Source organism: Arvicanthis niloticus, chromosome X (genome assembly GCF_011762505.2).
Source record: "Arvicanthis niloticus isolate mArvNil1 chromosome X, mArvNil1.pat.X, whole genome shotgun sequence".
NCBI classification, from domain to species: Eukaryota; Metazoa; Chordata; class Mammalia; order Rodentia; family Muridae; genus Arvicanthis; species Arvicanthis niloticus.
This window is the reverse complement of record NC_047679.1, coordinates 739,491-867,881: the sequence shown is the minus strand read 5'-3', so window position 1 is coordinate 867,881 and position 128,391 is coordinate 739,491. Positions and strand designations below refer to the sequence as shown.

Below are 128,391 nucleotides of genomic sequence, written 5' to 3'. Positions count from 1 at the left end.
TATGTCAACAGTACATGCTCAGGACTTCACTCACTCGGGGCTTGCTCCTCTCCCATAACACGGTCTTTGAAGGATTCCTATGAAGTCTCAGAACTGTGAGGGCTTTCCCTGGAGTTTTGTGGAGGCCATAACATAAAAGACTTCATTCCCAATTCTTGTTTCCTAGGGAGGAGGGTCACCTACTGAGATGAAGCAATTTGACACAAATTACAAAGCAAAACCAAGGCCATTTTGATCAGAAAAGAAGAAGAAGAAGAATGTTCATAGAAGCGTAGCACTTGCCTAGCATATAACAGGCCTTTGGCTACATTTCCAGCACAGAATTACTCACAACACATACACACAAAAACTAACCAAAATGGCCAGTAACATTTGCATGGACAGAGTATGATCTCTTTGTAGTGAAATAGATTATAGCAATGAGGGAAAGAAGACTTATGTAGCAACATAAATAGATCCCACAAACGCTGCATGGTAGGAAAGACAGTGATCACCAAAAGTGATCCTATTTATAGGAAGTTCAAAACCAGACAAAGTTGCCTATGTTTTAAAAGTCAGGAGAGTAGACCTGCAAGATGGCTCAACAAGCAAAAGTGGTGATCCCAATTCATTCCCTAGAACCACAATGAAAGGAGAGAATCAATTTCACATTCCAGCCATGACATGTATGCATGTGCTCACACTCACAGACTTAGAAACACATACACTAATAATAATAATAAATCAGCCTCATGTTCTGTTTCTTTATCTGAGAGCTAATCACATAGAGATGTCTAATTTGCAAAAAGAAAATGAGCAGGCTGGAGAGACGGCTCAGTGATTAAGAGCACTGACTGCTCTTCCAGAGGTCCTGAGTTCAATTCCCAGCAACCACATGGTGGCTCACAACCATCTATAATAGGATCCAATGCCCTATTCTGGTGTGTCTGAAGACAGCTGCATGTACTCATAAATAAAATAAGTAAATCTTTTAGAAAGAAAGAAAATGAGCTTTGTATACATTTTTCTCTACTTTAAATGTCCTTATTTAATTTCACTGAGCCAGGTGGAGCACTGGTTCCTTCTGGTCTGGGCCCAAGCACTGAGCAGATCCTGGGGACAGCTCTGCCCCCAATCTCACAGAACCCAGAGGAAGCAGGCCTCCCAGAAGCTCTAACCCAGGCAGTATTTTAGGTAAGGAGACAGCAATACCCTCCCCAAACAGGGAGTAACTGGGACCCACTAGGAGCCTGGAGCACTGGTTCCTTCCTGTCTATGCCTGAGCACTGATCAGATCTTGGGCACCAGCTCTAACCCCAGTAGTAACACCCAGCCCATACAGTTCTGATACAACCAAGATAATAGGAAGGACAGGCTCCAGTCAGAGACAGGGCAGGTACCACTAAGGAGATCCAGATGGCAAAAGGCAAGCACAAGAACATAAGCCAGGGTACTTGGCATCATTAGAACCTAGTTCTCCCACACTAGAAAGTCCTGAATTCCACATATCACTAGGAAATCAAGATTCAAATTTAAAATCACTTCTAATGATGATGATAGAGGACTTTAAGACAGATGAATAACACTCTAAAAGAAATTGAGGAGAACACAGGTAAACAGGTAGAAGCCCTTAAAGTGGAAACACAAAAATCCCTTTAAGAATTACAGGAAAACATAACCAAACAGGTGAAGGAATTGAACAAAACCATCCAGGACATTAAAATTGAAGTAGAAACAATTAAGAAATCTCAAAGGGAGATTACCCTGGAGATAGAAAACTTAGGAAAGAAATAAGGAGTCATAGATGCAAGCATCACCAACAGAATACAAGACATAGAAGAGAGAATTTCATGTGCAGAAGATACCATAGAAAATATTGACACAACTGTCAAAGAAAATGCAAAATGCAAAAAGTTCTTTTGTTTTGTTTTGTTTTTCGAGACAGGGTTTCTCTGTGTAGCCCTGGCTGTCCTGGAACTCACTCTGTAGACCAGGCTAGCCTCGAACTCAGAAATCTGCCTGCCTTTGTCTCCCAAGTGCTGGGATTAAAGGCATGTGCCACCACCACCTGGCTGCAAAAAGTTCTTAACACAAAACATCCAGGAAATCCAGGACACAATGAGAAGACCAAACCTAAGGATAATAGGTATAGATGAGAGTGAAGACTCCCAACTTAAAGGGCCAATAAATATCTTCAACAAAATTATAGAAGAAAACTTCCCTAATCTAAAGAACGAGATGCCCATAAACATACAAGAAGCCTATAGAATGCCAAATAGACTATATCAGAAAAGAAATACCTCCCGTCACATAATAATCAAAACACCAAGTGCACAAAACAAAGAAAGAATATTAAATGCAGTAAGGGAGAAAGGCCAAGTAACATATAAAGGCAAACCTATCAGAATTACACCAGACTTCTCACCAGATACTATAAAAGCTAGAAGATGCTGGACAGATGTCATACAGACCCTAAGAGAACAAAAATGTCAGCCCAGGCTACTATAACCAGCAAAACTCTCAATTACCATAGATGGAGAAACCAAGATATTCCACGACAAAACCAAATTTACACAATATCTTTCCACAAACCCAGCACTACAAAGGATAAGAGCGGGAAAGCTCCAATATAAGGAGGGAAATTATACCCTAGAAAGAGCAAGAAAGTAATCCTCTTCCAACAAATCCAAAAGAAGATTATACCACACAAAGATAATTCCACCTCTAATAACAAAATTAACAGGAAGCAACAATCACTGTTCCTTAATATCTCTTAACATCAATGGACTCAATAAAAAGACATAGGCTAATTGACTGGATACGTAAACAGGACCCAGCATTTTGCTGCATACAAGAAACCCACCTCAGTGACAAAAGGAGGTGGGAATGGGAGGATGGTGGGAGCACATCCTCATAGTAATATGAGGAGGGGGGATGGGGTAAGGGGTTTTGGGGGGAATGGGAAAGGAGATAACATTGAAAGGTAAATAAATAAAATGTCCAATTAAAAAACAGATAATGGGTCTGGCAATTGTAGTTAAGTAGTCTAGACTTTTTGTCATCAATTTATTATGGGGATTTTGTATAATCCTCAAGGACAAGGTATTGTGGAAGAGGCCCATGGAACTGTGAGACATACTGTTGCTGAGACAAAGAATGATGCCGACCTGTGAACTTGCTGAGTGCCCTGACAAGGGTGACTGGGGAGCTGTATTGGACATATGTTCCTGACCCACCTTTGCTTGCCTATATCCCAGATGTGACAAGCTGCCTTGCCTCAAGTTTTTAGACCTTGAGGGATAGAGAATCAAAAAGAGAAACTATGTCTCTTGTATTCTTCTTAAAGGTTCCCAGCTATTAAGATTCAATCATGTACTGGTCTAGAAATCAATCCAATATGGGAAATAACAGTCTACTTTTGGAAGACTGGATCTGGACTTTGTCAGAGACATATTTGGAAGCTAGCTGTAGTTCACTATGATGTTAGGATAGCAAGAGATAGTGTTGGGACAGGATCTGGATTTCAAACAAAAGTTAGTGCATGTTTTAAGGCTCTTTTAATTTTCAAGCTAAAATTGGTTTTGTCTCTTCTACAGCATTTATTGTAAGTTGCATTGACTGTATAATTTCCAATTATGTTAGTGTGTTGAAACCTGGCATGTCTGTTATAAGGGTCTGTCAACCAGCTTTTGTCTCACTGCCCTGAGTATTAGAAAACCTTGATTCTCTGAAAAAAAAAAAAAAGCTTGAAAGTGCTGGAAGAAGTGAGTTAGGCTTTAAGTAGAAGCAAGAGGTAGTGGGCTTGATTATTGCTGGTATAACAGTTTTAATTCTATTAATTGCTAGAACCACTGCTTCTGTAATAGCATTGACACAAGGAGTTAAGGCAGCTATTTTTGTTAACCATCTAGCAAAAAATGTTACTAATGTATTGAGCATACAAAAGGATTTATATAGGTATCTAGAACAATGAATGATGCTCTATAACCCACTCAAATTATCTGAAGGAGGTTCAGGGTTCAAGAGTTAGGAGCTATCCCAAGTGTCATGACAAATATTATCGGAGTAGTGTTACTTTTGAAATTCACAATGATGCCGGGCAGTGTTGGCGCACACCTTTAATCCCAGCACTTCGGAGGCAGAGGCGGGCAGATTTCTGAGTTTGAGGCCAGCCTGGTCTACAGAATGAGTTCCAGGACAGCCAGAACTTCACAGAAAAACCCTGTCTTGAAAAAAAATAAAAAAAGAGAAGAAATTCACAATGATTGTCATTATAATTAGAAAAAAGTTTGAAGACACCTGTAAGATATTTGGCATAATCCTAACACCTCTCTGGATGTGTTAACTTTGTATAATGAGATTATAAATTTAAAGAATGCTGCTCTGTTGACTTTTGATGCTGCAGATAATCCCGATAAAATTATCCATGACCTGAGCTCAGTATTTCCCATTTTGGACAAACCTCAGGAATGGCATATATAGCTTGATCAGGCTAGCCCTTCTTGTCCTGGGAATACTTTTATTCCTGCCCGTCATGTTAAAGCTTATCTTTAACAACATCAACATGTTGGCAGCCAAAGTACATGGCTTAAGCCTGAAAATGGACCCCCAGACAAAGTTATTAAATTAACAGGCTGGCAAGTAAAGGACAGGTAAGATTCTGCACAGAGCCTTACCAACCTAACACAGAAATGTATTGCCTTTGATAATGCATATTCCATGATGGGTAAGGAAGGCATTCTTGTCAAAAACGACCTAAGACAGGCTAAATCTTGTTAACAAAATAAAAAATGGGGAGACGTGGAGAGCCTTTGGGGCTGCTTGTCAAGAAGCTGACATTGGCCAAGGACAAGGAAGTAGGCTTCAAGCAGTAATCTGACATTAGACTAGAACAAAGAAGTAATTTCAGGTAGGAGTCTAAATCGTAGGCTACAACAAAGAAGTAATCTCAGGCAGGAATCTAAATATTAGGCCAGAACAAAGAAGTAATTTCAGACAGGATTCTAAATTTTAGACTAGAACAAGGAAGTAGACTTCATACATGAAAATGACCTTGGGCTAGGACAGGGAAATAGGCTCAGATACTTTGGTCATCCTGATAAACCTTTAGAAACAGTGATCACAGGAGTGTTCACTTAACTTGGTTTAATGCCTTGCTTGTTCTTTGACTATTTGTGTTTATTGTCTTGCTTGTTCCTTGACTATTTGCATCTATTGTATTGCTAGACCCTCAACCTAGAACTGACCTTAATACATGCATGTAATCAAAGTGGTATAAAAGCATAAAGGAAGAGGGGGTATAGGATGGGGGTTCTAGGGAGGGGAAATGGGGAAAGAGGATGATATCTGTACTGTAAATAAATAAAATATCTGATAAAAATGAAGATAATTTTACTGAGCCAGGATAGTATCACACTGTAATTCCAGTATTTAGGAGGCTGAGGCAAGAAGATCACATAATTCAAGGTCAGACTGAGCTACATAGTGAAAACCTGCCTTGACAAACAATTTTTGCTGGAGCTGGAGACATGGGTCAGGAGTTAAAAGAACTGGCTACTCTTCCAGAGGACCCAGGTTTGACTCCCCATGTTAGGAGGTAGTTTCTTGAGTTCAGCCATCTCAGAAACAAACTCCACTTGGTTACAGGATCAAAACTGAGTTCATGTTCCCAGGCCCAGGAACCCTGCCCTGCTTCTTCAGGTGTTTCCTGTTTGTCTGTTAACCAATAAAGGATGTAAAGAGGGAAGACACTCTTATCCTGTTATCTAAACTAAGGCACCCAAGTCAAGAACCTGTTGCTTGTCTTAATTGACTACTTGCTGCTTGCCTACTTCTTTGTTCCCTTATCACTCTAAATTCCAGGCTATAGTCCAAGAGGGGACCTAGCTGCAAAAGCTGACTCTAGGACCCTGAAACCAGATAACCCAGATAAGGATACGGCCTAGTCATTAAATGTTAACTTCCTTGCTTAACCCCTAGTGTCAAAATATGATTGGTCAATGCAACAGCCTACCCCAATTCCCCTTGCTTTGCATGCCCATCCTCTAAAAATGTTATACAATTGCCCTTCAGGGACTCCGTTCAGATATCGAACTGGCCACCTCCCTGAACACTCAGAAAATAAAGTTTTCATTTTTAAGCTTCAATATTTGAAATGAATTTTCTCAGCTCATAACCATCTGTAACTCAGTCCCAGGGGATCTGACACAATTTCCAATTCTCCTTGAGCACCAGAGAATAATGTGGTACACAGACACATACAGGCAAAACATCCAGATACTTTAAAAAGTTTACTGGGAAAAACTGCATTTTGAGCATGAAAGCAAGAAGACTGCTTTTCCCATAATGAATATATAATACTTTTTTTGACAATTCCCCTTTTTAGTGGATATATATTCATTGTATGTTGTATTGAGTTTTATACAATTTTTTTAAAAGCATGGTCATAACTTTGACCATATTCTTTCTCCTCTCTTCCCCTACTAAATAAATATGGTGCACAAGAACAAGATGGTGACTGTCAACCTTACAGTCCCCTGGGAACTTGTCTTTCCCTTTTTTTATTGCTAGAGACATAGAGGTATATGAAGTACCTCTTCATAGCTAAAAAGGCATGGAAGATATAGTAGATGAGAGTGTTCACTGTTTATATATATGCATATACGTATAACATATAATTTGTGGGGGTGCATGTTTGTGGGTGCAAATGTGTATATGGATGCCAGAGGTTAACTTCCAGTGTCATTCCTCAGGAGCTGTCAGGGTATCTCAGTTTTGAAGCTAACCAATTTGGTTAGGCTGGCTAGCCCACCTCTCCATCACTAAGATTATCAGTGTATGCTATCATGCCCAGGTTTTTTAACCTGGGTTCTAGGTATTGAACTCAGATTCTTGTGCTTGCATGCCAAGTACTTTATCATCTGAACCCTGTATCTCTCCAAGTCTATGTGTGTATTTTAAATCAGTGGCTCAAAACAGACAAGCAGTGTAGCTGGGCTGCAATGAGCAAGAGGAAGTGATCTTTGCAACCAGAATAGAAGGGCCTAGGGCACAGATTTTAGGATTTTGTTGAAGTGTAACTTCTAGATTTTAGGATTTAAGTATAGCTAGAGTGAAAATTTCTCAAGGGCCAAGAGCTTGATGAAGTAGGGCTTGGGAAAACGGAAGGCATTCATTCTTGATTTATAAACCATAAAGAAAAAGGCTGAGAAGGGTTCAAGGACACACTGTGCAGAGCACTGCTTTGCGTAGAATGTATCTGAACACCTGTCTCTCTAGAAGTTTATTATCTTCTCCATCCAGAAGAGCCTTGAACGCTTCTAAGACAGTGGTTCTCAATCTGTAGGTCATGACCCCTTTGGCAACCCTCTATCTCCCCAAATATTTATATTACGATGATTCATAACAGCAAGGTTACAGTTATAAAGTAGCAATGAAAATAATTTTATGGTTGGGGTCACCACAACATAAGGAACTATATTGAAGGGTCTCAGCATTAAATAGGTTGAGAACCACTCCTTGAAGAGGCCCGGGTTACTGTACTGAAGACATCTTTTTTTTTTGAAATCTTGACTATACAGACCAGATGTGCTTCTCATGACTTCAGCCCTAGCTACTAGCAGCCACATACCCTTGCTACGCAGTCTACAGGGCCATGGAATACAGTACTAAGCCACCAAACCTTAGTGTTACACAGCAATAGACAAGAAAGCGAACAGTGGCCCTTGAAAGCTTGTCACACACTCTGTAATATAACCTTTTCCATAACAAAAGCAACAGTAACCAGTCATACTTTCAATTCCTTTAATAAGTTGTCCTGAGGAACCAGGAATATAACAGGCAGGGGGTGGACGAGTGATGCTTCTTAAGTCCTGCTCAATCAGTCATCTTCTGGTAACTGGATCTTACTGGGATCAAAGTAGTTGGATTCCATGATGGGGAGGCCGTTGACTTCTCGGTATTTCACAAGTCTCTCAGCTTCTCGTCGGGCCCACCCTTGCATCCTAGAAGCATTAACAATTGTGAAATAGTGAGGGAACCTCACTAGATACCAGTTCCCCACCTCAGCACCTTATCCCTCACCAGTACAGGGCAAAGATTCTGGCCAGAGACTCCTCCAACCTCTACCTTTGCCTCTGTCCCTTCCCATTCAACTCTTGGGAAACCCCTATACCTGTAATCAGGCAAATAAGCCACAAAGGTGGTACCAAAGACCAGGACAATGGAAAAACCGAAGAAGAAGACAGCTCTCATATTCCAGACGTCCACTACAGGGTCACTGTCATAACCATGAAAGTCAGGGTTCTGAGGAGAAGGAGAGGTCCATGAGGGCTTCCTGCCGATCCATAAAGCTATATTCTGGCCTTTCATGACCTGGTCTCTAATCTGCCCTTTAATCTCTAACCAATCTCTTATCCCTCATTAAAATCCTTTCTCTACTTTTATGATACACGAAGTTCCTTCCCACCACAGGGCTTTGACATTTGATACTCTCTCGGCCTAAAAAGCTATCCTTCCAATCACCACTGAATCCATCACCATCTCCTCATCCAAGATTTTGACTTTATTTCCAAAAGAATAATTGGCCTTACCTCTGTGTTTGGGAGTACTCACCCTGTCTGTTAAGCTTCACCCTATTTATAAAGGTTAAAAATGTTTGGATATTGGCAATTTCCTATGGGTTCCCTTATTCTACAGCACCCTATATACTTAAGATCCTCAACCAGAGGTTAGTGTTGATGTAGTATTTTATCATATCCCCAGTAAAGTGGAAATGGCAATAATAAACACCTAATTCTGAGTACTTCTGAAGTGGCAAGAGCCATTCTGACTCATTTAATCATGAAGCAAGTGGATTCTTTTTTTTTTAAAAGCTGTCCTATTACTTTTCTCACTTTACAAAGAAACTGAGGCACCAGGAGATTAAACTACTTGTCCAAGGTCAAGCAAGTGAATAATTTCCAACCCAGGACGTCTGACTCCAGAGTCTCTTGCTATTCATAAAGCACAGGAATTCAGTCCTGAATTCAAATATCAGCTCCACTACCTACTCAAGCTGTGATCTTGGGCTAGCAATTTTACGCTTCAGTATCCTCATCCATGTTATTGTAACAGTTACAGTATCCACTTCTGTAACAGTTATAGTGCCTACTTCAAAATCATGCTACTTTACATGACTTAATAGATACAAAGTGTCTAGCTCGGCCTGGCATCGCGCAAGTGTCACCTTAGAATATTATGTTTCTAACATGCTTTGGGTGTTGCCCACTTTTAGTGTGATTTCTGTCTACAAATAAAGCAAATCTCGGTTCGAATCCTAGGCCGAAAATATCAAAACAACAACAACAACAACAAAAGAGGAAAACAAGCTAGGCAAAATTCCTGAATATTTGAAGATCTAGTCCACTGCGCAAGCCTCGGGCCGGACAGTGTCCGCTTCGACACTGGTTTGACTGTTCCAGATTGGCCCCTACGATGTCCCGTTTTCCCCCTCCCTCTCACCTTCTCGTAGACGTTTTCATCCTCGGGTTCTGGGTCCTCCTGCCACAGCATGGTCGGTTCTCGTTGCCGCTTTCGCTCCACACCGGACGGGGCGATTACAGCCTTGGAGGATTCCCAGCGAACGCGGGCAGCTGGAAGTCCACGTACAGCCGCCGCTGCTGACAGGCGGCGAGCATACAAGCTTAACAGCCGAGCCGCCATGACGGCTTGTACTGCGGAGTCGGGTGGAGGGGGCAGCGGGTAGAGGGAGGGAGACGGAAATACGAAGTACGCAGCTGCCGTTGATCCCAGCGCGATTTTTATCGCTCCGCCCTTACCTCGCTAAATAGATCCCTGGCCTAAGTTTGTTTTCGAGTGTGGCAAGGTGTGACTCTATTTTACCTCCCATGCCGTGTTGCTACCGAATCAATTTGATCATTTCTATTTGGCTGGGAGAAATTTGTTTTTGAGAGGTTTGCTAATTTTCTTCGTAAGAAGAAAGCGGTGACATCTAGATGGCCCTGTAGGGAAAGAGGTGGAGCTTCTGCTTGTCTTTCAACTTCAAAGGACAGCAAGCTTCTAAAAAGCGGGCATCACAGGGGTAGCCAATAGCTACTCTTTTTTTCTGGACTCCTGGGCCGTTCTCACGGGGAATGGGGAGGTAGCATATGCTTGCCAATCAGAGAATGCCAGGGCCAGCCCATGGTGACCGGCAACCAATCGTCAAGGCCGGCCAGAGCGCGCTCCCTTAGTAGGTGGATGGTGGTCGGAGCGCCGGCTCTCTTCTCGTCGCCATTTTGTGTTGGTGACTGTGGCCGGCTGGGAGGAGGCGGCACTGAGTTTTCCTTGGGAGGGCAACGCATCGGGCGCGTCTCCCCTCCCCCTTTCATCTCTTTTGCCCCTAATCTTGGACTTGGTAGTTGCATGCATTGGCTCCTGTTGAGCTAACAGTTCCGAAGGAGGTGTTGGCGGGCGGAGGTGATGCCTGGGAGCCCTCCCTTGACAGCCAGGGCCGAGAAGGTAAGCGGGTCGTGGGGATCGAGGTAAAGGAGCTGGGCGCGTGGGACGGGGAGAGGGCTGGTGTGCATAGAAGAGGCGCGGGGACGGACTGTACACTCGGGAGTTCGCACAGAGCTGAGGGATGCCCACGCAGCCTGCACCTGAGACGGGGTATGGTCCCCCCCACCCCAGCTTTTTCTTATGAAAGCAAAAGCGCGTGCGCGATTAGGACGCGGGATGGGTGCACGCGGGTTGGGGGAAGGGAGGGACAGATGGGAGTGGGGTACCGTGACTTACTGTATTTGCCCACCGAACTTTTAGTTTTTGGAACGTGCGTGTTGGCGACTTTGCGGGGGTGTTCTCAGAGCAGGGGTGTGCTGACTGCCCTGTGTTTCTTAACTATCCTCAGGGAAATACTCTGGCTGCGGCCTCTATTCATTTATGTGCTGGGGATGGCGGTGGCGAGCGCGAAGAAAGAAAGTGACTATGATTTTTCTCCTTGGGGTCTGTGTCTTACCTCTGATCCTAATCAGGAAGCAGTCTTGTTACTGATCGACCCCAACCTAGTTAGTTTGGGGCGGGGGTTCAGAGAATATATATCCGGCTTTTCTTCTTTTGGGAGTTGTGACTGTGACACTGACGTCTATATGTTAAAAGGGAAATCCGTTTCATTGTGTCTCTTATAGATATCCTGTGATCTTGGCCCTTGGGTTTTTGGGACCTTGTCTGTAACTTTGTTTCTTCTTTGTGCTTTGTGGGCGACAGTGTTACACTCATTCTTTTACCACTGAGCATTTTGTGTCAGGCTCTCAGACACAAAATGACTGGGGTTCCTGGTTGTGATTCTTTTCCCTATCTGGGAGAAGTTAACTGGTCCAGTGGCTTGAGGTGGAAGAAAAAATAGGTATGTGTGTACTTAGAGGAAAGGTGTGGTGGCAACCTACCGGAACTTTATTTTGGTTCCTGTACAGTGGGTAGCAGCTAAAGATTCAGGGATAATTCTGATCTCTGGTTGGGTCATGTCATTCTCAGGTTTTGTAATTCTCATGGCAGTCTTAAAAGTTAGATGAAGTAGCTGCTCCCTTTCACTCAGTACAACAAGATGTTTTGGAACCACTTGGCAAAGAGGCCCCTTTTGCCTCTGGAAAGCTTAGCCTAAGATCTCTGGGGAGAGATCCACCTGGGGACCTGGCTGCACATTAGTACTGAACTACTTGTTCTGTTGAGGATCAGAGCTGTGTTGGCCAAAAGTCCAGGGGGGTGGCAGCTGTCTTATTGCCAAGCTAGCCCCCCCCCAAGCCTTTCAGGGTTTCTGACAACCTTGTCCGGTATCGTTGGCATCTTGTTGGGATGTTGAAATAATACCTTGGCCAATGGGAAGGAGGCTGCCATTCCTTCTGTTGGGAAGTCTTTTGCTACTGTTTTGTCTTTTGATGTTTTTTTTTTTTCTTTTTAAGATTTATTTTATTTATATGAGTACACTGTAGTTGCTTCAGACACGCACCAGAAGAGGGCATCAGATCCCATTACAGATGGTTGTGAGCCACCATGTGGTTGCTGGGAATTGAACTCAGGACCTCTGGAAGAACAGTCAATGCTCTAAACCGCTGAGCCATCTCTCCAGCCCATGTTTTGGTGTTTTTGCTAGTAGTTTTTGGGATGCTGGGGATGGGACCTCAGGGCCTTGAACATGCTGAGCAAGTGTCCTACCCTTCAACTATTCTCCATCCAATTATTGTGAAAGTCTTATTTCTGTGACTAATGTGCGTAATCTAGACAAATCATTCAGCACTTGGCCTTCCCTTCCCAGTAACCAACCATGGGCTTACAGTTGTCTACCAGTCTAAGAATGCAAAGCCTTGGTCGTATAGCCAGTGGTCGTGCCAAATCTCTATGAGAAATCTTTGTTTGATGAGGGCTTTGCTGTTTTCTAGGGTAGTGGAGTCTTGCCTCATGCTTAAGGGGAAAGGAAAGGAGAGAGCCAAGTAGAGGTTGTCTTCCTGAACTGCTGCGCAGGAGCAGAAGGAAGTGGAAAACAATGTCCCTGGGCTACAGGACAATAGGGAATCTTGGCAATGTCCATCTCCTCAAGGAGGGCCTCTCTGCTCCAAGTGCCTTGACTCCCTTCTTCCTTCCATTCTCTGCAGAGTCTCTGCAGGAGGTATCACCCAGACTGGCAGATCATGCTGGCAGCAGCAGAGGTGGCTGAGAAGTGAACGGAGCCAGCTACTGAGGAGGGGCACCAGCAGCTCCTAAAGATCCTATCAGGACATGGAGTATGAAAGACGGTGAGTTATCCCCTCCCTTCCCTCCCAAACACTATAGGTATATCCCCATGTGAGCGCTGATCTAGGATGATGCTGAAGAGCGCTTCTAGGCAGAAGAAGCAGCACAGCAAAGAAGTAGACTCTTCAGCACATGTGTATCTGTGCTCTGAGAATGCAGAGGTGAATGAGACATAATGACTATAGGTCTCCCCTGTAAGAGACTGTCTTGTTATATGTAGTGTTACATGGAAGACCACATAGTTTCCAGGTGATTACCAAGCACCCTGATGGGTGCCATGACTAGATGTGAGGGTGGCTTTTTGTTGGTATGGATGTGGGGCCAGAGAGTGCTGCCAGGTGTCTACCTCAGTTGCTCCTTCATCTTATTTTTTTGAGACTGGGTCTTTCATTGTATCCAGAGCTCACAGACTTAGCTGTACTGACCCAAGCCTGAGGGAACCTCTTTGCTCTACCTCCTCAGGACTGGGCTTACAGGCATGTGCCACACCTGGTGTTTTTATATGGGTGCTGGGTAATCAAGCTCATGCCCTCACATACCACAAGCAGTTTATTGATTGAGGCATCTTCCAGGCCTGTCTTGGTCTTGAGACAGTTTCTCTTTATAGTCCATACTGGCCAACTTGTGGTTCTGCTGCCTCAGCTTCCTAAGAGCTGGGATGACAGGTGTGTTCTACAACACCCAGTTCATACAAACTGCTTTGTTTTTGTTTTGAAATAGATCTTGTTCTATTATCTAAGTTGGTCTCAAAATCCTGGGCTTCATTTTCCCGAGTAGCTGGGAATACAGGTTGTGCCATCTCAGGGCATACATAGTTTTCTTTTTCTCTTCAGCTCTGATTCCAAAAAACCATTTAGCACACTTGGTAAAATTTAGATATTTTGAGTGTAAGTATAAGATCCTTTGGCACTCTGCTAGATTTCCTGCCCCAGGTGATTCTGAAGTAAGTGATTTATCTACCATATTTTAAGAAAGCCCAGGAAGGCAAACCGAACTCTTATAGAAAAGTCTTAATAAATTTGCTGGACATGGTAGTATGTACCTGTAATCCTGGCACCTGAGGTGGTGGAAGCAGAAGGATCAGGAATTCAAAGTCAACTTGTGCTACTTGAGATCTCGTCTTGAAAAAAAGTCAATAAATTTATGAAACCTTGGAGAGAAAGCCAATTTGGAAATGCTCCAAGATGAGATACTAGGGGTTGAACCTAGGGTCTTGCACCACTCAAGCAAGTGCCGTACCCTTTAAGCAAGTGCTGTGCTATTTTATACCTTTACATTTTATTCTGAGATAGACTCCAAATTTTCCAATCTGTAGCCCAGACCAGATTTGTAGGCATGACCTTGCAACTGTCCTATGTCAGTCTCTTGAGTATCTAGGTTTACAGGCCTATCTATACCACTAGACCCAGATTATAAATGCCATTTTACTTAATGTGTACGAATGTTTGGCTGCATGAATGTCTTTGCATCATCCAAGTTACTGATATCTACCATTGGATCCCCTGGAACTGGACTTATGGATAGTTTTGAGTGAGCTACCATGTAGGTGCTGGAAATCAAACCTGTTCTCTGGAAGAGCAGTCAAGTGCTCTTAACTGCTGAGCCATCTCTCCAACCATATTTACTTATTTTCGAGATAGGGTTTCATTATGTAGTCTATATCTGCCTGGAAATCATTGCAACTCTTCCACCCTGCCTCATCCTTCCAGGTATGGGACTAGCATATGTTACCATGGCTGGCATTGACCTCCTTTTAAAACTGTCTTTTTAAAGGCAGTTAGTGACTGGATATATACTCAGTGGTAGAACTCTCTCTTAGCATGTGTGAAGTGTTAGGTTCAATACAGTACTCCCTTATGGAAAGATTGATTTGATTTTAGACCATAATCACTACAGGTAATGTGTGATTGAGCTTCAAGTAGTTATGCTTTGGAATTTGTTGTCAAATAAAGACATTGGCTTTTGTTTGGTTGGTTTTTTTGAGGTTTTTGTTTGTTTTGAAATGATAAATGCATAGGTTTAAGTTAATCACAATTTCCAGTTCTACAAAGGTCTCATCACAGGTCATCACAGGGTCTCCTCTTACCATGTTTATTTTTTTTTTCATTTATTCCCAGTTTCCACCTCTGTAGGCAGCTCTGTTGTGTTTAATTTGTATCATTTTAAATAGTGTTGTCTCAAGTATCTGTTTTCAGTTCTCATAAACAACAAAGTGCTACAGTCTTTCTTTTGCTTCCTGAACTCCATATTACGCTGCACTGCATATTTTAGGTGTCTCTATTGCCATTTAAATATTAATGTTTCATCTCTTAACTGTTGCCAAGGGTACCATGAGCTATGTCTGTTATGTTTTACTAATAGTATGTGACTACCAAGGATAGATAATGCTATTTTTGTTAATTGTTGAGACAGGATCTCACACTATAATTCATGCTGGCCTGAAACTCACCATAGCCTATACTGACCTGAGTCTTGTGGCAATTTTCCTGCTTTAGCCTCCTCATTACCTGTTTTTAACAAGTCCTTAACTTTCTTGCCTCCTTGCCCTTTTTTTTTTCTTTTTGAGATAGTCTCACTATAATCCTCTCACTGTCATGGAACTCGTTATGTAAACCAGGCTGGCCTCGAACTCAAGACATCCACCTCTCAAGTGCTGAGATTAAAGGCATGTGCCTCCATGGCCAGCTCTGCCTGGATTTGTGTTTTGTAGGATCTTTTCTTTTTCCTATCCAGAATCACAGAGTTTCACCATACAGTCTTACCTTTTGCATTCACATCTTCAGTTCACTTAGAGTCCAGTTTTGAATATGGCATAAGAGAGGTTTTATGTTTTTCCCTTCTCATACTGGGCAATTTGCTGAGTACCGTCTCCTAAGTAGTAGTTTATTCTTGCTCAAGTTCCCTCCTTTACTTAGTCTTATACTATAACCTTATTGTTTTCGTTACTGTGGATTAATACATGGTCTTAATAGCTCCCTGTTTGTTCTTAGTTTTTAAAGTTGATGTAACCATTTATGGAGATTAATTACATGTAAAAATCTGAATCAAGGGCTTAGTGGAGACAGCATTTGCTTAGTATGTGTGAGCCCTAGGTTTTTTTTTTTTTAACAGTTATTTATTTATTATATATAAGTACACTGTAGCTGTCTTCAGACACACCAGAAGGGGGCATCAGATCTCATTATAGGTGTAAGTGTCTCTGTGATTTGTTGGCTTGGAGTCCTTCAGGTAAATATGCAGCAACAATAAAGCTGGACCTCAGGAGAGATCTATTTTTAGTTTTGTGAAGAGTCTCCATGCAGAGTTACATTGTAGCTGGAATAGTTTACATTCCCAGACACAATTTAGGAAGGCTTCCTGTTGTCCATGTTGTCACCAGCATTGTTGTTATTTTAAAACTGCTAAGTTTAGTTAGTAATTGTATTAGTTTGGTTATTTGTATCTGTGTTGTGTTTATCTGGCATTGGGTCAAGGAGGCCTCATGGTATAATTTAGGCATCTTTTGCTGTTTTGCAGAAACTTGTAGAAAAATCACTGTTGTGGCAGTGCATGCCTTTAATTCTAGCACTTCTGAGGCAGAGGCAGGCAGGCAGATCTCTGAATTCAAGGCCAGCTGGTCGAAATAGCAAGTTCCAGGCCAGCCCCAGTTAAATGATAAGATCTTATCTTTAAAAAAGTTACAGGGCTGTAGAGATGGCTGGTGTTCTGGCTGTTCTCTGGGAGGATCGTTGTTCAATTCCCAGCACCTACATGAGAACTCACAACTGTCTGGGATTTGACAAGCTCACCCAGACATGAATGCACACCAAAAAAAAAAAAAAAAAAAAAAAACCACCAATGCACAGAAAATAAAATAAAATAAATTATTAGTAGTATTAATATTAGTATTTGGTTTTTCGAGGCAGGGTTTCTCTGTGTAACTCTGGCTGTCCTGGAACTCACTCTGTAGACCAGGCTGGCCTCGAACTCAGAAATCCACCTGCCTCTGCCTCCCAAGTGCTGGGATTAAAGGCATACACCACCACTGCCTGGCATAAATTATTTTTTAAAAAGTTATTCTAATCTTAAAACTTAGTACAACTTACTTTCAAAGGCATCTATGGTCCTTGTTTGTTTTTGCAGTTCTCGGGAGAGAACCTGGAGAGCTCTACCACTTACTGTGCTCTAGCCTTTGGTGCATGTTTACATGTGTACATGTGCAATTGTATGTGCTGATTCATATGTGTGCACGTATAAGCAAGAGGTCAACTGTGAACATTGTTTCTCAGGAACTTCCTACATTGTTTTTCTTAATGTTTTCTTAATAATATGCACCTGCGCACACATGTGCCATGACATACAGGTAAAGGTCTAGAAACAACTTGCAGGAATCTGTTCTCTCCTACCACATGGGTTCTGGAGATTGAACTCAGGTTGTCCAGCTTGGTGGCAGGTGCATTTACTTTTTTTTTTTTGGTTGGTTGGTTATTGTAGGTTGTTTGGTTTGTTCATTTGTTGAGGCAGGGCCTCTCTCCACATAGCTCTGGCTGTCTTGGAACTCACTATGTAGACCAGGTTGGCCTCAACTCACAGATGGACCTGCCTCTGCCACCACACCCAGCAGGTAGCAATGAGATATAGGGATCCTTTTATATCTGCCTCACCTGCCTGGCTTGTTATCAAACACAGGTCCTTAATGCTTATTCAGCAAGCACTTTACTGACTGGGTTCTTTCCTCAACTACACACATCATAGGCATGCACCATGCCTGGCTGATTTTTTTTGTTTTTTGTTTTTTCAGTATTTTATTATGAAAAATTGAGCATATAGCAAGTTGAAAGAATTTTACAGTCAGTACCTCTCTATCAACTAGGTTCTGTCATTTGTTACACTGACTGATCACATGCCTATTTCCAAGTTCACATTTTTTTTACATGTTAGCTATTTATAACTTTAACAAAGTCATATAGACCCGTTGGGGTTTGTTGTTGTGATGTTTTGATTTTCATTTTACAACTTCTGGGTTTGGTCTCTTTTTCAAAAACAGTTAATGTGTATCAGTGTTTTAGCTGAGTACATGTCTTTCCACCATGTATGTGCCTGGTACCTGCAGAGGCTAGAAGTGGGCATAAGATCCCCTGGAATTAGAGTTACAAATGGTTATGACCCTCCATTTAGTAGGTCCTCTGAAAGGGCAGCAAGTGCTATTAACTGCTCAGCCATTTCTTTAGCTCTCAAGGATTTGGTATCATTTTATTACTGTTTCTTTTTTTTTTTTTTGATTTTTGAAGCAGAGTCTCTATAGCTGTGGCTGTCCTGGTCTCTATGTAGACCACCCTTACAGAGGTTCCACCACCACCACTTGGCAAACAGACTTTTTTAAATCTTCTGTGTTAAAAATGTCCTGGCTTGGGGCTAGCCGAGGAACTATTGATAGTTAATGGCTTCTTGAGAAGGGAGGGTCTGTTTTTTATAAAGATGTGGCCTCTGATAGGTTGACCACTCTCCTCCAGTGGATGGACCTGCACCTATAAGTATATAGGCAGTACAAATTAGAATCAGTGGGCTATTTAAACAACAAAACAAGAGGACATGAAATTGGGAGGGGTTGGGTGGATCTGGGAGGAGTTAGAGAGAAGTGGAAGATGAATATGATCAAAGTGCATTGTGTGTATGTATGAATTTTTTTTTTTTTTTGGTTTTTTGAGACAGGGTTTCTCTGTGTAGTCCTGGCTGTCCTGGGACTCACTCTGTAGACCAGGCTGGCCTCCAACTCAGAAATCCACCTGCCTCTGCCTCCCAAGCGCTGGGATTAAAGGTGTGCGCCACCACCGCCCGGCGAAATTATTTTTTAAAAACCACAAAAGTATTATATTAGCAAAAGGCTCTGCCACAGTTCTTTCTTATTGAAGGCCAGGCATGATGGCATATACCTTTAGTTCTAGCACTTAGGAGGCACAGGTAGGTAAATCTCTGAGTTTGAGGCCGGCCTGGTTGGCATAGTGAATTCCAGGTCAGGTAAGACCCTGTCTCAAAAGAAGAAAAACAAAGGAAGTGGTGAGTGGGGGAGGGTAGAAACACTCCAAATAGGATAGATATTTCTTCTCAGGAAACAGCTTAATTCTCTTGAGTGTGATATGGTTTTAGTAACTTTTCTCTAAATTAAATGGTAGGGTCTGGAGAAAAGAAATAATAGAATTTTTTTTGAGATAGAGTCTCCAGCCCAGGATGGCCTTGAACTCCCTATGTAGCCAAGGATCATCTGGTGGTCTGCCTCTGCCTCCCAATTGCTGAGCTTACAGGCAAGTACCACCATGCCTGGTTCTTCCGCAGGGATCAAACTGAGGGCTTCATACATGTACACAAGTGCTCTACCAACTGAGCTACATTCCGTAACCCCTGAAAACTTATGTGGGTAAGAAAAATGAAAAGATAATCACCTTAACCACACGATGAAAGTCAACATCACCAGAGATAAGTCATGCTACTGCTACTTGATAATCAGAAGAACTTCTCACTTTTGTTATTGCTTCTCAACAAAAGAAACCCCAAAGCTTTAAGTCTAATTAAAATCAAACAAAATCACTACAGTTCTTTTTTTTTTTTTTTTTTTTTTTTTTTTTTTTGGTTTTTCGAGACAGGGTTTCTCTGTGTAGCTCTGGCTGTCCTGGACCTCACTCTGTAGACCAGGCTAGCCTCGAACTCAGAAATCCGCCTGCCTCTGCCTCCCGAGTGCTGGGATTAAAGGCGTGCGCCACCACCGCCCGGCTACAGTTCTTAAAAAGAGAAAAATAACTATAAAGAGAAATTTCTATATATTAAAAACACAGGCTAGGTGTTGATGGTGGTACATGCCTTGAATACCAGCACTTGGGAGGCGGAGGCAGACAGAGCTCTGAGTTTGAGGACAGCTATGGGGACACAGAGAAATCTTGTCTCAAAAAAAAAAACAAAACAAAACCAAACAAAAGAACCTTTCACAGGCCAGAGATGACTTTGACATCCTTCAAGCAAGACATACTTCAGATGTCTCAATGATTAAGAACACTTCCTGCTTTTCTAGAGGTCCTGAGTTCAGTTCCTAGCACCCATGTTGGGTGGCTCACAACCACCTTTAATACCAGCTATAGGAAAATCTGATGCTTCTGGCCTCCACCAGCAACTACACTCATATGTACATGTGTATGCACACACACTTTAAAACTATTAATAAAAATAAATTTTACAAGATGACATACTGGTATGAGAAAATTGGTGAAATCCCAGTAAAACCTGTTACTTAGTTGACTTAGGGCCATGGTTCTCTGAGTATTAGGGGAAACTGGGCAGAGGGATATACAGGGGTTCTTTTATCTTTGAACTTCCCTGTAAATCAAAACATACTTCAAAGTAAGTTTAACTTTATCAAGATTAGAAACTTCCAGATCAATGGACATTTAAGATGAAAAGAAACTCCCCAGAATGGGAGAACATATCTATTCGTATCTGGTAAGGGATTCTTATCTAGAACATGTGAAGTACTTTTATAGCAAGAAAACAAAACATCCCAACTCAAAAGTGGTAAGGGCTAAACCACTGAGCTATGTCCTTAGACCTTTAGTTATTAAATTCCCAGGGCTGGCCTTAAATTTTTGATCCTCCTGTTTCAGCATTCTTGAATGCTATGATTATAGGTATGAATCACTGGGTTATGTTTTCTTTCTCTTATATTTATTTACTTGTTTCTTTGAAATTTTTTGTTGAGTCTTGGTCTACCTCTGTACTTGATAATGGCCTCAGTGCCAGGTGGCGCACGCCTTTAATCCCAGCACTTGGGAGGCAGAGGCAGGTGGATTTCTGAGTTCGAGGCCAGCCTGGTCTACAGAGTGAGTTCCAGGACAGCCAGGGCTACACAGAGAAACCCTGTCTACCCACCTACCTTCTTGTAGATTCTGGGGATTGAACTCATATTGTTGGGCTTACATTAGTGGGCAGTAAGCACCTTTACCTGCTAAGCCATCTCTCCCTACTCTACCTCACCCCCTGTGTTTTTTTTTAAACATAGCCCAAGCTGGCATCAAAATTAGGATCCTCCTGCTTTAACCTCCTAGACGCTGGGATTATAGGCATGTGACACTACATCTGGCCCTTGAACTCTTTCTATTACGGTTTAATTTCTTTCATTTACATCTTTGATCCAAGCTGGCATGGTAGTCCATGCTCATAATCCCAGAATTTAAGAGGCATAAAAAGGATCCTGTGTTTCAATCTAGTCTTAGCTACATAGTGAGTTCAAGGTCAGCCTGATATAAATACCAAAAAAACTGTAGAGAAAAAGTAAATAATCAGGTTGTGGTGGCTCATGTTTTTAATCCCAGCACTCAGGAGGCAGAGGCAGTCAGATCTCTGAGATCAAGGCCAGCCTGGTCTATAGAATGAGTTCTAGACAGCCAGGGCTATACACAGAAGCCCTGTGTCAAAAAAAAAAAAAAAAAAAAAAAACCAAAACAAACAAAAAGAGATAAATAAGTATGTAAGTAAGTAAAATATTCATATATGTTAAGACTACTCATAGGATCTTACACGTGCATAGATAGTTAATTATTTAAAGATTACATTTCTGTGTATACGTTTGCATGTGTCCATACAAATTCCAAAGGAGCTGAAGTTATAGGGTATTGTGAGCCACTGTGTGGGTGATGAGAATAAAACTAGGATCCTGTGGAAGAGCAGTCAGTGCTCTTAAGTGCTGAACCATCTCTTTAGCCCAATATTTAATCTTTTAGATGTAATCATAGGTAATTGTCTTCCTGTTTTCCAAATAATGGTTATTTGAATATAAGCAAAATGTGTATTTTGTATATTAATTTTATAGCCAGAATCTTTATTAAATTTATTTGTATGTGTCTTTGTGAGTATATGCTTACATGTGTGCATGTACCCCTGGAAGCCAGAAGTGGGTATCACATCTACTGCAGCCAGAATTACTTGTATCTGAGCCGACTGACATGGATGCAGGGAATCAAACTTGAGTCCTCTAGAAGAGCAGAAAGTACTCTTAACCTCTGAGGCATCTCTCTAGCCCCTGATGTTTTTGTTTTTAATCATCAGTGTCACTGTTAGTATTTGGGGGGTATTGAAGTTAGAACTCAGACACTGAATGTGTTGTCATTGAACTATATACCTTCAGCTCCTGGTTTATTACTTGTAATCTTTCTTTTCTTTTAACATGATTCATTTAGGCTTTGAAGGGTTATTCTCATTGGCCACAAATAATGATGATTTTTTTTTTACCTTTACAGGTTTGTTTGGTTTGGATTTGGTTTTTGGCTTTTCAAGACAGTTTCTCTTGTTGCACTGGTCATCCTAGGACTCACCTTTATGGTTCTTAATGCCTTTTCTTTCTTCCCCGTACTTAATTGTTTTAGCTCGTGTCAGAATAATAACAGTCTAAGAATGGTGTCAATAACAGACATTCTCATGTATCACTGTTGATGAGTGCAATCTTGTTGCATTCTTCTAATGGGCCTGATTCTTCTTGCTTGACCATGTTCTTTTTTGCATTTTCATCTCCAATACTAGGCTCTTGAGCTCAACAGCCATAGCAGTGTATTTCTGTTTTAAATGAACATGTATTGGTTCTTTCTTAAATACTTGGTTGGTTGGTTGGTTTTTAAAGGCAGGGTCTCATAGAACCTTGAACTCATTTTGTACCTTGGCTAGCTTTGAATTCCTGACCTTCCTGCCTCCACCTCTCAAGTGCTGTGATAATAGGTATGCACTGCTATACCTGCCATAAAACACTTGCTTACCATCACCCACTGACCCCTGTGTACTATATTAAGCTTTCAGGAATAAGGTGTAGTGAGTCCACCAGGGATGGTTCATCATTTCCTAGAACTCACCTTTAAGTAATTTTAGTTTTTTTGCAACGTAGGAAGAAGAACCCAGTACCTCCACATGAAGGGCCTGTGCACCACCACTCTACTACATCCACAACCCCAATTTTCTTTAGATGTATGTGGTGGGGGAGTCTCACTATGTTGCTTTGGGCTCAAACCTCTTGTCTCAGCACCTTGAGAAACTGAGACTACAGACCTAGTAATTTTTCTCAGTCTGAGATGGAAACCAGCAATTTTCATATAGTAGACAAGCACTCTACTACTGAGTAAGATTAAAAGATTAAAAGATTTATAAGATTAAAAGATTACTATCTTTTAACTCATCAAAGATTTACAAATTAAATCAACTTTGAAGTAATCATTTTATAGTTAACAGAATTTTTTAATTTTAATTTTTTAATTTTGATTATGTGTTTGTGTCTCTGTGTGGGTATATGCATATGAATACAGAAGCCAGAAGACACTGGAGTTGGATTTATAGGCAGTTCCAGTCCAGTCTGACTGCCAAGAACTCAGGTCCTTTACAAGAGCTCCACAGTTGGAGACATTCTAACTGAAGAGCTGCCAGTTCTAGCAAGATAGCTGTATAGTGGGTAGAGTGGTGTGCATAGGGCAGACAGAGATAGATCTGCAGAGATCTTACCCTGTAGGCTTGGTGGGATCTTGATGAACATTTGGGTGTTTTATGTGGTTATTTAGGTGAAATTGCTAAAGCAAATGACATGGTTAGGCCGATTAATTTTATAGTAGAGAGTACTCATGTTTGGGATTTTAGGTGCAGAGACATAGCCTATGTAGAGGTGAAGAATTCAGTCAGGAAGCGACCCCTGATGTGCCTGTGAACCAGGCGGTTAGGAAGGAGTGGAGATAAGTACATTGGCTTTAAGAGCCTGTGGTAGTTAGCCCATGTAGTGAAGTGAGACTTTTCAGAGTCTTAGTCTGGGGAGTGGGACTTTTGGAAAAGATGGTATTCTAATTCTCATCCTTCTTCTAGAGGTGGTCGTGGTGACAGGACTGGCCGCTATGGAGCCACTGATCGCTCACAGGATGATGGTGGAGAGAATCGTAGCCGGGACCATGATTATAGAGACATGGACTACCGTTCATACCCACGAGAGTATGGCAGTCAGGAGGGCAAGCATGAGTATGACGACTCATCTGAAGAGCAAAGTGCAGAGGTGAGGGCAAGGTCAGACCTTGGGGGCAATGCTCCTGAAAGGCCTGTGTGTCTGGCTGCAGCACCAGGTGTAGGCAGCGCTCTGCTCCTGTGCCTTTGGACTACTCAGTTGCTTTGCGTCACCTAGGGGAGGGTCTGTCCCTGCTCCCTTCTCTGAGGGCTCTTCTCCTGAGTTGGGTCTCCCTGGCTTTCACACTGCTTGATTCTGTATTTCTCAGGGCTCCTAGCCACTACTTCTTTCCCTTCTTCCCTGTTGTTCAGTTTTGGCCTTTGGTTCACTGCAAGCTCTATACTGCCTACTCCCACCAATTTAGGGAACTCAAAAGGATCTCTTCCATGGGACCCAGCATCTAGGGTTGGGAGGACAACCTGAGAACACAATTCTCAACCAATCCATACAACTCTGGGAAGCTAACACTGACTGTTTCTGGTCTTGACAAAACCTCTAGACAGAAAGGACCTTTGGGGAAGTCAGTCAGTCCCATGTAGGTAGTTATCTCTAGCCTAAAGGACAAGGCATGATGCTCACTATAAGAGAACCCACATCTGAGGGCTAGAAACACCTTTGCCTTAGGGAACTTGAGTCTGAGAGGGCCAGTTGGAGACCTAATGCAAGCATGTAGGCAAAGAAGATGGAAAGGGCATACTTTTGTAAGCCCAGCCCTGAGGAGACATTATATTTAAACTATCTTCTACCCTCTGGGGTTTTGAGGGACTATTTGAAGATTCCCCTGGTAAACTACTAGCTTTGTTTGGTTAGCCAGGGCTTACAGGCATCCAGGCTTCTCCATTGCCTGCTATTGAGCAGTAGCTCTTAATGTCTCCATGGGTACAGTGGACCTTCTGACTGGACCATTGACAAGTGTGGAATACAGCATCCAGTTGTCTGGACCTGTCCCCTGCAGGTGGGAGGGTGTAGGGTCATGCCTGACCTTCTTAGCATCGACATTAGTAGGTTGGACAACAATTAAGAACTCAGTAACCACACTCTGTTGTGAAGGAAACTGATAGTGAACAGAGGCTTTTCCAGGCCTGAGGACCAAGGACCAAGGGGGAGCCCATGAACTCCTGCTGGCTGCCTCTGACCCATATCTGAAACTATTTCTAAATTGCTGGCTTGGTTCCAGGGCCCAATCTTAAGCTGGGGTCTATAGGAGATATGTGTTTTTCAGTGGCATAGTGAACGATTGTACACATATCAGCCGAGCTGGCAAAAGAAGACATTGAAGGCCAAGTCTAGTTTGCTGACCCTGGGCTAGTTTATCTCAGGGAGGTTTAAGCAGTGTTTTTGTCGGCCTGCTTTTGGGAGTTCCTCCTCCACACCAATACTGCCTTTCCTTAAAGGCAGCTCCTAAAAGTATCCTGTGGAACATTTGCAGCCTTAAAAAGCCTGAGCCTTTAACCGGAGCCCGCCTGCCCACCCCTGGCTTTCAGAGCCTGCCTGTCTCAGAGAGCCAGCGGCCAGCCACTAGGCCCACCCAGACTGACTGCCCGTCTGGTGTCTCTCGTCTCATTCTGTCGGCCAGGATTCCTACGAGGCCTCCCCGGGCTCCGAGACTCAGCGTAGGCGGCGGCGGCGGCACAGGCACAGTCCCACTGGCCCGCCAGGCTTCCCCAGAGACGGCGACTATCGGGACCAGGACTATCGGACCGAGCAAGGGGAGGATGAGGAGGAGGAGGAGGAGGAGGAGGAGGAGGAGGAGGAGAAGGCCAGTAACATCGTCATGCTGAGGATGCTGCCACAGGCAGCCACTGAGGATGACGTACGTGCCCCCCCAATGGCCCTGGGCAGGAGGCAAAGCAGGAGGCCAGCTGGGTCTCCTCCAGGACCCTCAGCTTCTCTCCACCCAAACTTTGCCACCAACCACAGCACCTTTCCTCTCTTCTCCCCCACCAGCTCCTGTCCCCCAGCACTATCCATCCTCCAGGATGGCTCCACCAGTTCCTGGTCTGGAAGGAGAAGGCAGCAGACAGGGTGGCTTGGCCCAGGGGCAGTAGCCATGGGTGTCTGGTGCTGGTGGGTGTGAGAGAAAACATTTCTCCTGCACATTCCATTGGCTTTCACCCTTTTTGTATATGTGGATGGAGGGCCAGGCCCAGTGTTGGGTATTCTTGGTGGCAGAAACTCATGAGAGTGAGCTATTAGGGTCCATGGGCTTTTCTGAACTTCCATATATTCCTCCCCTTTTGTCAGCAGTGACAGCCTGGCCACAGCTGCCCATAAGGTGGCTCTTTGATAGCTTCTCAACCTGTTGGCCTTTGTGACATGCTCTGCCTTCCATCTTCCTCTCTTCACTCATTTCCTTCTCACGCAGATGTCTTATGGCAAGCCACGTCAAGCTAAGGTGATTAGTAAAGTAGAATCGTGACTAGCCTCCCTGATCCTTACCTCTCTCTACCCTCAGCCCCAGTCAGGTCTCTACACAGTGCTTCCCTGGAAGCCTGCCAGCTGCCCATTTTCTAACAGTGGTAATCCCACCTGAGAAATGTGAGGGATTCTAGAATCTGGCTGATAGCTGACAGTGCCTGTCGTTTTATGGTAGGGTGGGCTACACGCCAGGCTGATTGAATCTTCACAGAGACTCTTTCTGGAAAGTGTACATTGTAGTCAGTCCCACATAGCCCCAATCAGCAAAGTGACTTGTTTCATGTTCCAGCAAATGGCCGGGTAGAGTTGGGGTCTAGACCTGGACTGCTGGACTCCAGAGTCCACGTTCTTGATATTTCCCAAGTCCTCCCTGATTGTTTGGAATCTTGATAGGATGTGTGTATCTTGACTTTTCATCTTCTTGCATACCTGTGTGCATAAGATTTAATTTCTTGTCTTTTACCCTAATGGGGAGCAGATGCCCAGAAGCACAGATACTTTAACTGAAAAATGTCTGGCATAAACTCCCCATTCACCAAAAGAGGTACTGCCAGCCTAGAGACTGCCTCACCTGGGCTCTTAAGTTGCCTCTCTGGGGTCCCTCAGGTTCATTTCACTCAGGAAGCTCTCCAGATCAACCATCATGCCTGTTTGTCTTTAAATCTCTCCTGACATGGCTGGAATGGCTCCCGCTCTGGCTCCTGCCCTTCCCTGTTTACTCTTTGTGCCATAGGAAGCGTTTAGCACAAGTCAAGGAGAGGGAACAATTCCTTTGTGGTGGGCACAAATTGTATTCCAGCTTCTATGCTTCATGGCAGCAAGCCTCTTGTCAGATCACCCTGCCCAGCATTCCTGATTTGCCGCCTTACTTGCTCTCCTGTTGCCTTTGTGCCCCCAGGAGTCATTTTGCTGCCATCCTTTATTCCGTACTGTGTTTTCTGTCTTTGTTTGACTCACTTTCTGCAAGTCTAGAGCTGGAAGTGAGACTGAATACTAGTGTAGGCTACAGTTGTTACTGGGGAAAGCTTTGAAACAGGTAGAAGACGCAGGTGTGTGTGGGTTGTGTGTGTGTTTCTTTCATGACCCCCTGGGGCTCAGAGGCCTTGAGCTGGCCTCATATACTCAGAGGCTTTCTTTGCTGAACCTATCCCACTTGTGTATTTCCTGAACAGATCCGTGGCCAGCTGCAGTCCCATGGTGTCCAAGCACGAGAGGTCCGGCTGATGCGGAACAAATCCTCAGGTGAGCTTTTGTTCCCAGTGCCCTCCCCTTCTGCTGGCCAGCCTGAGCCTCCAAATCTCCCTCTGCCTCTGCCTTTCCCTCTCTCTTCCCTTCCCTACTCCCCTCCTGCCACAGCTGGGAATGGGCAGCTTGGGGGGTGGTACCCTCTTCTCTCTCCCATCTCCTACTGTCACAGCTCCAGCCAGCAGCCTCTACAGGGTTGCTGTGCTGAAGGGGATGCAGCTCTGGGATGAGCTGACTACTCCCCAGGAGCAAGGCCAGAGCCAGGCTCTGGCAAACCTCTTCTTTGAGACTTTGAGTATCTGAGGTGGTGGTGACCCTTCCCAGGACATATATTTTCTTCTCCTTCCTCTGCCCCTTGGTCTCCTTCACTCTGACAACAACCTCTAACCAAAAGTAGATCTGACATGGACCCACCCATATGTCCCACGAAGGGAGGCAGGGATGGCTCTCATCGAAAGTGTATCCTAAGGAGCAGCCAGAACTTTCTGGCCTCACCTGTTCCCTCCCTCCCTCTTGCAGGCTACTTGGAGCTGGCCTGGGATTTTAGCAGGGTGGGGGGTGTTGTCTCTGCAGGACTACTACCCAGGCTCCCCAAGGCAAGCACAGTGGGGCCTCACTCTGCCTGGGCTTCTCTTTCAATCTCAGTCTCTCTCCTCCTTTGACCTCCTCCATCTCTCCATCCTCCCTTGCCTGTTTCCCTATACTATTCCATCCTCCCCCATGCATCCTGATGGTGATTTTTTTGGAGATCAAGCATGCCCCTCCAGACCCACCACATTCAAAACCTCCTTTCATGACCAGCTCTGAAGGAGTTAACTTTCCTAGAACCTTAAGCCTCAAGCCCCTTTTCAGCCGTGACCAGGCCTGGAGTCTGTGTCAGTGACATGTAGGTCTTGTTCTGCTGTACTCTATTTGTATCACTCACTGACAGAATCTGTGTTTCTTTCCCTAAGGAGGCATCCAGGTATGGCCTCTCAGTGACTTTGGACATTTCTCCTAGGCACCTGCTAACTCTTACCTATACCATCCTCTTGGCCAGCTCCAGCCACCATCTACCTATTTAGGAGAACCTTGACTGTCAGTGGCTGTCGTCTCCCCACTGTGGCACTGAAGTGACTCCCTAGTGTTTATCATCCCCTTCCCCTACACCAAGGTTAAGCTGAGATTGTGTTCCTAACCACCCCTGGTTTCCTATGTGCTGGCTGGGAACCCCCAATAGCCTTATAGCCTGGTTTCTCTTTTGCTCTTCTGATTAAACACCTGTTCCAGGACGACTCCTGGCCTTGCTCTAGGCTTGCCCATGAGTTGTTTGCTCTGGACTATATGAAGTCAAAGCAATCTCCTCTTCTAGAGACAGATCTCCTTGTATCCCCTTCCCTCTCAGTTCTCCATCTGTCACCCCAAGTTAGCTAGGCAAGACAATACAGTTATGCTGACCTGACTCAGGCTTTCATTTTCTTCCCTCCCCCTTTCCTTCTTCCTGCCCTTCCCAACCATCTGCCTTGACTCCTACCTTCCCTGTTCTTTCTCTGATCACTTTTTCTCTTCCTTTCTCCTCTCCCCCTTTCCCTCTCTGCCCCTGGTCCTCTCCCCTCGGGTTCTGCCCCCGGGAACGCCGTGTGTCCAAAGCTGTTGACTAACCCACTGCGTCTGTATCTGAATGCTGTCTCCAGGTCAGAGCCGGGGCTTCGCCTTCGTCGAGTTTAGTCACTTGCAGGACGCTACACGATGGATGGAAGCCAATCAGGTTGCTTTGCCGCACTTGAACCCCCCCCCAAACAAATACTACTTTATAATCGAGCGCTCCCCATCGCCTGAATCTTACGGACACAGTTCCCTGCCCTGTGGCCCTGTGTCCCATACCCCTGCCCCTTTCTCCCCCTTCCTTACCCCCACTATTTCCTCTTCCCATCTCTCACTGCCCACTGGGCTTCCCATTTGGGGCCCAGTCTCAACACCGTCCCCTGACCCCCCTTCCTACTGCCAGGCACTAGCATTCCCTCACCTCTCCTGGCTGAGCTTTCAGAGAAAGAGCTGCCAGGGTGGGTTCCTTTCCTAGCTTCCCACACCCCAGCAGATCCTTTTGCTCCCGAGTCAGCAGAGCCAGAATTTGGTTGTGCTCTCAGGACCACTGGAAGTCCTGTTACTGGGGGAACACAGATGTTGGCACACAAACTAGCAAGACTTGTTTTGCCAGTTCTCTCCTGCATGTGAATTTGGCCCTCTGAGTTCCATGCAGAGAGACATCACTGCTTTTGGTTGAAAGTTTCAGTCAAGTGTGATAGTTTTATTAACACCCTGGGCTCAATTCACTGGCCCCTCCCATTCACAGCACCCTCCCCACCCACAGGAGGCCCCACCTCTACCATCTCAATAAGGAACTGTGCTCTGTCAGCAACGGAGGGAGCCGGCTCCCCTAGCCTGGCACTGGATCCCAACTCAAATGCGTTGGGACCTTCCAAGACTCAAGGGTCTATCTGACTTAGCTACCCAGCCCTATCCTGTCTCTGGTGTAGAGAACTGGAGAGAAGTGTCAGGGGAGGAAGGGGCAGCCATGGTGAAGTGGAGGGTCCTGGTAGAGGCAGCCCTGTGGCCGGCTCTGTGGGTCGGGTCAATAGGCTAGTGCGGTGGGCCCAGGACCCGGCCAACCTTGGGAAGGTGGCCTCATGGCGGGGAAATCTCCGTCTGTGAAATTGGCTTTCTTTTTCCCCTTCTCCAGCATTAGCGCTCGTGCGCTCTTTCTCTTTTTCTCCCCTCCTCTCTCTTCCCTGCCCATCTCCCCTCATTCCCAGTGTAGCCTGTGTAGTGCTGGCCCTGGGTATGGCCTGGCACTGTCAAGAGCCAAGCTGGGGGAACACTCCCAACTCGACAGTCGTTGGTCAGCCAAGTACTATGTGCCTGATTTTGTGTGTGTGTGTGTGTGTGTGTGTGTGTGTGTGTCTGTGTGTCTGTGTGTCTGTGTGTGTGTCTGTGTTTGTCTGTGTGTGTCTGTGTGTATACGTGTGTGCATGCCTGTGAGTAAACAACAAACAGCTGCGCCCTGAAAGCTGTGGCGCTTTCCTTCCCTTGCCCCCCCACCCGTCCCTCCCTCCCTTCCCTCCATTCCTTCTTCCCTCCATCAGTTCTCCAAACTCCCTTCATTCCCTGTCCCTCATCCATCCAGCTGAAGGGCTCGCTCACTCTTTTCTCCTTTGCTGAACGGTATGTGGGGCACCGCTACCTAGGTCTTACTGTGCTTTGCTTTTTCCCACAGCACTCCCTTAACATCCTGGGCCAGAAAGTATCCATGCATTACAGCGACCCCAAGCCCAAGATCAATGAGGACTGGCTGTGTAATAAGGTAAAGAGGTGCATGGGTAGCCAGTGCTGGGGAGGAAGTCTCCTCCAACAGGAGCAGCAGCAGCAGCTTACTTCATCAGAGAAAGTGTAGTCTTGGAGACAGGCTGTCCAGCCCTAGTCAGCTAGGCTCTGCCCTCATCAAACACAGCCTTGCCTAAAGGTCCAATAGAGTTGAAAGAAATAATAGCGTAAGTGACTAATCAGTGACAACACGAGCCTACTACATTGTATAGGACATGGGCTTCAGAGCCACACCGCTTACAGACTGTCTCAGGTCTGCCTTGATGCTGGTCAAGGTGCTTATCCTATCTGTCTCACTTTTCTCATCTTTAAGTGAGTGAACACTGATTAGGTATTGAGAGAATGAAACTGTTGATGGGAGAATAACACAAAGACTTCTGGCCCACATTCAACTCTGTAAGTGGCTGGTGTTATCTTTGAAAAGAAGCAGAGTGTTCTGAGAGTAACTCAACCTTGATGCAGCCATATCCACCTTAAAGGTCTCTGTAGGTTGTGTGATCGCCACCATATTCCCTAAGAGGAAGCTAAGGCTCAGGTGGAACCATGCATGAGCTTTTAGCTTACAGGGCTACCTCCTGTTCCCTAGGTGCCCTTAGGTCTGCCCTGAGGTCAGCATTCTACAGCCCCATCTCCTGGGGCTATCTGTAGTCCTAAAACCTAAGGAACACTGAGAGCTAGTGGAGGGTCCTGTCTTCTCCCTGAGAAGGAGTCTGGTTAGTGGGAGAATGATGGTATCCTCTCATCTTTACATAGATGCCCAACCTTTCTGGAGAGAGAGGGACAAAAGGATACTGGCACTGCATCTTTTTTTCATATTTTCTTTGAAACAGATGTTGGCTTTGTGTTCTTCTCTTCTTTTTTGACCTACATGTCTTTCAGTTACCAGATCCTGCCATTTCCATCTCAGAATAGTCACCTTTCTTCTTTTGCTGTTCTTACAGTTCATGCCAGTCCTACATCCTCCCATCTATTTTCCACGGAGCCCTTTTTGTTATGTTAGCCTCACCCCTCTTTCTCCACCATCACTGCCTAAAACACCTAGTTTTAGTATGAGTCTCTCCTTTAACTGGCACCATCTTCCCATGCTAGCCTTGGCTTTTCTCTCTCTGTGTATGCGACTCCCCCACCACCAGCTATAGAAAGTCTCTTAGTCCCTCCCAGCAAGACTAGACCTCTGAATTTCCCAGCTCTAACCTCCCTGCTTCTGTGAAGCCCAGCTCAATGAGCTGTGGCCCTTTCAGCCCATTCTCTGCCCCTAACTCCTGTTAGTGCAGTCTAAGCACACTGTCCTGAACACATGGTATTTGGCCTGACACAGGAGCACTGCTTAGTACTTGACTGGAACAGAAATAAAATGTGATGGAAGCTGGAATGTCTGAGAACAAAAAAGTCAAATGTAGCAGAATTCAACCTAGGCCTAGCGATAAGAAAGGAAATGAGTCTGACTATAACATACTGGCTTCCAGTGGGAAACAATGAATGTTTCTGTTAAATAAGCAAGTCTTGGAAGGAACCATGAGATAGAATGCTGAGCATTGATAGTCCCCAGAAGATAGGGAAGGGACGCAGCTGCTGTAACATGTGGGAGTTACTGGTTGCTGAAGTAAGAGGGTTGGTGCTGGGAACCAGTTGTCAGAGATTTATAGGACTGAAGATAATAAAGTTCCAAAAGACTCGTGCCACCCCTAACCCTCAAAGTTCCCTTCCTCGGGATTATTATGCTGTTCTGTGGGTCCATATTTGGAGGATCTCATGGAAAGTCTTGACTCCCTGGCCTGTGCCTCACAGTGTGGTGTCCAGAACTTCAAGCGCCGGGAGAAGTGCTTCAAATGTGGTGTACCCAAATCAGGTGAGCTGTGCTAACTGGGAGTGGCAAGAGGCATGAAGGCCTGTGTGTGTAGGGGCTGGTGAGGGGTGGAGAATATGACTAGCCATGGAGCCTCTACCTTTGTCATCAGCGTATCTCCCACCATTCCTGACAGAGGCAGAGCAGAAGCTGCCCCTTGGCACTCGACTGGATCAGCAGGCACTGCCGCTGGGTGGGCGGGAGCTAAGCCAGGGCCTACTCCCGCTGCCACAGCCCTACCAGACCCAGGGAGTGCTGACCTCGCAAGCCCTGTCACAGGGCTCAGAGCCAAGCTCCGAGAACGCCAATGACAGTGAGTCAGTTGTTCTTTTCCCATTCCTTTATACCCTAGGGCATCTGGTGTGGGACCTCTGAGGCCAAAGAAATGGTAATGAACAGTACTTGGTTGTTATTGAGGGAGTGTTTCTACCTGGTGTGGGGATAAATGTATGATATAGAGAGAGCAGAGGGAAGAGCTGTCCACAAACTAATTTGGGGGATATATGAGAGGGTTCCTGGTAGTTGAGAGACTGCTGGCACCTGGACTGACAAGCAGAGTTTCTTGAAGAGAAAGAGTGTAAGGAAGCAAAGGGTGCATGAGTACAGAAGCAAGAGAACAGGGAGGAGTGGGGAATCTATAAGTGGGGGCCCTGAACAGACTGTCAGCAGTGCTTCCTAACACTGGGCCCTCTCCTGCAGCCATCATTTTACGAAACCTGAACCCACACAGCACTATGGACTCCATCCTTGGGGCCCTAGCGCCTTATGCAGTGCTGTCCTCTTCCAATGTGCGTGTTATCAAGGACAAGCAGACCCAGCTGAACCGAGGCTTCGCCTTCATCCAGCTCTCCACCATCGTGGTGAGGGCGGCACAGGGGGGGGGCCGGGCAACCATGGTCCTGGCCCCCAGGGTAGGGAGGGGGGACCTTTACCCCATCCACACCGCGGTCCCAGTCTGAAAATGGGGCAATGGAGCCGGGGGGCCTCCCCGGGCCTGACCCTTGGGTCCCTGCCACCCCTCCACCCTTAGGAAGCAGCCCAGCTGCTACAGATCCTGCAGGCCCTGCACCCTCCGCTCACCATCGATGGCAAGACCATCAACGTGGAGTTTGCCAAGGGTTCTAAGAGGTCAGAGCCCCATCTAAGCTCCCTCATAGCTTGTACCCCCACACACATACCTTGGGGGATCCCTGTTTCATTTCCAGTTTCTACTATCCTCCCCAGGGATATGGCCTCCAATGAAGGCAGTCGCATCAATGCTGCCTCTGTGGCCAGCACTGCCATTGCTGCTGCCCAGTGGGCAATCTCACAGGTACTTGGCCTCCCCTGCCTCCATCACCCTGGCATCTGACTTTCTTAACCCTTTTGTATTCTTTCTGCAAACAACAAAGTGGGCTTGTTATCAGAATGTTATTCCCTGTTACAACAAGTGTTACAGCTCTTCCTGCCTTTCCTCCTTTCTTCCTGCCTTTATAGATAGTGATACATTCTCACTCCATCCTTTCTATCATTCCCAGTCACCTTTTGGACTTTTTTTCTTTTTTAAGACTTGTTTTTATTTTTATGTGTATGAGTGTTTTGCCTGTACATGCGCACCATATGTGTGCACAGTGCCTGCAGAAGTCAGAAGAGGGTATCTGATCCCTTGGACCTAGAAGTTTGAATGCTTGTAAACCACCATATGGGTGCTGGGAACCCAACCTGGGTCCTTTCAAGAGCAACAAGTGTTCTTATTTGCTGAGTCATCTCTCCATCCCTGTCTTGGTAGTTGGTGCTCTGTGCTGTTGGGTAGAACTTTTTTTTAATAGTTCTGAGTTGGTATAATATGTTGCATATTCTTTGAGTGTGATATGCTGTTTATTTAAGTATATTTAAGTTTATTTAATTATATGTGCCATGAATAAAAAGGAATCTATAAATATCAAAAAAAAAAAAAAAAACAAACCTTTGAGAGCCAGGTATGGTGGTAATCACCTGTAATCCCAGTTCTTATGAGATACAGGCAAGATGATGAGGTGTTGAAGGCCAGTCTTTGACTCTATATTGACCTCAAAGTCAAAAATAGTGAAAATTTTGGTAGGACAGAATTAAGACTAGGAGGATAGCAAGGTATGATAATGTGTGCCTATATTTCTAGCACTTATGTGGGGAATGGTGACAGAATCAGGAGGATTGCCACGAGTTCCAGATCAGCATGGCCTACATAGTTGTAGGTGGGAGAGAGGAAAGAGGAAAACAAAAGGAAGGAGATTGGGGTTGTCTTGCTTGGTGTGAGGAATAACACATGTACCTCATTAGCATCAGCCTAGGGTGCATTTGGGCATGTAGCCTTTTTCTAGTCTCTCTTCACTGTTCTCTTGTGACCAGGACCCTTTGTTTTTACTTAAGACCACAAGCTTTTCTGTCAAGTTAGAAATCCTAGCTCTCTGTATGTAGGGACAGGTGCTTCTAGCAGATGCCTCCATTTAATTTAATCCCTCCTGATCTAATGATCTCTCATCTGTCCCTCAGGCTTCCCAGGGTGGAGAGAGTGCCTGGGCTGCCCCCGAGGAGCCGCCAGTTGACTACAGCTACTACCAACAGGATGAGGGCTATGGCAGCCAGGGAACAGATTCCCTCTATACCCATGGCTACCTTAAGAACACCAAGGCCCCTGGCATGACTGGGGCCAAAGGGGACCCAGCTGGAGCAGGTGAGCCTCATGCTCTCTTACTGAGCCTAATTGTGGGGCCTAAAGGCCTATGGTCGTATGCTCTGACTTTCATGAGCATTCATTCTCCTTGGTTTTTCTTTTCAGGTTCTGAGGCTTCCCTTGAGGCTGGGGCAGACTCTGTGTCACTGCAAGCTTTCTCTCGAGCCCAGCCTGGTGCTGCCCCTGGGCTGTATCAGCAATCAGCTGAGGGGAGCAGTGGCCAGGGCACTGCTACCAACAGCCAGGTGAGGATGCCATTGGTACTCTGGGGAGGCTGGTAGGCTGGCAAGGTACATCCTGAGTGGGCAGGGTGGTATTAATAGACACTGAGTCCTGTTCCCTTATGTGACCCATGAGTAGTCATATACCATCATATCACCTGCTGTGCTCAAGTCTGAGCTCCAGAGCCCTACTCATCCCAGCTCTGCCTTACCACCGGCCACCAGTCCCACTGCCCCAGAGTCCTACAGCCAGTACCGTGAGTATCCATAGCCTGTGGGTAAGGGTGTGGACTTCTTTAAACAGAGAGGAATTCGGCAACCTTGCCTTTGCTCCCCACAGCTGTTCCTGATGTCTCTACTTACCAATATGATGAGACATCTGGCTACTACTATGACCCTCAGACTGGTCTATATTATGATCCCAACTCCCAGGTAAGTGACAGGGTAGCCTAGGGAAAACTGGTGTCTGGCTTTGTGGCAGCTACCCCTACACATTCTTCCTCATGTCCCCTCTTCCCATTCTCTCCCTCAGTATTACTACAATGCTCAGAGTCAACAGTACCTATACTGGGATGGGGAGCGGCGGACCTACATACCCGCCTTGGAGCAGTCTGCTGATGGGCATAAGGACACGGGGGCATCATCAAAGGAGGGAAAAGAGAAGAAAGAGAAGCATAAGACAAAGACAGCCCAACAGGTGAACTTCAGCTGTCATTTGGCTGTTTGGAGACTATGTTCTGTCAGCTCTTGTTCTCGCCTGCTATAGGAAGTGAGGTGGCAGATGGGCATGGACAGGGATAGTGACTGCTTCAGATAGATAGTACTCCTGAGCTAGATCTATTTTGGGGGTACTGTAGCAGGACCACCTACCACTGTGAGGTGACTTGTACCATCTGAGTGAACTCTGACAGCTTTTTTCTGTCCTACAAAGGGAACCTTCATGCTGGTGGTGGGTGTGTATTGATCCCAGAGGAATTCTCATAGGCTCATAAGTAGTTGAGTAGGAGAAGAAACACTGCAGGGTTTTCTATTAGGGAAAATTTAGAAGGAACCTTAGTCTCTCTGGGGAAAAGGTATGACATTGAAGAAAGCAATAAATATCCTCTCCGCAACCTGAGGGATTCTCAAAATATTTCATGCCCCAGGAAAAGCACAAAACATTAATGTGACATGATGTCACATTCCTTAGTTAGATTTCTGTTGCTGTGATAATCACTGACCAAAAGTAATACAAGTATGAAAGTGTTTATTTCATCATGAAGGGAAGTCAAGGGAGGTACAGATTTGAAGCTACAGACCAGGAAGGGCTGCTGCTGCTGCAGAGGCCATGGGTGAGAAAGTAGAGACCCAAGTTTGAGGAATTGTGGACACTTTAACCTCAACCCTCAACCCCCAGATTGCCAAGGACATGGAGAGGTGGGCACGCAGTCTCAACAAGCAAAAAGAAAACTTCAAAAACAGCTTCCAGCCTATTAGTGCTCTACGAGATGATGAAAGGCGGGAATCAGCCACTGCAGATGCAGGCTATGCCATCCTTGAGAAGAAGGTATGTTGTAACTGTCCATCTGTACCCCACCTTCAATCTTGTCATTCTTTAGGGTCCTCTGTGGAGCTCTGAATTTCTGTTTCTTCTGCCTCAGGGAGCGCTAGCTGAGAGACAGCACACCAGCGTGGATCTCCCAAAGTTGGCCAGTGATGACCGTCCAGTAAGTTTCAGGGCAAAAAGGGACAGGGGTCCCTGATCTTAGCAGCTGTGACTGACTGCCCACCCTCACCCTCTACAGAGCCCACCTCGAGGGCTGGTGGCAGCCTATAGTGGGGAGAGTGACAGTGAGGAGGAGCAGGAGCGAGGGGGTCCTGAACGGGAAGAAAAGCTTACAGACTGGCAGAAACTAGCCTGTCTGCTCTGCCGCCGCCAGTTTCCCAGCAAGGAGGCACTCATCCGGCACCAGCAGCTCTCTGGACTCCACAAGGTGACTGACCAGAGAGTTGGTAGGATATCCCATGTCTAGCCCAGCCCAGCCCGATTGCTTTACTCTATCCTGTCCCCCTTTACAGCAAAACCTTGAGATTCATCGGCGAGCCCACTTGTCAGAAAACGAATTAGAAGCACTAGAAAAGAATGACATGGAGGTATGGTGTTACCCACTCATTGGCTCCATCCCATCTGTCCCCTCCAAGTATATGTCCCTCCTGGCAATGGGACTTCAAAGTTCCTTAGCCAGGTATAGCCTGACAACCATGTGTTGTCTCTATCGCTGTCAGGCTCCTTTCTAGTTCCCATTCCATCATGTCCTGACCCTAAGGGCCAGGCCAGACAGAGAGACTTGCATGGCCCCTTACCCCACCCATCTTTGGTTTGCTAAAAATCACAGCCAATTCCAACATCTTCACATAAGCTTAAATTTGTAGCAAATGAAATATCGAGACCGAGCAGCTGAACGCAGGGAGAAGTATGGCATCCCCGAGCCACCAGAGCCGAAACGGAGGAAATACGGTGGCATATCTACAGCCTCTGTGTGAGTACAGGGCCAGGTACCAGGTGAGGAGGGTGCAGTTGGCAGACCACTAACACTATACACTGTCCCCTGCAGGGACTTTGAACAGCCCACTCGGGATGGATTAGGCAGTGACAACATTGGCAGTCGAATGCTCCAGGCCATGGGCTGGAAAGAAGGCAGTGGTCTGGGCCGCAAGAAACAGGGCATTGTGACACCCATTGAGGTGAGTCTCTATGGCCATTCTCGTCCCCAACACTCCCAGTGCACTTCTACCATCCTGAAAAACCTGCTTACCTTACACAGGCCCAAACGAGGGTTCGAGGTTCTGGCCTGGGGGCCCGGGGCAGTTCCTATGGGGTCACCTCAACAGAATCCTACAAGGAGACACTGCACAAGACAATGGTGACCCGCTTCAATGAGGCCCAGTGAACAACTTTGATGAAAGCAGTTTCTACAGACATGGGGTATCCATCCAGGGACAGAGAAGATGAGTGTGGAATGCTCTATGGAAGGCTCTTCTGTCTACCAGCCTGCTCCCCAACCAGAGAAGCCCTCATCAAATTAGAGTTGGCATTGGTGACTTTTGCTGGGAAATTGGGCTCAAATCATGTTCCTTTTGTAATAAAACCTAAAAAGACTGCATTTTCAATTTCTACTTTCTCATGTCCTAGCATGGTTTCTTACACAGGCACAAAATGCATAACGAGCTGTTAGGCTAAGCTGGATGGCAATGGTGGCTATAAATTCCCAGGATTCTAGCCAGCAAACCCAACTGGCAAGGTTCTGGTTATGGCCCATCCCTTGTCAGAGACCTGAAGTTTGCTTCAGAACCTGGATTGGGAATCTGCAGTCCCCTATTCTCACTTAAGCCCCACCTGCTCTTAGCCTGTGGTACCTAGACTAAACTCTGATTGGCCATTCTGTGCTGGAGACGGTGCTTTCAGGCAGTGCTATGTAAAGCACAGTAGGAGCTTAAACCCTGGTTGTCCCTATACATGTTGATAACCCCAAAGGGATACAGGAAGCTTGGCCTATTAAGTTCCCAGCCCAAGGATGTCTTCATGAGCATCATTGAAGTTCACCCTTGCTGTCTTCATCCACTACTATGTAAACATAGCGCCTCACTCTCTGTGGCCTACAACCTATGATTCCCAGGTCATGCTTCTGCCATTGGCAGAGGCTCTGAATAGACTGGAACAGGAAACTCGGATTGCCTTTTAAATCCCCGTCAGCAGAGCTGCAAAATGAAGCTAGGAATGTAGGCCTACTATTTCCTTCCTAACCTAGAATGCTATTACCAGAATCCCCGGGAAACCCACACACACCTCAGTGGATGTAGGGTAAAATAGTATGGCAGACTAACTTCTTCATATGAAGTTAAATATGCATGTGCCCTGTGACCTAGCAATTATATTCTTTGGTATCTAGCCAACCCAAATGAAAATATGTTGACAAAAGATTTATATGCACATTTCTACCAGTTATATTTGTAATAGCCCCAAATAGTCCAAAAGTCCGACAAAACAAGCTTGATGTTTTGTAGAATGAAGTATAGCAAAAAGGAAGAAAATGCTGGTAGTCAAGTGTCAACAAATGACCCTCACCAGTGCCACTAGGTGAAAAGTCAGGTACAAAGGTATATAGATTAGATGACTCCATTAATGTGGAACTTTGAAATCAAAGCAATTTGGTGATGGTAACTGACAGAACAGGCTTGAAACAGGGATGGCATTTATTGTATCATACATAGACTATACGGCAAGTTAGGAAAAGACCACCAAAGCAAAAGAGAAGAAAATAACAATGCCCCTTACTTATCTACAAGAAGTTGGTTTTGGTATATTCTTGCTCCCTACCATCTGAGCCAAAATGCCAGGATTTCCATCTGAAGTTTTGAGACAAGTCTCACAGCCAGACTGCCTTCAAATTGGATACGTAGACAAGGATGGGTTTGAATTGATCCTTCTGCTTCTACCTCTTTTTTAAAATTATTTATTTAGTATTCCATCTGCACATATGCCTACACACCAGAGGGCACCAGATCTCATTATAGATGGTTTCAGAACTACCATGTGGTTGCCAGGAATTGAACTCGGGATCTTTCGAAGAACAGCTAGTACTCTTAACCTCTGAGCTATCTCTCCAACCCCTGCTTCTACCTTTTAAGTGCTGACATTACAGACATGTGGTACCATAACCAGCTGAAGTTCCTTATATAAAAATGGTAGAGTATGGGTCCTGAGAGTTCAATTCCCAGCAACCACATGGTGGCTCACAACCATCTGTAATGGGATCTGATGCCCTCTTCTGGTGTGTCTGAAGACAGCTACAGTGTGCTCATATAATTAAAATAAGTAAGTCTTTTTTTAAAAAAATGGTAGATGGGCTGGAGAGATGGCTCAGTGTTTAAGAGCACTGACTGCTCTTCCAGAGGTTCTGAGTTCAATTCCCAGTAACCACATGGTGGCTCACAACCATCTGCAATGGGATCTGATGCCCTCTTCTGCTGTGTCCGAAGAGAGTGTACTCAAATAAATCTTTTTTTAAAAGGTAGAATATTTGCCGGGCTGTGGTGGCGCACACCTTTGATCCCAGCACTTGGGAGGCAGAGGCAGGCGGATTTCTGAGTTCAAGGCCAGCCTGGTCTACAGAGTGAGTTCCAGGACAGCCAGGACTACACAGATAAACCCTGTATCGGGAAAAAAAAAAAAAAAAAAAAAAAAAAAAAGGTAGAATATTTGTATAGAACCTGCATATACTTTAAATTTCTATGGATGGTTTGTAATATCTGATATAATATGTTCTATAAGTTGCTAAACAATGAACCTGCATATACTTTAAATTTCTATGGATGGTTTGTAATATCTGATATAATATGTTCTATAAGTTGCTAAACAATATTAATTAGGAAATGAGGAAAAAGTCTGTGTAAAAAAAATGGAAAAAAAATCAGGTATAATTTCTCCCCCAGTTTTTTTTTTTTTATTCATTTATTTACTGGTGCTGGGGACAACCCAGTGCTGCCTTTGATACTGTCAGCCCTCCCCTGAATATTTTCTGTCATGGTTGAATCTGTGCATGAACTCATGAATAAGAAGCACTAAATGTGAGTCTCCCTGAAGGTGCTAGGAACCAAGCCTCGGTTCTTTCAGTGCAGCTAGTGCTCTTAACTACAGAGCCATCTCTCCAGTCTCCTAAATGTACTTATTAGTACCAAGGAAAACTAGTAACTTTACAGGATAGAAACCTGACACATCCCATCTTTATGGTATATTAGAATTCTTTTTTCCAAAAAGACTGGGTAAGAAAGACACAGCATCATCTGCTTGAGTCCCCTATCCAAGTCAGATAACATTAAACAAACCCAAACAAAGGTGAGCTACAAAAAGGCCTATAGTCTTCAAAAGCATCAAGGCCAGGAACACCAAGGATTGAAGGAAATGTCATCTGAGCATCAGTACCTCCATCGTGAGGTCTGCTCAGGCTGCCCCATGTAAAATTCTCAAGCTTCCCCTGCTGTGATTCCTGTGTTCCATTGTGCTATTTCCACAATTTATCTGGTCACATAAAGTCTTATTTTTCCATACTTGTTCTATTATTTGTTGCTTAAATTGTAACAAAAGCACCTTGATGTAAGGGACTTTTGTCTGTCTTGCTTACTCTGTTGCCACTGGTGAGAACAGGGTTTAACATGTATCAGACCTTGAAGGCAGGAGGAAATGAACACATCACAACTTTCTGAATCCCTCTCTCAGAAATCCGTTATTTTGTGTCTGTGCTGTTTGAGGTTGAACCCATGCTATGTAAGTGTTCTTACCACTGAGGTACACTGCCACCCCTAGGACACCATTTCGAACAAAGCTTTAATTGAACATGGTGGCATAGACCTGTAGTCCCAGCCACTAGGGCGGGGGATGGGGGAAAGTTAGGGTGAGCCAGAGGCTTACTTGAGCCCAAAAGTATAAGGCTAGCCTGAGCATCATAGGAGGACAAAGACTACATTGAGAGAAGGAAAAAGGCAGGGAGGAAAAGTTCTGGATTGATATGTTAAAGATTCTTAGGACTCCAGAAAAAAAAAATCTTGTTGAGGCTATGAAAATACAGACACATTACTAGAGGGGGTCAAAATGGCACTCTTACCTCCCAGTCCTGCACACTTTCCCATTTTTAGTTTTTCTTGACTTGTCCCTTATGACCAATACCCTTCCTGCTTGCTTTTTTGTTGTTGTTGTTGTTTTGGTCTGTTGGTTTGAAAAAGATATTTCCTCTGTATAGCCCTGGATGTCCTGGAACTCATTCTGTAGACCAGACTCAACCTCAGAGATCTGTCTGCCTCTGTCTCCTGGGTGCTGGAATTAAAGGCATACACTATCACCTCCTGGCTTCCTCTTGATTTTATAAAGTCTAAATTCTACTTTGATTACTGTATATGCAATATGCCTGTGTATACAACATACACTATATCCTTAATGCATCCCCACTGGTAAAACTGAAGACAAAAACCCAGTCACATGCATGGTTTCATTGCCAGATGTTCTGGTCTTCAAATGCGCATCCTGTGTAGACTTCACCCTCTGAATTTGATACTCAGTCTTCAACCCTAATGATTTTTCTTCTGTTTCATTTTTAAATTGGCTATCATGCAACCCAGGATAGCCTATAACTCCTATGTCATGGAGGATGGCTTTGAATTCCTGATCTTCCTCTCTCCACCTCCCAAGTTTTGAAATTGTGTGCATTTACCTGGCTGTTCCCATCTCACAGTAGCTCAAACTGGAACTCAGTGGTGTAGCTGGCCTTAGACTTCCCAGCAATCCTCTTGCCATAGCCTCCAGAGTCTTGGTAGTACAGGTCTGAACCACCAAGCTTGGTCTCGACTCTTCTCTAGAGCAACATCTCCTTTTGGATGTCTAACGGACATCTTGAATGTGATACAGACAAAACCAAACTCTTGGTCTTGCTCCCTGTGCCTGTGGATGACAATTTTATCCTTCCAGTCACACAGGCCAGAAACTCGATGGGTCATCAATGGGTTTATTTTTCATACCCCAAATCTGACTAAATCTAGGACGCTTAAGTTTGAAATCAGTCCAGAATGGGACCACCACCTCTCTGCTTCCACTTTCCTGACTTGGGCTGCTCTTCCAGCATTACTTTTTAGATTCTTGACAGTTCACTTCCAGTGGGTTTCCTTCCCTGTTCCCTACTAGAAATGTTCTTTCCACATACCCACATTGCTTTTTGAAATGAGGTTGGGTGTGATGGAGTTGATGGAGTGTTTTCCTAGCATGTGTAAGGCCCTGGGTTCCCTCCCTAACACTGCAATAAGTAAAAATTTTTATTATGTGGTTTATGTGCTTAAAATCCTGTTACATCTGGGTGTAGTGGCTCATGCCTATGATCTCAGAATTTAGGGACCTAAGGCAGGGAGATTACTGAACATTCTAGGTCAGCTCTGGTTATTGAAGGGTGTTCCAGGCCAGCCTGACCTAAGATGCTGTCTCAAAAACTAAAATCCTATTACAAATCTTAGTATATGTGTATATGTGCAAGTGTGCAGACCTGTGTATGCATGTATGGAGGCCAGTTGACATCAGGTATCTTTCTGTCACTCTCCACCTTATTTTTAAACTATTATTATTACCACTCACTACTGGGCTTGTCACATGAAGGTCAGCAGACAAGTCTGGAATTGGAATTGGTTCTCTCAATGTTATGTGGATTCCAAGGATCAAACAACTCAATCGGGTTTGTATAGCAAGCACAGCACCTTTACCTGCTGAGCCATCTCACCGGCATCACCTTATTATTTTAATTTTTTAAAACAAGGAATTACATCATCCCCCCCCCCCCATCCAATTCATCCCATGACATATACATGGGAGTTAATTTAGTGTTACTCATAAGGCTGGTTACTTGGATAACCCATCAAGGCGCATGTCCCAGAAGAAAATCGATTCTCCTCTTAGTAGCCACTGATTGTCTAGAGCTCTTCATCTGGTGGTGGGGACTTGTGAAATCCCCACCTCCATTCACATTGCCATCTCAACTGGTATTGTCATTATGCAGGTATTGTTTTTGGAAACCGTGTTGGGATTTCTATATAGAAGATACCATCTAGCAGCAGGCTTCCTGGTCGTCTGGCTCATACAATCTTTCTACCCCTTTTCTCTGATTTTCCCTTGGGTGTATGGGTTGAGTTATAGATGTACCAATTGGGGATGAGCATCCAATGGTCACATCTCTGAATTTTGACCTGTTGTGAATCTCTATGATAGTCTCTGTTCCAAAAAATAAAGCTTTGGTGGTGGTGGGTAATAGCTACACTTAACCTGGATATAAGGATAATTGTGTCAACACAGAAACTATACTGCCTCCAGAAAAATGGTAGCAGTAGGCTCTCTTCTAAAGCCTGTGATCTCTCTAGCCACAGGTAGTTGGCTAGGTTTACAGTACTAGGCATGAATTTCCCCACAACAATTAGACAGCTAGCTATTAGTTTAGTTATTCTCAAGATATAAGTGCCACTATTGTACCATTGGAGTTATCTTGCCAGGTTGGTCATTATGGTTCATAGGCTTTTCAGCTAAGTAGGACTATTCTTTTTTTTTTTTTTTCTCTTATTAGCTTCCACAGCACCTACAGATACTGTAAGAACTAGTCCTCAGGGAGGAAACTTAAAGGTCAGCCATTCTCAATCTGTGGGTTGAACTCCTTCAGGGATTGAATCTCCCTTTCACAGGAGCTGTATATCAGATACCCTGTGTATCCAATGTTTACATTCCAATTTGTAACAGTAGTAAAATTACAGCTACAAAGTAGCAATGAAGTAATTGTATGGTTGGGAGTCACTGAAACAGGAGCAACTGCAGTGGAAGGGTGGAAGCAGTAGGAAGGCTGAGAACCACTGGTCTAGGTCAATTTCAAGTTAGTTCCTCCAAGTCCTGTGTCTGAAATGCGTGGTATCTTCAGCATCAGGGTTTTACTTTCAAGTTCCCAAAGGGCAATGGCAATGGCCTTCGTTTGGGGGGATTCTCTTGGACAATCCCCTACCTCCGGACCAAAAACTGGAAGGGAAGTTTCCATTGTCTGGTGCTGGGGTTTTGGTTAGTCTGTGGCTCTGGGGCAGAGGGGGGGGGTATCATCACTCCATGTGTGTTAAGTAAGCTTATAAAATAGTGTATTCCCCAATGGCTTTTTCAAACACCCTTAGTATTATTTATCTTTTTTTCTGTATTACCCTCCTTCCCACATGCATACCTTATTTTTTAGACAAATTGCTTCTTACTAAACCTGCAAGTCAGCTGTTAGCTAAGCTGGCTGGCCAGTTAGCTTTAGGTATCCTCCTGTTTCTGCCTCCCAATATTGTACTTACAGGCCTAAGCTACCATGCCCAGTGTTGTATGAATGCTCGGGTCCTGATCAAACTCAGGTCCTCAAGTAAACCACTCAGCTATCTCCCTAGCCCCTCTCCATGAATCTTAAATGCTAAACATCTCAATCTGATTTACAAGAACCTAGTTAATCTGTCCCCAAACCTCATCTAATGCTCCTCCTTCTTTCCCTCCAACTCTACAAACCATTGTGGCTCTTTTTCATATACGCCAACCTTAAGGCTTTTTGCTCCCAATATTCTCTCTACACCCCTTTCTTCTGTTCGTATGCAAGAGATGAATAAAGGAAAAATCTTTGGGAAGAATGTTCTTGACTACTGCAAGGATGAAATCTTTGTTGTGTCCCCAGAATTCTGCACTGAATAGGTGCTCAAGAAATCTTTCAGATGAGCAAATGTGAAAGTCATTGGCAATATTTGAAATACTGAATCTGAGGTGATAGAAGCATTTTAGGTTAAATATCTTTCCTTACACATCACCACTGTGTAAAACTGCAACCTATTCTAACAAATCCACTTTACTGCGGTCTATTTTTCTCCATAGCATTTAGCAACTATCATGTACAGTGGTATATGTACAGAAAGCATATTTGTCTATTCTCAAAAGATTAAAACGAAACTGAAATTTTCCTGTTATCCAGCATTTTGGTTTTGTGTTTGTTATTTTGCTTTACTTTATTATTATTGTTCTGAAGGATATTATTCTGATTGTCAAGGATCAAATCTAGGGTTTACGCATTCTATACAAGCTTTTCACCACCAAGCACAGCCAATAATGTCTAGCTTTTTTTTTGTAGTTTTACTATGTTTTGATGCACAAATATCACTAGTCCAATATATATACGGCCTGGGAGTCTTGGACTGAACCATGTAGCTTAGGTGAGCAACGTTGTACAATTTGGTTTTATATAAGTTCATGCAAGACATACAAGACAGTTCTTTAAAATGATCACTGTTGTTAAGGGATGTATGGTTAGATACAGTAACTACATATTATACAATGTATACAATAGCTGTATATACAATGTCTACTCAGTCATATAGTTACATACACAATGCATTGAATAAAATGCATTGATACAAATAGATCTAAATCATTTACATATTATCATTTGCAGCTGGGCATGGTGGTCCATGCCTGTAAATAATCTCAGCACTTGGTGGAAGAAGCAGGAGAATCACAAGTCCACGATCAGCTTGGGCTGTAAGCACATTCAGCCAGACTAAGTTGCATAAGGAGTTCCTGTTAAATATACGCACACGTATTTGTTCATACATGGTCATTTATGTAGTCACTGACTTCTTATTATAATGCATGTGTATATGTGAGGCTATTGTTTGTTCTTATTTGTTATGTTTAGGGGCTGTTTGTCACGATAGAATATTGTTCCATGAGGGCAAGGAAGTAGTGCCGCACCTAGCCCACATCTTGAGCTCCAGAAATGGAAAAAAAAAAATGAATGAACGCTTTTGGCCACCGGAGTTCCAGCCTTCCTGCGATTAGGTTGTATTCTAATCTGGAGGCACTATCATATCCCGTTCCCTTTTCCCATCCTCACAGAGCACACAGTTCTAGGAAATAAACCTAGCTTACATTTTCCCATATTCTAGGGGCTGATGCCCACCACGTGCACCAGGCATTAGCGGGACAGGACTACCATTCCCAGCATGCACCGCGTATTGGGTTGTACCACAACTAGTAGGGTATATATGGCCCTAAAACCGGTGCCAGGGACGCAGAAGTAGGGAGAAATGCCCCTCTACTCAGGCAACTATGGTACACCCCAGACCCGGCCCTCTAAGGCCCCGCGCTTCCGAGCTCCGCGCAAACTCTGGTTCTTTTTACACGACCAGGGTGGTTTGCTCTTCCGTTGCCCTGTGGCTTCGGCTTGTCTCCAGAAGGAAGGCGAGGCTTCCGCCCAGCACTGGGGGTGAGCGGGAGCACGTTGCCCCCAAGCCTCTGGACAGCATTTGGAAGAGGGTGCTTCCCTAATTCCAACTTCAGGGATCCCTAATGGTCTTGTTTGGAGGTTGTGGGGCCCGGGTGGCATTCAGTGGGTGTCTGCTTTTGAGGAGACCCTTAGGAAGCGGTGCTTGGGGACTCGGGTGGCATTTAGGAGTCTGTTTTATGAGGTAGTTCTCAGACTCAGATTTATACCTCTTGGAAGCCGGGCTTAGGGGGCGCTTGGGGGAGATTCGGAGTCTGCATGAGTACTCTGCTGGCGGGCAGAAATTTTGGGCTCTCCAAGAGGAGAGAAGTTTGAAGTTACTAAAGTCAAGGCGGGAGTTGGGGAGGGCTTGTCTTGGGACCAGACCGGGTGACAGTGAGAATGTTCAGCACCGACGTGGCATTGTGGAGGTATCAGTGGCCTTTGTGACCTCTGACTAGGTGATGAGGTCTGTGCGGCTGCTTTACCCTGTGCTGTGAAACCCGGACATTTCAGGGGCCCAGACGGTGGGTGGGAAAGGAGCCTCTCAACCGAGGCCAGGAAAGACTGTCTGCCTGGCTTTTCCGAGCGGACGTAGGTCTACCGGGCCACTGAACGGTCCTTGGTTGCTGCTTTATTCATTTATGAGGGGTGGGGCTATGGTACGAACCCTCTTTCGCACCTGGTCCACTAGAAGTGTCAGCTTATGAATTGCTCTCTAGGGGGCGGATCAGCGTACGGAAGGGGCGTGTTGACGGGGTATCTCGAAGTCTGCCTCACAAACTAGAGTTTATTGATAATCCATACAATAATCTGTGAAGGTGAGTAGCGCTCAGGGGGCTTGCTTGCTTGCATTCTTTCTTTCTTTCTTTCTTTCTTTCTTTCTTTCTTTCTTTCTTTCTTTCTAGCTTTTCTACGGGTGCTATGCATAATTTATTAGGGGCGTGGCCTTTACAGTTTCTTCTTCGGGATCGGAGGTTAGCTTTCCCTCACAGGTTCCAGCATTTAAACCCGGCATCTATCAGAGATGATGCTGGAGACGGTGCCGCAGATATTGTTCGTGCCTTGTCTCAGTAATTCTAGATTACTAACCCGAGACTCTGAATTCAAGTCCCATCTTTGGCAAGTCTTTTCGAGAGCCCGAAAAGTAAAGTAGGTATGCGAGATAATAAGAATAATTTACACCCATTGTGTTAATCCATTTTATCTTCACAACTTCTCAAAAGTAGGTTCCATCCTACTTCATAGATAAGGAATCAGAGATACAGGACAGGTAAGTAATTTGTCCTAAAGCCGAAATCTGATCTATTGGGTTTCAGAGTTGGATAATGCTCTCCATCACCAAGCCAATTTAATGGTGCCATTACTAGTGCGCACTCCGACTCTCCTCCCCTCCCCTCCCCTCCCCTCCCCTCCCCTCCCCTCCCCACCCCTCTCCTCTCTCTTCTCTCTCTCCTGTCCTCTCTCTCCTCCTCCTCTCCCTCTGCACTTCTCCACCTCTTTCCCTCACCTCCCGGTCTGTCACTATGTTTCCCAAGACTTGCCGAGAATTAGGGACCGACCTGTCTCAGTCTGCCAAGTACTGTGAAATTAAAAGGAGTATTTGGGAGGCTGAGTGAGGCAGGAGGATCTCTTGAATAGGGGAGTTTGAAACTAGCGTGGTCTCAAACCCCTCTTTCTCCCTCTTCCTCTTCTTTCCCTCTCCCTCTTCTCTCTTCTTTCTTCCCTCTGTGTATCTACTTCTGCGTCTTTCTCCAGGGTCTGTTTTCCCCCAGACTTGCCAATGATCCTTCTGCATCAGCCTGCCAAGTACTGTGGAATTACTGCCATGCTAGCACACCCCAACAAAACCCTGTCTTTTAAAAAAAGTGTTGCTACTGCTCAGGCTAATAATATGGTACTATATGCCAGGCATTATTCTGTACCCTTTCTACGTATTTACTCAATCACGAGGTAAGTTCTTTTTTTTTTTTTTTTTGTTTTTTGTTTTTTGTTTTTTGTTTTTTGTTTTTCGAGACAGGGTTTCTCTGTATAGCCCTGGCTGTCTTGGAACTCACTCGGTAGACCAGGCTGGCCTCGAACTCAGAAATCCGCCTGCCTCTGCCTCCCAAGTGCTGGGGTTAAAGGCGTGCGCCACCACCGCCCGGCACGAGGTAAATTCTTATTCTTAATCCTCATTTTCTGATCTGGAAACATTCAAGTTGATAATTTTACAGAAAGTGGCTGAATATATCCTCAAACGTAAGTACTTTTGGGTTGATACAAATATGTAACATTTAGTTACATATATTTGAAAAGTGTAACAGCTTACAAATCAGCAGTGCTCTAAGACCTCTCTCTGTACTTATTCTCCTAACACATTTCATCAGTCTCGGCTGAAGTTTTGGAGGTGGGGATTGGTGTGAGGTTTTTCTGTTTGTTTGTTTGTTTTTTATGATAGTATATGGATTGAACCCAGGGTGTTGGGAAAGTGCTTTATCCATAGTCTACATCTCCAACTGAGGTGGATTAGTTGCATTACTATCCTTGCCTATCAAAGGCATGTAGTGAGTCTGTATTTAGCTGAGGCAAGATAAGCCCTAAGTAGTCAAGGATGACAAGCAAGGACTATGCTCACTCTGGCTTTGCAGGGTTATCCTTTATGACGAGTGCCTTGACTATTGTCTCATAATTTCTGCTTGCTGGGCGGGGCTACCTTGGGTGGGAGGCTGTCCATCAAGCCTCATGAATAATTCATGAACTGGACGGGATTGGTAGATGTTTTTGGTTTTGGTTTTTTTTGTTGTTGTTGTTGTTTGTTTTTGGAGACAGGGTTTCCTGTTAACCAGGCTGTCTCAAACTAATGAGCCTCCTGCTTCCACCTTCCTAGTGCTGAGATTAAAGACATGCGGCACCATGCACATAAGTGCAACCTGGGTGCAACCTTTCTTTCGGTGTTCCCACCCACACCCCACACCCTACACTCCCTCCCCCCGCCACCGCGAGACAGGGTTTCTATGTGTAGCGCTGGTTGTCCTGGAACTCCCTTTATAGATCAGACAGGCCTCAGACTCAGAGATCCTCCTGCTTCTGCCCCCTGAGAGCTGGGATTAAAGGTATGTCCCAACACACCCGGTAGGTGCCACCTTTCTTGACCTCTCTGTTTTCAAGTAGAGCTGCTACTTACTGTAGCAGCCCCAGCAGCGTCATTCAGTATTGAGGAGCCAGAGGAGTGCGTTTCTTCCTGCAGTAGCCCTGTTTCTTGCTTACTGGGTATTAGATGGAGCAATAAGGCAGGCCTGCCTCTTTTGTTCCATCCCACTGACACTCGTGCATTATTCATGAATAAGATGTAGCTTTGGTCTCCTTGATTCCCGGCAGCTGCAAGATCATTCATTATTCATGAGCATGGGGTGTGGTTGTCATGCTTTGACATCTTTCTGGCTGCCTAGTCTTAGTAAACCCATCACCTTGCTTTGCAATTCACGATCGGGAAGAATGGCCTTGAGGTCCTTCCTTGATTTCTTTGACAGCTTAGCTGCAATGGTTCTTTATTCATATTTCATGGGCCATGGCCTCTTGCTCTACCTGTTTTTCTAGTTAACTGCATCCAGAGCCACTTGGTGGAGCTGTTCTCCTTCTAATTAAACAAGTCCCAAACTGGGAAGGGAAAATACATGATTCATGAGTGGGCGAGGTCCTCTTGCATCCGGGTTTCTGGGGGTGGGGCTTAGGGTTTTGTTCCGGCCCTGGGCTCTGCCGCCGCCATCTTGTGTCGGCTGCTGAGGTGAAGGAGCGTGGCAGGGGGGGACCACAACCACAGCGATCAGGGGAGGAGAAGGAGACAGTGGTCCTAGCTGGCCCAGGCGGCAGGAGGAGGAGGAAAAAGAGGAGGGTGGCGGCCGAGCTTGATTTCGGCTCCTTGAGGAGTTGGCGGCGGCGCGACCCGGGGAACCGGCATTGGTAATAGCTTTTCTCTGCACCTGGCTCGAAGCGCAAGGGCTCTGGGAGGTATGGGAGGGTCCCTGCTGGCTCCCTGCCAGCCCGATGTCTGCATGCACTGCAGTGTCCTGGGTATTAGGGATCACTAGACAATCGGGCGGGGGGCTGCAAATCCTAGGGTGGAGTGGATCATTTCTATCTGGGACCACCCCTATTCCCTTGGGCTCTGAAATCTGACCTTGACATCAGACCCCTGTCTCTGCTTCTGGGGACATCTGGCGCAGCACTATAACCAGATCCCTTGATCCGATCCTGAGCCTTGCATTTCCTGTCAGAACTCCACTCCGCACAGTCTCCCATAAAGGCACCGGAATTCGGCGTTGCTGCTTGTGAAAGCCGTCCATACTTGTGTGCTATTTGAAGACCTGCCCCGCAATCTCCCTTGAGACTCTTCCTAGCCCTTCAGTATTTACTCTCATGGCTTAAGAGGGGCCAGACTTCAGGAAAGGTCCGCGTGGCCTTCATTTCCGAAAGAAGAGCCTTGTCTACCATTTTCATCCAGAATCTCCCCTCCCCCCGCCCTAGGATACTATCTGTCTTTAGAGCTGCCATCTGGATTAAACCCAGTGAAAAGCTGTCTTCCTGGCCTTTCCGCGGGAAACCCATTCCTACATTTGAGATCTCCCAATACCACTTTGACTTAGCATCCTCCATCGTTTACACCTGGCATTCTTAGACTCTTCAGCATTTGCTTTTAGACACTCTGCCTGCTTTTAGGGACCACCTCCCCTTTTTCATGCTCTCATTGTTCTTAACGCATTGTCTTCTCTATCAGCCATCCTTAACCTCCCGTATATTTCCTTTAGTCTCTCAGGGGACTAGACATCAGGGAGGACCTGTTTAGACAAAGTTCTCCATTAGTGATCTCTTGCCACCATCTACTCTTTCAGACTCTTGATTTGCAGCCTCGTCTGCCAGACGGTCTCATCCTAGACCCAATTTTTGCCTTCAAAGGCAGACCAGCATTCTAGCTCTCTTTTTATAGATCCCTTAATCTAACAACAGACCTCAGAATCTGCCCTCATCTTTTTTAAAGGTTCCTAGTATCATCATTCAGAGAGTCTCAGCATTTGCTTTTGACTTCACTAAAGCTCTATCACTCTCAGATACCCCTTTCCCCAACAGGCCCATTTATCTCCCATAGGAGTAGAAAACCTCAGTATCTGTTTACTGTGGAGTCACAGGATTGATTAGAGAAACCTAACTCCATTTGGTGATCTAGCCAGTATTTGCTTGGTAATCTATTATTATCAATCATTATTACAGAGTTTTACTGTGTGGCTTTGCCTGGTCTCAAACTCTTAGAGACCAGCCTGCCTCTGCCTCACTGGTACTGGGATCAAAAGTGAACACCACCATGCTTAGCTCTTAGTAACCTTTTTAAGTCTTGAACTATGTGGAATTCATTTTCCCTTCTTCACCCTATCAGCAGCTGTGGTACCTGTTTCGATCCACACAAGGCCTTTGATGCTCCATTAGAAATCTCTCTCCAAGAGTCTGCCCTCAGAGACCTCTCCTAGCCTCTTAGCACTTAATCTCACAGCTTCTTGGCACTATAGTGTCAGCATCAAAGACATTTTTCTGTGCATTCCCATTATTTGTGGTGAAGAGTTTCTATCACTAGAATCTAAGACTGTCAGCCCCAGCATCTTCCTGCAGTATCTCATGATCTACATTCTCCCACCTCTTTCTAGAGACCCAGAGTTAAATCTTTCTTGGAAATACCTCTGTCCAACACCCTCACCATTTATACGGCCTGTTAAGGTCTCTTTTGGGTGTGTGTGTGTGTGTGTGTGTGTCTCTTTCTCTAATTGGTTTTTTCTTTTTGTGGGGGGAGTTTTTTGGGGTTTTTTTTTTTTTGTTTTTTTTTTTTTTTGTTTTGTTTTTTTTGTTTTTGTTTTTGTTTTTCTAGACAGGGTTTCTCTGTATAGCCCTGGCTATCCTGGAACTCACTCTGTAGACCAGGCTGGCCTCGAACTCAGAAATCCGCCTGCCTCTGCCTCCCAAGTGCTGGGATTAAAGGCCTGCACCACCACCGCCCAGCTTTAATTGTTTTTTTTTTAATCAATGTTATTTTTGGGGGTGGGTCTCTTATTATTTCTTTCACAGCTCCTTGAACTCAGTCATTTTCTCTGATGCCTTTCTTGAGACTTGTCATTTAAAACCTCCCAGAAAGGTTGACAGGCCTCAGCATCCTCCCCTGTACAGTATCTTTTGCACCTCAGTCAACTAGCTCTGCTTCCTAAGCCTACCCCAGGTTCCCCTGCTCAGCCTTTCTCTGCTTTGGGAATACAGTATTCTCAGGCTTCAAGTCATCAGTTTGGAGACCCCAGGTAACTTTGAAATGCTTTTATTTCAGCTTTGCCAAGTAAGTTTTGGAAAATATATTCTAAACAGAGAAGGCTGAGCACATGTTGAGGGAGAAAGGATGGAGACTGTTTTTTTTTTTTTTTTTTTGGATGAGAATAGTGGAATCTTTAGCTCTTGTCCCAGAGTCTCTGCCCCAGACTCCTCCTGCTTACCTTGATAAAGGGGCTTTCCAAAACCTGGCAATTGAAATTTTCCTTTTTATATTGTTTTTGAAATAGAGTCTCGCTATACAGTTCAGGTTGGCCTCAAAACTTAAGCGTCATCCTGCCTCTGCCTCCTAAGTGTTGTGGTTGTGGGCTTGTACTGCCACACCTGGCTTCCAAGTCCACTTTTGAACAGTGATCCCAAACCTGCTTACTTAGATAGACCCTTGCTGCCAGCACTGGGTGAGAGTGCAGAGGTAAAGGGCTGATAAAGAGCTCTCTGGATTTTGTCTGGTATAGGGAGTGGAGAAAGAATATGCTCAGAACCAACCAACCAGTGACAAGGGAAAGCAGATAACTAAGTAATGGAGGCCCCTGTGGGTGTCTTGGGAGGCACCTCTGTCCTCAAGTCCTTGAGTTTTGACCACAGATAGCCTCTTTGAGCCTCATCAGGAGGACAGTTCCTTTTCTCCCAGCTTTTGGAGAAAATGAGCTTAGAGGAAATAAGATCTCTATGCCAAGTCACTGCCAGTAAATGCAAGATAGGAATTACCTTTGTCTCCCTCCTAGGTTATCAATTCTTTTCCTAACCAAGTTGGATCAAACATTCCCAGCAACTGCACTGGCAGACTTTGACCCTAGGCAGCCTCCTACTTCCTCTCTTCTCCCTTTCTTTACCGCCCATCTCTGAGTAGTCTGGGCTGGACCCAAAGCCAAATTCTGACGCTCCTCATGTAGAAAAACCATACAAACTGACTGGACAAATGACATGAGCCAGGGCAAGTGAGAGAAGTTCTCCAAGCTTTCACTTTCTATTTATGGTAAGAGTAGGCTTATGTAGTTCACAGGCATTGTTGGCATTAGACAACGCCCTTTACTTTTGTGACTGATGGGCTAGAGAGTAGGGAACTATTGTCATTGTGTTCATATTAGAATGTGACACTGCCAAGATGGAATCTAAGATATGGTAGTGGTCTTAAAGGTCAGAAAAGATTTCATTGTAAGAATATTTGTATGAACAGAGAAAACTCAGGGTATATGTAAAGGCTTGGTGCTTTGAAGAGCCACTGGGTCTACAAAGTGATTCTAGGTCCTATCTTGTATTTATAAGCATCTGAATCCACCACCATTAGACTTCACTTCCAACAGCAGGCTGTATTATTCCCCCTTCCCCATCTAGTATATCACTTAATCATTATGAGCTCAGGTTTTCTCATTTGTTCAACCAACAGGGACCTTAAGCCCTGCCTTGCAGAGTCAGGACAATTGAGAGCATGAAATTTGCTAGATCTAGAAAGGGCTTGGACTTCAGAGTCATTGGATCTGGTCTGATCCCAGTTCAACCACTCTGAGTTGGAACTTTGGTCAAGTCACCAGACATGCCTGAATGAAGTTTTTCCTTCCATGTGACCTGGGGTAAATAGTAGTTCAGTTCCCACAGGGTCGCCCTGAGGACAGACAGCGACAAGGCTAGTAAAGTGCTCAGTGTGCCCTCTGATACAGTGTATCTACTCCCGGTAAATACACTTTTATCATTACTGCTAACCTGTTGAAAGGATTTCACCTGCTGAAGAGACGTTAGAAATGTTGTGTTTTCTCGTTTTGTGCAGCCTGTTTTGTTGGCCTGGGTTGTTGTCTATTCCTAAAACCAGGAGAAAGGCTTGGGCTTTGTAAAGCTCCACCCTGAGCCCTTCTAGGGCCTGTGGTCTGTATCTTTTCTCATCTCAGCAAACCCATGGAGCTATATCATCACCCATTTTGCAAAGTGAGGGAGCAGCTCTACATGATACTTACCAGGGACAAGGTTTGAAACCTGAGTATTTCCTGGGTCTACATCTATCCTCTAATCTTCCCAGAATGGTGGTCTTCCTTTTACTCCATAGGATTGACGCCTTTTCCTTATGCTGGGCTAGGGAAAGACAAAATGACTTAGCTGTGTGCATTTGCAAGCCAAACCACCTTGGTTCAAATCATGAGTGCTGTGATCCTGGATAAGCGACTTCATCTTTCTGTGCTAGTTTCTTTCCTAATGTAGATTTGCTAATACTTAAATCTTCCCCCACTATTACCAGTAATAAGTAGAAAAATAGTTTAAGGTTAATCAAGGCTACATGGTAAGACCCTGTATTTCAAACAAACAAACAAACCAGAAAAATATGCCCATGTATCCTAGGCTTAACCTCTGGCCTGTCTTTCTCCCCTAGATGTCCAGCTCGCCGCTGTCCAAGAAACGTCGCGTGTCCGGGCCTGATCCAAAGCCGGGTTCTAACTGCTCCTCTGCACAGTCTGTGCTGTCCGAAGTGTCCTCAGTCCCAACCAACGTGAGTATCTTCTCTCTGGAGAGTGGCAGGTGTGGTGGTAGGAAAGGGAGTCTTTGATATTACTCTCCATTTGCCCGCACCCCACACCCCACTCATGCATGTTGTCCCGAACCCATTCTTGCTCTCTATCTCCAGGGAATGGCGAAGAACGGCAGTGAAGCAGACATAGACGAGAGTCTTTACTCCCGGCAGCTGTAAGTCAGGCTGAAGTCTGCCTGAGGTGGGAAGGGGCACTGAAAGAACTGGATGGGGTGGGCTGGACCATGACCTGGAGTACCCTCTAACTTGACAGGTACGTTTTGGGCCATGAGGCAATGAAAATGCTCCAGACATCCAGCGTCCTTGTCTCAGGCTTGCGGGGCTTGGGTGTAGAAATTGCTAAGAACATCATCCTTGGTGGGGTCAAGGCTGTCATCCTACATGACCAAGGCACTACTCAGTGGGCTGATCTCTCCTCCCAGGTACTGCTTTCCAACATCCTTTTCCCCCTGCTGAGACACCTGCTTCTCTGTGCCACAGCCTTATCCTCCTGCCCACCTGTCTCTTACAGTTTTACCTTCGGGAGGAGGACATTGGTAAAAATCGAGCGGAGGTATCCCAGCCCCGACTTGCTGAACTCAACAGCTATGTACCTGTCACTGCTTACACTGGGCCTCTTGTTGAAGACTTCCTTAGCGGCTTCCAGGTACTTGGTGATTGCTCAGTCTCCTGCTTGCTTTTCACAGAACTCATGTTCTGTATTTTTGGTACTATTCACTATTTAATGTTGTCTTGATCATCAAGCATTATTCATGAGAGCAGAGAAAATGCAGACAATAAGAGACCTTGGGCCTGCCTTTGGGGAAAAGATGGAGACAGTGTCCTGCTATGAGTGTCTAGCTCTTCTAGTGTATCTTTAGGCAGGTCACTTAGATCCTGGGCTTTACTCTTTCCATTTTCAGAATAGGAATGGCAGCAGTACTGACTTATGGGGTTCCTATGAGGATTAGGCAAGGAGAATAGCAGCTTGGACACAGGAAAGATGGCACAGGCATTTACTAGTTTAAAAGCCTAGTCTGTGAGAACTGAGAGACTGCCTCAGGGCCTAAGGTTCCCAAGGGCCAAGGTACTGTAGCAACAACACTCAGACATAGTAGTAGGAGCTCATGCTGATGGGCATAGAAGGTAGAGCAGTTTCAAAAATTGTAGTGGAGTGGATACCATCTTGAGAACCACCAACAGGTAGGTATTGTAAGAGTGAGCTCAGACTTTGGCTTGAAACCATTTCGCCCTGCCTGTCTTACAGGGCATGGCACATGGCACGGTTGTAGGCAGTTAGCAAACAAATGAGTCAGCTGTTCTGTAGTCTGTGCCCAGTACCATTCTACCTTCCCCAACATGCTCTAAGCTTTCGTTTTCTCTTTGCTGTGTTTTCCTCTCACTGAATCTGATCCCCAGAAGGTCTTTAAGAGAGAGGCCTGGAGGACCAGGAGGATAACTGCCTTCAGGACTGCCTGTACCTCTTCCCACCATTCTCTGTTATTGTTTCTTCTCTTCTTCGTCCTAGTTCTGGCCTCTTGACCTGAGCTCTATTTCTCCACAGGTGGTGGTCCTTACCGACAGCCCCCTGGAAGATCAGCTGCGAGTGGGTGAGTTCTGTCATAGCCGTGGCATCAAGCTAGTAGTGGCAGATACAAGAGGCCTATTTGGGTGAGTAACACTTCTGCATGCCTTTCTCCACAACCTTTTCTAGACCAAGACCCTCATCCTTCTTTTACAACCCACATTTCATATTGTGTGTGTTCGCCTCTCCCTGTGTGACATTAGTACTGCTGTATCCCCTCTGTGATGTACCAAGTTTGACCAGCACACATCCAGTGCATCTTGAAACATGCCTTGGGCCTTGTGTGGGCCTCAGGCATCAGTCCTCTTACCACTCTCTACAGGCAACTTTTCTGTGATTTTGGAGAGGAAATGGTCCTCACAGATTCCAATGGGGAGCAGCCACTTAGTGCTATGGTTTCAATGGTCACCAAGGTAAGGAAATCAGCCCCAGGGGTCTTGGCAGACAGATAGGCAGTGGCAGCCCTCTCTATACTCTTATACCTAGACTTGCTTCTGAGGCTCACTTTTTTTTTAATCAGGACAACCCCGGTGTGGTTACCTGCCTTGATGAAGCCCGACATGGCTTTGAGACTGGTGACTTCGTCTCATTCTCAGAAGTACAGGGGATGATCCAACTCAATGGATGTCAGCCCATGGAGATCAAAGTGCTGGGTGAGCTGGGACCATGGGGTTATCATAGGGTAACTGGCTAGGAGATTTAAAAGAGAGGAGTCCTTGGGTTCAGAGTGATGGGAGCTATATCCGGAGTACCTGAAGTAGATCAGAGAATCTAGGAACCCACCAGAGCCAATGGACATGGGGAAGAAGGGCCAACTATTTGAGTGTTAATAGCATGGGCCCCTAGGATCTGAGTTGAGGAAAAGGAGCTTCTTGTGTTTTGAACAGGGCAGATCAAAAGATTTGATGATGTCTAAACTGATTTGGGAAAAGCAGCCAAGAAGTGTAGACCTAGGACCAGGGACATGACAGTCTCATGGTGTCTGAACTAGCTCTGAAGCAGAGAGAAGATAGTTTCTGGTCCCTAGTGAGGACTGTGGTTGAAAGAATATCTGGTGTCTACACTGGGTCAGGCATATGTTCTTTTTCCTTGTCTCTTGAGTTTTATAAACTTTAAAGAGGGCATGGAAGACTGACAGCCTCCCTATCTACTCTAGGTCCTTATACCTTTAGCATCTGTGACACCTCCAGCTTCTCTGACTACATTCGTGGAGGCATCGTCAGTCAGGTCAAAGTACCTAAAAAGATTAGCTTTGTGAGTATTGGGGGCAGTAATTCATGGTGGTTGTTTCTAGAACAGTGGTTCCCAACCTTCCTAATGCTAACAAGACAGTTCCTTGTATTGTGGTAGCCCTAACCATAAAGTTATTTTCGTTGGTACAGTTATGAAATGTAAATATTTTGCCAGAGGGGTGTGACCTATCGGTTCCAAATTCTCTGTTTATTCCTTCTCTTCTTATTTGCTGCTTTTCTGCAGAAATCCTTGCCAGCATCACTGGTAGAGCCTGACTTTGTGATGACTGACTTTGCCAAGTATTCTCGCCCTGCCCAACTGCACATTGGCTTCCAAGCTCTGCACCAATTCTGTGCTCAGCACAACAGACCACCTCGACCACGAAATGAGGTAGGTAGTTGGGCCAGCAGCCAGTCAGGATAGAAATCCTTGGTGCTAAAGGCCCACCCATACCTGTGCTTGTCAACTGTCTGTCCCTTGACAGTAGCCTGAGAAATCTTCTTTTCTTTGCCCTACCAGGAAGATGCAACAGAACTGGTGGCCCTAGCTCAGGCTGTGAATGCTCGGTCCCCACCTGCAGTACAACAGGAGAACTTGGATGAAGACCTTATTCGGAAACTAGCTTATGTTGCTGCTGGGGACCTGGCACCCATAAATGCTTTCATTGGGGGCCTTGCTGCCCAGGAAGTCATGAAGGTCAGTGGGGGTTTCTTCTTGCCTCTATTACTTGTATCCAAATGTGGAAGGGCTTGATTAACACTGGCCACTTGCTCTTTCCTTCTCCTTCACTAGGCCTGCTCTGGAAAGTTTATGCCCATCATGCAGTGGTTGTACTTTGATGCTCTTGAATGTCTCCCAGAGGACAAAGAGGCTCTGACAGAAGAAAAGTGCCTCCCGGTATGTGAATGGGCTGGAGGGAAGGCATTATTGGGGTTATTTCTCAGGAAGCTTCTCTCTGACCCTCCTCACTTGATGTTCCTCAGCGCCAGAACCGTTATGATGGGCAGGTAGCAGTATTTGGGTCAGACCTTCAGGAGAAGCTGGGCAAGCAAAAGTACTTCCTGGTGAGTGGTCTTACTGGACACATAGAGTGTTCACCTCCCTTGGTCTCTGGCCACTTTTGGGGGGTTTTCTTCTGCATTATCTCTTTAACCTGTTACCTCTTGGTCTCATCTTCAGATTATAAAAGGTCATTTCTTACAGCACTGGGACTTGGACATGTGGCAGTAGCCTTTTTTGCTCTATTATATTGTTTCTAGCAGACATGAGGAACCTTGGGTGGCTTTGTATTCACTTGTATCACCCTGACTTGCCTCTGTGTCTCTTCTTGCCTGTTTCTTAGGTGGGTGCAGGGGCCATTGGCTGTGAATTGCTCAAGAACTTTGCCATGATTGGGCTAGGCTGTGGAGAGGGTGGAGAGGTCGTGGTCACAGACATGGACACCATTGAAAAATCAAATCTAAACCGACAGTTTCTCTTCCGGCCCTGGGATGTCACGGTGAGATGGATGGGAGGGCGTAGGGGATGGGTCTCTGACATCTCATTTTCTTGTCCTTTTCTTGTCCTATCCACAGTATTTCTAGTAAAGATAGACTTATCTTTCCTTTGGCCCTTCTCACCCTCTGTTTCTGTCATTCTTTTAGCAAACATTAAGTAACCCTACCTTGAATTAGTTATTTTTTTTTATCTCTTTTTCTAAACAACCGCCAAGTCAGTTTCTTCTCTTTTCTTTCTTTATCAATACTGGGGGTTGAATCTAGAGCTGTCTAGCATACATGTGCTAGATAGCTAGTTATAAAGTCTACCACTGAGCTGCCCTTTCAGTTCCTTTTTCCGTTGACTTTAAAAACGATTTATTTATTGCTAGGTGTGCTATGGCACATCTTTTTTTCCCCCAATAATTTATTTATTCACTTTACATCCCAATCACAGTCCTCCCCCAACATACTCAGCAGCATTGCAGCTTGGTCTTCATGCAACTCCCTCAACAACTGTGGCACATCTTTAATCCCAGAACTCATGTATACATGAGGGCCTGCATGTATATATGTCCACCGTGTATGTGCCTAGTCCCTGAAGAGCCTGGAAGAGTATGTTGGATCCTCTAGAATTGTAATTCTGGGGTTATAAGTGGGTTGTGGGCCATCAGATGTGTTGAGAACCAAAACTTAGTCCTCTAGAAGACCAACAAGTGCTCTTAACCACTGAGCCATCAATCCAGCCCTTATCACTGCTGCTTTGGGACAGCTGTCTTGGGGGCTCCCAAAAATATCCCAAACTCAGTGACTGCCTAGAAGGACTAGTGCAGAAAAGGAACACAGCACAATCAATGAGTGAAGAACAAAGTCAGCCACAAGTATCTTAATAATTATTGCCTAGCGAGATTGCAGAAGATGAATTTCCCCAGTAACAAATATAACAATACTCCTGAAAGCCAGAAAAGCTTGTTCATCTGTACCTAGGGTTTTTTTTTTTACTGGGATTTGGTTGTGTATCAGAATTCCTGAATCTAGAGGGAAAGAAGGTGCTTAACATAAACTACACTGTCCACACAAACAGTTCAGGCACGCTGAGCCATTATTATTAGGTGGGGTGGTGATGAGGACATCTCTTAAGTTCCTAGACTCCGGCCAAGGGCCACTTTTAGAAATAGGCCTTCTGAAGGATGACATTGTAGTCAGCCAGGTGACCCTTCAGTTTGAAACTGAGGTACCATATGAGGCTTTCTATAAGGCCAGTATCATTGTTATCTGTCTAGTATTCCTATTCGTTAAGTTACTCAATGAATAGTAACTTTAGGAGTTACTGTTGTAGATATTTGAGATATAATGAAGAATAAAATTAGCCAGGACACAGTTCATACCTTTCTTCTCAGTGCTTGAGAGGCCGGTGGATTTCTTGAGTTCAAGGACAGCCTGAGCCGCAAAATGAGTTCCAGGACAGCCAGGTCTACACAGAAAACTCTGTCTCAAAAAATAAAAACTAAAGGTTCTAGCGAGGAAGGTAAATAATGAAGGACAGATACATTGTTGATAAAATAGAGATATAGCTAGGCCCACCCATTCACTCAGGAGGCAGAGTCAGGCCGAGTTTGAGGCCAATCTGGTCTCTGACTGAGCTACATTGAAACTGTCTCAAAACAAACAATATAGATAAAATGTAACAGTAAGAAACAGAACAATATTGGCACTCGGCAAAGGGTTAAAAAGGAGCAAGTAGAGCTTGCAGGGGGCCCTTAGTTTGCAGATTGTATCATGCTATTTTAAGGAAGGTCTCATTTTACTCTTGAGAGGTACTGGGAACCAATTCACTTTGCCCTAAGTGGGGATAAGAGCCAGGGAAAGGTTCTAAGCATAGGAGGGATGTGACCTGATTTTGCTTTCACAACACTTATGCTTATTTATTGTTGAACCATCTGGTTATGTTTGGGGAAATCTATTCTAGCTTGCAGTGCTCCAAAGAAACCCCAGGTAGTCAATTGTCTGCAATATATGTTTGTCTTCTGTTTTCTTTCCAATCTCTGACACCATCTTTTCCATCTCAGGCCTGGCCATGTAGTATTATCTTAGAATATTCTGCTAAGCCAGGGAGCCTCCTGAACTCAGGGCCTGGTTCTTCTAGCAATCAATGAGTGTTCAGGGGACAGCTCTCTGTGATGTCGAGTGAATACACCCATGTTCTACCTTCAACTGCATCTCCTGATTTCACAGAAGTTAAAGTCTGACACGGCCGCTGCAGCTGTGCGCCAGATGAATCCTTACATCCAGGTGACAAGCCACCAGAACCGTGTAGGTCCTGACACGGAGCGTATCTATGATGATGATTTTTTCCAAAATTTGGATGGTGTGGCCAATGCCCTGGACAATGTAGATGCCCGTAAGTTTTCAAGGCTGGTAAAGAAAGCAAGGGCAAAAGAGTGAGGGTCTAGGTTTTCCTGTTCTTTCCTAGTATGCCTTTCCTTGTCTCAAGGCTATCTCATCCTTGTCCCCACCCCCATCATACAGGCATGTACATGGATCGCCGCTGTGTATACTATCGGAAGCCACTGCTAGAGTCTGGCACACTGGGCACGAAGGGCAACGTGCAGGTGGTGATCCCCTTCTTGACAGAATCATACAGCTCTAGCCAGGATCCACCAGAGAAATCCATCCCCATTTGTACCCTGAAAAACTTTCCCAATGCCATCGAACATACTCTGCAGGTGAGTGGTGCTCAGGGGAAAGGAAAGAGGGCAGATTGTGTTTACCAGGCCCTTGGCTTCCTGGTAGTTACAGGCCTAAACATAAAATATGTTTTCTTCTAGCACCTTTCTTTCCACCTGGCACTTTAGCATGTCTGAAAAGACTTAGTCTTCTTGTGATTCCTACTTTTGAGGGTTTTTTCCAGTATGTAGACAGGTAAAATGTCTTGGCTTACCAGTAGTTGAGAGATTAAGGCAAGAGGATTGCTGTGAGGTCAAGGCCACTTGGACTACAAAACAAGACCTTATCAGAGAAAAACCAAACAAAGAAAGAATGGTGAATGCTGAAGTATCATTCCTCACCTAAGTTTAACAGTGTTTTGTTATGTTTTCTTAGATTGATATGCTAGGTATGGTGGCATACACCTTTTAGACCAGGCTGGCCTCGAACTCAGAAATCTGCCTGCCTCTGCCTTCCAAGTGCTGGGATTAAAGGTGTGCGCCACCACTGCCGGTCAAGTGGCATACACCTTTGATCTCAGCACTGAAGTGGCAGAGGCAGGTGGATTTTCGACTTCTCATTAGATGTTAGTGAAACCATCCATAACAACTTAGAGATAGCTCAGCAGTTAAGAGCAATGGCTGCTGCTCTTCCAGAAGACCTGAGATTCTAAGCACCTACTTGGCCATTTACAGTGACAGTGTTGCTACCTCCAGCTCCAAGGGATCTGGTGCCCTGCATGTGTACTGCATGCATGTGATGCACTAACATACATGCAGAACAGCCATACACATATGGAACAGTGCTGTATATTATGGACCTAAAATGTTATGAAGTTACCACATCTATGTGGTAAGTACTTAGGCCACAAGGATATCTCTAGTGCTATCAGAAGCATTCTAAGTGCAGTGCTGGAGTCCAACACATTAGGATAGATAGTAGGAATAGAGGAGTGGGAAAAGACCAATCCTATCTATCACACATTTCCTTTTGACCCTGCTGTTCCAAAGTGGCTGTGTTAATTTTGTGTGCCCACCAGTCTCACTGGGGCATGTGTAACCTTGAACTTATTTGTGCCTTAACATTCTTCCATTCTCACTGGGGCTGTTTAACTGGCACCATTTTACATATACATAGGAAAGAGGATAGAGCCAATATCTTATTTCCTGAGAAGTTTCTTCGTAGAGAGAGAAAGGATTTATTATTGGATCGAATCTATTTTTGTTTGATTGCTTGTTTGTATTTTGGTACTAAAGACCAAACCTAGGGTTTAGGCAAACACTTCTCTACCATTTTTTTGATGAGTCAGGAGTACAATTGTATCCAGCATTGAACCTGGAGCAATCCCGTTTTTAAGTTGTAAAATACAGAGCTGGAGAGATGGCTCAGTGGTTAAGAGCACTGACAGCTCTTCCAGAGGTCCTGAGTTCAATTCCCAGCAACTACATGTGGCTCACAGCCATCTGTAATGGAATCTGATGCCTTCTTCTGGTGTGTCTGAAGACTGACTGTACTCATATACATAAATAAATCTTTAAAAAACAAAAACAAAAGTTGTAAAATACCCTTAGCCAATACACATGTTTTTTTTAAATCAAGGCATAGTACACATGTACAGGTCTTAATGCATTTTTTCCTCACATACATTGGTATAGTTATTTCCCAGACCAAGTTCATGAGGGAGTGTGAAAGGTTGGGAGCTTTTGCTTTCCCAAAATAGCTGGATATTTCCTACTTGCATTGTCCATGACGACGACTTTCACAAGCCTGTAGAAGCTTATTTTGTCCACTGTTCCATAAAATCCATTTGTTCTGCCTGCAGTGGGCTCGGGATGAATTTGAAGGTCTTTTCAAGCAGCCAGCAGAAAATGTTAATCAGTACCTCACGTGAGTAACTTCCACACCCCACCCTCCTGCCTGCCACCAAAGACATTCTCTGCTTTCTTCAGCTGTCACCCTCAATGCTAGGTGCACACTTTTCAAAAGACTAAATGTTCAGTTCTCATGCTTCTGCGGGGGATCAAGGAGCTTTCCATGGAGAAAAATGGGATTACCCTGGAGCCTAGTTCCATGGCCACTATATATATAATCTTGCCCCTCGGTCCCCTCTACTCCCTAACAGAGACTCCAAATTTGTGGAGCGGACATTGCGGCTGGCTGGTACCCAGCCATTGGAGGTGCTGGAAGCTGTGCAGCGCAGCCTGGTGCTGCAGCGACCACAGACTTGGGGCGACTGTGTGACCTGGGCCTGCCACCACTGGCACACCCAGTACTGTAACAACATCCGGCAACTACTGCACAACTTTCCTCCCGACCAGGTAACATGTTTGTTTGGCAGCATGAGTTTCCTTGCAACCAGTTTGCTACAGACTTTAAGTAGCTTCTCCCAGTTATTAGTCCAGATGTGTCTGGTATCTGGGACAAAAGATGTCAAAAAAAAAAAAAAAGACCTTTTGTTTCATCCTTCATTCCTTGAAGCAAGAGAACTGGTTCTCTTGTTGTTCCTCTTCACTGTGCTGTAGGCTGTGTCTGACCTGATTTTTATCAGGATTGTAGTAAACCTCAGGGCAGAGATTCTTGACTTGAGAGCAAGGGAGTCAGCATTTATTCAAATCCTAGTTTTCTCTAAACTTGGGCAAGTCATTTCTCTGTATCTTTCTTTAGCTTAAAGGAGGAATAGTTACGTTTCACAGTTATGTTTCTGTGAGGATTCATTGGTATTTATTAATACTAAGTACATACCTGGTGATCCAGTCTAGACTAGCAAGTAAAGCAAGTGTCTAAGAATTGATGGTTTTCTTAGCCAGGACCTTGCAGTATAGGTCTTAGATGATTGACTCCAGCCCTCTTCAGGACCCAGCTAAGGTTAGTGAGTTGGGGTACATCTAGGATTGTTAGAGATCATGCTCTTGAAACTCTCTTTCTTTGTTTTAGCTCACCAGCTCAGGGGCCCCTTTCTGGTCTGGACCCAAACGCTGTCCACACCCACTTACTTTTGATGTTAACAATGTAAGTCTTCTTACTGGGTTTTCCTGGGGTCAGATACAGAAAGGATGGGTAGATGGGAAGGAGGTGGTGGCTTCCCGTCCAAGGGCGGATGTGTTAACCCTACCATGCCCTGCCTTCCCCTAGACATTGCATCTGGATTATGTGATGGCTGCTGCCAACCTTTTTGCCCAGACCTATGGGTTGACTGGCTCCCAAGACCGAGCTGCTGTGGCCTCACTCCTGCAATCAGTACAAGTCCCAGAGTTCACCCCCAAGTCTGGTGTCAAGATCCATGTTTCTGACCAGGAGTTGCAGAGCGCCAATGCCTCTGTTGGTGAGAGTGATTGGCCATTTGGTCAGAATTCACTGCCCCTATCTGTCCCTAGTTTCTTTAGTCTTCTACTAATAGCTCTGTGACCTCACCTTCCTTTGCACCTCCCTCACCTGAAATGAAGACAATCTGTTGGAGGCTCAGTCTCTCCCTCCCTCCCATCCTCAATACCAGGAAAACAAACTTTGTTCTTCTTGCTTGGTGCATATTTGCCTTGGTTTTATTCTTTTCTCTGCTTCTCAATCTGTTCATCTCTGGGCAATGATCTCCAGCGGGGGTCTTCTCCTTAAATTCTTGCCCACTTTGTCTAATTCCAGATGTCCCATGTCTTCCCATCCATCCATCTCTCCACCCTGATTCTCTCTGTGTATGAGTTTACCCTAATGTTGCCCATCATAACTTAGTCCCCATGCCTTCCCTTTTGGACATCTGAAATTTGTCTATAGCTCTGTAAAACCTCCCTGTCTTGGCCTCCCCTCTTCCCCATCCCCATCTTTTTTTCTGAAATACCTGCTTTTTCATGTTCTTCTCTGTATACTTCCTTTAGTCTTTTCTTCTACCTCCTCCACAGGTTCCCTCTAACTTTCTTCTGGCACATTTCCTCTTCCCTATCTCATCCTCCATCTTGTCTCCTTTCTGTATCTTCTCTATCTCCCCCTGGATCCTTCCCTATGAAGTATATGAAGTATATATTCATGCTTATATACTTCCCTATATCCCCACAAGACTGACTGACACCCCATCCATCTGATCACTCTACTTTCTCTTAGGTTTCTATTCCTAGTGTCTCTCCAGATCTTTTTTTTTTTTTTTTTTTTTTTTTTTTTTTTTTTGGTTTTTCGAGACAGGGTTTCTCTGTGCAGCCCTGGCTGTCCTGGAACTCACTCTGTAGACCAGGCTGGCCTCGAACTCAGAAATCTGCCTGCCTCTGCCTCCCAAGTGCTGGGAATAAAGGTGTGCGCCACCACTGCCCGGCCTCTCTAGATCTTGATAGCCTTTATTCCTGCCTTTTTCAGGTTTGCTCTCTGTTCTGCTCTGCCCTTCCCCCTTTGGCCCTTGATTCTAGGGTATCTCTCCAAAATCTCATCAGACTAACCCTTTGCCTTACCCTAAGGCTTTCTACCTCACTGTTTGCATCTAAAGGGCTGTGTTTTTCTTTTTATGCAGATGACAGCCGACTTGAAGAGCTCAAAGCCACGTTGCCCAGCCCAGACAAGTTGCCTGGATTTAAGATGTACCCCATTGATTTTGAGAAGGTGCTTTTGGAAGGGGCCTTGGGTAGGACAGTTGGGGTGAGCTAAGCATAGACAGGGTTGTAAAGAATGGGGATCTAGAACTATGGAGCCAGTCCAAGCCTTTATAGTGATCAAATCATGGAATGCCATGTAGCTTTACTTTTGACAGACCAGCAGGTAATAGGCATTGGAGGATACTTATATCCCAAGAGTCCAGAAACCTTATTATCTGATCTACTACTCTTTCTTATTCAGGATGATGACAGCAATTTCCATATGGATTTCATTGTGGCTGCATCCAATCTTCGGGCCGAAAACTATGATATTTCCCCTGCAGACCGACACAAGGTCAGGAGACTTTAAGGCTGATGTTCTATCCACTCACTTTCGGGCTTGTGTTCCTTATATCCCATCCTCTCCTGTAGACCTTCAGTCTCATAAATTATAACATCTTCCTTGGTCTATTTCTCAGAGCAAGCTGATTGCAGGGAAGATCATCCCAGCCATCGCCACAACCACAGCCGCTGTGGTTGGCCTTGTGTGTCTGGAGCTCTACAAGGTAGTTCAGGGGCACCAACAACTTGATTCCTACAAAAATGGTTTCCTGAACTTGGCTCTGCCCTTCTTTGGGTTTTCGGAACCTCTTGCTGCACCTCGTCACCAGGTAGGTGCCCACACACAAGATGGACCTGTAATAAAGTGTATCTCAATAGAACTTGCTTTGGTTTGCATTAGACCTGGTCACTAGGTCAGAGTTCCAATCGAAATATGCCTGCATCTTTTTTTCAAGAGTGCTAAGGAAATAAAAGTCAGTAGATCAGAGTGATTGAGAAGATAGTGGATAGAAGATGAGAATGGGGTTCTCCTTGTGGCATAGGACCCATCATTGTAAAGGTTCGGTGTTTACTTAGAGTGACACAGGAGCTATGAGAAGGCTTTGAATAAAAGGTTATGATCTCACTTAATTGGGTCTGCATGCATGGGCAGGGAGGGTAGGGACTTCTGGAATGCCTCACATCCCATTCTCTCTTCTTGCAGTACTATAATCAAGAGTGGACATTGTGGGATCGCTTTGAAGTACAAGGGCTACAGCCTAATGGTGAGGAGATGACCCTCAAGCAGTTCCTTGACTACTTTAAGGTAAGGTTCTCTCTCCCTCTCCCCCCACCTGGAGGACAAGATATATAGATAACTTTTTGGCCCTCCCGCCATCCTAACACTGCTGCTTCCCACTCCTGCCTTCCAGACAGAGCACAAATTAGAGATCACAATGCTGTCCCAGGGCGTGTCCATGCTCTATTCTTTCTTCATGCCAGCTGCTAAGCTCAAGGAACGGTTGGATCAGCCGTGAGTAGGCTATTGCCAGGCAGGCTGGGAAAGGCCCTGTGTTCCTTGTGATGGGTGGGGAGTCTCAGCTTTTGAAGCTCTTCCACTCCGACCATCACCTCTCCTACCCTCACCTACCTCCCCTTCCTCTAATGCTTTGTCTTCCTGGCCCTCTTTCCTTATCCTCACCCCTTTATCTAGGATGACAGAGATTGTGAGCCGAGTGTCAAAGAGAAAGCTGGGCCGCCATGTGCGAGCACTGGTGCTTGAGCTGTGCTGCAACGATGAAAGTGGCGAAGATGTCGAGGTCCCCTATGTACGATACACCATTCGCTGATCTTCGTGCATTCCTAAGCCCCAGTCCTCCCTCCCCAGATCCTTTCCAGTCCTGGTTTCCATTTGGCCTCAGGCAGTGGTTCATGTAGCCAAGCCTGATCTTCCCTTATTACCCAGCAACCTCGAGACCCTCTCACCACTGCTCTGTACCTTGTTTGGAACCTAAATCCCAATAAAATGATAATAACCCAGATATAGCCATCCTGGCTGTCTCCAGGGAAGGAAGGAGTATCTCTGGAGTTCTCTGGTTCAAATAAGTACCACCCCAATGGGCTATTCCAGCTATAAGCTTTCTGGGCAAATAAAAATGGAAGTTAATACCTCTTACTCTACATAACAGACATGAGGTGCCAGTGAAGTTATGCAAACCAGTACCTGGGTCCATATGATTTAAGTGCCTTGAACTGGGTTCAAACTCTGCCTTCTCCATGATCATTAGCTGCCTCCATGTTCACTATGAAGAACACACTTAACAGTGATCAGGCCACATGTTTTGGCATTCTTCCTTAGGCAGATCCCTTCCCCAGTTTGAAGCAGCCAGACCCTGGGCCATCCTTTTGGTCTTTTTTGAGACAGTCTCTCTGTATAGCCCTGGCTGTCCTGGTACTTGCTCTGTACACCAGGCTGGCCTCAGATTCACAAAGATCTGCCTGCCTCTGCCTACTCAGTGCTGGGACTAAAGGTGTGTGCCACTACTACCAGACCTGATCTGACCTTTACAGTCATAGTTTCCCATAGCACCAGGATTGCCTGTACAGTTATTTCAAGTCCATGCTGAGGAGCTCTGAACAACCAGTCTAAGGAACACTAACATCATGAAGCACACTGCAGCTTTTATGGACATACTTGGCTAAAGATATCTGGAGAAGAACATGTTCTTTTCTCCATCAGTCTGCCCATAGGAGGTATCTGGACCTCCTACCTTCAGAGAAGTACTGGCTCTGGGGCCAAGGAATAATTGGTTAGTGCAGATAGTAGCAGGAAGCTTATCAACAGTTCCATCAAGCCCACAGCAGCTGTGCACCATCCTTGTTTTAACTAAGTGCCAAACAGTCGGAAACAACAACCTGCTTGGCCATCATGGATGTTTTTCCTTCATTGATTTCTGTCTCCAACATAGCCGGAAACCAGCTTCTCTGTCTTATTTAGGAGCATGATCCTTCTCCACTTCAGTGAAATAGTTCATCCTGTCCCCAAACTTGGCCTAATTCCCATCACAGCCTGTCCCCACAGCTTCCCGAGCCAGCTCCTGGCCCTAGGCACAGTGTATGCTCTTGCCTATCTCTCTGCCTATACTTTTTTTTTTTTCTTGGCTTGATCTGTTAGATTCACCTTATTCTTCCATATAGTTCCTTTTTAGTCCCACCATGCCACTTTGGGTGACAGAGGCAATTTGCCTCTGGTGTCTCATGGTGATAGTAACTGGGGTGAGTGGGCTGTCAGCACTTTATTGCTGTTACTTCTCCAGGAAGACACCTGATATCTGCCCATTCTCACCCCATTACAGGCAAGCACTACATGCAATATTTTTTTGTACTGGTTTTCCACCATCTCAGTTCCTTCAAGGGCATCCTGCATACTTTTGTTCTCTACTCTTCCATTGCAGCTGATTCTCTAGACATTTTGGTCTCTTTACCACCACTACTGAATTTCCTTGATACTTTACTCGTATCTGACACCCTTGTCCATCGAAACCAGCTTCAGAAGTCAAACATGATCCATGTCTCTAATCCCAGCACACTGGAGGAGAATCAGAAGTTTAAGGCCAGCCTGGACTACATGAGACCCTGCTTTAAAACCAAAAGATTTGAAACAAGCAGTTACCCCATAATTCTGGCCATGTCTTAGATCACTACCATTCATACTTTTAGCAGACTGATGGAAACAGGGCTCAGCAAAGCCAGGATTGGATCACCATTGGGCCCCTGTATTCCAGCAGACTTGCAACTATTTGCCATCTAATTATTCAACCATTTGTTTAGAGTTGACTTCTAGGCACTATTATAGGTATTTGGTACATATTAGCATCCTAAGGCTTATGACACTTAGACAATAAATAGAACTAAGGTAAAAGTTGAAGGGCTGGACAGATGATCTTCGAGAGGACCTGGGTTTGGCTTCTAGCACCTGAATTTCTTCTGCTCATGACCATAACTCCAGTTCAGGGGTCTCATGGCCTCTTCTGGTCTGGACACAAGGCACAAACATGTACAGTTATACTTGCAATTTGTTTTTATATACGTTGGTGTTTTTCCTTCATGGATAAGGGAATCAGATCCTCTGGAACAGGAGTTACAGTTGTGAGCTGCCATGTGGGTGCTCTGAATTGAACCTGGGTCACAGAACTGTCTCTGCCTCTTAAGAGTGCTGGGATTAAAGGGTTGCATCACCATGCCTGGCCTATACATTTTTAAAGTTTCTCTCTCTCTCTCTCTCTCTCTCTCTTTCTGTGTGTGTGTGTGTGGCGGGGGGAGAGAGTGTGTATGCCATGAGGATGCTTGAGGAAACTAGAAGAGGGCAACCACACTATGCTGCATTATGATGGGTTAAGGCCCTTAGTTTCATATTGTTTATACAATTGGTCAAAGCGATAACTATAGAAAGTCATACTCTGATGAGAAAAGGGGAAAAATGTAAAACGAAACATTTGTGTCCATTTATGCTTATTCACTTAATGTCATTATGTGTTACACAAAAATGACTTCCCTTGGAGCTAGAGATAACAGGCAGGTGAACTACTCGATCGATGTGTGTGCTGAGAACCAAACTCTGGGGGAGCAGCAAATGCCTATAACCACTGAGCCATTCCTCCAGCCCCAAGCCCTTGAATTTATTTTTTCGCTGTTTAAAAATTGATCAGTGAGCCTGGCACAAATGCAAATGGGCTGGAGATGTAGCTCAGTTGGTAGAATGCAAATAAAACCAGGTGTGGTGGCATATGCCTAGAACACCAGCATTTGGATGGTGGAGGAAAGAAGGATCTAGACTTCACTGTCATTCTTGACTACACTGAATTCAAGACCAGACTGGGCTACAAAAGACCCTGTCTGAAAACAGAACAACAACAAAATGTTGACTACATCTGGCTGGGTCTTAGCTCAGCAGAGAAACACACACAAGGCTGGGAATGGACTTTAACATTGCAAATATCTAAATTTTAAAAGCCACACTTTTCAAAAGGCATAGCGCCAAGTGGGGACTTGAAATAATGGGACTGCAACAGGAAGAAATAAGAAGTGTAGTTATTGGGCGAGTGAATTACAGGCACGAGAACAGCGAGTATGAAATCTCAGAGGCTCAACTGCCTGCTATATTCAAGAACTAGGATGTTCTCCTGTTATGAAAAGAAAGGTAGGAGATTAGGTCTGTTCAATGATAGACCCGATGTCTACCCTAGCAAGGACTTTTCATGGCTGAAGAAGTACTTGCCAATAATGAACCTTGCTTGAAAAATCCTGACTGGGAAAGAAGGCCGACCAAAGGAAGCCCAGAAGAGGCAAAGAAATTCCTAAGTCCAGTGTAAGGAAGTCTCAGAAAGTCCGCAGAACTGTTTGGGATAGATATGGGAAATCGTGTCATTTCCTACAGAGAGGAATGAGAAATATGCTGGCCGTGGAACAGAGCCTAGTAAGTAAGTAAGACTGTCTGTAGTGGACAAGATGAGGTAATTGAAAGGTGTTCGGAAAGCCCAATTAGGGGAGCTTGTACGCGAATGTTAGGGTGAGGCAGCAAGAAGTTCCGCCCAAGCCAAAGTCCCAAACCTGCGCCTTTAGTGGAATCTGTCCCGCTTAAAGGCCCGCCTTTCCTTCTCAGCCTAGGTTCCACTACACCAAGAAACTGCCAGAGAACGTGGGAACGGTTAAAGGAGGGACCCAGCTGATTGAGTGGCCTTTGGACCAATTATCTTACGGGATATTCAGTGATCTCTTGAGAAGCGCTCGGAACAAAAATGCGAGCCCGAAAACCAATTAAAAAAAAAAAAAACGTACAGAGGAGGAGGCAAGCTGAGGGGAAAGGAAGATCACGGTTCTTCAGCTTCGCCACGCCCTTCATTCTTGCTCGGCCTTGCCGCAGGGAGCAAATCTGATTGGCTGAGCGTCACTTTTTCAAAAGGGTGGGGCCACATACGTTTCACAGTGGGGAACAAACTAGTGGTAGAGGGTGTGTGGCAGGGCGGGGCTAGATTGTCCTATCTAAGGTGGGAAAGGCCAATGGTAATCCAGGCCACCTCTCCTAGAAAGTCATTTCGAGCCTTTAAAATTCTCGCCTCCCGAGGCACCACAAAGGACCAGAACTGCTTGGCTCACCTGTTCTTTTTCTCCTTGCAAAAGTCCCGTTCGACACCATGGGGATGTACCAAGTGAGACTGTAGGGAAAGAAGGTGGTGACTGGCACTCCTGACTACTGGCTGCTGCTCACCTCGATGCTAGTAGATTTCTAGCAGGATCAAAACTGACTGTTAACCCACCTCTACATCCCCCTGGCGCCGTTCCAGGGCCAACGCCACATTCCCGGCTGGGCACGCAATGGCCGCACCCCCTCCCGCTGCAGACGGTTCTTTCGGTACACGCAGTCCGAGGTGAGTCCCCTCCTTCCTGCTTCACCCCCTTTTTTTTCCCCCTCAGCGTGTGCGTGCGCATGCGCGGAACGCGGCGCGCGCGGCTGTTGGGCCGCTGGCTGGGGGGCTCTGGGATCTGCTGCGTCTCCACTTGCGGTCTGCTGTGAGTCACGAGCCGCCGTGAACACCCGGATTCCAGCGGGCGCTTGCGAGCACGGGGGCATCGCCCGCAGTGGCCAAGCTCATGGCCGGCTGAGCGGGACGCCGCCTCCGCCTCAGCCGCCGCCGCCGCCGCCGCCTCTTCCTCCTCAGCCGGCGGCGGCCCGGGCCCAGCAGCCATGGCCGAAGACTACTGGGACGGGCGCCTGCGGCGAACTGGAGGAAAAGGAGGTCGCGCGGCCTCATCCCGGGCCGCCGCCCCAGGCGCCACCGCGCCGGCCCCGCGGCTCTGAGGTTACTCGCGCGCCCCCTCCGGTGAGCGTGTCCTCGATATTTAGGGTGGGGGCTGCTCTTCCTAGAGAACCAACGGGACCCTAGGCAGTGCTGGAACAAGAGTTAGGGGGTTCTGGGCTGTTTGTCTGTCAGGTGCCCCTTCCCCCTCGAGTTTCCCAGAATGCACCGGATGGGTCATTTGGGGCCTCCCTGACCTTGGCCCCGCCCTGGGCCCCAGTCCTGGGAGCTGAGGATGGGAAGTGCTGTGGATGCTAAGTGGGAGAAAGGACTAGAGTTAGGGGAATGGATTGATACTGTAGTGGTGAAAGACTCGACGTTGCTAAAGCGGTAGGAACACGGAATAAAAAAGCCTTAGGACTTCAGGCCCAGTGTGCTTAGGGAAAGGGGTTGCAAAGCCATGAGGGACGTGATGGAGTATAACGGGGTAGTGAGTACCAAAACACACTAGTAGAGGTTGGAGATGCAGACAGGCCCAGTGTAAATGGAGAAAGGGTGGTAGAGGTACCAGAAGGTGTGCTGATGATAGACTCAGGGTTCCGAGGCACAGTGTGTGGTGATGAAGGTCAGGATAGTGTTAATACTATATTTGTCCACGGGGTTGAGGCTGGCAGCTTCTCTGGGTCCAGGGTGAGCTCATGGAGGTAGTGGAGGGTCCTGGAGGTGAGGGTATGTAGATGTAATAAAGGTAGTGTGAGGCCAGTATTTGCCAGTGAAGGCAGAGCTATTGAAGGATCTGAGAGTGTGTGTAATGGGGAAGGGTGGGGGAAGGCCTGCACTACTGTGTACTAGCTGTGTGCGTCCATGTGTATTCGAGATTGTCAGTGAAGGGAATTTAGAGAGCTTAGCACGCTAAGGGTCCAGATAGGTGTGAGTGGGTGTCCATAAAGGCAGAGTGGGTTTCCAGAAAGCGTGGGGGGCGCAATATGAAGTTCTAGAGCAGTGGTTCTCAACTTGTGGGGGTCGCATATCAGATATCCTGTATATCAGATATTTGCATGGCAATTCATAATAGCAAAAGTGCAGGTATGAAGTAGCAACAAAAACAATTTTATCGAAGGGCAATGGTGGTACATGCCTTTAATCCCAGCACTTGGGAGGCAGAGGCAGGCGGATTTCTGAGTTCGAGGCCAGCCTGGTCTACAGAGTGAGTTCCAGGACAGCCAGGTTTGCACAGAGAAACCCTGTCTCGAAAAACAAAAAAAAAAAAAAACAAAAAACAAAAAAAAAAAAAATATATATATATATATATATATATATATATATATGGTTGGGAGTCACCACAATATGAGGAAATGTGGTAGTAAGTGGTCACAACATTAGGAAGGTTGAGAAGCACTGTTCCAGAGCCTGCTAGTGTGGGGTTAGATAGATACAGATACTTAAACTGGGGGAAGAGCATGAAGTAAAATATGCAAATGAACATCAAAACACTGTGTTCTTTCTGTCTGTGGGCCACTGAAGTGTTGATTTGGGGAGTGCTACAGGAGTTTTTTTTTTGGGGGGGGTGGAGAATCTAGTGGATAATGAAAGGAACAGAGCTATGAAGGAATTGTGAACCAAAGAGAAAGTGGTGGGAGTGGGAGTGGTTGGTTGAAGCAGGGAAAGGGGATAGGAATAGGTGATGCTGTGCCAAAGTGAATTGGAGCCATGAACTGAAGTGAGCCATGAATTGAGGTGTATGTTATTAGGGGTGAGGCTCAGATGGAGGAGCTGCCTATACTAATGAGGGTCAGTCTGATACAGAACAGTGCACGTTTCCGTAGAGAATAGGGCTAAGAAAGGGTTCAAGGGGTGCTAATAGAGAATTAGGACTGGGTATGTGCTAGTCAGGGGCAAGATACAGTGAAGCCTCAGCTCGTGCTGAGGGAAGGAACACTAGTGGAGGTACAAAAATGTCTGTTAACAGTGGTCATAACTCTGAAGGTAAGGGCTAGAGAGGTGGCTCAGCTGTTAGGAGCATGTACTGATCTTCCAGAGGAACCGAGTTCACATCCCTGCATGCACATAAAGAGACTCATAACTGTGAAGGGGCCCGAGTGTGAACAACACTGGCCAGGGATTGTACAAGATTCACATTGTGCTAATGATTCAGAGCCGTGTGAAGGTCCAGAGAATGCTAATTTGGGTCAGCTGTAGAGCACCGTCAGTGCATGTTAATGAGGCTCAGAATCCAGAGGGGCCACTGTTACTGGGAAGGGCAGCGCTGCAGAGAGGCTAACAAATATCTAGACTAGGAAGGGACTCAACATGAAGGTGGCAGGAGTTGCTTAAAGAGGGCAAATACATGAAAATAGAGTTGAGGGCAAGGTTTTGAGTGCTGAAGGGAGTTAGAATTAAGAAGAGAAATTGTGAATGTTAATAGGAGTTAATATGTAGTGAGGGCCTTCTTGAGGGTCTAGCGTGTGCTTAGGGAGGTCAGGACAGAATGGAATATGTGTGAGCACTGTAGTATGGTAACTGTGCGCTCGCTAGTTGGAGTTATCCTGAGTGTATGAGTTGGTATGAGAGTAGCATGTCTTTGAGGGATGCCAAGAAGGACAAATACCATGTAGAATCCTATCTCCTGATTCTTGCTCTTTCATTTGTTCTGAAGTTTATATGCTCAGAAAACTGAAATTATGGTATTTAAGTTTTGCTGCTCATAAATGTTTAAGTGTATCTGTTTCTAGGAGTCTTTCCCCCCTCAAATGTTGGCTAATACCCTGTCTTCTTAAAATCCCTGAAAAGATGAATTCTGGGAAATGTCCATTCATCAAGGGTTTCAGTTGGAAGTCGTAAATTAATTTATGGCTCTATCTCTATCCCTCATTTACCTAGGCCTTTCCCTTATCACTTGATACCACATACAAAACAACTGGGTATGAGTGTCATATGGGGGCAAAAGGAAGTCCTTGGGAACTAGCCACTTTGTAGGCCTAGATCCAGTGTTTGTCCCCAAGGTCATTATTTTATGGCATTGTCCTGGGTTCTCTGTGGGTGGACCTTACTCTTATCTAGCTGAGATTTCTTGTGCTAGGCTATCTCTGCCTTCCCTTCTAGAGACAGCAGGCAGAAATGGGAGTGGGAGCTGCTGGGTAAGCATTTTGTTTCAAAGTAACAAGTGACCCATTTCTTTTGACTTCATCCCCAACCTTATCCTCAACCTTCAATCTAGCTATACTTGGGCCCTGAGCCATCTCAAGCCCTGCTGTGAGTACAGATGGCTCCTGAGCTAGGTCTTTCCCCCTCCTTGCTGGCCTAGAGCCCAGGAGGAAGCAGAAGAATGCCGACCTAAACCTTTTGGTGGCCCCATTCCCACCAGCAGCCCATTTAGGTCATCTTGTTGTCAATTCTAGCATCCCTAGGTGTCTTCTTTGGAGTAGTCTGTGAGTGCCTGGGACTTAACCTCAATAAAGGTTGGTCCTAGGCTCTCAGCCCCTTGATTGGCTACTTCTGTATGTACTTTTTGATATTAGCCATTATTTCCAGGTTCTCAGGATAAAGCATTGGCCTAAACATACAGAAATCTACCCTGGTGAAGCGAATCTTCTAGTTGTGTGGTGAGAAGACAGACAGTACAAAGGAAAGAAACCAATAAGTAGGTGGTATTATTTCTGAGGTGGTGATAAGATCTGAGGGACACATTAGAAAGGTGAAGGGGCTCAAGATGGCTGAGTCTTCAAATAAGGTTACTCATAGAAGCCTCATAGAAAAGGTGATATTTGAACAATGGGCTGGAGAGGATGGGGGTAAGATATTTCCAATCTGGGAAGCAACCTATGCACAGATCCTGAGGTGGAAACTATTGGGTGCGGTACAGAATAATGAAAGAGGTGTTGAGGCTACAGGAGTAATGGGGCAAATGAGGTCTATAAGACACATGGGCCACATGATGACTACAATGTTTATTTGGGATGATAAGGAAGATGTGATGTTTTCTCTAGGAGAAAAGGAATATGATCTAGTATTGTAAAAACTTGGGTTTGAACCCCGTGGGTCCCAACCTTATAAAACTTGTCTAGTAGCAGCTCTGAGGATAGCTGGTGTACTGAGATACTCATCTCACCCCCCTGCTAACTCCATCCAATGGTTGGGCCTGGACAGCCCCCCCCATCTGAAGAGAGAAGTGGGATGATCCATTAGTCACCATGACAGTGGTTGCTGAGGGAAGTAAGAGGGTCCCTGTGGGCCACAGGGAGCATTCTGCCTGGCAGTTGGGGGCAATGTGGGGCTGGTGTCAGCGGAACATGCCATTCTATGGGCGCACCCAGGACCTTGTCACTAGTCCTTCAGCTCTGACTGAACCCCTTGTCCCAACTGTGGCTGCGTCTGTCACTGCTGCTGCACCTGAGGATAGTTGCTGTGGAGTCATATGCTCCCACAGTGACACTATTGCCCTAGAGACCAACAACCTACTGAGTGGACCCTTACCCTCAGCTAGCCACCCAAGTCTTAGTACCCAGGTAGACTACTTAGGGGTAGTCCAACAATGACAAAAGATCTGGAGTGATTGGGCACGGACATATCCATGTTGACACCCCTTTCTGGGTTGTTAGGGTCTTTAAGGCACCCCTGATGATCAAGCAGGCACTAATGTGGTCCCCATTTCTGTTCATGTCCCTGTTCAGGTTGCCATGGATCGGATGAAGAAGATCAAACGGCAGCTGTCAATGACACTCCGAGGGGGCCGAGGCATAGATAAGACCAATGGTGTCCCTGAGCAGATAGGCCTGGATGAGAGTGGTGGCGGTGGTGGCAGTGACCTTGGGGAAGCCCCCACTCGTGTTGCCCCTGGGGAGCTTCGCTCTGTTCGGGGCCCACTCAGCTCTGCACCAGGTGGGTCTACTTTGATCATTTATCCTCCGTGTCCCAGCCCCCAGATTCTGCCTCTGAGACTCTTGTCTTCCTTTTCCCTCCTGTGCTCTCATCCATTTCTAACACACTCCATCTGTACTTTGACTGTATCCAGGCCCCAGGATGGGGAAGAGTACCTTGGCTATTCAGCTGTCCCAAGGCTTTCTGCTTTTTTTCTACACTCTGTTGGTGGCCCTCTCAGTCTCATTGGATCTGTCTTCTTAGGGCTTTTGGCAATGCCTGCCACCACTAGCCTTCTGACCCAGGGGCAGCTACCGTCTCAGCTCATCTCTGATGGAGTACTCCACTAGATGACGACACTCCCTCCATATCTATCCTGGGTCTACCTGGGTTTCCCGGTCTGCTCTAGGGGCCGTGTACACCAATGGATATGATAAAGGAATATATTGTATTGGGGGAAAAAGGGAGTGTTCTTGACTCCAAAGGCCTGTCCTTTCTTTCTCCCCACCCCAGAGATTGTGCACGAGGACATGAAGATGGGATCTGATGGGGAGAGTGACCAGGCTTCAGCCACATCCTCAGATGAGGTGCAATCTCCAGTGAGAGTGCGCATGCGCAATCACCCCCCACGCAAGATCTCCACTGAGGTGCTTGATCTTTGTCCCAGTGTTGGAAGAGTTGGAGAATAGGGTTATGTTTGGGGAAGTGGAGCTTATGATCCTTCTTCTCCTCCATCTTGGCTGCTAGGACATCAACAAACGCCTGTCACTACCAGCTGACATCCGGCTGCCTGAGGGCTACCTTGAGAAGCTGACCCTCAATAGCCCCATCTTTGATAAGCCTCTTAGCCGGCGCCTCCGCCGTGTCAGCTTGGTAAGTATCTCTTTTTGTCCCATCTGACACCTATCCCACTCTCCCGGTGCCCCTCTGCAACCCTGCTCCAACGTACCTCCTTTGCCCCACAGTCTGAGATTGGCTTTGGAAAACTGGAGACCTACATCAAGCTAGACAAGCTAGGTGAGGTAAGACATTTAAAAGGACTGTGGTAAAGATGGGTCACAGGATGAACTCCACGCAACCTCATAGCATCTTTGCTGTTGTACTCCAGGGTACCTATGCCACTGTCTACAAAGGCAAAAGCAAGCTCACAGACAACCTTGTAGCACTTAAGGAGATCAGACTGGAACACGAAGAAGGGGCACCCTGTACTGCTATCCGGGAAGGTACAGTCTCCACCCTAGAGTTTCTTGACTGCATGGCACATACTTATACTCTCTATGGTGAGTGAGGACAGGTTTTTCTGACCTTCTGTCCTCACTAGCACAACACTGTGGCCTACATGAGAATGTCTACCATCTACATTGCCCAGGTAATAAGCAAGGCAATTAGGAATCTGAAGGTATTAAGGAAAGTGAATTATGATATTTGCTTTCATTCTTCAAGCACTCCTTAAGGTGTTCAGGAAATCGCAGGAAGTAGATTTGAATTACACAGAAAATGAGTACAAATTCTAGCCCGTGTGCTTAGGTTTAAAACAAGGCCCCTTCCCAAAAAGCAAAAGCAGATTATGAAAATATAGTGTCACATGAAGTTGGAGCTGTAGTCCCATCTCTTGCTTGATATACTCTTGTCTAAGCCTTCTTTTCTACACGTGGACCATGGAGACACATGTACTTAGCATAGTGTAAATCAGAGCTAAGTGCTTTGAGGCATTACCCTAAACTGCAAAGGGAAAGAAGGAAAACCCTTAAGCTCATATCTATCTGGTCCTTATTCTCACCTTTATTCTGAGAGTGGGGCCCTCACTCTTCTGTTCTTTTCTGTGCTTTCTACAGTGTCCCTGCTCAAGGACCTCAAGCATGCCAACATCGTCACACTACATGACATTATCCACACAGAGAAGTCCCTCACCCTTGTCTTTGAATACTTGGTAAGGTTGTATAGCAGTTGGACCCAGGGAAGTGGAGAGACGGCCAAGAGCCATAGTATGTGACTTGTTCCTATACTACTTCTTTTGTCCTCAGGACAAGGACCTGAAGCAGTACCTGGATGACTGTGGAAATGTCATCAACATGCACAATGTGAAAGTGGGTGTGGGACCAAAAGCAAAAAGCAGGAGGGGCCCCCACTCACCCACTCACTGCACAATTCTCCCAGAAATGGCCTTTTCTCATATGATGTTTTTTGCTGGGAGCCATTGGAGGGTATTGGGAGCCTGTTGTCTTTTGTGTGATAAGACATTGGGCCCAGTGTCTGTTTGGGAGGGAACATTGCCTGCCTGCTGCCAGGGAATTCGATGGTGGATATCTTTTGACTTCTGCTTGCCATTTCTGGGTCTCTAGCTGTTCCTGTTCCAGTTGCTCCGTGGCCTGGCCTACTGCCACAGGCAGAAGGTGCTACACCGAGACCTCAAGCCCCAGAACCTACTCATCAACGAGAGGGGAGAGCTCAAACTGGCAGACTTTGGTACCACCAACCTCTCCCTTTTTCCCATTGACTCCTCGGCATTATTCTCCAAGTAACCCATTTCTCTATGACCACCCAGTCTCCTTCCCCTTCAGCCTCTCCAGACTTTGACTATGGCAGGCATTCTTATCCCCAGTTGTACTCTTCTAGGCTTTGCCCACAACCTCCTCATTCCAGTTGCTCCTTTTTTTTTGCCTCTCAGGCCTGGCTCGTGCCAAGTCAATTCCTACTAAAACATACTCCAACGAAGTGGTGACACTGTGGTATCGGCCCCCTGACATCCTACTTGGGTCCACAGACTACTCTACCCAAATTGACATGTGGTGAGGACAGGTGGAAGTATGGAAGGGGGTGTCTTTCCCAGCCAACTCCCTCCTATATTTATGATGCCTTTCCTGCCCAGGGGTGTAGGCTGCATCTTCTATGAGATGGCCACAGGCCGGCCCCTCTTCCCAGGTTCCACAGTGGAAGAACAGCTGCACTTCATCTTCCGAATTTTGGGTGAGGAGGAAGTGTGTTCCTAAGAAGCTGTAGGGCCATGCAGGGAAGACCTGAGATGTGCAGGGTAACTTGTATTCCTTACTAGGAACCCCAACTGAGGAGACATGGCCAGGTATCCTGTCCAATGAGGAGTTTAGAACATACAACTACCCCAAGTACCGAGCTGAGGCCCTTCTGAGCCATGCACCCCGGTGAGGCTGGTGGGTAGGTGGGCATTAGGGGCCAGAGTATCTGAACTCAGTATAAAGCACATCCCCTTACCTTTGTGTTAGACTTGATAGCGATGGAGCTGACCTCCTCACCAAGCTGCTGCAGGTAAGACCATCTTCAGAGGCCAACTTTAACGGGGATGGGGTTCCAGGTGTAGGAAAATGGGAACTCCCCCAAGGGCAGACCATGGGGAGGATAGGAAAGAGACCTATGTGTTGACATACCAGTATACTAATACACTGTCTTTTGCCTAACTCAGTTTGAGGGTCGCAATCGGATCTCTGCTGAGGATGCCATGAAGCATCCATTCTTTCTCAGCTTGGGGGATCGGATCCACAAACTTCCTGACAGTGAGTGGAAATGGGCTCAAGTTGGGGCTTTGTGGAGCAGAGCCACTGGAACATAGGGTGCTGATTTGTGCCATGCCTGAGGGAACATCCTCATGTATATGTGTCAGGTTGTATCTGTTAGGAAAGAATTTTGTTTTCATCTTGGATTCCTTTCACTTTTTATGAAGAATTTCATACAGTACATATAGATGCAATATCCAAAAAAAAAGTGTACACCACAGTTTTTGCAAACTGAACACCCATATAACTTTCACATAATTCAAATCAAATGGTAGAAGTTCCCCTATAGCTTCCTTATACTGTCTTCAGCATTCCAGGCTCTTTCCTGGAATAAGAAATAGTGGGGAGCTTTGGATTTTGGGATTTGTTTGGAGGATTCTTTTGAGGCAGGGTTGTGCTAGGTAGCCCTGGCTTGTGATATAGTTTCTTGAGACAAATATTCCTGTGAATCAGGTAAACCTTGGGCTTGCTATGTAGTTTGGGATGACCTTGAACTTCTGATCCTGCCACCACCTCCCAAATGCTGGGATTGATAGGTGCATATCACCAAACCTGTGGTGTGCTGTGGTGGTGTCTAGGCTGGCCTGGAACTTGTGACGATCCTCCTTTGTCAGGCACCTAAGAACTTTTAAATTACAGGCATGAGCCACTATGCCTGGTTTTTAAAAAGTATTTCATTCTAGGCATGGTGGTGCACACCTTTAATCCTAGCACTTGGGAGGCAGAGGAAGGTGAATTTCTGAGAGCTCAAGGTCAGTCAAGTCTACATAGTGAGTTTCAGCAGAGCCAGGGTTACAGAGACCATATCTCAAAGAAACTAAAACAAGGTTCATTACACCAAAAAATTGGGCTCACCTTTCATATCTACTCACTGAATTAAATTAAATCTAAACCACCGCCTATTAACGTGGATTTGTGAATAGTATTTATATTAGCATCCAATATTATACTTGATAAACTCAGTCCTATTTTTGTCTCGTGCAGTAGTCCATGTCCCATCTTCCTTAGTTAGAGGCAGTTTGACAGAAGAATGTCAATTCAAAAGAAGCAGCAACTTGTACCATGTTGGGTTTGTTCTGGGTAGACCCATGGGCCATCCCCACTTACATATCTCTTTATTTACAGCTACTTCCATATTTGCACTAAAGGAGGTACAGCTACAAAAAGAGGCCAACATTCGGTCCACTTCTATGCCTGACTCAGGTAAGTGTGGCCCTCTTCTCTTGCTCTGTCCACCTACCTGCTTGCCCACTAACAGCCATTCACTCTGCTTTCCCCTGCAGGCAGGCCAGCTTTCCGTGTGGTGGATACCGAGTTCTAAGCCAAGTTTTAAGCCACAGACCAAGGCCCCAGCAGGCAGCGGCTGGAGGGATGCCACACCCCTCACAGGGCAGCCCCCATCTGCAATCCTCCCTGCTTGTTGCCTGCTTACCTGCCTGAGCCACACTCCCCTGCCAACTTGTCCCCTGCCACCTGCCCAAACACCGAACCACTGGTCTGGCCTGTCAACCCAACCATTGGCCTGTCTGCTGGGTGCTAACAAAGCTCTCACCACTACTTTGCTTGATGTGTCTGTCTCTGTCTTGGTAGTTGCTGGTGGACAGAATGGCCATGCCAGCTTTCCACACTAAGGCTAGGCCTGCCCCTCTTCATCACACTCTTTCCCAGGACCACTACCCCATGGCCAGCCAGGGGTTTGGAGCCAACCCAGGCCAGGCTCTCAATCGACTTTGACTAGAGGGTAGTGATGCCTTGGGTCTGAGGCATCCTCTGCCTGCTTCACACCTGTCCCACTTGCCTCTGTTGTACGGGCCTTCTTTTTTGTTAGTTTCTTTTATTGTTTTTTTTATTATTATTTTAAATGAGGTTCTCACTTTTTAATGCAATATCTCTGTATACAGACTGGTTGGGCGCTACTCCCTGAGTGTGGCCCTCCTATAGTATTTTGTGCAATGAAGTCCCACTCCCAGCCTTTGAGAGGTAGGGACCCAGACCCTATTCAGATCCTGACCATCACTAGACCCTGGGATTGGCTATGGGAAAGCATGCCTCAGCCACTCACCTTCCTCCCCTACCTAGTATCCCCAGCTATAGGGGGACCTGAGAACTACCAGAGACTGGGAGATGGACATGGTGGGGGCCTACTTTTTCCCTCCTTCAGTCCTGCAGTCAGGGCCTCCTTCCTTCTCAGGGTCTTCCCCAGCCCAGCTCTGCCTAGCCCTCCTGCCCTGTCCTACTCGGTGCTGTTGAGTAAAGGCTCTGCCAGGAATTGACCAACTTAGTGAGGAGCCATATATAATATGTATATGTGCACAAGCAGGGGGACATGTAGGAGCTTGTGCCCAATTGTTACACCCCAATCCCTGGGAGGGTAAGGCAGGCCAGGGACAGTCTCCTGGATGGATGGTTTGCTCCCCTTCCTCCACCTTAAGCCTTGGGACCCTTAAGTGAGGTGGGAGGGCAAGGGAGGGTGCCCTCCTAGTGGGTTTTGGGGGGATTGGTTTCCTGAATGCACCATAATCGCTGTATGAAATATTAAAAAAAAGTCTAAAGTGAAAAGTCTGGTTGTAAATCATCATCAAGGCGAGCGGGCTCAAGGTGTGGTGATCACTGGGACCTTCATGGATCCATCCATACCTGGTCCCTTCAACTAAGAATATTGGGAAAGGAGTTGGCTGGAAGTGTGGGACTGTGGAGAGATCAAAACTTTAGAGGGATGAGTTGAAGCACTAGGGTGGACTTCCTTATGTTAATGGGATCAAGCATTGAGCATAGATGAGTTCCATTTCTCTAGCATTGTGGACAAGCCTGAAAAGATGGAGACAGGAAATGTATTTTAAAAAAAAGTTGTTTGAAGAAAGTTGGAAGCCCCTGTAGATCCAAAGTGATATGAGGCAGAAAGGTCCAGTCTAATTATGAAGAGGTCAATTGGATCGAGAAAGTAGGGTTTTGACCATTTAAAGGAATCTAGTAGACTTACAAAAGTTCAGAGTGAGGCCATAGAGCCAGTTTAGACTGGTTTCTAAAAATCCTTGAAGTTATCTGCGTGGTGAAGTTTGAAACAACCTAAGCTTGGGAGATGGTTCACTTAGTAACACGCTGTGCATGCTTGAAAACCTGAATTCACGTCACCACCACTCATTTAAAGGCTCAAAGGGTGGTGGTGCACGCCTTTAATCCCAGCACTTGAGAGGCAAGGGCAGACGGATCTGTGAATTTGAGGCCAGCCTGGTATAAAGTTAGTTCCAGGATAACCAGAGCTACACAGAGAAACCCTGTCTTGAAAGACAAGGAGTTGGGGGCACTTGTAATCTCAATACTGGGGAGTGGGGTCAGCAGAATCCCTGGAGCTTCCTGGCCAGCCAGTGTAAAGAATTGGTGAGCTCCCAAGTTCAGAGAGACTGGCTCAATAAGATGGAGAGCAATTGAGGTTGACAGCATATGTTTTCTGGCCTCCACATGTCTGCAAATGCAAGTATTAGCAAGCCTAAGTGGCTGTTTATGGAAGTACAACAGTAGCGACCTAATGAACCTCTTAATCACTGTGTCCTTGTAAACACTTTGAAATCTCAATTTGAAGCTACAATGTGCCACAATAGATGTCTAGTCCCAGGGTTGAAAAAGTAGGTCAGCCTATTTTCAGTGATGGCACACTTTAATCCCTTTAATCCCAGCACTTGGGAGGCAGAGGCAGGCAGATGTCTGAATTCAAGTGCACACTGGTCTACAGAGTGAGTTCCAGGACAGCTACTGCTACACAGAGAAGCCCTGTCTCAAAAAACAAAACAACAACAAAAAACCTATAGCATTTTCCCATTCCTATCATTCTTTCAGCTTTGTAATTCCTCAGCAGACTTCCTATATCCTATTCTCTGCAGAGATGGACCTCTGGAAGGTGAAGGAACCAGCATTAGGGATGGGGAGGAAAGCTAAATGGGGATTAGACTGCAATGAAGGGAGTCAATTCAGATGGGTTTAAAGAGCAGCTATTTGCTTGTGCCAAACTCCATTTCTACACTAGTCTTTGGGGGTTGGGGATCAAGTTAAACAGTGTTCACTCTTTTTCCTTCAGGGCTCATACAACTAAGTTGTGACCTCATCTGTCAGGTTGGGGTTAGATGATAGAATCACTGTAACAGACACCTCAGCACTACTGTAAAGTCAAACTCCCTACAGAAGTGAACTGAAAATAAGAGGTAAATTAGATCATGAGAGGGAGGAGGGTTGAATTGGGCAAGCAGACCTGTGTATGCACAGCGGTTTATATAGGTATAGGAAGGCACGGCTTAAAGTTTGTTCTTGTCTGTGTGTGGTTGCTAATAGTGAAGGTAATCACTAAACTAGCCCCAAAGTCATGATTCTGGAGAGTTTGTGGGTTGTCAACAGGCAAGGACAGCCAAAAGAAAGGTAGGTGGAGAACTACAGAGAAAGTCATCACTGTCAGTAGAACTGAGAGCCTATAAGAAAAGGGTAACATCCTAATAGGATGCTTCTCAACCAGAGAGACAACCTCCACACTTAAGGACATCTGGTAATGTCTGGCGATATACAGCCTTTAGTCTGAGGGTTGTTGCCATTTTCTAGAAGTAGAGATCAGGGAACAGCTTAATACCTCAAAGTGCTGCTTTTCACAAGAAAGAAATTAGTGTTGAAGTATGACATCAAGCCTGGTATACCTGTAACCTGTACTCCTAGCATTTGGGAGGCTAAGGCAGGAGGATCACCATGAGTTCAAGGCCAGTCTGAGCTTCATGTTTAGAATTGAGACCCTATTTCAAAAAATACCCATTCAATGGTTCCCACATTTGGCATCAGATTTCCTTTGTATTAAAGATGGAGGACACCCAACGAATTTTTGCTTATTCCAAGATGCCATCTGAATAATTCAACTATATAGGCATGAAAATGAGACTGGAGACATGCAGAAATAGTCTTAATTTTGTGAAACCTCTTGGGAGGCCTTCCTGAGCTGATAGCATGTGACCACAGTTTGAGGATCTGCCTGGTGTTTAAGGACAAAGCTCTGGAACTAGGTCTGCAGTGCTATGGCACATCCTAGCTAAGGACAAATGATTTTACATTTCTGGCTCTCCACTTCCCAAATTGTTACTCATGGAAAAAAAAAATAGTTATCTGCCACCCAAGGCTACTATTTAAGTCCAACAAGTCACTTAAACTGGGCAGACTCACTATTTGTTATGCCTCCAACAAACACATCAGATTTGTCTGGTGAGTAACTGAGGAATCTGAGTGCTCAACTGCATGCCTATAAGCCATCACTTTGGAGGCTGAGGCAGGAGAATCAAGGCAAATCGGTTGCCAGCCTGGGCTTCATAGAGTTGGAGGAAATCTGGGCAATTTAGCAAAGACCCTTAAAGACAGAAAAGACAGAGGCGCACACACACACACAGCCACACCCTAGTTCAGGCTCTCAGGAGGTGGTAAACTCTAAGTTAAAAAGCTATTTATATATATATATATATATATATATATATATATATATATATATATATATAGTTTTCCCTGTATGCATATATGTGTGCCTTTGTACATTCCCACTGATCCACTGGAACTGGTGTTATGGATGGTTGTGAGCCAGCCACCATATGGGTGCTGGGAATTGAGCCCCTATCTTCTGCAAGAGCAAAGAGTGCCCTTAACCTCTGAGCCATCTCTCTAACCCATACATTTGGTTTTGATGGATGAGAAAGGTAGTGCAATGAAAAGCAATTCTAGTTAGGCTAACAAAAATGCCGCTTTCACAGTAGGAGTTTGCAGTCAAAGGGGCAAAGACTTGCCGTAAGCATTCTTTGTGACGACCTACACACACATTTGCTCATTTTGGAAACCCTTGGCCTCCACCTTTTATAAGACCTTTTCACCTGAGGTTAAAGAATTCCACAAGGCACTAATGTCTTAGTTCCAAACTAGAGGGTTAATCCCGGTATTGGTTGCAGAGACCACCACCCAATATCCGCCAACTTGTGACGTTTCCAAGATGGCAGTAGCCCCCTGATTGTTGGGGGGCTCTGCTTCCGTTTCCGGGACAGAATCCGGAAGTGCCAGTTGAGGGTCGTCTTCCTATCTTCAGTTGCGTCGGTAGTTGGAGAAGGACGGACGGTGATGGCGGCGGTCGCATCGGACCTAGCTGCAGCTGCCGTCCCGGCCTCTGCCGAGGACAGAGAGACACAGCCCGAGGCAATGCCAGACCTGGATGAACAGTGGCGCCAAATCGGGAATGGGCGAGAGCGTCCACTGCGAGCTGGCGAAAGCTGGTGAGGCTGGGCTTCAATGAAGCCTTGGCCAAGGGGACCGTGGGGGCGTTAGTATCGCGGGGGAATTAGAAATCCAATTCTGAGGATGAAGCGGGGCGAGGCGGGGAAGGGGCTTGGGCTGGCGGGAGAGAGGGGGCGTGGAGGTGCTAAGTGAATGAATCTCAACCTTGGGGGGAAGAGGCGGGGCCCGAGGGGGGGCAGTCAGCCTCCTGAGGACAAAATGGGGTTTGTGGTAGAGGTGGGGCGTGAAGGCAAAGGCCACGGGAATCGGGACTGCATCGTTTGGGGAGGGGGTGAGAGGGGACTGCGTCTTGGAACCAGGAGCCTGGAAAGGAGGCTGGCTCCATCCTTAACGCGGGGGCGTGGCGTGTGTTACGAAACGTTGCGTCGGTCGCAAGGAACGGCCTACGAGTACTCGAAGCGCCCGTGAACCCGACGAGCTTGGTGGCGTCCGCTGAAGAGCAACTCCGTAGCCTATAGCTGTGGGCTGAGGGGCGGGGGAGTGTGGTGTGGGGAGGCTGCCTGGCTCCTGGGAACAAGGCGAAGGTCTGGGGCGGGGCAAACCGTGGAGGAGGGGCAGTGCCTGGGGCAGAAAATGGCGCCTGCAAAAGAGCAAAGATTGTGACGCGGTATTTTTTTTTTTGTTTGTTTTGTTTTTGCTTTTTAGTGTTTGTTTTCCTTCTCTAGCTAAGGTCTCCTTCCTAGAACAGGAAAACGTGCAGGTGGTTTACAAAAGGTTATTTGGAAAAAATTTTTTTCCACGCGATAATATTTTGTAATCAGTAGAAATGGCTATTTAAAAAGAATCCATAGCTTCTGACGGATTGTCTTATTAGACCGATTTTTTTTTAAAAAAATGCTAATCAGTGCCTCTTAAAATTTACTGCTCCCCGGGTTCCTATTTCTTTCTGTGTTGCTTCTCGGTTTTTTTTTTTTTTTTTTTTTTAATTGTGAAAATCGTAAGACCTACAAAGATAGTATAAAACATTTTACATAAATTGACGGACATCCTGCTGAAAGAAATGGTTTGTATGCTTCAAAAATGGCAAGGTCGTGAAAGACATGCTGAAGAAGTCTTCCAGATTGAAGGAATTAATGCAATTTAACAAGTCTATGCAACACGTGAGCCTCATTTGGAACCTAGAACAGGAAAAATAAATTATTTTTGAAAATGAGGGTTCTTTCTCATAATTTATTTCTCTTTCACTGTAAATTTTACTGGAAAAAAAATTGATGAAATTTTACTAAGGCCAGTAGATAAAATATTGGTACTGATAATCTCTTGTTTGTGATAATTTTAATGTGGTTACGAAAGAATATCCCTTGTTTGGTGAAAAATACATACTGAAAATTTAGGGATAAGGAACCATTGTGTAAACAACTTACCAAATAATTGAGAAACTATCTTATGTTAAAATGCACATAGGAGGGAGAAGATTATGGAAATATTAGACATAGGATGCAAAATTTAGTTAGACAAGAGGAACAAATCCAAGAGCTCTCTTGTACAAAATGGTGATTATAGCTAATAACATTCTATTCTATACATGAAAATTGCTTAATAGATTTTACATGTTCTTACCTCCAAAAAACTATGTGACATAATTGGTATGTTAAGTAGTTTGATTTAGTGTTTTATAATGTATATATCAAAACATCATGTTGTATACCATCAATGCACACTTTTTGTCTAGTTTAAAATAAATGAAAATACCCCCCAAAGATGATATGGGGAAAATGAGTAGAATAGATAAAGTGTGTTAGATTTGGGGAATCGAAGGGTATACAGAGAAGTTTTTATATAATTTTGCCCCATCTTTAGAGACAGGGTCTCTATTATGTAGTCCTGGTTGTCAGGGAGATCACTATACCAGTCTGGCTTTGAACTCGGAAATCTGGCTGAGATTACAGGCATACTCCACTATGCCTAGCTTTTTTAAAACCCATTTTCAGTGAGTTTAGTTCAAAGAAAAATTACTAAATTTTATATGTGGATTCATCACTCATGTGAAGATTCAGAACATTACCTTAAAAAAAAACATATGCTTTTCCCAGATAGAAATTCCCTCCATCTTCTTCTTTTTTAAAACGTTTTTATTTTTATTTATTTATTTTTAAAGATTTTATTTATTTATTTTACATATATGAGTACACTGTGGTTGTCTTCAGGCAAGCCAGAAGAGGGTGTCACATCTAATTGCAGATGCTTGTGAGCCACTATGTGGTTGCTGGGATTTGAACTCATGACCTCCAGAAGAGCAGTCAGTGCTCTTAACCACTGAGCCATCTCCCCAGCCCTCCCTCCATCTTCATAGGAAACTATTACCCTAAATTTTGAATTAAAGGGCTCTTTTCACATTTCATTATCATAATAAACTTTCAATATTTTTATATAATATATATATATATATATATGATGTAATTTGAGACATTAACCTTGATCTGTTGGTTATAGCTCTGTCTGCCAGGTTTCTCAAATGATAAGATGCTGTTCTTCTACTAAGCAGTACTTTTTAAATACATATTTAAATTTTTATTTCTATTTTATGTCCATCTGTTCCCCAGGATGTCCAAAGCTTCCTGTCTCACAAAATATAAATGGTAAAATCCTAAGTGACCTGCAAGGCTTTTGGAGGCTGGTATCCTTTCTCCAGTCTAACATTTCTCTGATCTCTGATCAGCCCACCAGCCCCTTCCTCTCTCCATCAGGGACATCCACATTAGACTACTGCTGTTCTTTACGTTAAGGGCCTTTTCCAGGTTTTCCCACTTTACAGAGTTCCTGAACAACACTGCCAGTGAAATGTGTATACATTACTGGGGAGATAAATTACAATTCCAAACCTAGAGGATATAGTGATGTCTTTCTGCCATTACATCATAGTGCTCCAGCAAAGACTAGCCTCAATCTATCCTGAAAACAAACCGTAACCAGTCTGCTTTTTATAACTCATTTGGAGATGTGCAGACAGTTCTCAAAGCTTTAGTTCATTCCTCTTTCCTAGCTTGACAGATGTGTCATGGTTGTGCTATTGGTAGATAACACATGATCTTGTCATCCGTACCAACAGCCTTTTAACTTAGCCTGCCAGGAGAGGATCTTCTTTGGGGTGGGGGAAATGTTCTGGAAGTAAGTAGAGGTGGTGGGTACACAACATCGTGAATGTACCAAATGTTAATTGTTCACTTTAAAATGGGCTAATTTTATGTTAACTTCACCTCATTAAAAAAAAAAAAAAAATTGCCACACCAGCGTTGGTTGACTATTAAAGCCAATTTGTTTTTCCTGTTGGAATTGTTATGAAGCATTTTGCCAAGCTCCACTTTTTGATGCTTATCTAAATTAGGTGAGAGCAAAGTGTCTCAAAGTTCTATATGGGTTTGCTGTCATAGTTGAGAGATACATATTTTCTCGACAAAACAAAAAAGAGAGAAATACATATTTGTAAAGCATTTGAATTCAAGGACTAGCTTCAAATGCTATAACTGTCAGTATTATCTGCACCTCCCATCCTTACTTCAATAGCAGATGAAAACAATTCCAGTTAACTAATTCAGTCATCTTTGCTGATTACATTTCTCAGATGCATTTATTTGGGGATAGGGTAGACCATGTGACTCATTGTGCTGGAGGAGGCCAGAAAACTACTTGTAGGAGTCAGTTTCCTTCCCTGTATTTCCCGGGGGATCAAATTCAGGTCAGCAGACTTGGCGGCACACACCTTTACCTACCGTACTCTCTTAGCCACCATCCACCTTAGTTTTTGATACAGGGCTTTTCATTGAAGCTAGAGCTCCGTTTTAGACTGGCCAGCAAATCTCTGGTATTTTGTCCCCATGTCCCTCTCAAGTGTTGAGATTACTACCATGCCAAACTATGTTTTTTCAAGACAGTGTTTCCCTGTGTAGCTTTGGCTGTCCTGGAACTCACTTTACACACCGGGCTGGCCTCGAACTCACAGAGATCCACCTGCTTCTGGCTCCTTAGTGCTGGGACTAAAGGTGTGCACCACCACCACTTGTGCCAGACTTTTTGCTCAGCTTTTTTTTTTTTTTTTTTTTTTTGTAGACATGAGGATCCAAACACAGCAAGCACTTGACCCAGCCCCTAAAGAGCTTATTTTTTGTTTGTTTGTTTGTTTGTTTGTTTGTTTGTTTTTTCTGAGACAGGGTTTCTCTGTATAGCCCAGGCTGTCCTTGAACTTAGAAATCCACCTGCCCCTGCTTCCCAAGTAGTGCTGGGACTAAAGACGTGCACCACTACTGCCCAGCAAGAGCTTATGTTTTAAGACCACATTCCAATCTCTGAAAAGACAGCTTCCTTAGAAAGTTTTAGTTCTTGTGACAATGAATTGTCTACACATTTAAATCAAGGATAGTTGAGAGACTTTGGTTAGATCTGTACAGGGTACAGACAACTTCCTAACAGAAAACAACTATGAAGTTCTTGAGGAAGAAGGGTGGCTAGAATCAGAGAGGTACACTAACAGTACATGAAGAGAAACCAGTTTCATAGGAGCTTAAGAAGAAGTGTTGGTGAAAGATATTTACAGTAGCATATTCTACACAACTGAGGAAGATAAGCTTTTATTTTTGTTCTTCAAGGTCTCACACTGTTAACCCAGGCTGGCCCCAGACTTGTGAGAGTTCCACCCTAGTCTCTAAAGTGTATTTTTTTTTTGATTTCTCATTTTCAAAAATAATAGGAAGAACTGGCTATGGTGATATATATCTCAGGCCCTTAATTCCAGCACTAGGGAGGTAGGAGCACGGGATCAGAAAGCCAAGGCCAAAATAGGCTATATGAGAACTTGTTTCAAAAAAAAAAGTTGGAAAAGTGAAACCTTTTTCAAAAGTTTCCCAGGTGTTAAAACACATGGCTTTAATGCCAGCACTCTGGAGGCAAAGGGGGGTCCTGCTCATGTACACAGTTCTAGGCCACGCAGATTTAGTCCCTGTTGCAACCAACTGGAGATTTTTAGATCTATATGATTATTCCTGTTGCCCATTGATGGGAGGAAAACAACCTTATGTTATCTCCCAGAGATAAATACGACATTTTTACAGTGTCATTGTCTTAAGTTTGGAAAGACAGAGCAACAGTGCTTAGATGTGGGCGTGGCGACTCATTTGTCTGATTTCAGCATTTAAGAGACAGAAACAGGAGGATCACAGCAAGGTTGACGCCAGCCTTGGAAGAATATTTAGAAAACAAGATGAGCATAACACACCTCTGAAGTCTTAGCACGTGGGAAGCTAAAGCAGGAGGATCATGAGTTTGAGGCCATCCAGGGCAACATGAATCCTCATCTAACCTGAGCCACCAATCGAAACCCTGTCTCAAAAATGTTACAAGCAAGACAAAAAGGGTTAATTTTATAAGAGCATAGTGATAAAGATTATTAGGTTCTTATGGCCATCTTTATATAGTTCAAGATCAGCCTGGGCTGCATAAAACCTTGTCTCAACAACAAAAATGATGAATTGAGTATATAGCCAGACATGCACGGTATATCCTTTTAATCCCAGCACTCTGGAGGCAAAGGCAGGTGAGTTCTAGGCCAGCCTGGGTTATGTAATGAGTTCCAGGACAGCCAGGGCTACATAGTGGTACCCTGTCTCAAACAAAAGATATATGTAAAAAAAGAGAAATGGCTCAGGAGTTAAGAATACATACTGCTTCCAGAGGCCCCAATACCCAGTTGGGTTCCCCATTGGATGACCAACAAACACCTGTAACTCTAGCCCCAGGGAATCTCATGCCTCTGGCCTCCAAGGGCCTTTGCAATTAAATGCTCATGCTTACACACAGGCACACACACATACATTATTAAAAGTATAAAAAGAAAGCACTAAGAATTGGTAATAATGTGGTGACAAAAACCAAGTTCCTATAGTAAGTTCGTTTATACAGAAGATCCAAATCCCAATAATCATCTTCGAGTGTATTGGCCACAGGATCGTGGGCAGTAAAGAACTCACTAGTATGCCTTTATGTGTATTTAAACTTATTTAAAATTTTTTGATAAAGCAACGTTGTATTTATCACCTATAAGCTTTTTTTGTTTGTTTGTTTTCAGACAGGGTTTCTCTGTGTAGTCCTGGCTATCCTGGAACTCACTCTGTAGACCAGGGTGGCCTCAAACTCAGAAATCCGCCTGCCTCTGCCTCCCAAGTGCTGGGATTAAAGGCGTGCACCACCACTGCTCAGCCACCTATAAGTTTTTTTAATTGTGCAGGATGGTGGGGATATGAATAATGAAAGAATTCAAGACAGAAAAAAAAGCACAAGAAGAGAATTTGTTATGCAAGAGATGGCTTTTGTTGAGGCAAGGGTGTTCTGTGTAGGTAGTTAAGCAGTGTTTCAGTGATGCAGTGCCCTGGAACATTTGTAGTTGGGGCTTATGGTAGGTAAAGTTAACCCTGACCAGGTAACAGTCATCAGTGGCCTTGTGTTGAAAATCCCAGCCTACCCTGAGTCAGTAACTACCTTGTTCTCAGGCTGTCCCAGAGTGGTGTTTACATTTATTTTCTCCCTGTTTATATGAGATTAGGTCTCTAGCCCTGGCTGGGCTCACATTCAAAGTAATTTTCCTGCCTCCCAAGTGCTGTGGTACCTGGTGTGTGTGTGTGTGTGTGTATTCAAATATAAGACCTCTTATGTATTAGATAAGTGATCTACCACTAAGCTAGATCCCCATACTAAACAAGTTTTGCTGCAGAATGATTTTAATATTAATTTTCTTTTAAAAATCTGCTTTTAGGAAGGTGAGGGGCTAGTGAGATGGTTCAGTGATTAAAAGGCTGTTCTATACTTTTAGACAATCAAGTCAGATAGCTCACAATTGCCTGTACTAACTCCAGCTCCAGGGAACATCTGAAGCCTTTGGCTTCTGTGAGTACCTGTACTCAAGTACAAATTTCTATCCACAGACACACAGGGATACACATAACTGAATAAACTCTTAGCTGGGAGTGGTGTCCACACCTTTGATCCCAGTACTTGGGAGGCAGAGGCAGGCAGATCTCTGTGAGTTCGAGGCCAGCCTGGTCTACAGAGAAAGTTTTAGGACAGCTAAGACTGATGTAGAGAAATCCTGTTTTTAAAAAAACAAAAAACAAAACAAACCAGAAACGAATAAAATATTTGTAATTGAGCAGTGCCTCCCTTTGCATTGAAAATACTATTAACTACAAATTAGCTTTATTAAGTGAACTTCATAAACTGTAGAAGCCAGTAAAACTGGAGGAAGAAATGACAATGTATGAATTGATAGCTTGAATGATAGATTTTATGGCATGAGCTCCTAAGTGGGAATGTGTATTTTCCTGGAGTAAGTTATATGCTAGGGTCTGGGGAGTGGGGAGGGCAATGTACAGACACACCCCAAAAATCCAAACACAGAAATACAAAGCCAAGTATGATTTATGTCTATAATCCTAGCATGGAGGCTGAGGCAACCAGTTCACTGCCAGCCAGGACTATGTAGTGAAACCCTGTCTAAAAAGAGACCCTGACCTAAACTCACAGCATAGCTGAGCCATGAGGATGTGTACATACCTTTTAATCCCAGCATTCAGGAAGCTGAAGCAGAAGGAACCAGAGATACATAGGATGTTCTAAGCCTGACTGGATGGTACAAGAAAACCTCATTTTAACAAAACAGAGGGAAATGAATGAAAAAACATTGAGTGATCCAATATTCGAATGTACATTTCACTGAATAAATTTTGCTTTTTACTTAATATTTACATAGTGAAAATTTTCTGCTACAATTACAGTGGATTAATGGTAACTGCAAGTGATGAGAAGTTGTATAGCTAGCCCCTGAATAATCCTATGACACCCTTGTTGTCTGTCTGGGTTCCAGGTTCCTTGTGGAGAAACACTGGTATAAACAGTGGGAGGTGTACGTGAAGGGAGGGGATCAAGATGCTAGCACCTTTCCTGGATGTATCAACAATGCTGGGCTCTTTGAAGGTACCAAGCTTTTGCCTCTCCCCATTAACCTTGCCCTGGAGTTCTCATCCTTTCTGTTCCCACAAGAGGCCATATTTCTATTCTCTATACTTAGTCATTGGTAAGGTGGCCAGAATTAACAATTCCTTTCTTAATTCATGTTTTGCCTCGTCCGTACCTCTATGCCTGCAGATCAGATAAGCTGGCACCTCAGGGAGAGACTGGTAGAAGGAGATGATTATGTGTTGCTCCCAGCGCCTGCTTGGAACTACCTGGTCAGCTGGTATGGCTTAATGGATGGCCAGCCACCTATTGAGCGCAAGGTATATGGGTGGGGTAGATGCTAGGGGTGTGTGTTAGATTTCTCTGGGAAGTTGGGGAGGAGAAAGACCATGTAGGCTCAGGGTAGGTCCAGAATTGTATATACCTATATTCCTTTGTCAGTTGGGTGGGTTTTGAGTGTTGGTGCTCCTCTGCCTTCACAGGTCATAGAACTTCCTGGCGTTCGGAAGGTGGAAGTGTACCCAATAGAGCTTCTGCTTGTTCAGCACAGTGATATGGAAACAGCGCTCACCATTCAGTTTAGCTATACTGATTCTGTGGGTGAGTCTCAGGGCCTCTGGGATCAATTCTTGTTCCTAATCATGGGTCATATCTCAGTGACCTGAGGATTCGTGGGGATCAGCTTACAGCCTCCTGAGAAGGCACTAGTCAAACTGTGGAGGAAGATGGTGATGTCCAACTTGAGCATAGACACTACAGAAACATGAGCTCTATTCCAGCTGCTCGGGTGGGGGTGGAAAGGAATGTTTGTTTATTGGGAGGGTCTCAAATTCTGAGTTTCTAAGTGTGGAGAATGATCGGAGGACACAAGTAAGTGAAGTCTGTGAGAATGAGTTAATACTATCACGTGGGTGGGTATTCTGGGGTCCCAGAAGATATGGTCATGTTCCATCACCCTCCACAGACCTAGTCTTGCAAACAGCTCGGGAGCAGTTTCTGGTAGAGCCTCATGAAGACACACGCCTCTGGACCAAGAACTCAGAGGGCTCTTTGGATCGATTGTGCAACACACAGATCACACTGCTTGATGCCTGCCTTGAGAATGGGCAGGTAACAATGGGGAGGACTCCTCTGTGCTGGTAGCCAGGTGGATAGATTCCTGGCACTAGTCAGACCAGGGAAGGGCAGGGTGCGCTTGAGCCCTTCCATTAATACACTCCTTTTTCCTTTCTCTACCTTATACCCAGTTGGTCATCATGGAGACCCGAAACAAAGATGGCACTTGGCCCAGCGCTCAGCTGTGTGGCATGTGAGCCTTTGGGGTGTCATGAAGAGTGGGGGCACCCCAGAGTATGCAGACAGAACCTATGAGTACAGAACACCTATCTGTAGTAGGCCTTAGCTCATAGGGTTTTCATCCAACCCCAGGAACAACATACCGGACGAGGATGAGGACTTCCAGGGTCAACCAGGCATCTGTGGCCTTACCAATCTGGGCAACACGTGCTTCATGAACTCGGCCCTACAGGTTGGGCTATTAGGTCTATGTCTGGCAAACTATAGTGGTTAGGTATTGGGGACAGAGCTAGGGGGTGGGGGGGGGGAAGATTACAGTTCAGGGGATCAGATGGAAAGCCCAGGCTCCATCAATCTGAGTTGGTGTGCCCACATTTGCTCCCCACTCTCCCTTCTTTCCTTTGGCGCAACCATTTTCCTCCCCAGAGAATCTGATGTTTTCCCTGATACTGCATTCACAATGCCAACCCCTTCCTCTTCTCTCTCTCATTTCCCTCTCTCCCTCTTCTTCCTTTTCTGTTCTCACCTCTGCCACCTGATGTCTCCTGTACCTCTTTCATTGGGCCTTACTGCCACAGTGCCTGAGCAATGTGCCACAGCTTACGGAGTACTTTCTCAACAACCGGTACTTAGAGGAGCTCAACTTCCGGAACCCACTGGGCATGAAGGGTGAGCTTGCTGAGGCCTATGCAGATCTGGTAAAGCAGACCTGGTCTGGCTACCACCGCTCCATTGTGCCGAATGTGTTCAAGGTATGTCTCAACTCCATGGGCCCCGCCCCCCCCCCCACATCCTTTCTCTTGCTTCTCTTATCTCCTGCTCACTCTTCCATCTGCTGTGTCTTCAGAACAAAGTTGGCCATTTCGCATCCCAGTTTCTGGGCTACCAGCAGCATGACTCACAGGAGCTACTGTCCTTCCTCCTGGATGGGCTACATGAGGACCTCAATCGAGTCAAAAAGAAGGAATATGTTGAGCTATGCAATGGTGCCGGGCGTCCTGATCTGGTAGGCTACCCATTAAAGCTACATGGCCGCTACCTTAGAAAGTCTCTGCTTTCCCCAGTCTATCTGACACCTTATCATTTTCTCAGTTCCCCTACCTTGATCTTCACCTCAACCTCAGTCATAGCACTCTATCTGTCCCCACACCTGTCTCAGACTTAACCCCAGTCAGGTTCCTGTCCTTCATTTCATAATGGGGTTCTGACAGGGAACATGGGTTCTAGATAGACCCTAGCTGTAACCCTCCCTGCCACTAGGCTTCAATAGGGTCTTTTACCCCAAACCCCTATGAATCCATCCCGACATCTTTCCCTCTGTCTCTAACCCACCGTGGCACTTGTTAACAGGAAGTGGCTCAGGAAGCCTGGCAGAACCACAAACGACGAAATGATTCTGTGATTGTGGACACTTTTCACGGACTCTTCAAGTCCACACTGGTGTGCCCTGATTGTGGCAATGTTTCTGTGACCTTTGACCCCTTCTGCTACCTCAGCGTCCCACTGCCTGTCTGCTCCAGGAGGGTCTTGGAGGTCTTCTTTGTCCCCATGGATCCTCGCCGCAAGCCAGAACAGGTGGGGTTATGGGAACACAATGATGGACATGCAATCAGATTTTGATTTCTTTCCCCAAGCTTTTCTACATTAACCTACTATAAGCTCCTTTGATCGTCTGTAAATGTTATTTCTCCCTCAGCACCGGGTTGTAGTCCCCAAGAAGGGCAATATCTCGGATCTGTGTGTGGCTCTGTCCACACATACAAGTGTTGCACCAGACAAGGTGAGACTTTGCAGAGGGAGGCTGGATAGGTAGGGTTTAAAGGAAAAAGAACCTTGCACACTGACTGTCCCTATGTCCCTTTCCTATCCCCAGATGATAGTAGCTGATGTCTTCAGCCACCGATTCTATAAGCTCTACCAGCTGGAGGATCCTCTGAGTGGCATCTTGGATCGTGATGATATCTTTGTGTGAGTGAGAAAACCAATGGGAATGGATAGAGGACGCTCCCTCCATCTTTTATTTTGCCTACTGAGGATAGAACCCGGAACACACCTAGCATATTAGACAAGTACTCTTAACACTTGAGCTATACTTACAGTTCAATACATATACTCATAAGTATAAAAATAAACATGAATATATATGCATAAATGTATATTTAAAACTATACTATATATATCTTCTATATTACATACATACATACATACATACATACATACATACATACATACATTCATATTATGAGAGAGAGATGGTCTTTCTGTGTAGCTCTGGCTGTCCTCAAACTTAGAGATCTACCCTGCCTGTCTCTCCCAGGTGCTGGGATTAAAGGTGTGCGCCACTATGTCCAGCAATGTGCTCTGTTAGAAATGTATTCTATTTATTTAGAGACCAAGCTTCCTGCATAATGGGCAAGTGTCCTACCACAGAACTATGTCCTGCTTCCCACAATCATTTTTAAATTTTGGACAACTAAAAATGGTGTTTGTGAGAGGCAATTTTCTTTGTAAATAAGTGTTTTCCACAGGAAAAATGTTTTAATCCTTGTTTTTACCCGTTTCCCCCCCCCCCCAAGCATTCCCATGTTAGCAAGGCTCTTCCTCACACAGCATATAAACAAAGTGCTATGGAAGTTTTCTGGTAGTTTATAAAATACCAAATCCCAGGGCTATACAGAGAAACCCTGTCTCGAAAAACCAAAAAAAAATAAAATAAAATAATAAAATACCAAATCTTACATGAATTTTTCAGACTCTTTAAAATACTTTGGGACAAGGCTAGACAGAGCCCTGGCTAGCTACTCTTCCAGAGGATCCAGGTTTGTTTCCCAGCACCCACATGAAGGCTTACACCATCTGGAACTCCAGCCCCAGGGCATCCAGATGCCCTCTTTTGGCCTTTGCAATCACCAGGCACACACTTGATATACAGACATACATATGGGCAAAAATACCATTACACATAAAATAATGATAAAATATTTGGGGGAGGTAGATTAGATGGCTGAGTGGGTAAAAACACTTGCACAAACCCTGACAACCTGAATCCATGATGGAAGGAGGGAACTGACTCCTAAAAGATATGTTCTGACATCCACATGTGCACCATAGCACATGTATACCCATACAAATACAAACATATACTAATAATAAAAATGTAAAATAACTCATATTTTTTGGACCGAGATGAATGATGGAGCAACTGAGGGGTAATCTTTCTAGGGATACCTCAGTTGAGAAAAAACTAACTACTTCCCCTGACACACAGATATGAGGTGACTGGTCGGATTGAGCCTGTTGAGGGTTCAAGAGATGATATTGTGGTTCCTGTTTACCTGCGGGAGCGCACCCCATCCAGAGACTACAACAACTCCTACTATGGTCTGATACTTTTTGGGCATCCTCTCCTGGTGTCAGTGCCCCGGGACCGGTTCTCCTGGGAGGGCCTATATAACATCTTGATGTACCGGCTTTCGTAAGTACTGTTTTCCCGGGGTCAGAAGGAAGTGGATTGGAGAGCGGGGACCAGGGTCAGTACTCAGACTTGGGTTCTGAGTTGCTGTTTGGCACATCCAAAGGATAGTTCAAATTGAACATGACAGAAGACTTTGCGGGGCTTTTTCTTTTTCTAGACCTCTGGCTTCTCTAGTACTTCTCTTTGGTCCTGGGAATACAGAGGTGAACAAGAAAAAGTAGAAACAACTTCATTTTGTATGTAATTGTCTCTACAGAGAGACTTGGATGTAGTTTTATCTTCATACCTAAAATCCATAGAGTTCTTACCATGGAGGGCAAGCAAAGCTCCATTATTTGGATCAATCTGTCCTTCATTCTAATTCAAAGGGCTTCTCTGACATTAATTCATAACTATATATCTGTTTACCAGTGACTTTAGAGTGCAGGCCACTGCTGGTGTTCTTAACCTTTTCATGCATCACTGCTTCACTTTCCAGGTTCATGATTAAGAGCTGCCAGGTGTGGTGGTACATGCGTAGAATCCCAGCTACTTGGGCAGCTGTGGCAGGAGGAGCCACATATGGCCAGCTTGAGTAACTTACCAAAACTGTCTCAAAAAAATTTTTTTTGGAAAAGTGTTGGGAATGTGGGTTAAAGATGAAGCATTCGCATAGTGTTTTGAGAGAGAAAGAGAGAGAGAGAGAGAGAGAGAGAGAGAGAGAGAGACTGACTTAGTTGCATGCGTGTGTTTACCGCTAACTTCTTCACTATACTCAAGTAAAACCTTGGGATGCCCCTCTATCCTTGTGCCCCTGCCTTGGGAGTCTTCTCTGCTCTGTTACAGACGATATGTGACCAAACCCACCTCAGATGAGGAGGATGGGGATGAGAAAGGTGAGTTCTTAAAAAGGTGAGAAGGGAGAGATGTCCAATAAGGATGAGTGTATCTTACTTAGCAGGGGTGAAGGGCTGAGGAGCAGTGGGTTTGGGGGATATATATGATACACACACAGGGTTCCTCTGTGTTGAAGCCCAGTTCCCTGGAGTATACCTACATTTTGATCCCTGACATCCTCCCCATCCTAGGTGATGAAGGTGAAGATGATGATGTTGAAGATGACAACAGCAGTGAAGAAGAAAAGGAAGAAGTGTCTGGGCCTACTGTTAATGATGGTACCCAAGAAGCAGAACAGGAGCAGGCTGGCACCAGCTCTGGGGTCACTGGGACATGCCCATTCCTCTTAGATAACAGCCTCCACACATCGCAGTGGCCCCCAAGGCGACGACGAAAGCAGCTCTTTACTCTGCAGACAGTGAACTCCAATGGAACCAGTGACCGGACCACCTCACCTGAAGAAGTCCAAAGTATGTCACCTGGCTAGGGTTACAGATAACAGGAGGAAGGATGTCCTAGCAACAGGAGCATAACTATAACTATCTTCTCTGCACCCCTAGCCCAGCCATACATTGCCATGGATTGGGAACCAGAGATGAAGAGGCGTTATTACGATGAAGTGGAGGCTGAGGTAAATGGAAATGGAATCTAAGTGATGGGAGACCCTTGTAGCTCACACTGCAACCCTTTATACATCCCCTAACTCCAGCTAGGAATAGAGCCAAGAGATCCAGGCCCAGGACTGGCCTGGCCTTGACACCTGCACACCTCTGAGAGCACCATGGTCTCAGGTTCTGACTCACTTGGTCTGTGGTTGCAGATTGTCCTATTTTTCTCTCCCTTCCTCATGTCTGATCCTCTGGACACTAACTGCCCTCCCCAGGGTTATGTGAAGCATGACTGTGTGGGATACATGCTGAAGAAAAATCCAGTGCAGCTGAAGGAGTGCATCAAACTCTTCACCACTGTGGAAACCCTTGAGAAGGAGAACCCCTGGTGAGAGCCTGGCATTCAGGAGAGATTCCATGGGTGGGTCTAGCTGGAGCCTTTAACAGAAGTACTCACAAACAGGAACGAAAGTCAGAGCATCCTTTACAAAAAAAATGAAAACAAGTGGTACATGCCTACAGTCTTTTAGTGAAGCTGTCTGAGAGGGAGGGGGAATGGATGAGAATGAATCTTTGTAGGCTAGATGGTGTGTGTGAAGAACACACAAGGTATGAGGCAGGTACTCAGTGTCCATTCATGACCTGGACTCTTGTCTGTAGGTACTGCTCCTCCTGCAAACAGCACCAGCTGGCCACCAAGAAACTGGACCTCTGGATGCTACCTGAAGTTCTCATTATCCACCTGAAGCGTTTTTCATTTTCCAAATTTTCCCGGGAGAAGCTGGACACCCTGGTGCAGTTTCCTATCCGGTCAGGAACTTTGCAGAGAAAGGCTGTGGGAGCCAGGAAGGTACAGGTGGAACCCACTAGAGTATTTACTGTCTTCTCACCCACAGGGATCTGGATTTCTCTGAGTTTGTCATCAAGCCAAAGACTGAGTCTTCTCCAGACATGTATAAATATGATCTCATCGCAGTTTCCAACCATTATGGTGGCATGCGTGATGGACACTGTATGTACCAAGCTGTGGGGAGGGGCGTGCCCTGGTTGGGGCTATCTAGACTAGGGGTCAGGATAGACCCAGTACATGACTAGGTCTATGGGTCAGAGGCAAAATTATCAAGGCAAGAGGAGCATAAAAGTAAACTTGGCTACTCTAGAGAGCTAAGAGGGTAGTGAGAATGGTTTCTGTTTATTTCAGATACAACATTTGCCTGTAACAAAGACAGTGGCCAGTGGCACTACTTTGATGACAATAGTGTCTCACCTGTGAATGAGAATCAGATTGAGGTATAGCTTCTGTACCTCTTCTTGCCCCCCTTTTCTGTTACCCACTTCTGACTTCCAAACTGACCCATGTTGTCTCTTTGCAGTCCAAGGCAGCCTATGTCTTGTTCTATCAACGCCAAGATGTGGGTCGACGCCAGTCCCAGTCTGCCTCATCTGCTTCCCCTGCCTCCCCTGCGTCTCCTGCCTCCAGTTCTACACCCAACTCTGATATCATGGATGTCAATTAAAGAGCCCTGGAACCTACCATGGAGAAGGAACCCCCCTTTGCCACTCTCTCCTGTGTACCCCGTCTCTTTCCTGTGTTCATCGCTCCCCCAGACATTGCAGGCTTAGTCTGTGGCTACTGTTCTCTTGTACCGCTGTATTACTCTCTCAGAAAGAAGAGGCCCTGTGCTCCTAGCAGTGTGCCCCTGCCTGTGTGTGCCCATACAGCAGTGACTTCCCCTCCTAGTCTTATTTATGCTCCTCTTCCCTCTTTTCCTCATGCCAAAGTGTTCTTAGTGGCTGATACGTGGGGTTCACATGAACACAGAGTGTATTTTCTTATTGAAACCATACCTTCTTCTCTGTGTTAAGTATACATAAAAAGCTCCCGAACCCATGTTCAACAGTGTGGATTTTTTTTTTTCTTCGTATGTACTTACTACGTACCAGTCATCGGTCTTTGTTCTGTGTGATCATTGAAGGTATGTATGTGGTATGGTATGTGGTTGATGCTGTTCTGAGTGGGTTTGTTGTTTTTGACACAGGGTCTGTCTGTGTAGCTCTGGGTGTTCTAGAACTCAGTGTCTGGACCAGGCTGGCCTTCAACTCAGAGACTGGGCCTCTGCCTCCTAAATGCTGGGATTAAAGGCATGGCCACCACACCTAGCAGTTTTGGTTGTTTAGTAGTCACTTGAGCAACAGGTGCTGTCTTTCAAAAGTTTTTAAAGTACTTGCTGTAAGGACTATGTAGATCAGGCTGGCCTTGAATTTGCAGCAGTCTTCCTGTCTCCTGAACACTGAGATTACAAGCATGCACTACCCCCTGGCTCCAAAGTGGTTTACAAATATCACCTCTGCCTTCATAGTGAACTTTTGCTAGAGTTGTCATCTCTGGTTTCAGACAAGGAAACAAGTGCAGAAGTGAAGAGTGGCTCGGGTTCTGCCAGCTTATTGCTGTATCTGTACAGCTTATGGCTATATATGAATATTAGTCTGTGTTCTTGAGCTAAAGACCTTTTGAGGGATCTGAGATGCACTACAGATAATAAGCCAAAGGCACACATGGAAGAGACAGGCATAGCTGTAGGCAGACATTGCCTGGGGGCATGAAGATACTTGCCAGATCAATACTCAAATCCTACTACTACCCTCTGAGAAGACAGTCCTCGGTACTACAAAGCTAGAGCTGGGCCAGACTGGCCAGCTGTTTCTGTTGTCTCTGGGCTTGGTCCTCTGCCCCACCAGGACCACAACTCCCACCAGGAACTTTTACTTCTGTCTCTTTAGAGAAAATTGAGGTAGGATCATTTGCCAAAGAACACTACTGAACAGCCAAAAGATGTCATGTGTATACTGAACATCTCCCATAAGATGCTGCCCAAAGGAGCCAACCATAACCTCTGGGGAGAGCTGTGGGTGGAATAGAAGGGATGAATGTGTGGCATCTGGATATAACTAAATTACATAGACCTAGTGAAGAAGGGAGTGCTGATCAGTGACACCCAAACAGCTGTTCTCACTAAGTTTGCAGTGGCCTGGCAAAAACGTAAAAGAAAGGACACAACTCAGGAACAGCTAGGTAATGATGAGATATGTGGTGTGATTCCAGCACCTTTCTGCCCACTGACCAGAGACACTCTCTACACCCTTCATATAAGGGCTCTTACATAGCTAAATCAATTACATTACTTAAATCACTGGCTATTGGTGATTGACTTAATTCCTGACCCCTCTGCCCTACCTGGGAGGTAGGAGCTGAAAGCCTTGTTTGCTTTTTTAGAGGTAGGTGAAAGAATGTTGAGACAATCTCATATATCTCAGGCTAACTTCAAATTCATTATGTAGTCAAGGATGACTTTAAACTGTTCTTCCTGCTGGGATTATGGCCATGCACACCACGCTATTCCTAAAGTCCCAGTTTTCTAATCAGTAGGTTATTTCCCACAGCAATGAACCTATCCTGAAGCCACCTAGGAACTTATCAAAGGTCATCTCACTGCTATAAACTCAAGTATGGTTGACAAGGCTTTTTATGAACAATGGATGTTCCGAGCCCCTCCGTGTCCCCTTCGCCCTCGAAAAAAGACACGTGAGGCAGTGTTCGGGTGGTTACTACAGCAAGGCTTTACTTCTTGTATAAGCAGAAGCGGAAAAGACCCAAAGCCCGGGAAAGGCACTGCTATATGTACCCTAGAGTGGCATGTTCACTTCTGATTGGCTGTTCACTCATCACCCCATATTACGCCCAGGGATGGGCAGTGACTTTGGCGCGCTTTTTGCCTTTTGCACCTGCGCAGTCAGTTGTTTACTAGTGGGAGGACAGGATGTCCGCGCCATCTTGTAATGGCGAATGTTGACATGCTCACTGTGGCTCCCAACAAATGGGCTCCATCCACTCTGTCACTAAGGAAAAGGAAAGAAATGAATAAAATTTATATATTGGGCATGGTAGCACATACTCAGAATCCCAGAGTTTTAGCTCTATGCCAGGAACAAAAATCAAGAACATCATTCATTGTTCATATTATTACATAATAATGTTCTATGCTAGTTAATATTTATATTCTGAATCAGGTGATTGTTGTTTTTTTTTTTTTTTAATTTTATTTGTATGTACAGAGGGGAATGTGTGGGCCATGGCACTCAGGCAGAGGTCAGAGGATAATGCATGGGGATCAATACTTTTGTTCAACCATGTGGGTCCCAGAGATTGAACTCAGGCTATTGGTCTTGGTGTGGGTGAGTTTATCTACTTAGCTATATCAGCTGACCATGGTGGGGCTTTTTTTCATTTGTTTTGAGAAAGAATTTCACATCAAGGCTACTCTGGATCTTACTATGTAGTAGAAAATGACTTTAAACTTCTTACCTGTGTAGTTAGGTTTTGGTGGTGGTGGTGGTGTGTTTTGGAGGGGAGATTGCTTTGTTTTATTTTTGATATGTAGAGAGCATCTTTCTACATAGCCCTGGCTGTCCTAGAACTCTTTAAGACATGTACCACTATGTGTTTGTTTGTTTGTTTGTTTGTTTGTTTGTTTTTTGAGACAGGGTTTCTCTGTGTAGCCCTGGCTGTCCTGGAACTCACTCTGTAGACCAGGCTGGCCTTGAACTCAGAAATCCACTTGTCTCTGCCTCACAAGTGCTGGGGTTAAAGGCGTGCGCCACTACTGCCTGGCATGCACCACTATGATAAGCTAAAATTTTACCTTTCTTTACCTCCCAAGTATGGAGATTACCATGCCAGGTCTGGTTTTTTTGTTGTTGTTGTTGTTTTGTTTAATAATATTTTTATTGGATATTTTATTTACATTTCAGATGTTATCCCCCTTTCCCATTTCCCCCCACCCAGGAACCCCCTATCTTATCCCCCCTCCTGCTTCTATGAGGATATGCCCCTACTCACTCTCCCACTCCCACCTCCCCACCCTGAATTCCCCCACACTGGAGCATCCAGTCTTCAGGGACCAAGGATCTCCTCTCCCATCTATGCCCAACAAGGCCATCCTCCCCTACATATACAGCTGGAGTCATGGGGCCCTATGTGCTCCCAGGCTGGTGGTTTAGACCCTGGGAGCTCTGGTTGGTTGGTATTGTTGCTCTCCTCATGGGACCACAAACCCTTTCTGCTCCTTCAGTCTTCTCTCTAACTCCTCCATTGGGAACCCCATGATCAGATCAGTGGTTAGCTGTGAGCATTTGCTTCTGAATATGTCAGACTCTGGCAGACCTCTAAGGAGACAGCTATATCAGGCTCTTGTGAGCATGCACTTCCTGACATCCATATCAGCATCTACTTTTGGTGATTGCACATGGGATGGATATACAGGTGAAATGGTCTCCAGACAGTCACAGCTTCAGTTTCTGTCCCACATTTTTTCTCCACATTTGCTCCCATGAGTATTTTCTTACTCCTTCTAAGAAGGACTGAAGCACCCACACTTGGTCTTCCTTCTTCATGAGCTTCATGTGGTCTGTGAGTTGTATCTTGGGTATTGCGAGTTTTGGGGCTAATATCCAATTATCAGTGAGTAAATACCATGTGTGTTCTTTTGTGATTGAATTACCTCACTCAGGATGATATTTTCTAGTTCCATCCAATTACCTTAGAATTTCTCAAATTCATTATTTTTAATAGCTGAGTAGTACTCCATTGTGTAAATGTACTACATTTTCTGTATCCATTTCTTTGTTGAAGGGCATCTGGGTTCTTTCCAGCTTCTGGCTATTATAAATAAGGCTGCTATGAACATAGTGGAGCATATGTCCTTGTTACATGTTGGAGTATCTTCTGGGTATATGCCCAGGAGTGGTATAGCTGACTTTTTTTTGTTTGTTTTTGTTTTGTTTTTGAGAAAGGATCAAATGTAGCCCAGGTTGTCTTAGAGTTCACTGTATAGCTGAGGTTAATGTTGAATGTCAGATCCTCTTGCCTCCACCTCCCAAATGCTAAGGTTACAAGTGTGTGGCACCATGCCTGGCTTGAGTTGATTCTTGTATACAGTGTGAAATAAGGCTACTATTATTTTCCTGCATATCTCTATTCACTTTCCCAGCAACATTTTTTGCCTTTTCCATTGCCTATTCTTGGCGCTTTTGTCAAAAACAATTGCCCTTGTCTGTAAGGATGCGGCCTTCTTCCAGGCTCTTCTCCAGTTCTACCAGTTGGTCTTTTTTGCCAGTACTACACGCTTTGATGTACTGTGCAATTCTGAGATAAGGCAGTATGGTGCTTTTAGCTTTGTTTTTTCCCTCAGGGTTATTTGGCCACTCAGTCTTTTGTGGTTCCATATGAATTTTAAGATTGTTTTTGTTTATTTGTGTGAAGAATGCCATTGAGATTCCCATACGGACTCCATTGAATGTACAGATCTTGAGAATTACATTTTCTTAGAAATAGTGTAATTTTTTTCAGGTATGGCTGTTAAGATTTATTAAGTGGGTCCAAAACAAGGATTTACTTTGGTACTGAGGTGAGAACTTTCTGAGCTTTGCAGTGGTAACTGTAATTATGAATGTGTCCTGTTTGGCTGGTGAGATCAGTACTGTGCAAGCACTGAGCTGCCTCCTAGAAACCTACCATATAAGTCAGGTAGATTGCTCGCCCCTGTAGTGCCAGCACTCAGAAGGCTAAGGCAGGATCTTATGGTCTCAAATTCAAGACCATTCTGGCTGAGAAAGTGAGTTTTAGTAAAGCCAGGGTATATAGACAGACCCTGTTTCAGGGCTGGAAAGAGAGTTCAGCAGTTAAGAGAGCATGCACTGCTCTTTCAGGGGATCAGAGTTCAATTCACTGAACCCATCTGTGTCAGGTAGCTCACAATCACCAGTGACTCCGGGTCCAGGGAAACCTGAATACCTCTGGCATCTGCATGTATACACACACACACACACACACACACACACACACTTAAAAATAGTAAAAAAAAAAAAATAGGTCCAGGAGTTGTGGCACATGCCTTTAACTCAGCACTCAGGAGGCAGAGGCAGAGGCAGGCATATTTCTGTGAGTTTGAGGCTAGCCTGGTCTACAAAGTGAGTTCCAGCTCATATACATATAGCTTACTTTGGGAGGGGCAGTTTTCCAAGATAGGGCTTCTCTGTATGGCCCTAGCTGTCCTAGAATTCATTATATAGACCAGGCTGGCCTTGAAATTAGAGATCCTTTTGTTTTTGCCTCCTTAGTGCTGAGATTAAAGGCATATGTCACCATGCCTGGCTCAATTTACCACTTTTTAACACTGTCAGACTTTTAAATTTTCACTTTTAGTTTTTTGAGACAGAAACTTTTTGTTGTTGTTTTTTCGAGACAGGGTTTCTCTGTGTAGCCCTGGCTGTCCTGGAACTCACTCTGTAGACCAGGCTGGCCTCAAACTCAGAAATCCACCTGCCTCTGCCTCCCAAGTGCTGCCCGGCTGAGACAGAAACTTTTTATGTAGCTCTGGCTGTTGTGCTCATCATTATGAGCTTTGATTTTCTGTCAGTCTTCCTAACGTGATCTCCTGAGGCTTGGAATACAGGTGTCAATCACTATGCCAAGTTTAAACTGCTTTAAGTCCAAAGATGGTAATGTACTTGTGAAAAGTTTATAGCTTTTCGTGACCTGACAAAGCTTCATTATTTTTATTTGTATTTTTGAGTCAAGGTCACTGAATAGCCCATGCTTGCCTCAAACTTGGATCAATAATGATCCTCCAGCCTCAGAGCTGGCTGAAATCTGTTTACAAGGCTAGTTTTTAGTCCTGTGGATAAAAGCTAGTGCTCTGTGCTTGCATGTGCTCCATCACGGGGCTTTGTTAGGGTCCCAGCTTACCTTCATTCTTCTTAGTTATCTTTGAGACAAAATCTCAAAAATAGTTATTTTTGAGACAAAGTACATCCCAGGCTGGCCTGGAACTGGAGATCCTCTTTCCTCAGCTTGTTAGGGAGGACAGAGATTACAGGAGTATGTTGCCACACCCAGCTGAAATATGTATTAAAAATCAAATCTGGTTCCAGGACAGCTATACAGAGAAACCCTGTCTCAAAAAAACTAAAAAAAAAAGAAAAAAGAAAAAGAAAAAAAAAGAAAAGAAAATGAAAGAAAAAATCAAATCTGTCTTGCATCTATCTACCCTGTCAACCAAAATACTTTATTAATTATTTAAAAATTGTTTACCCTCATATCATAAAAAATATGTTTATAGGAGTTTAGAAATTACAGATAGCTTCTCATGCTTCCTCAAGATAGCAATCAGGAATGTGGTTTTATCTTGTCCAGTCCTGGATAATGAAGCTATTCTTCAGGCATTTTGCCCAAGGGCAGTTAGCAAGTAAGTGATATCAAAATGTTCTTTCCAAAGCTACATTCTTTCCACCTCTGCCTTCTAAAATGTGCACTAGAGCAAGAACGGTACATAGAGAAAAAAATGTTTTTCAACCTCTGCTAATAATATGATGAGCTTAAGCTTAGAAAAAAACTAAAAAGAAAGAAGAAAGGAATGAAAAAAGAAAGGAAGGAAGGAAGGAAGGAAGGAAAGAAAGAAAGAAAGAAAGAAAGAAAGAAAGAAAGAAAATGTATTCGTGTTATTTGAAGTGTGAGCTATATTGGTAGGACAACTTTCTAGAATTCAGTAAATTATTTTAGATCATCTCAATCATTAGCTTTCCTGCTTTCCAGGCTGTTCTATTTGCTTGATGCCACCCTGGTTTACGAATGGCTCTCTTTCACAGGATGGCAAGACAGTGGGTGTAGCAATGGCTACTTTATTAGTTACTACTGCTGGCATTAAGTTGGAGAGTAGACAGCCAGGCGGTGGTGGCGCACACCTTTAATCCCAGCACTTGGGAGGCAGAGGCAGGTGGGTTTTCTGAGTTCGAGGCCAGCCTGGTCTACAGAGTGAGTTCCAGGACAGCCAGGGCTACACTGAGAAACCCTGTCTCAAAAAACAAACAAACAAACAAACAAGTTGGAAAGTAGACATTTGGCCTAAGCTAACTTTCTCTAGCACTGCTTTCCCAACTTTCAGCTATTCTTTGTGTCTTTGTCTTCACTCACAATACAGACAGTGTAGGCTATTATTCTGCTGCTGAAGAAGAGACTGGACTTCGTTTATGCATTATCTGCTCCCACATAATTCATATCACTTGTCCTGGGCATTTCTGGAGACTCCCATAATGAAACCAAAGCCCTTCCCTCTCCTCCCCTCCTTAATCCCAACCTTTCGTTTTGGGATGAAACCTTTGGTCAATCGTATGCTAGGCGTAAGATATATCACTGAGCTACACACAGCCCCTGCCTCTCACTTTTTTAAAAGACAGGGTTTCTCTGTGTAGCCCTGGCTGTCCTGGAACTCACTCTGTAGACCAGGCTGGCCTCGAACTCAGAAATCCACCTGCCTCTGCCTCCCAAGTGCTGGGATTAGAAGTGGAAAGCTCATGTCGCCATTCATGGCAATTTATTTATTTCTTGAAATCAGATCATCTTCAGTTACACTGTGAGTTTGACATTTTTGAAACTCTGTCTCAAAAGAAAACCCCACCCAAACAATAAACAACAACAAAAAGATAATGCCAGGTATTACAGCATATGCCTCCTGTAATCTCTGAAACTGTGAGGCATGGCCGGGAGAATCTCATGTGTTTGACAACAGACTGGGTTGCATAGCAAGACTGTGTCTTAGCAAACAGCACAAACAAAACAGATAAATATTATTTTGTGTGTTTGGTGAGTGAAGAGAGTTTACAATAAAGATATTCTAGTGAAGTTACCATATAATAGAGACAAAAATCTAACGACATCTTATGGCACCAAATAAAGCCTCCAGTGCCAGGAATGGGTGACATCTTGTAAAGTCATTGGCCAAAGGGAGTCCCTAAACATCAGAGACTATTTTTATTGGTTACCCTCCAAACGAACAGCAAGGCCCTGTTGCTAAAGATACCACTTAGGTCATTGAACAGACAGGACTAAAGCTATTGTCCAACTAGCAGCTTCACCTCTGTTGAAGGTGCTAGAAGGTACTCTGCCTACTGCCTGGAGAAGAAAAGCAATCATTAATATCACACAGTTACAAACCCTTTGACCTATAGCTGTGACCTGCCTGCAAAATATACTGGTGCAGCAAATAGACTGAAGCAGATGTTACAGGAGTAACTACCAGTGGATTGGATTTAAGGCCTGCTCCATAAAATGGAGCCCATAGCCAACACTGATAGACTAGATAGGGCATGCAGGCCTAGGGGGAAATGTACTGTTATTCTGCTAAAGGAACATAGCAATACATGACCCATAATGACATATTGCTATACTCATAGATCAGAGTATCACTTGACTGTCATCAGAGAAGCTTCTTGAAGTAGCTGGTAGTTAACTTAAAAGATCCATAATTGGACAATGTGCAGGGAGTGAGAGACTCCGGAGCACTTCCTACGTAGTCTTTATCGAAACCCTCCCTCCAAGTTTAGGGATCTCTGAGGTAGAGCGAGTAGAACAGTTCTAAGAGCCAGAGGTGGTGGTGGATGATTTCAAGCAAACAATGTCATCCAGATACAACAGGACTGGTACACATTTGAACTTACAGAGACTGCTACAGCACAGCACAGACCTGCACAAAATCCCAGCACTGAAAAGGGAAAGTAGACACAAAGCCTCACCCATAACCAAGAAGGTATTGCAATTAATGCCTGCTGGGAACAGGAAAGTCAGTTTTCACCAAGTGAGTATCCCTGGGGGTATCAACCACACTCCAGGGCATGCCCCATGCTCAAGAGTTTGGTCAACACAAAACAGACTCAATGCTTTGGTTCCATTTTCTTTTACTTTATTTTATTTTTTTCAAACAGGGGTTCTCTGTGTAGCACTGACTGTCCTGGAACTCAGTCTGTAGACCAGAGTCTCAACTCAGAGATTCGACCTCATCTGATTCTCGAGTGCTGAGATTAGAGGCAGGTACCACCACACTCCAGTTCAGGCCTTATTTGTTTTGCACTTTTTCAAATCTTATTGGTTTGATGTGACCTTTATTTTTGTGAAGTGCTGGGGAGTAGAAAATGTGAAGTTGAGTAAGTAGGGAGGTGGGCAGAATCTATGAGGAGTTGGGGGGGTGAAAGTATATGATATATTGCATGTACATTTTTCGATCAAAAAATATTCCAAATCAGGCATCGATACTCAGTTTTTTTTTTTAAAAAAAAACATTATCATTATCATTATTTTTTAAGTTTATTTATTTATTTTATGTATATAAGTACAACATTTGCTTTCTTCAGACACACCAGAAAAGGGCATCAGATCCCATTACAGATGGTTGTGAGCCACCATGTGGTTGCTGGGAATTGAACTCCTGACCTCTGGAAGAGGAGTCAGTGCCCTTAACCGCTGAGCCATCTCTCCAGCCTCCATTATCATTATTTACATGTACACATGTGTATGCCTGTATATGTGCATGTGCCCAAAGTTAGGGACATCTCTTGGATGCTCGAGTTACAATCAGTTGTAAGTTGTTTGATGTGGGTGCTGGGAGTTGAACTCAGATCCTCTGTAAGAACAGTACATGTTTTTAACCACTGAACCATCTCTCCAGCCCAAAACTCAGTTTAAATAAAACTGGCTTGTTAATGATTAGACAGGTGACCACATTAGCATGGCAGGATATCATCACACCATCAAGTGGATACTTTTCTTGGATTTACTGAATGAAACAAATGACAGGGAAATGTATCCAGTGCATAAATCACTTTCAGCTAATTACATTTTATGCACTCATCATAAGGGAAATGAGAATGCACAGGGAGCATGCGCACTGAGTCCACAGCTGTTGCTTTCCAAGGGAGCTTTCTGATGGACGCATAGGCAGTTTTAATTTCTCTCAATAGTGTAATCCTCTCTTTCCTCTCCTTCTTCTTCCCTTCCTTTCTCCTTCCCTTCATTCCTTCCTTTCCTCCTTTTGTCTTCTACTTTTTTTTTTTGGCAGAGTTTCACGTATCCCAGGCTGGCCTCAGATTCATTATGTATTGGAGGAGAATAATTTCAAACTTGCGATCCTTTTGCCTCCTCTTTGTGCCCAGTTTAGGTTTTGTTGGGATTGAACTCAGGTGTGCCGGTTAGTTTTATGTCAACTTGACACAAGCTAGCGTCATTTGATAAGAGAGAACCGCAATTAAGAAAATACTGCCACCAGATTGGCCTGTGGGAAGGCCACGCCCATTGTGGTGATGTCCCCCTGGGCAAGTGGTTCTGCAGGCTGTAAGAAAGCAGGTTGAGCAAGCCACGAGGAGAAAGTTGTTAGCAGCACTGTCCGTGACCTCTGCCTCGAGTTTCTGCCCTGATTTCCCTCAAGACTACAAGCTATAAACAGAAGTAAATTTGTTCCTCCCCAAGGTTCTTTTGGTCATTGTATGTAGCTCAGCAACAGAAACTCTAACCATGTCCACGGGGTCTCATGCATTGAAGGAATGCTCTCTAGCAACCGGCTCATCTCACTCGTCATATTTCTTTATTTTTCTCATTTGATGTCCTTCCTTCTCCCACTCCCCTTCCAATAGTTTTCAAAATCTAATTCAAAGAAAACCCTTGGCAGATGGGGAGGTTTTGTTTTAGGGTTTTTTTTGGGTTTTTTTTTTTTTTTTTTTTTTTTTTTTTGAGCAGGGTTTTTAGATAGCCCAGGCTTCCCTTGAATTTTCTACTAGCTTGGTAACAAGCACTTTTACTGGCTGAGCCATCTTACTGGCTTTTAATTTTAAGACAAAATCTCTCTCACTCTGTAGACCAGGCTGGCCTGGAATGTTGAAAGTATGGTGTAAGCTGTTGTTGTTGTTGTTGTTGTTGTTTAAGTTAACATGGAAAGTTAACTTAAAAAAAAATCAGTTCTATGTCTGTTTTGAAAGTGCATGGGTTTTTTGGTTGGTTGGTTGGTTTGGTTTTGCATGTTGCTGTAACTTAACACAGGGCTTTGTCCATGCTAGAAAAGCACCTTACCATTGTGCTACACCCCCAATGTGGACATAATATGAGATGAACGAACAGCTGTGTTGAGCTGTTGTAACCTCAGACCAAGGTTGCTTTTCTTGAACAGCAAGTTGGGCTCTGAGCAAGGTCACTGCTGTCTCCAAACAGGACGGGACTGTTATCTCATCAGAAAGTTAATAAAAAAAAAAAAAAAAAAAAACAAGCTCCAGGTGCAAAATGGGGATCCCAGTTTGGTATGGATGGTTGTGCTGAGCCCTTTTTGATTCTTTGGACTCAGGACAATACTATCCTTCCTCAAGACTAGGCTGTTGCTAGCCCCAGTAAGACCAGACTGCAGTTATTTCAGGGCTCCATAACATTGAAACGCTGCCTGATTGCCTACCTAAAGCATCCTTCTCACTCCATTATCACAACAGCTGCTCCTAAGAATGTATTTACATAAACAATCTCTCTCTGCCTTGCCCACTGTGGCTATTGCACGCTGTATCTAATACTTTTGTCTTTTTCTGTCTTAATGGCTTCTTTTGCAGCCTGTACATCATGGGCCTATCTGTTCCTGGCACATCACTCACAGGCCCCTCCTCTTTCTTTGGCTTTCTGAGACAGGATGGACTTGAACTCCAGATCCTCATGCCTCTGCCAAAGGTGCGAAGGTTGCAGTGTATGCTACCATGCCCAGCTAGACAAATAACATCTATCTATCTATCTATCTATCTATCTATCTATCTATCTATCTATGGGATAGAGTCTCACCTATGCTAGATTGGTCTCAAACTTACTATGCAGTTTAAAATGAATTTCTGATCCTCCTGTTATAGGCATGGGCTGTTACATGACGTATTATGCTAGGCAGGCCCTCTATCAACTTAGCTACATGGCAGCCCTAATGTTAATTTTTTAAAAATATTCAGTTGTGACTCTGGGATTGAACCTGTGACCTTGGACACCCTTTGAAAGCTGTCCAGCAACTTAACTATTTCCCAGCTCCTTTTTACTTTTTGAGACAGGCTCTCACTCTGTAGCTCAGGCTGGCCTGGAACCTGTAGCACTCTGTGTACCTCCCAGCACAGCAGCCCATATACTGAGCTTACAAGTTTAAGCCGTTGTGCCTGGCATCCCCGGCCATTTTAAATTTTTTTTTTTTTAGATTTAAGACGAGTGTTGCTAAATTCTCCAGATTTGCTTTGAACTGTTCTGTGATCCTCAGTAGCCTTGAACTTTCAATATTCCTGCCTTCCTTATACCTTTTGTTTTGTGAGTCAAGGCCTCACTGTGTAGCCCTGGCCAGCATGGAACTCACTATGTAAATTAGGCAGTTCTAGGATGCCCAGAGATCTGCCTGTATCTTACTCCAGAATGCTGGCAGTGACGATGTGTGCTACTATGTCAGGCCATTTACTTTTTTGAGGCAGTGTTTCATATAGTGTGTTTCATATAGGATTCATATTCTCCACACAGCTGAGAACAACCTTGAACTCCTGATCCTCCTGTTCCTCGCTACAGACTCAGCCCTGGAGTACAGCTTTAAACAGTCAATAGTTATATATTCAGCCTATTGAAAGCATCACCTCCCAAAGTGATTCACACATTTAAAGCATTACTAGAAGCTAGCATTAGAGATAAAGAAATTATCCAATTTCCAGAGCTTAGTGATATCCTCAAAATAGTGGGTGATACAGGAGAGACTCCATTTTCAATGTTTTACAATCTGCCTCCTTCACCGGCAGTTTTGAATTTTCCAGCAGTGTCTTCCACACCATCCTGCTTAAGGAGACAGTCTACCCAGATGTGGCCTGCTGCCTGATCCTGATTTTCCTTTCTGGCCTTGGCCTCTTCTTCTGCAGCCATAGAAGAAACATGCAGCATGACAATGCTCTCGGCAGAAACATCTTGCTGCTCTGAGTTTTCATGGTTACAAGAGCACCAATGAAACTGCAGTGTGCCCTACATTTCACAGAAATGCATTTTCAAATTGCTTAGTATTGTATGTGTTAGTATTCTAGGAAGAACATAATAACAGTGGATGGCTACATTTCTGAGAAGAGAGAAACAGTAAGAGCTGGACACATTTGGCTGGCAGTTCCTATTGGAATCTCCATAGATTATGCATTTGCCTTTACCCATCGTAGTGGATCTTATTTTCGAATATAAGTGATTTTGTGTTCCTGAGTATGCATTTGGATCATCAGTTATTTGTGTCCATGGCAACTCTGCTGTTTCTGCTCTGGGATCTTCTCAAAGCCGTGGGGGAGGTGGCTGGAGACATGGGAGATGGATGACGCACTTTAATCTTTTCTGGAACAAACAAGATGATTACTTCAGAAAAAAAGAACTGCATCATCTGCTTCTTCCCACCACCTGAAAGCTTTTCTCAGTGATGGGTAGGACCTATCTGCTGGCCTAGCCCTCCGAGCGCTGCTGTCGTGCCTGGGCTGCCTTTGCAGTTTGGAGGAGACTTTAGAGTACCCTGCACTGAAGTGTGTCTAAGGCTGATCTCTCAATGAAGTGAGCTTCAGTTGGTTCCCACTTGTTGAGGAAAACCTTGGCTAATGTTTAAGAGCTTAGAATCTGCTTCTGAGTTCTTTTGTAACCCACAATGTGGCTAATTGAAGGCATCTTGGGGTTACAGCTGATACAGAGTCAGGCCAGCACATCTGCAGAACACAAGTAGTCAATCAGTCCTTTTTCTTTTTCTTTTTTTCTTTTTTTTTTTTTTTTTTGGTTTTTTGAGACAGGGTTTCTCTGTGTAGCCCTGGATGTCCTGGAACTCACTCTGTAGACCAGGCTGGCCTCGAACTCAGAAATCCACCTGTCTCTGCCTCCCAAGTGTGCCACCACTGCCGGGCTAATCAGTTCTTTTTCTAGCCCACTAATTTTCATCATGTTGTTAAAAAATAGATCACAAGTTGGGTACATATCTCAGTTGACAAAGTGCTTGTCTTACAAACATGAGAGTTTATAATAATAAGTTTATATTCCTAGTTGTGGAGTTGCTGGAGAAAAGCATATCTTTGAGGCTAGATGGACGGCCAGCCTGGGCTACTTGGCAAACTCCAGACCACTGAGAGACCCTGACTTTTTTATATTTTGTTTTGTCATTGTGTTTTCTGGCTTTTTGTTTGTTTTTCTTCCAGGCAGGGTCTCTCTATATAGCTCTGGTTGTCCTGGAACTCACTATTATAGACCCAGACTGGTCTCAAACTCAGAGATCTGCCTGCCTTGGCCTTCTGAGTGCTGAGAATAAAGGTATATGACATCACTCACAGTGAGACCCTATCTTAAAACAAACTAAAACAAATGATAACAACAGTGGTTGAGGTGGTTATGGTGTTTGAATATGTTTGGCTCAGGGAGTGGCACTATTAGGAGGTGTGGCCTTGTCAGAGTAGGCATGTCACTGTGGGCATGCGCTTTAAGACCTTTCTCCTAACTCCCTGGAAGCCAGTCTTCTCCTGCTTCCTTTCAGAATAAGATGTAGAACTTTCAGCTCCACCAGCATGTCTGCCTGGATGCTGCCATGCTTCCCACCTTGACCATTAAGCCCAATTAAATGTTCTTTATAAGAGTTGCCTTGCCGGGCAGTGGTGGCGCACACCTTTAATCCCAGCACTTGGGAGGCAGAGGCAGGAGGGTTTCTGAGTTCGAGTCCAGCCTGGTCTACAGAGTGAGTTCCAGGGCAGCCAGGGCTACACAGAGAAACCCTGTCTCGAAAAACCAAAAAAAAAAAAAAACAAACAAACAAAAAAACAAACAAACAAACAAAAAAAACCAACCAACCCCCCCCCCAAAAAAAAAAGAGTTGCCTTGGTCGTGGTGTCTCTTCACAGCAATGAAAACCCTAAGACAGCTGTCCTCTGACCTTTATACACACACACACACACACACACACACACACACACACCTACCTCTACCCCCACAATACTGATGTTTCCTGATGCCAGCATTAAATTTGTCATCTCACAACCCCAGTGGACTGTGAAATTCGAATGGGCCGTTTGAACTGTCGTCACAGAAAACTGTCTGTTTTCCTTAGAGGATTTTTGTTTATGGAACCTGAGCACCGTGCAGAAAAGTCAATTAGCCACTTTTCAAAATTATTATGGAAAAAATGATACTTTTGTTTTGTTTGAGCCCAAATCTCACTGTTCAGCCTAGGCTGACCCTAAACTCCTAGACTCGGCCTCCCCCGGCAAGGACTCCATGTGGGTGTCACCATAGCTGGCTGATGCTCAGATTTTAATGTCCCCAGTACAGCTTTCCTTTGACCAAGAACTCCTAAGCAGTTCAGAGTCAACTGTCCCACACTTGTTCTCCCGTCATTTTTCTGAGTCTTTGTTTCAGTGCTTAAACCCAAAGAACTTTTGGCTGCTTGGAGAGAGGGTCTCAGTAGTTAGCTCAGGCTGCTCTTGAATTCTTGGCAAGCCTCCTGCCTTCTGCCTCTCTAGTAACATTTTGTTTTGGGTTCGGAAAAACTCCCTATCCTCCCCACCAAGGATAAAGCACCAAAGTTGATTATCTTGCAAATAATGTGTAGCACATAGCATGCACTCCTTTCCTTAGACTTTAAAAATAATTACAGCCTTTGTTCTGCTGTATCTGTCATTCTCAGTCCAAAAATACAGCAAAATAGCTTGCTGCGCTTTTAAAGGAGCATACTAGGGTTTTTGTTTGTTTAAAAAAAATTCAAATTAAAAAATTTAAATATCAGGCTAGGCACCAATCTATGAGTATAGCAGAATATCATTAGGAATCATTTCTTGACTTTTTTGCTGCAATCTTTGGTTCTATTCTTGGTCTCTGGGCTCTCTAGCATCAGAGAGGCTTCATCCAGCAACTCATGGAAACAGATGCAGAGACCCACAGCCAAACATTAGGCAGAGCTCAAGGAATCCTGTGGAAGAGGGGGAGGGAAAGAGGCAGAGATGTCAAGGACACCACAAGAAAACCCACAGTGGCTGGCCCAGCATTCACTATGTAGCCCAGGCTGGCCTCAAACTCATGTCAACACTCCTACCTTATCTTTCTAGGTGCTGGAATTATAGACATGCAACCACACCCCCTCGAAGTTATTTATGTTGCTTTTAAATCCAGAATCAATGATGCCAGTTTCAACTAAAATCTTTACGATTCAACATGTCAAGGAGAGACATTAAGAGTGGAATTAGCCTAGACGTTTCTGCACTGCACACCAATTTCAGAGAATGGGCTTCCAGCATCCTTGGCCCACTGTTGTACTTTAAGCAGTGTGTGCTTAGTAAGCTGGGACCCAAGCCAGTTCTCTTACCTCTAGTACTTGCATGGCTTATACTCTGATATGCACAAAATTCCAGGAAAAACCGTAAGTGACGAGAAAAACATATGGTGATGGGTAACAGAAATGGATTCACTCCCTAGTGTTTATACCATATAAAATGTCGAAGGGAAGTCTCAGTCTCACACATTTTCCTTGATCTTGTGACTATACAACTGGAGCTTAATGTTTACAGTAACTAAAAGGAATAGCTCATATGAAATCTCACCCGTGGCATCAAAAGTGTGTGTGTGGGAGCATATTTATTTCAATAGGATTTTATAATAGAGTAGGCCGCTACGCTATCTCGGTGATATAGCACTTGCTTAACAAGCACAAGACCCTGAGTTCCACCTTCAGTGCTGGAATGAAATGAAACGAAACAGGGCACTGGGCAGTGGTGGTCCACACCTTTAATTTCAGTACTCAGGAGGCAGAGGCAGGTAGATGTCTGTGTTTGAGACCAGCCTGGTCTACAAAGTGAGTTCCAAGCCAGCCAAGGCTACTCAGAGAAACTCTGTCTCAAAAAACAAAAAGCAAAACAAAACTAAATAAATAAATCAGGGCAGGTGAGGTGGCTCAATGGTAAGTGTGCTTATTGCTAAGCCTACAGACCTGAGTTGTGTCTCTGGGACCCATATGTCAGAATAGGCCTCCTCTGGCCTTCCCAGGCACCAAGCACACACGTGGTGGGTGCACAGATATACATTTCGGCAAACACTCACACATTAAATAATAAAATTAAATTCAAAAATGTAAATGTGCAAAGGTTGCATTTGTGTTGAACATGTACAGACTTTTCTTTTGTCATTGTTCCTTAAGCAGTGCAGTAGAATAACTGTAGAGCACATTTGTACTGTGTTAGGGATTGTAAGTAATCAAGAGAGTCTGTGCGAACCCTGTGTCACTTAATATAAGGAACTTGAACATCTGGGGATTTGAGTATCACTCCCCCAGCAATGTTAACTGCCAATTATATCTATCATCGGGCCAGGGCCTTATGTGCTCTTCCTATCTAGCTACTGATAGCTGCCTATCTATCTGGTAGGGCTTCACATTATCCTCCCCCTTTCTTCAGTCACCAATCCACCATGGAAACTTAATGGGTAATTCTTGTGCAGGTAATCACAGCTCCTGAGAGTTCAAGAGGACAATGGTCATGTGATATCAGGAGGCCAGTGTTCTGCAGCAGCACGAAAAGGAAGCACTTAGAAAATTCTCATGATTGTATAAAGACTCATTTTTTTCAGAGCATAAAATTGTTCATTAAAGTTAATTTTATTGACAAAGACCTGTGTCTGAATTTAGCGTGTTGCTTCTACTTTAATTGAAACAATTCACATTTATCAAAGTCATGTCTTTACCCCCCACTCCCACCTCCTAAATCTACTGAGATTCAGGAGATTGATAAGAACACTTTGCCAGGTAAACAGATATTGGGCTGAGGACGGAGTTCACTTGGTAGACTGATTGCCTAGTAAATGTGAAGCCCTGGAGTTGACCCTAGGTACTGCATAAACCAGGTACTGTTGCATGCTTGCAATGTGAGAATTGGAGAGGCAGAGGCAGGAGGATCAGAAGTTCAATGTCATCCTCAGCTACATAGTGAACTCAAGGCTATCCTGGGCTGCATGGGGCCCTGGACCAAAAACAATCTAATGAACATCTCTCCCTTGAGAAAAAAAAAAAAAAAAAAAAAAAAAAAAGGTCCTTTCTAGTGTTTTACTTTTTAGTCTGCTGTTGAGGCTTATGTTTGTTGCGTAGCTAACTGTAAGCTGCTGAATAACTATGGTGCAGTTTTAAGTTTGGTTAATGTATACAATTGGAAACAACAAATAAAATAAGCTTCTGGTTCTATCACTAATCTCCTTCTCTAAGGCCCGATAGGAATTTGAGCATGCAGCTGATGTGACTGGAGGCACGTCCTCAGAAAGATATGGAGACCTGGAACTAGAGAGTCTGCCAAGGTACAAAGAATCCATGGCAAAAATGAATGCTGAGGCAGGGGAACACAGTTCTCCTCACATCCACACCCTCACATGTGTACCAGAGCGCTATAGATCACATTTAAAATTGTTAAATTTCATATTAAATTTATATGTTTCTCTCTCTCTCTCTCTCTCTCTCTCTCTCTCTCTCTCTCTGTGTGTGTATGTAAAAGGCATAAGCATACCACAGTACACATGTGGAGATCAGAAGACAACCTAAGTTGGGTTTTTTTTTTCCCTTTCTAACATGATAGTCTCAGGGATTGAAGAGATTGCCAGACTGGATGCTCCCATTCTCTGGACCATCACGCCAGCCCTGTAGTTCACATTTGTATGTAGGCCATACATTTTTTTTTTTTCAGTAAAACTGAAAAGTTTATCTCTTGATTTTGTTTAACGCAACAATATGGTATGAGTGTGGAAAAGAAAAAATAATGGCAAACTAGAGACTGAGTGGGTGCATTCTTTGTCATGGCTCACAGCTTCTTAAGGAGTTAGCTTCTCACGAAGAAAAGAAGACTTACTTTTAGTCCCATGAGTGAGATTTTGGATGAGACATCTTACCTTTTGGTGTCTGTATTTCCAGACATGTGAGGCTGAATAAGAATATGCACCCATTTGACTTAGTTTGTCATTAGCCTAATCAGTCTTCACATCTTCACTGGGAACTGCCTGTGATCTTGGCCTGAGAATGTAGCTCATTGGTACAGGATATGCTTAGCATATACATTAGGCCCTGGGTTTCACTCCCAATACTCCCTCCACACTGTGGGGAGCTGACAGAAGGCGGCTATCATCCTTGCAGCCATCTTGAGCCATATACCCTGACAAGAGATTTGATTACAATAGCCTACAACAGCTGAGCACACTCTGATAACATCTTGCTTTAGATACCCAGGATTTTCCCTTGGGTGTGTGAGACTTAAAGCTGTGATTTAGAGCCAAGACTTAAGGGTGTGACTTAGAGATCAGATTTAGAGATAAGACCTAAGGGTGTGACTTAAGGGCGTGACTTAGAGGCGTGGCTTAGAAGTGAGACATATAAAAGGTGAGTGGCAGACAGAAGAGTGCAGTACAACTTGGAGTCAGTTATTAGGCATTAGGTAGAAGACACTTGGACTAGAGAACTCAGAAGAACAGATTATTAGGCACTTGGAAGTACAACTTGGAACTAGGAATTAGGTTAGACAGTACAACTTGGAGTAGGAATTAGGCATTGAGGAAGAAGACACTTGGACTAGAGAACTCGGAAGAAGAATTATTAAACATTAGGCTCTTAGCACTTGGAGAAAGAACTTGGAACTTGGAGGCACTAGGGACTAGGAACTAGGGACTAGGAACTCAAGACTTGGGACTTGAAGAGAAGAAGAGACTGAAGAATAAACGGGATTGAATCACACTCTGTCTGGTCTCCATTCTTCGCGTCCATCCTCACTCTCTCTCTTGCTGAACCCTGACCCGCAGCTTGGGCCGAAACACCACACAACAGAGTTTGAACTCTGTATTATTTGATCACACACACACACACACACACACACACACACACACACACACACACACACTCCTTTTTTCTTTTTCCAAACAAATTTAAAGACAAGGTCTCACTATGTAGCCCTGGCTGGCCTGGAACTCACAGAAATCTACCTGCCCCTGTCTGCCTCCTAAATCTTGAGATTAAAGGCCTGGATCATCATGCCTAGCTTTAAAAAAAGTTCTATATTACATCTGTCTGTCTGTCTGTCTTTCTGCCTATCTATCTATCTATCTATCTATCTATCTATCTATCTCTCTATCTATCGTGTGTGTGTGTGTGTGTGTGTATGTGCATGTGTTCAGTGCCCATGTAGGCCAGGAATAGGCATCAGACTCCCTGACTCCCTGGAGCTAATGTTACAGGCAGTTGGGAGCTGCCCAATGCAGGTGCTGAGAACTGAAGTCAGATCCTCTGGGAGAAGAGGATATGTTCTTAAGTGCTGAGCCATTTCTCCAGCACTAGGCTGCCCAGGCAGGACTTGAACAGTTGGTCCTCTTGCCTCAGCGTCTTTGAGTAGCTGGAATTCCTTCCTTTCTTTCTTTCTTTCTTTCTTTCTTCCTTCCTTCCTTCCTTCCTTCCTTCCTTCCTTCCTTCCTTCCTTCCTTTCTTGGTGTTTTGAGACATTAGCTTAGACTGACCTTGAGTCTATGGTATTCCTTCTACTTCAATCTCCCAAATATTTATTGAAAAATTTCTAGTAAATAGACAGTTATGGATTCCTGTCCTCTTTTTAGACTCTCTTCCACCACTCTCCCACATTCGATCTCCCAGTGGGTTCTTCACTGACTGAGTTCCGTCCCTTGGGGTTGTCGATCTATCAAGGCAATTCAACACAGGAGGCCACGGAGGAGAGAATTGTAGGAAAAGGTGAGAGTGGAAAGATATTTTGTCAAATGCCAGAGCATATAGAAGCATATCCTCCTTCAAATTTACGCACATTGATGTCAAATGGTCAAGTGGTTCCTAAGCAACCATGCAGAGGCGGTTGCTAGGCCAGCTCATCACATGCCCATAGATTCAGCAAGACAGACATCATAAGCCTAAGCGTACACACTGCTTAGCACCAAAAGAGACACTACAGAGGAAGGTCAACTCCCACACTCTATACCACAGGGTGATACTGAACTGAGGAGGCCAGGTGATAGACAGCACAGGTGGGTGGGTGGCTCTGTCATTGAGGAGCCAAGTGTGAATCACAGTCACGCAGTTTTATAACAGCCTTTCACGGAAGCCAGCTGTTCAATTCTAAGTATGGTTAAGAAAGCCAATCCCGAGTCTTATCAGAGCCAGCAAGGCTACTGAGATACTGCCTCAAGGTGGCTTCTCATTAGGCTTTCCCCATCAAGGGAAAACTGTTCAAACTGTTCTAGCAAGATTTCCATAGGATGCCAGGCAAATTTTTCCCTGCATGGATTGTACAGAGATGAATAAGGCCACAGAACATCATAGCATGTTTCTGATGGTTATATTCTCCAGCCATCTGTCCAGCAAGAATTCTTTTTAGAAGTTGGGCGTGGTGTAATCCCATCCCCTTGGGAAGCTAAGGAGGATTCCCATAAATTTGAATCCAGCCTAGGCTACATAGTGAATTTTAGGCCAGCTTGATTATAATGTGAAACCCTGTCTCAAGAGAGAGAGGGGGGCAGAGACAGACAGACAGACAGACAGACAGACAGAGAAAGCCTTAGAAAGCAGAGGCCAGACCACTGAAGCACTGAAGGGCCCAATTAATTGTACCACTAATTAGATAAAATCCTTTCTATTTGTTTTAAGTGACTTTAGATGACAATAACTGTGGCAAAGACCCCTGAGAAGAATGATCAGACCTGCCTGGAAGGTAAAAAGCATGGCTATGCCCTAGTCTCGAGCCAGTCTCTAAGCCAAGCAAACTAAGTACACCTCACCTCCAGGGTCAGCAAGAAGTACTCAGGACAGTATACAGCTCCGCTCCACCTCCAGCAGAAAGCCTCAGGCAGAAAGCCTCAGGCAGACTTTCCAGGACCATCTGCGCTCTCTAGAGTGCTGTGCGCAGCAGTCAAGTGAAGACTTGATGTTCGTGCTGTAGAAGTCACGTAATGAGGATTGGAAGTACTGCGTAGCAAAAGCCCCCTTACATTCCAGACCACAGTGTGCCCCGCCTACTCTCTTCCCAGTCCCTCCTCATCACGTTCCCATTCCCCAGATCTAGTCGTCCGTTTCCCTTCGGAAAAGGGTAGGCCTCCCAAGGATATCAACCAAAGACAGAGCAGCAATAAGGCGAGGCACCTCCCGGAAGAGTAAGGCTGGAAGAAGCAACCTGCCAGGAGGAAAGGGTCCCAAAAGTCAGCAAGAGTCAGAGACAGCTCTGCTCCCACAATTACGAGTCCCATAAGAAGACTACACAACCATAACATATATACAGAGGGCCCAGGTCTGTCCCCTGTAGGCTCCCTGGTTGGCAGTTTATTCACAGTGAGCCCCCGAGTCCAGGTTAGATGATTTGGTGGGGTTTCTTGTGATGTCCTTGAACCCTCTGGCTCCTACAATCCTTCCTCTCCCTCTTTACAGGATTCTTCAAGCTCCACCTAATGTTTGGCTGTGGGTCTCTGTGCATCTGCTTTTATTGGCTGCTGGAGGAAGTTTCTCTTATAACCATTGGGCTTGGCAGCAATTTATAAGCACAGCAGAAAACCATGAGAAATCATTTTCTAGCCTAGTCCCTGGACTATCAGGCCTCTGGATCCTGGCCCTCCAGAAACTATTTCTTTTTGTTGTTGTCGTCGTTTTTTTTTTTTTTTTTTTTCAGGTGGAGGTCTCAAAATGAAACTCAGGCCTCAAACATGACAGGAAAGTCCTCTACCCCTGAGCTGTTCCCTCTAGTTCTGCAGCATTTATTTCAACAGGAATAATCAGATCTAGTATACATTGTGACAGTCAAGCCCTTTGAGTGTATGGAGTTAGAGGGAACAATGTTGCGATTGCCGAAGTTCGAGTCACTGTATCTTCCTCATCCTTGTATGTCAAACTCCTAACCATAGGGCGGTAGAATTGGAAAGTATGGTAAAGCTGGTTGAGGAGTAAGGCCGTTTTAAATCATTCTAGGGCAGCTTACTGCCCCTTCCACCTTGTGAGGGCACAGGGAAAAGGGATCTAGGACCCCTTACAAGATACCAAATTTAGCAAGGTGTGCTGTCACGTGCCTTTAATCGCAGCACTTAGAGGGCAGAGGCGGGCAGATGTTTGTGAGTTTGAGGCCAGCTTGGATACAAAGTGAGCTCCAGGACAGCCAAGGCTACTTTGTGAGTTCTTGTGAGTGAACAAACAAAAATATGTAACCAAACCCACCATGTTGGGGGCCGACTTTTAGCAGAAAGCGGCTATCAGCTTTGCAGCCATCTTGAGCCATATACCCTGACATGAGACTTGGATTACAATAGCCTACAACAGCTGAG

The 128,391-nt window shown here is 44.9% G+C and overlaps 5 protein-coding genes across 12 annotated transcripts; 4 read left to right on the top strand and 1 right to left on the bottom strand.

Moving 5' to 3' along the window:
- Positions 1-7,768: 7,768 nt before the first annotated feature.
- On the bottom strand, positions 7,769-9,776 carry Ndufb11 (NADH:ubiquinone oxidoreductase subunit B11). Its single transcript, XM_034484775.2, has 3 exons — positions 9,481-9,776; positions 8,153-8,283; positions 7,769-7,982 (listed from the first exon to the last, which is right to left on the bottom strand). Exons 1-3 carry the CDS (start codon positions 9,679-9,681, stop codon positions 7,859-7,861), a joined length of 456 nt encoding a protein of 151 aa, XP_034340666.1. The 5' UTR covers positions 9,682-9,776; the 3' UTR covers positions 7,769-7,858.
- Positions 9,777-10,235: 459 nt separating this feature from the next.
- Positions 10,236-38,656, top strand: Rbm10 (RNA binding motif protein 10). Of its 5 annotated transcripts, none has more exons than XM_034484771.2 (24): positions 10,236-10,479; positions 12,606-12,746; positions 23,599-23,782; positions 25,308-25,544; positions 27,322-27,391; positions 29,068-29,141; positions 30,648-30,734; positions 32,543-32,603; positions 32,737-32,913; positions 33,300-33,457; positions 33,631-33,728; positions 33,825-33,912; positions 35,112-35,292; positions 35,398-35,537; positions 35,653-35,770; positions 35,854-35,945; positions 36,046-36,210; positions 36,910-37,059; positions 37,154-37,219; positions 37,298-37,486; positions 37,572-37,646; positions 37,926-38,032; positions 38,108-38,237; positions 38,318-38,656. In XM_034484771.2, exons 2-24 carry the CDS (start codon positions 12,730-12,732, stop codon positions 38,441-38,443), a joined length of 2,790 nt encoding a protein of 929 aa, XP_034340662.1. In that variant the 5' UTR covers positions 10,236-10,479; positions 12,606-12,729; the 3' UTR covers positions 38,444-38,656. The 5 variants fall into 5 exon arrangements, with proteins under 5 accessions (XP_034340662.1, XP_034340661.1, XP_034340664.1 ...); XM_034484770.2 differs by having other exon boundaries at positions 10,258-10,479; positions 33,300-33,460; XM_034484773.2 differs by lacking the exon at positions 25,308-25,544 and having other exon boundaries at positions 10,258-10,479.
- An 8,557-nt stretch (positions 38,657-47,213) lies between these two features.
- On the top strand, positions 47,214-69,574 carry Uba1 (ubiquitin like modifier activating enzyme 1). 2 transcript variants are annotated; one of them, XM_034484893.2, is made up of 27 exons: positions 47,214-47,338; positions 48,058-48,156; positions 56,034-56,150; positions 56,286-56,344; positions 56,443-56,611; positions 56,701-56,835; positions 57,733-57,839; positions 58,076-58,166; positions 58,274-58,406; positions 58,910-59,007; positions 59,230-59,376; positions 59,506-59,682; positions 59,779-59,883; positions 59,970-60,050; positions 60,329-60,484; positions 62,697-62,862; positions 62,991-63,187; positions 64,990-65,054; positions 65,290-65,485; positions 66,102-66,176; positions 66,300-66,489; positions 67,654-67,742; positions 67,977-68,069; positions 68,194-68,385; positions 68,760-68,861; positions 68,968-69,068; positions 69,249-69,574. In XM_034484893.2, the coding sequence occupies exons 3-27, from the start codon at positions 56,034-56,036 to the stop codon at positions 69,382-69,384; spliced, it is 3,177 nt and encodes a 1,058-aa protein (XP_034340784.1). In that variant the 5' UTR covers positions 47,214-47,338; positions 48,058-48,156; the 3' UTR covers positions 69,385-69,574. The 2 variants fall into 2 exon arrangements, with proteins under 2 accessions (XP_034340784.1, XP_034340783.1); XM_034484892.2 differs by lacking the exons at positions 47,214-47,338; positions 48,058-48,156 and adding an exon at positions 51,040-51,277.
- Positions 69,575-73,536: 3,962 nt separating this feature from the next.
- On the top strand, positions 73,537-85,274 carry Cdk16 (cyclin dependent kinase 16). 3 transcript variants are annotated; one of them, XM_034484988.1, is made up of 16 exons: positions 73,537-73,962; positions 79,002-79,209; positions 79,702-79,835; positions 79,936-80,061; positions 80,154-80,210; positions 80,297-80,411; positions 81,024-81,118; positions 81,213-81,275; positions 81,531-81,654; positions 81,857-81,977; positions 82,058-82,155; positions 82,241-82,346; positions 82,428-82,470; positions 82,625-82,715; positions 83,841-83,918; positions 83,999-85,274. In XM_034484988.1, the coding sequence occupies exons 2-16, from the start codon at positions 79,008-79,010 to the stop codon at positions 84,034-84,036; spliced, it is 1,491 nt and encodes a 496-aa protein (XP_034340879.1). In that variant the 5' UTR covers positions 73,537-73,962; positions 79,002-79,007; the 3' UTR covers positions 84,037-85,274. The 3 variants fall into 3 exon arrangements, with proteins under 3 accessions (XP_034340879.1, XP_034340878.1, XP_034340880.1); XM_034484987.2 differs by having other exon boundaries at positions 73,864-74,415; XM_034484989.2 differs by lacking the exon at positions 73,537-73,962 and adding an exon at positions 77,868-77,971.
- A 3,504-nt stretch (positions 85,275-88,778) lies between these two features.
- Usp11 (ubiquitin specific peptidase 11) lies at positions 88,779-105,099 on the top strand. Its single transcript, XM_034485477.2, has 21 exons — positions 88,779-88,990; positions 96,862-96,971; positions 97,143-97,273; positions 97,436-97,553; positions 97,918-98,063; positions 98,201-98,262; positions 98,382-98,481; positions 98,828-99,001; positions 99,097-99,255; positions 99,600-99,824; positions 99,946-100,029; positions 100,123-100,217; positions 101,518-101,724; positions 102,550-102,599; positions 102,792-103,070; positions 103,161-103,231; positions 103,484-103,596; positions 103,869-104,018; positions 104,105-104,220; positions 104,410-104,498; positions 104,582-105,099. The coding sequence occupies exons 1-21, from the start codon at positions 88,839-88,841 to the stop codon at positions 104,723-104,725; spliced, it is 2,775 nt and encodes a 924-aa protein (XP_034341368.1). The 5' UTR covers positions 88,779-88,838; the 3' UTR covers positions 104,726-105,099.
- Positions 105,100-128,391: the final 23,292 nt, after the last annotated feature.

What these genes read in the sequence shown, in the direction of transcription:
- Ndufb11 (XM_034484775.2), bottom strand. Translation starts at nt 9,681, where the DNA reads ATGGCGGCTCGGCTGTTAAGCTTGTATGCTCGCCGCCTGTCAGCAGCG. An exon ending in ATGAAAACGTCTACGAGAAG is followed by an intron (nt 8,284 to 9,480) that starts GTGAGAGGGAGG and finishes CCTTCTCCTCAG; the next exon opens with AACCCTGACTTTCATGGTTA. An exon ending in GCTTATTTGCCTGATTACAG is followed by an intron (nt 7,983 to 8,152) that starts GTATAGGGGTTT and finishes TAATGCTTCTAG; the next exon opens with GATGCAAGGGTGGGCCCGAC.
- Rbm10 (XM_034484770.2), top strand. An exon ending in GATGGATGGAAGCCAATCAG is followed by an intron (nt 29,142 to 30,647) that starts GTTGCTTTGCCG and finishes TTTTTCCCACAG; the next exon opens with CACTCCCTTAACATCCTGGG. An exon ending in CCCAGTGGGCAATCTCACAG is followed by an intron (nt 33,913 to 35,111) that starts GTACTTGGCCTC and finishes TCTGTCCCTCAG; the next exon opens with GCTTCCCAGGGTGGAGAGAG.
- Uba1 (XM_034484893.2), top strand. Translation starts at nt 56,034, where the DNA reads ATGTCCAGCTCGCCGCTGTCCAAGAAACGTCGCGTGTCCGGGCCTGAT. An exon ending in CAGAAGAAAAGTGCCTCCCG is followed by an intron (nt 59,884 to 59,969) that starts GTATGTGAATGG and finishes GATGTTCCTCAG; the next exon opens with CGCCAGAACCGTTATGATGG. An exon ending in GCAAGCAAAAGTACTTCCTG is followed by an intron (nt 60,051 to 60,328) that starts GTGAGTGGTCTT and finishes CCTGTTTCTTAG; the next exon opens with GTGGGTGCAGGGGCCATTGG.
- Cdk16 (XM_034484988.1), top strand. Translation starts at nt 79,008, where the DNA reads ATGGATCGGATGAAGAAGATCAAACGGCAGCTGTCAATGACACTCCGA. An exon ending in GCCTCCGCCGTGTCAGCTTG is followed by an intron (nt 80,062 to 80,153) that starts GTAAGTATCTCT and finishes TTTGCCCCACAG; the next exon opens with TCTGAGATTGGCTTTGGAAA. An exon ending in CTGTACTGCTATCCGGGAAG is followed by an intron (nt 80,412 to 81,023) that starts GTACAGTCTCCA and finishes TGCTTTCTACAG; the next exon opens with TGTCCCTGCTCAAGGACCTC.
- Usp11 (XM_034485477.2), top strand. Translation starts at nt 88,839, where the DNA reads ATGGCGGCGGTCGCATCGGACCTAGCTGCAGCTGCCGTCCCGGCCTCT. An exon ending in GTGCCGGGCGTCCTGATCTG is followed by an intron (nt 99,256 to 99,599) that starts GTAGGCTACCCA and finishes ACTTGTTAACAG; the next exon opens with GAAGTGGCTCAGGAAGCCTG. An exon ending in GATCGTGATGATATCTTTGT is followed by an intron (nt 100,218 to 101,517) that starts GTGAGTGAGAAA and finishes CCTGACACACAG; the next exon opens with ATATGAGGTGACTGGTCGGA.